The following is a 133287-nucleotide window of genomic DNA, read 5'->3' on the forward strand; positions in this document are numbered from 1 at the left end:
ACACTATGCAGCTGTGTCTGGCCTGGAACTCTCTAATTAGACTATGCTGGCCTCGATTTCAGAGACCGCCTGTGGGTACCATTGAGCACAGCCTCCACGTCTGGTTTCTCAAAGTTACACTGAGGATTGAACCTGGGAACTGAAGCAAGATAGTTGAGGTCCCACTGAGCCACGCCCCCAGCCCCTCAAGGGGGTGGGGGGATTCTAGGCGGGGCTCTACCAGAGCCACGCCCCCAGCCCCCTCACTGGGGCATTCTAGGCAGGGGCTCTACCACTATGTTATATGCCAGCCAAATCTGTATTTATAACTTTGAAATAGGCTCTCACTGAATTGTTCAGGTCATTCTTAAACTTGCTCCGTGGCCCAGACAAGCCTTGAACTTTCTTCCAAACCCCTTCCTTCAAGCCTCCCTGAGATTCTAAATCTGTACTGTTGCCCTCTGGTTACAAACGTCTGTGGGATGAATGAATAAACACATGCGTGAATCCAACCTAAGGCAGCTGATACTCAGTTCAGGGCTGCGCGCCTCTTCAGCCCCAGTGAGGTCTCTTACTTTGTCTGGGCCTCCCTCCAGCCTCCTCCAGCCTCCTCCAGCCTCCTCCAGCCTCCTCCAGCCTCCTCCAGCCTCCTCCAGCCTCCTCCAGCCTCCTCCAGCCTCCTCCAGCCTCCTCCAGCCTCCTCCAGCCTCCTCCAGCCTCCTCCTCCCTTCTTAAGCAGTGTTGTTAGATGCTGATGAAGTGACTGACACATTGTACCCTTATACAACATTCCAGCAGGTAAGTACACAGATAAGGGTCTTCCTAATTGTGGAGACTCCGACCAGAGAGGATGATGGGAGGAGCCCTGGATCGTGTCCCCTCCACACCCCCTTGCAGAGCGCGCATCCTACACAACTCCTGACGATCTGTCTCCATGTCAGATTTGTTTGGTACCTCACCTGCCCAGCTTCATGGTAACTTCCAAAATGTAGGACATTCGTGTCAAGCATTTACTCCGGGGCTGCATCCTTCAATCCATCCAGGGAGAGAGGCAGTTAACACAAAGGAGCAGTGCACGCTGGGAATCGGCTGTGGCTACCCCTGCCCATCACAGCTTGCCTGTGATAGCAACCGGACCCTATCTTGGGGTTATCTTCTTTCTCTTTAGCCTCTGGAGACAGGGGTCTTGTTATGTGACAGCTTGGCTGGGAGCTCATCAGCTACAGCTCAGGCTGGCCTCCAGCCCTCGGGAACCCCCGAGCTGGCCCCCAGCTCTTGGTAATCAATCCTGTCGCCTTTTTCTTCCAGGGCTGTGAGGACAAACCTGCGCCGCCATGCCTGCTGCCATCTTGGATTTTCTCAAGCCAGAGTTTCCCATGTAAATGCTGTTCAGGGGCTGGGAACCAGTTCTCTGTTTGCCAGACTTACCTCTCTGGCTGATGGCCTGAAGCCCCCAGATGTGTTCTGTGTGTGCGTGTGTATGCCAGGCTTTAGGTTAAGAAAGAATTTGGATTCCAGTAGAACACACATTCCCTGAAGGCAGACATGTTTGGGTCTGTTTAGTTCATTTTTCTAACTCTGGCACTTAGAACAGTGCCTTACACATAGTAGGTGCTTAATAAACCCTTTAAAAAGTGAATGATGTATTAAATTCAAGCATAAACAATTGATGTAGAAATAACATTTAAAAAAAAACTTTTCATTCTACAGTTGGCAAGGTTGGTGGCTCAGATGGGCAAAATCTCAGGGATCTGAAGTGGGGCCTCCTATCACTCCAAGCACCCGGCCCCGGGGCTCTCCTGGTGCTACAGGACTGGAGGAGCTGCTCCTGTGGACACAGGCCTCCAGGAGCTGCCTGTGGGCTGTGTGTGTGTGTGTGTGTGTGGCTGGTGGTGACCTTGGTTCCCAGGACTGGATACTGGATGGACAACTTCAGCCTTGAAACTCTTCCTGTCTCTGACCATGCTTACGCTCATTGGTTCGCCCAAGTCAGAGACCACACCCCTCCCTCCTCTGAGACCATCCTTAAAGTTCCCCCCTCCCCTTAAACGCCCAGAGCCCTGGGTGGAGGATGGGGACAAAGGGGAAAAGAGTTGAGGATGAGGGTGGAGGTGCCAGGGAGGAGGGAGAGGGAAGGGGATGGGTTAAGAAGGCGTGTGTGATGCCAAGCAAAAAAGACAACATTAGACACAGATGCTGAGATGACGTTTATCGCGGCAAAAAAAGGTGAAGTCGCCGAGGGAGGGGGTGGGGGAGGGGTGTGGTGGGAGCAGGGGGTGGGTGGGTGGGGTCCATGGAAGCTAATACATGGTGCACTAGGTCACACAACGGACACTGGGGGGGTGAGTGGGTGGGAGAGGTGGGCGTGGCCCAGGCATGGCGATGGGGGGATAGGGAAGAGAGTGCGGTGGCCCCAGCCAAGAGCTTCTGGAGGTGGCGGGAGTGGGCAGCGGCGCTGGTCGGAGGATGGAAGGGAATCAGTTAAGAGGGGGTTGAATGGAGAAACTGGAGGCATGGCCACGTCACTGCCTACCCCACCCCACCCCAAACCAGAATGCGGCCTGGTGGCTGCAGGCAGGGGCCGGCTGCGGGGCTTGGGCCTTTCCTTTAACGGGTTGGAGAGGGACCTCTGCCGTTCGTCTGACTACCTCTTTGCAAGAAAACAAGCCTCCCAGAGGTTAGCTTCAGGCCCCAGGAAGAATTCAGCAGTCAGTTCTCCAAAGACAGCCCCATCCAAAAGCCATTCATTTTGAGCCAGCCTCCAACAGAGGAAGCGGCGGAGAGATTCAATTCTCAGCTCCCCCAAGGTTCTTCAGGGAGATCGGAGGACGAACCCATTTCACAGGAACAGAGGCTTCCTCTCCCTCCTCCCGGTCCCGGTCGGGGGACCAGTGCACTCCAGCCAGCTCTGTCCGAGTTAATACTGTTCTCTCGAAATCCTTAACATTTTGGCAGGGCACACCTTGGGTTTCTCCCAAATCGAACCGGGGTGTGGACCATGCCTCCAGCAATTGAGATGCCAACACAGAGAGAGAGACAGAGAGAGAGAGAGAGAGAGAGAGAGAGAGAGAGAGAGAGAGAGAGAGAGGAGAGAGAGAGAGAGACTCCCCATGTCGCCTGGCTCAAACCAAGTACAAAAGTGACTATTTACAATGAAGGCGTGGGGAGTGGTTGGGGGCAACGGAGAGGACAATCAGAGTGAGCGCTCCGATGGGGAGGCCACGCCCCCTAGGCCCGCCTTTGCAAAGCCAAATAGCAAAGGTAATTCTAGAAGATCCTTGTGCCTCCAGGGGAGGCGGATCCTAAGGGGTGAGGGGTAGGGATGGGGGCATGGCATGGGGAGGCATGGGCGCTGGGAGGAGATGGAGGGAAGGTAGCAACTGCCCCTAGCATCCACCCCCCTGGCCTCCCTGCCGGACACACAGGTTTTCCGTGGGATGAACACAGAAAGGGTTAATCAAAAGAGTTCGATGGAGCGAGTCTGACGGTCGAGTGGGGCGGGCTGGAGCAATGAGGCCGCAGGTTCCAGTGGTGGCCGGTGGTGATGGAGTCACTTAGAAGATGAGAGGTTGGTGGTTTTGTGGGGGTGGGAGGGGTGGGGGAAAGGGAGGAAGGAGGAGGGTCTCCCTATGTTAATTCTAAGGAGACGAGTGTCCTAGACTGTCTGAGAAGGGATTAAAATCAGCAGTCTACACCACCACCACCCTCCAGAGACTTTCTCTCCCTCCTGCCACTCAGCGGGAGGTCGTCCATGTCACCGGTGAGAGCCGTGGGGACCCGATGGAACGGACGCGCCAACTGGGACATCGAGACCGCTGACTTTGGTGGAGAGGGCTCGGACCGGACCGCAAGGCTCGGCGTCTACGCTCCACAAAGCGTAAACCAGGTTTCACTGCCCCCACCTCACCCCCACCCTCGACCTGGGTGTTGCGATTCTGTCCTCCCCCATGGTGACCACCAACTGAGGTTTTGACGACGCCGGCCTCAATTCCGGATGGCGCTTGGGGCGGATGCACCGGGCAGAAGGCCTGTCTGGCTGTCCCACCGGTGTACAATCTAGTGGAGCATCCTGGACGCCTAGATTGCCACCTTCACCGCTGCTCTGGCGAACGCTTTTGCAAATTAACCTGTTGTCTTAGGCTCCAGACGGCAAGAGTCCATGCAAGGGAAAATCTCCTCTCCTTTTTCAAATAGCTGGAGACCAGCTGGCCATAAAGTAATAAGGATGGTATCGGGCTGAAGAAACTGGGGTGGCAACGGGGGTCCGACATTCCAGGGGATTTGGTTGGTCAAGAGTGGAGGAAAAAACTAAACAAAACACCGTGGGAAAACAAGTGGTACCGTAATATCCCGAGTATAGGTCCCACACCTTTAAGACTCTTGCCATGCTCCCGTAATTCCCATCTCCAAGTCCAGTACAGAGACAGCAAAATCCCTGCCTTCCGATCCCTGCCCTGCTGATTATTGCGGCAAAAATTTCCCACCCATGTAGAGATGGCTGGTAGAGGGCAAAGCTGACCGCTGGCCAGCCTGGCTCAGAGCCCTGCCCAAGACAGGATGAAGAAGGTGAAATTTGGCACTTTCGAACCCCTCTTGTCATAAATGCTTTGAGGTCTCTCCCCAGCAATCACCCCGTTGAGCCAGCAAAAGAGGGTGGAGTCTGTCTCTCCATCCCCAGTTTCTATGGATTTGCCCATAAAAAGGCAAAAGGGGTTCTCCTTGGCTGGTGGAATTTGGGGGAGGGGAATTCAAAAAAGTAGGGGTTAGTTGAAAATGTTTTTTTTCTTTTTCTTTTTTTCTTATAAAGATTCTAAGAAAAAACTCAGGGTGAGGGGAACGAGGAATGGGGATCCAATTTTGCTCAGCGTCCAAAAGTGTTTTCTTTGCCTCTTAAGGGCCCCCCCCCCTTTAAGAGAGGTGGTTTCCTCCCTCCATCTAAGATCCTCTCCTCCCCCCCCCTCCCCAGATCGGCTCAGTTCCGAGGAAGTTTGGCACTTTTTGCTTTTAAAGGGGAAATGAAAGAGTCGAGAATTCAGGAGGGGAAGAATACAGACAAAGGTAGAGACAGGACAGAGAACCGTGGGGAAGGGGCAACCACAAGAGGAAAACCCAGTGGGCCTGAGGGAAGCAGAGATGACTTAGAGAGGAGAATGCTGGGGTCGGGTATCGGGAGCTGGGAGGCAGATGTGGAGACAACACTTACTAACTTATTAAACACCCACTGGTGCTGAAGAGTCGGATGCAAGGAGGCGGGTCAGATCCTTTGCGATCTGATTGGCTAACGGGCAGAAGGGGCGGGGAATGAGCTTTGTTATTACTAATACTTTAAAAGTAATTCTCATCCCTGACCTGTATGACGCATCCCTTCTGGACCAACTACAGCACAGAAAGACTGAGGTTGGATTTCAGAAGGGATTTTTAGGGGGGAGGGAAGATGGGATTTTCCAGGGTAAAATGGGGGTGAGGAGGTGTGCGGCTCCCCACTCACCAACGTGGTGAGTGGACCCCCTTACTAAGCTAGCAAACTACCTTTCAAATAGCCCTGGCTGGTGGGGAAGGGGATCCCTGTGAACACGGGCACGTCACACAGGAAATGGACCCGGACTCCAGCCAGCAGGCTTATGGAAAGCAGGCTGCCCACGCGAGGACACAGATGAGCTACAAATGGTGTTTCTATCCCACCCACCCATCCACCCGGGACCTTCCTTCACCCCCATTCCTTCCCCTCCTCATGGGGCCTGTGAGTCTGACAGGGGAGGGGGTGATTCCAGCTAGATACTTTACTACCCACATGCAGGTGGGGCTACAGGAAATACTATAAGGTCATTTAAGAGGTGGAGGGGAGCAGTGGCCCTGTGGGCCGGCCCCCACCTCCAATCCCAGCAGCCCCTGTCTGTAGAAGATATGTACAAAGTGGTATCAAGAATTGTTTTGGCACTAAAATCTCCATCTGGGCTCAGGGTGGAGATTAGGGGTAAGGGGGGCAGCAGCGAGAGGCGGTGGGAGATGGGGCGTGTCAAGGAAATGGGGCCTGCCCCTCACTGGGGAGATGAGGATGTGGAAAAAGTGGCCCCAGTGATCAAGCTATAGCCCCCCCCCCCATTCCTGTGGAAGGGCTGGGGGAGGGGGAGTCAGTGCGAGGTACCTCGAAGGCTATTGCTTTCTAGGGATTTTCACATTTTGATTTGGGGGTGGCTCTCTAGCATGGGGTGGGGCCTCCCTGGCTTCAAGGGCATAGTAGGCATCGGCTGGGTGGTTTCTCTCCTCCCAGCTCCTCTGTAGGGATAGAAACAAGGAGGCCAGATGTCCCCAAAGCCGTGAAGAGCAGGGTCTGGAAGACCTAGGAAGGGGTGGGGGAGGGAGCGGGCACGGGTGTCCCTCCCCCAGAGATGCTGATGATGGACCCAGGGCTCTGAGGACCCTGCTTGGGGTTGGAGGAAATTGAAGGTGTTCTCCAACAGGGAGGGGCTGATGGGAGGGGCCAGGAGGACGCCTCAGCAATCCTAGTCTATAGGTTTCTCAGGCCCTGACTCTTCAGAGCAGACCAGAGCCACCGTGCCAACTGAGCCGCGCCCAAGCACTCCCAGGTAGCGTGGGTTGTCATCCTTCCAGAGAATCTCCTAGCTCCTCGAGTCTAAGGCTGAGCGCACCGAACATTTCTGACCTATCAAGATCGGGCGACATACGCCAACTCCCTGGAAGCCGCCAAGCCAATCAAATCCGGCGACCACGCAAGGCATTTCAGCCCGAGATACCCTAACCTTTGCAAGGCTCACAGAATTCTACATCAGATCACACTGGCCTGACAGAGCCACCGTACATTTGGCTCACCCGTCAATGAAATGAAACCACGCAGACACAGGCATGCACACGAAAGGCAGGGGAGGGAGGGGGGGGCTTTAGCAATCGTTCATTTTCACTAGCTTAGCCTCCCATTCGTTGCCTGTCAAGGCAAGTTCATAGATGGCATGTTTGGATGGAGATGACCCTGACAGTATTTTTTTTCCTCAGAATCCTCCGTGTCAGATCCAAGTCCCTTTCTTCCTAAGGATTCCCCCTTGCCCAGGGCCAACACCCACCAAAGAGGAGTGTAGAGGGAGGAGAGGGAACTTGAGGACTGACCACTGTCCAACACAGGAAGCATGCTTCACCCCTATGATGCCACAGGAAGTATATGCCCCTGCCGTCACAGATGGACCTTTGAAGGCTTTTGTTGTGTCCTCACAGGAAATTATTTTCTCTAACCAGTCCTGGAAGCTGCCTCTGAGGAAATACTTCCTATAACATCAGAGGGAGCTACCGGAAGCACCCCGTAAATACTTGATTCAGTGACGTCACAACAGGGGCTCTCGTTCCTCTAGGAAGAGCCTTAAGCTGCTCCCGGCCTCTCACAACGGTGTGGCTCACAGGACCTGAAACCTCCCAAAGCTGGAGTCGCTCTCAGCAGGAGCATCTATGCTCAATGAAGAAAGTTACATTTCCACTCCAGGGAATACTGCAGGGGGACAGAGGAGCTGAGGGACTGTGGGAATCCTGGGGGCTGGGGAGTGTCTATGTTCCAAACCCCTCATTTCAGCTCCGACTCCTGGGTGGCTACCTCTACTCCTCCTGGGGTCTCTTCCCTCGGTCCTGGAACTGCAATCAGAGAGGCAGGATGCTGTGTTTGGGAGAGGCACCTCATTCCAGGTGACCTGAAGGCTCCCTCCCCTCCTCCCATATGTTAACAACAAAAAAATTCTTATAAAGGAGGGGGATCCTTATCAAAAAAAGAAGAAAAAGTTAAAAAGAAAAAAAAGGAGGGAAAGAAAGAGAAAATAACGCTTTGTTTTCTATTAAAATCAACAAAATGCAATATATACAGATATCACATAGACCTGGACCCCGGGAGAGGTGGGTCAGGCCCAGTCAAGCACAGGGAGGGAGGAGGAGGAGGTCAGTTCAAGGCTGGGGAGGGGGCTCAAAAGCCCCCTCCTCAGCCGGCACTCAATCCTGTCTATGACTACCAGAAGGGAGGATGAAGCCAGGCCTACCCCAGCCCCATCCCAAGCCAAGCAGGAGTCACACCAAGCTGAAGTCTGGCGGGAGTGGGGAGAGGAGGAAGAGGAGGGAGGAGGAGCGGGAGGGGGTGGGGACGCACACCACAGGCCTCATCCCACTTTCTGCGGGTTTGAAGCCCTCACCCCCTGCTCGTAGGTGACCCGCTGGCTGATGAGGTATTGAGCGGCTTGCGTGGCCGCGGGGCTGCCCGTGATGGTGACCCGCCGGTTCCGCGTGCCGGGCAGGAACTCGCCCTTCTTGGAGATCTGGATGCGCGCGCCCGTCAGCTCCTGGTACTCCACCAGCGTCTTGCCCCCTTTGCCCAGGATGGCCCCCACCAGGTTCTCGGGCACCGCGATCTCCACCAGCTCCTTGGCGCTCTCGGCCGCCAGCTTCTCGGCCGTCAGGAAGCCGCCGGCAGCCCCGGCCGCAGCCGCGGCGGCCACCAGGGGCGCGCCCCCCGCTCCAGCCGCGCCCCCCGCGCCCGCACCGAGGTAGCCATTGGCGGCCGCGGCCAGAGCGAAGGAGCCCAGCGCTCCGGGGGGCGGTGGCGGTGGCGGCGCTGCCCCCGCCCCCGGCCCCGCCCCGGCGTCGCCCGCGTAGGACGCCAGGAGGTTGGCTGCGGCGGCGGCGGCGGGGTTGGCCCCTGCGGCCACCGCGGCCAGGACGCCCGAGGCGGCGGCCGAGTTGAGGCCCAGGCTGAGCGAGTTGGTGTTGTAGCCGTAGCTGGCCAACGTGTTGAGCGCCGTGCTGATGGCCAGCAGGTCGGTGCCCGAGAAGGCGGGTAGCGCGGCGGGGAAGGCGCCCACTCCCGCCAGCCCCGCGGGACCGAGCAGCCCCGAGGCGGCGGCGGCAGAGGCGGCGGCGGCGGCGGGCAGCACGTCGGCCGGGCTGGCGTAGGGCGAGCCGGTGGGGTTGGAGTTGGCCACGGGCCCCGCCACGTTGGCGTAGCTGATGTTGAGGCAGCTGCTGCTCTGCGGGTCTTCCTGTACCTTCTGCACGATGGCGCTCACGGCCTTGTGCACCTGCTCGGGCTCGCCGCTCACGGTCACCACGCGCTCCTGCAGGTTGATGCCCTCGGGTTTCTGCGACAGCTGCACCCACGCGCCGGACTGTTCCATCACCGCCTTCACGGTCGCTCCTCCCTTACCGATGATCAGTCCCGCCGTGCTGTTGGGGACGATGAGCTTGGCCTGCGTTGGGGAGAAAGAGACAGAGTCTGCGCGGGGGAGAACGGGGTGCGCAGTCGTCTCAACTCACTTCTGAGGGTTTTTGTTTTGTTTTGTCTTTGCTCCAGAGTCCGTCAGCAGGCCCACTGTGGACCCACTGCGGTCCTCTGATGAATGCCATGACAGCCTTACTAGTTCCTAAAAGAAAATTTGGAAATACCTGGTGGGGCATGCTTGTAATCCCAGCACCCTATTGGGTGGAGGCAGAAGGATGTCAAATTTGAGGTCAGCCTGAGCTTTGTGTGTGTGTGTGTGTGTGTGTGTGTGTGTGTCTGTCTGTGTGTGTAGGTCAGAGAGCATAGCTCAGGTTGTCCCACTTACAGGGTCAATGCTTTTGCCCTCTCCCTGGCCCTGTCTCTTTTATTTTAAAAAGTTGCATAAAAGCAACAAAATATGGGATGCATCCATGTAATGGAATAGTATTTGGGAATTAGTACACATGAAGTACTGACATAGCACATGCTATAACATGGATGTGTTTAGAAAACACACGGACTGAAAGAAACTACACATAAGAAGGACACATGGCTTCATTTGCATGAAATGTCCAGAGTATGCAAATCCACCGAGACAGGAAAATGATCGGTGAGCTGGAGGGACGGCTCAGTGGTTAGGAGCACGCGTTCTTTCAGAGAACTTAAGTTTGGTTCCCATATCAGGGGCCTCACAGGTATGTATAACTCCAGCTCCGGGGGATTCTACACCTCCGGCCCCCACAAGCATCTGCACAGATCCACAGACAAACCCACAGACTTCTGTGTAATGAGAAGTAATAAAAGTGAATCTTCATGGGCAAGCTTTTATGCGTGCATGTGTGTTTTTTTGCCTGCATGTTTGTATGCGTGCTGTAGGATCATGCCTCCAGAGGCCGGTCAAAGCCAGCAGACCCCTGGGGACTGGAGATGGAGCCACTCTGAGATGCCAGGCGGGCGCTAGAAACTGAACCAGGTCCTGTCCAGCCCAAGGGGGCTGAGTTTGTATACCTAGCACTAAAAAGCCAGACGCAGCTGTGTGTGTAATCCCAGCACCGAGGCTGTCTAGCAGACCCCAGGGGCTTGCTGACCCGTCATCCTATTCACTGGGCCGCTGGCGTTGGTAAGACATCCAAAAGTCAATGAAGCAGAGAGCAATGGGGGAAGACACCACTCACATCAGAGAAAAAGGCCAGTGGATGCCAGAGGAAAGAGGCAGGGCTTGGGGTGGCTGCTAACAGGAACAGTAGAAATGTTTTGGACTTCAATGGCAGCGGGGGTTGGCCACGTCATCTACTTTAAAAATATTTGTATTTTACACGTATGGGTGTTTTGCTTTTGTGTGTAGATGTGTGCCATGTGCATGCCCTGGTGCCGGCAGAGGTCAGCAGAGGGCATCAGATCCCCTGGCATCACAGACGGCTGTGAACAGCCATGTGGGCGCTGGGATCACACCTGGGTCCTCTGGAGGAGCAGCCAGTGCTCCTAAGTGTCCAGCCACCTCTCCAACCCTTTAGGTTTTGTTTGAAAAGATGTTGTTTCATACAGTCCAGGCTGTCCTGGAACTCACTATGTAGCTAAGGAGTTCTGATCCTCCTGCCTCCACTTCCTGAGCTCTGGGATTGCAGGTTTACATCACCACACCCTGCTTGACTTTAAATTCTACGAGTGTCCAGAACAGGAATCTGCAGACACAGACGACTAGTGCTGGCTGAGGGAGAAGGTGAAGAATGAGCTGGGGAAGGGGTGGGGCACAGCTATGGGGATGAAGGTTTTCTACGGAGGGACAGTGAGTAAAAGCATTTGCCACCGAGCCTGAGGACCTGAGTCCCACCCCTGGGTCCCACACGGTGGAAGGAAGGAATCAACGCCAGAACGAACACACACACTCTTTCCCTAGTAAATGTAGAGGAATGATTTGAAGGATTTCTTTTGGAAGCCAGATGACTGTAATCCTAACATTCAGGGACTTTAGTAGTTGGCTCTTGAGTTCAAGGGTAGCCTGGGCTACATAATGAAACCTAATCTCAAGATGAAATAAAATGAAACAAAACCAAAGGAGGACAAACACAAATTCAAAAACAAACAAACAAACAGCCCCCACCCCCCAAAAAAAACCAGAAAAATAACCCGGACCTCTGGAGCTCTCCGAGACGGAGCCACCAAGCAAACGGTGAACACGGGCTGGGCCGAGGCCCTAGCACATGGGTAGTAGACACGTAGCCCAGTCTCCATGTGGGTCCTCCAAGGTAGCCTGCCTGTGGGATCCGTTCCCCAACAGGGTCGCCGTGTCTGGCCTCAGTGGGAAAGAGGATGTGCCTAATCTTGATGCAACAGGGTCAGGGATACCTGAGCAGGGGACCCTCTCAGAGGAGAAAGAGATGGGGCTGGGGAGACACTCTGAGGGGGGAAGCCCAGAGGGGAGGTGGCATTTTGGATGTAAATAAGTAAATAAAAAATAAATAATAAGTATTTTTGACTGGGCATGATGACACATACATTAATAATTCCAGGACTTGGGAGGCAGAGGAAAGGAGATCTGTAAGAGGCCAAGGCCAGCCTGGTCTACAGTAATGATACTCTGTGTTTAAAAAAAATTAAAAGGTTTGGGAGGTGAGAAGTGTTCTAACTGACCTCTGGTGGCGGATGCACGCCCTGTACATGCTGAAGCAGGTCCCTGTTTGACGGGCATTCGAGCCAGGGCTCCACACGTGCTGGCAGAGCCCTCCGAGCGAGCTGCACCCCTAGCCTTCCCCTGCACTTCTTTGAGAGTCTCCCTAACGTGACCAGCCTACCCTCAAACACACCATGTAGGCAGTGCCTTCCCGCCTCAGCCTCAGAGCGACAGGGATTACAGGCGTGGCCAGCAGCCCTGGCAACTAACTGCACATGTGAGTGCATTCTTAGTATGCAGACTGTATTTCTACATGTCCTGGTTAGGTTTTTTTTTTCTTTTTTCTTTGTCATCTTAACATCAGCTGGAGTCATGGTTTCTGCTTTAATTTCTCCTCTCGAATTCATGCCCTGGCTTCCTCTGACGATGGATTCTATGCCAAATAAACCTTTTCTCCCCTGAATTGTTTTTGGCCAATGTTTTATCCCAGAAATGGAACCCTGAGCCAAGTACATTGAAACTGATAAATCATTTAAAAACATACGCGAACCTTTCATAAGATTTTTCATTTCCTGTGGCTCAGTGCGAGAGCAGGGATCAGAGGACTGCTGGAAGGAGCCGGCTCTCCCCCGGGGACCCCACTCAGGAGGTCAGACTTGACCGCAACACCCACTGGCTGAGCCATCTGCCTGACCCGAACAGGTAAAGTCCTACATATAGTATACAACTCCCCATGCCTACGTTTCCAGAGACTAGAAGAAAAGATTTTTCACTGTAAAGAAAAGGAAGCCAGGCATAGTATATCATACCTGGAATCCAAGCAACCAGGGAGTTGAGGCAGGAGGGTAGCTAAGAGTTTCTGGCCAGCCTGGACAATGTAGTAAGTTACAGGCTGGCCTGAGATATAGGGGGAGACTCTATCTCAAGACAAAAACAGAAACAAGAACAACACACACACACACACACACACACACACACTCACACACTCACACACACACACTCACACATCCCAAAAACAAAGTCCCATGAAGATGGCAGCTGCCTTTAGGATAGGCCCCGACCTGAGTCGTACCACTGTAGACTCAGAGATCCGCAGTGTGAAGGAGTCTAACGGGGCTGACGAGACGCACCCACAGGAACGGAGCCCGAAAACCCAAGCCTGAGTTCAGTCCCCAGAACCCACGTGGCAGGGAGAAAACCGTTACCTTAAGTTGTTCCCTGACCTCCACCTGTGGCCATGGCCTAGGCTTGCATACACACATGTAAATAAATGTGAGAAAGGATATTTAAAAAGGAGAGAAGCCAGATCTCAAAATAACAATCTATGCTCACAGAGGAATCGATTTTTTTTTTTCAGAGTCAGGGGTCTTACTACTTGAGATCCTCCTGCCTCAGCCTTCCAGGTGATGGGATAACAGGTGTGTACCTGATGTTCTAGAATCTTGGAGTCACAGAGCACAGCCCTGGAGGCCGGTGAGAGGCCAGAGGAACGCCATTATCTGCCTTGGGGATTTACAAGCTAATGGAAAATTCCAAAACAGAACTATCAAGGACAGATAGCCCGGCAGTGGCAGCCAAAACCTGACCGGGACTTTCTAAAAAGTTTTTGTATGGCAGCTAGCATAGTGGCTCATGCCTGTAACCTAGGACTTTCAAAGCTAAGACAGGAGGATTGCCCTGGCTTTGTAATCACCTGGAACTACATGGAGGATTCCAGGCCAGCCTGGGCTACAGAGAGAGACCTTGTATCAAACAAAATAGAATAAAATAAAAATAATAAACTAAAAACGGGATCCACCTTCGAAAGCCAACAGCTTCCAGAGGGTTATGGCTTCTTTTAACATGTCTGCAATATGTGGAGACAGTTTCTGCTCCTGTAGGAGAACTGGATGGGGCTGACCCAGGGCTGTCCTGTCCCTGTTAAAATACCCTTCAGAGAGCCACAGCCCTTACTGCCTTTTACTCCCTGCCTGCATCTTGAAGACATTTGGATGGATAGATTCTGGTTGGATGTCGATACTGTACCTTAAGAAAAAGAGAAAATGGGGCAACAAGCCTAACACAGCAAATCTAAAGAAGAAACGTGGGCAGCAGTCCTGATTAAGACAAGTCCTGTAGGGGCCGGAGAGATGGCTCAGTGGTTAAGAGCACTACCTGCTTTTCCAGAGGCCCTGAGTTCAAATCCCAGCAACCACACGGTGGCTCACAACCATTTGTAATGGGATCTGAGGCCGGTCGGTCTAATTTTTTTAAAGATTTATTTATTGGTTGGGCGGTGGTGGTACACGCCTGTAATCCCAGCAGTCTGGGATTCTGAGTTTGAGGCCAGCCTGGTCTACAGAGTGAGTTCCAGGACAGCCATGGCTACACAGAGAAACCCTGTCTCAAAAAACAAAAAGAAAGAAAAAAGTAATGGGATCTGATGCCCTTTTCTTGTGTTTGAAAACATCAACAGTGTACTCACATACATAAAGTAAAAACAAATAAATCTTTTAAAAAGAAAAAACGGCAAGTCCTGTAATAGCCAATGAGAGGCTCAGTGGGTTAAGGCCCTTGCTGCTCTTAGATTGATGTCATTCTTGAACCCTTGGTGGAGGGGAAAGCCGACACGCCCTAGCTGTCCTCCAGCCCTCCCATATCCCACGGCGGGAGATGACGCTGTAGCCTGTCTGAGGCTACCGCCTCTCTGTGGGCTGACTTTGTGCTTATCATGCACAAAGCTCTGGGCCAGATTTCCAGCACCTCATAGACAGGACATGGACCTGCAGATCTGTAATCTCAGCACTCGGGAGATGGGTAGTGGTAGCACTGGCGACCTCATAAATCTGAGGCCACCCTTAATTTCCAAAAAATTCCTTAGGTCCAAAGAAAGGAGAGAAAGAAAAAAATAAGGTCTGTGAGATGACTCAGTTAATTAAAGTACCAAGGACAGAGGTTGAATCTCTAGCTTCTTGGCCAAAGCCAGGCAGCTGTGGGAGCTGTGAATAATCACAGCACCGAGGAGGCAGGGACTGGGCATCCTTAGGGCAAACTGGCTAGCTAGACTTGCCAATTCAGCAAAAGACCCCACCTCCACAAATAAAGTGGAGAAATCTGAGGAAGACAGCTGGCATTAACCTTAACAGCCCCACATATACCTATGCACACGTGTGTGCACCCGTACACATGCAAACCCTGGTTCACATACACAAGTGTACACACACACACACACACACACACACGCCAAAGACAAAAAGGGAAAGAAAGAAGCCACGTATGATAGATAGCTCAGGCCTTTAATCCTAGCACACAGAAGCTTGAGGCAGGTGGATCACTGTGACTTCAAGGCTGGTTTTGGCTATAGTATGGATCCTGTCTCAAAACCAAAATCCAGAACAGCTGACATTGTGTTTTTGAGGGGGAGAGGAGAGTCTTGCTATGTAGTCCAGGATAGCCTGAAATGTTCTCCATCCTCCTGCCTCCACCACCCTGTGCTGGATCACAATATACCACCATGCCCAGTGCGTTTTGTTAGAACTGTCTATGCACTAGGCATCCAAGCTAAGTACTTTTTGCAAACACTACCGAACTAACCAGCATCCACAAATCTACACCACAATAAATCTCATTTTACAAACGAGAAAAACCAGGCAAAGAGCAATAACAATCCTGTCACCTCTCAAGGCCAGAAAGTAGCAAGAAAGAGCAGGAGATCCAACTCAAATGTGACTTCACAGCCAGGGCCTCCAGCCACACTCACACTTCTCTGTAGCCTTGGAACGGTAAGATAAAGACTAACAGGTCCTGGTTCTGAACCTTCGGACTGTTCTGTGTGGGTGTGAGGCCTAAATGGTATGACCCCATTTCCCATGCAACGTCCACATTCTAAGAACCCTCACTGCCTGTGGCCACACCAAAGCGGAGGGAAGGCGAACCCATGCCTGTTGGGTGTGAAGCCGTTTTGGAGAGACCTGGCTGGGCTCAAGGAGCACAGCCTCTTCAGCACCAAGGACAGCAGCGATGCTCCCAAGCCTCACAGCTGCAACATTTTTGGTGGGGAGCAGTTACAAGGAACGCGGTCCTCCAGAGTTCTCCACCCATCGTGTCCCCAAGAGTTTGGGAGAATTCAGGTTTATGGTCTCATTGACAGGGCTGAAGAATCTCAGCTTCTTTGTACCAAGCCTTTGCTTTCTAGTCTGGCTTTAAGGAGCTCTTTCAGGCGCCTTGCTAGCTGATGCAGAACTTTTCTCCTTTGTGTCCAGAGCTCATATATTGGGGAGTGAATAGGGAACGGGGAGAGCCTGTAACCATCCCTGCGTTCCTTTCTCCCTGCACCTCCCAGTGGATTGGGACCTCAAAAACAAATCAAAACAAAAAAACTAAAGCAAACAAAACCCCAAACCAATCAACCAACCAACCAACCAAAAAAAAAAAAAAAAAAAAAAAAAAAAAAAAAAAAAAAGGACCCAGACCGTCAATCCAGGACTTTCCCTAAGTGCCCACCTGGCCCAGGCGCAACATTGTCATGGCAACCGGAGAGCTCGGGAAGTCATTGGTCCGCTCTCTGCCACGCCCCCTTACACCACCGCTTCCTGGTAACTAAGGCAACCGAGAGGCAGCCTTCCCTTCTCCATCCTTTTTAGACAGGGTTGGAAAGGATGGGGACCGGCCGCTCTTTCTCTAAGCAAAACACTTATCTCTATCCCTATAATGGGTATTAGGGAGGAGGGAGAAAAAAAGGCTGCTTCTAAAATTCTGGAGGAGTTGGGCTGTCACTAAAGTCACTTCCGGTGAACACAGGAAGTAGGAGGCAGGTTGCTTTGCGAGATAAGGGTGGAAAGGAAAGGAGGTAGGGCATCTCCGGAAAGAGGGATGAATGGGTGCAGCCTTGGTCTCCAGTTCCTCTAAGTCCAGCCCACTACCAGCAGTGTGGAGCCCTCGCTAGGCTATGAGAGCTGATTTCCGAATATCAACCGCTTGCAGGCATTTGCCGAAAGAATCCCATCTAGACGGAACCCGCTGTCCAGGCACCTCACCGGCTTTACAGAAACCCGCTGTCAGTTCCCAGCTGACCTGCTTGGCTCTGTCGGGGTTCATCGTGGTTTGGGGTTGAAGGATGTTGACCACCTCGGGCTTGGTCATCGCTTGAGGGATTTCTCGGACCTTTTCTGCGATAAAGCTGTGGACAGCATTCAAGGCCTCTGCCGTGCCCTGCACTAGGCATACCCGTTCTGTAGTTCCTGTTAAGGAGGGACAGAGGGCACACATCAGACAGCAATGGAGACATTCCTGACAGGCTGGCTCCATTTCATGGAATGGGAAGACTAAGGTCTGGGCCAGCTGATGTGGGCGACTGGTCCATGCTGGGTAGCCAGCTCAGAGCATGAATGGAATCCCTGTTTCATAATCTGTACTTTAACTCCCTCCCCTAGAACAACCGGGGGGGTGGTGGTGGAAGAATGATGCTTAAGTGCCCACAGCAGCCCTGGGCACGGGAGGTAGGGCTCAGCTGCCTCTTCCCAGTTCTTATGGGCTCCCCCTGGTTGCTGTGGTAACCATTCACTCGCTGCTCACCCCCCCTTCCAGAAACAGAAAGCTTAGGCCCGAAACGGTTGCCACAGTAACTGGAACCCCCTTATCGGTCTGGCTGGCCGGGTCCTCAGCCCACCCCCAGGGGGATGAGGGATGAGGCTCGGTTGCTATGGCAACCACTGAAAGCCTACAGCGCCTGGCCTCTGGGCTTTTGGAGAGGATGGGGAAAGGTGGGGGATGGGGGAGGCAGAAGAGAGGCCAGAGTGCAAGCCTAGACCCACCAGATGGAGGGCTGGGTGTGGGGGAGGGCAGGGGTGTGGCTAGGGGAAGAGCGGGCTAGGTCAAAGGCAACTCTTAAAAAATAGGGACCAAGAGACTAGAAATAGAGGGTGGGGTTGCCAGCTGCCCTTTCTGGAGATCTTCCAGGTACTGGCGGCAGGTCTGACCTGGCATTCTCTGGGGAAGGGGATAAGAGTAGCTGGGTGATGCTGAAATATATGCACCGGAGGAAAATGATTGTGGGTGACATTGCGATCTGTGTGTGCCTGTGAGGCTGCCTGGGGGGAGCTGTGAGTATATCTGTGTACTCGGGCAGGGTTGGAGAGATCACCATTCTGGGTGTGTGTCTAAGAGAAAGTCCAGAAGAGATTGTGATACAAACACTGTGTCTTGGGGTATGGTTTAGCACCTACCAAGATTCCCTCAGTGAAGGTAGGTCTAGGGGCGTGGCTCAGTGGTAGAGCCCTGCCTAGAATCCCCCAGTGAGGGGCTGGGGGTGAGGCTTAGAAGTAGACTCCTAACACCAACAGTTGCCCAGATTCTCCCAAAAGGGGTTATGGGTGTAATTCAGTCAGGTAGTTGCCTAGTTTGTATAAGTTCCTGGATTCACTCCCCAGCAACGCACACACCAGAATGGACAATATAACACAACTACTGGAGTGAGAGGGCTGGGAGTGGGAAGACAGCATTAGCGTGTAAGCAACAGAGGCTGCGCAGGGACTGGACCCTGTCCACTGGCAGTGTGAGCTTGCATCTGTGGAAGCAAGACAGGAGGACAGTGCACTCTTCTAGGTGTTGCCAGGCTGCCTGGGTGATGAGCCTGTGGTGTGAAAATATTAGCGTGTATAAACACACGCACATGCAGGCACACACGCACGCACACACACGCACACACGCGCACGCACACACGCATGCACACATGCATACACACACATGCACGCATGCACAATACATACATACACGCACGCGCTCATACACATGCACACGCACGCACACACGCACACACACGCGCATGCGCACACATACACGCATGCACGCACGCACACATACATACACACACGCACGCACAATACATACATACATGCACGCGCTCATACACACACACGCACGCACACATACATACATACACACACGCGCTCACACACGCATGCACACATACATACATACACGCACGCGCTTACACACACACACACACACACACACGACTCAGTTGCCTGTCTTTACTGGCTGGATGAGGACAGACAGATGTAAATGTCCGTCTGCAGCTGTTCAGATGGCATGTGTACTGGCGTATGTGTGCATTCCCCAGCTTATGTACACTGTAGAGACAAAGAACCCTCAACCCCGCCTGACCTATGTGTGCCTATGGGAGCCTTGGTGTGCCCGGGCCTCTTTAATGTGATGTGTGAACGTTTCTGTCCCCAGGAGGGACTCAGCCTGTACGGTCAACTCCCTGGGCCTGTAAAAGGTTTTTGAATGTGTGCCAAGTCCTGTGCCTGTGTGTCTGGGACACTTAGTGCTGAGTGCCTTTGTCTAGGGAGCACTTCAGAGCAATGTGCTGGGTGTCCAACCCTGACCTGCCCCTTGCTATTTCTCAGCCTGGCCCTTCGACGCTGTCATGAGTCTGGGGTGTCCCTGTCTGTTGGCCCCTGCCCTTGCCCTTGGCAACATGGTCCTTACTTTTATGCCCCGCTCCGCCCAAGAACAATAGCTTGGTCTGGGCCAAGGGTGAGTCAGCTGTAGGCTGCCTCTGTCTGGGTGTAAATAGGAAAGGGTGTGGATCGGGCTGGGAATGAGGGTGCGGATGGGGGTGGGGGAGAAGGGGAACCCTGGGGATAGCGTGGGAGAAGTGGCCAGCGGCGGGCGCCATTTCTGCAGGGCTTCCTTCTAATGAGGGAAGCCTGTGTGTACCCACCCCTATGTAGTTCTTTCCCTGGGGTCCACGGGGACGTGATAAGGGGGCTCTGTCCTGTAATCACAGCCGGGGGTTACGTAACGCTCGACGCCAGGCACTGTGCTGAGGACTTTGTTTCAGTTTGTTCACTGTTCACTGACACAGGAGGGCTGCCTTGATGTCCAGCTAAGGACACAGAGAACTCTGGTCCTGTCCCAGATCACCCGTGGTGCATCTGTGTGTGTGTGTGTGTGCGCGCGCGCATGTGTGTGTGCGTGCATGCGTGTCTATGTGCGCGTGTGTGTGTGTGTGCGTGCGTGTGTGTGTGTGTGTGTGCGTGCGTGTGTGTGTGTGTGCGTGCATGTGTGTGTGCATGCGCGTGTGCGTGTGTGGTTCAGGGGACAACCTCACCTGTTTGCCTTTGCCTTTCACTTCATTTGAGGTAGGGTGTCTTCTTCCCCACTACACAGTAGGACAGGCTAACTCTCCCACAAACATTTGGAGACTGTCCTACCTCTGCCTCCCACGCAGTCACGGAAGCATCAGGATTACACACCCTACCGCGTGCGGCTTGCCATGGGTTCCAGGATTCGAACTCAGGTACCTGTATTTGCAAGTGTCTGCCGTTTTTGTGTTTTGTTTTTGCTTCAAAGCAATGTCTTGCTAGGTAGCCTAGATTGGCCTTGAATCTGCTATCCCCCTGTCTCAGCTTACCAAATATTGAGATGACACATATATACCACCATACCGAGTGTAGGTTCTGTGCTCTAAATCTTAATCCATTCAGTGTTAAATTAGAGATTGAGTTATTAGTCGTACACATGTGTGGGTGTGTGTGAGCAACATGGGGGGGACAGGGTTTCTCTGTGTAGCCCTGGCTGTCCTGGAACCCACTGTGTAGACCAGGCTGGCCTCGAACTCAGAAATCCGCCTGCTTCTGCTTCCTGAGCACTGGGATTACAGGCGTGCGCCACCACTGCCCAGCTGCTTTTATGTTTTATTTGTTTTTTTTAAAAACCTTTGTGTGGTTTAGATTTTTTTGCATGTCTGTCTGTGTGTGTGTGTGTGTGTGTGTGTGTACCAGAAGAGAATGCCATACGCCCTGGAACTGGAGTTCCAGGTGGGCGTCTGTGAGTTACCTGATGTTGGTGCTGGGAATTGAACTCGTGCCCTCCGAAAGAGCAGCAAGTGGTCTTAACTGCTCAGCCATCTCGTCTCTCCAGCCCTGAAGCTTTGCTTTGTAAGATTTCTTTATTTAACTTTTCACAGTGTGAGTGTTTGCCTTGGGTGGGTGTGTATTCCTGCAGCGCCCACAGAGGCCAGAAGAGGCCCGTGGCGCCCATGGAACTGGAGTTTAGGATAGTTGGGAGCCACCGCGTGGGGTGCTGGGAACTGAACCTGGTTCTTCTGGAAACACAGCCGGTGCTCTTGGTCACTCAGCCTCCTCTCCAGATTTGAGAACGAATAGGAATGACGTCACTGAGTAGATGCTTACGATGCTGCGCTTTGGTGCAGCTATGCTGTAAGGCCGTAACAATTATGAAGACGGCCACATGCAGCCCTGCTCGTGGGAGTCCGGCGCAGAGCTCGCACACGTGCCTTGGCTCTAGCTCTGTGAGGGGGGTGGGCGGAATCTTCGCTACTCACTGACTTTAGCTCTTCCCTTGATCATAAAGACTGAACCCGAACTTCTGGCCTTTGTTACCAAAATAAGGCACTTTTTTGCATGTTCTGACTCCTTCTCTCTGGGGTTAAAGGCTGGGTAGGTTTAGCTTTGTGAAACAGACAAGCATGTGTGTAAACCTTAGCCCAAAACTGGTTCTTTGGGTTTTGTTATTGGACTCTGGGCCCGTGCATATGCTCAGCAAGTGCCTTTACCCGAGCCACGCCCCCAGCCCCTCACTGGGGGATTCTAGGCAGGGGCTCTACCACTGAGCCACGCCCCCAGCCCCCCACTGGGGGATTCTAGGCAGGGGCTCTACCACTGAGCCACGCCCCCAGCCCCTCACTGGGGGATTCTAGGCGGGGCTCTACCACTGAGCCACGCCCCCAGCCCCTCACTGAAGGATTCTAGGCTCAGCAAATAAATACTCTAGCTCTAAGCCACGCCCCCTATCTTTCCCTTTCTTTCCTTTAATACAGGGTCTTGCAAAGTTACCAGGGCAGGCCTTCAAGGCCTGGGTGATCCTCCCAGTGCAGCCTTCTGAGTCTTTTGGAGCACAGTCTCTCTGCTGTCCTTTCTCTTCTGTTTTCAACACATCAACCTAACTTCCCAGCAAACCATCTCCCAGCTTTTGTCGTGTGGCTCTTCTAGAGTCCCTTCCGTGCCCCTCCCTAGCTCACCTGAAGTCACTGCTGAAGTCACTTCCGGGCAGCTCTGTCCTCTCTAGTCTGGGTCCCTCTGTCTCACCTTCCCCCTTTCTCTGACCTTCCTGTTCTAGCCCTGGGCATTCTGGGTCATCATCATGACTCTGGGTCTCTCTCCCTAACTTGAGATCCATGAGAACGAATCGGACGTCTCTTATCGATATGTCCTCATGTCTGTCCAACTGGGGACACAGAGGGTGAATGTGCGTTGGGTGACAGAATGAAAGGTCATCAATCAGGACCCAGGAAGTACACGCCAGAGACATGCAGCGCAACAGCTGTGCGATCTGGGGTTCCAGGGATGGAAGTAGGGCAGGGTTAGGAGAAGCCACACCCCGTGTCCCCACTGAGGAGCCAGGCTCTCTATGTCCTGCATGGCCCGTGTCAGGAGCTGGTTGTCTGGCTGTGAGATGCACAGAGAAGTGGCTCACATTGGTTTGCACATGGACACAGTATGTGGCTGTGTAGAGCGTCAAGGGCTGTGGGTGTCCCAGTAGCCTGGCCCTGGGTGAGGCACTGCGCTGGGAGGAGGGAATGTCACCACCTCCTAGCACAGAATGTGATGCAGAGGCAAGGAGCTAAGTGTCCTCAGACAGATGTCCCGGGCAGAGAGGTCTCACCCACATGGTGTGGGCTAGAATGGAAAGAGGAAACTGGGCCAGGATCCCGAGGAAAGGAGGTGGGGCGCCAGGGTTACTAGATTTTCTCTAAACTCTTGGTCAAAGCAGCTTAGTGAGATGAGAGGCGGGGAGGGCAGGGAGGAGGGCAGGGAGGAAGGGAGGGAGGAGGGAAGGGAGGAGGGAAGGGAGGGAGGAGGAGCCGGGAGTGTGGAGAGGGAAAAGGGGGGAGAAGAGAGGGAAAGGGAGGGAGGAAAAAGTAGAAGAGAGGGAGAAGGAGAGAGAAGGAATAGGATGAAAGGGAGGAAAGAGAGGGAGGAGGGAAGAGAGGGAAGAGGGAGGGAAGAGAGGGAGGAGGGAAGAGAGGGAAGAGGGAGGGAAGAGAAGGGAAGATGGGGAAGAAAATGAAAGGATGGACAAGGAGGTGAGGAGAGGATAGAGACAAAGGGAGGAGGGGAGACTACAGGAGTGAGGAGGGGGAGAGAGGAAGGGGAAAGGAGGCAGGGAAGAGAAGGAAAGGGAGGACTGAGGAGAGAGAGGGAGAAGGGAATGAGAGGACCAAAAGAGAGGAGGGGCAGGGAAGGAGAGAGAGGAAGGGGTGGGGCAGATCCAAACCCTGTGCTACATCTCTGGTATCTGACCTAAAAAATATTTTAAAAATCCGAGAGGATTAAGGATGCTCTAGAACCAGTGGTGGGCTGCGTGCTGGTGCAGTCCTGGTGCCTGGCCGGGCTTCCTAGAGGCCGCAGCTCAGGCTTTGCTCTTGGGAGTGAGAGACTTGACAGGCTCTCAGGGAGAGCAGACAGTTGTTCAAACACGCGAGGCTGGGGGCTGAGGATGTGGTAGACTGAGTGCCTAGCGCACAAGGAGCCTGGCGTTTGATCCACAGCCCTGCGTACATTCCGCACAGTGGCAGCCAAAGCCGTGATGCTAGCATGTTGGATACGGAAGCTGGGGGAGCAGGCGGTTAGGGTCATCCTTGGCTATGCGGTACATATGAGGCTAGCCTGTGCTTCATAAGACTTTGTCTCAAAAAACAAAAGGGGGGGGGACAAGATGGAGTCTAGGAGGAGGCAGAGGATGGGCTGGGCTGAGTTGAGTAAGAAAGGAACAGCCGTGGGAAGCTGAGACTTTTTCAAGAGAGACACTGAAAGGGAGGCAGAGACAAATGAAACCGAAGAGGGGAGCACAGCCTGTACAGCCTGCCCACCTCCCGACCCCAGGGTCACTGCTAAATTGGCTCAAATGAAGTTCTGAGGCAGGGGTAGTGGTGGGAAGCAGAGGGAGATGGGAGGACAGACAGGGATGGCAGACAGGACAGACAGATGGACTGAATGACAGCCTCAGAGGACAGGAGATGCAGATTCCCCAACAAACCCCTAGAGGCAAGAGCAGAGAGAGGCAGAAGGGCAGAAAGAGCTGTGTGAGACGCATCAGGCAGGGCATGGCAGCAAGCAGGCGTCTGTGAGCAGCCCGGCACTGGGAAGCAGGGGAGACTGGGAAGCTACAGGCCAGAATGGGCTACGGGCTGAGGTCCTCTCTCTTTGGAAATGCCGCAAGAAAACCAAGTGGGTATGGGGCACGCATCTGCAATCCCAGCACTTGGGAGACGGAGGCAGGATGAGTTCAAGCTCACTCTCAGCTTTGAGGTAGAAGCCCTACCTCAAAGGGGAAAAAAGTGAAAGAAAGAAAACTATTTTAAAATGCCCCTTCTCCAAAATAACTCTGAGGAGAGTATGTTGGATGCAAGTCAGATCAATAGATCCAAATGGACAGAGGGGTGTGAGTAATTCAGAGGCCTGCCCCTGCCCGGCCCAGCACCTGCCGTTCTCCCGTCCTGAGGCGGCAGGTGTGTGGGAAGGGACGCGACTGCTGGGCATATTGCAAATGAGTCCATGAATATGCAGCAGCTCATTGTCTGGCCCTGCCCCCACCCCATCTGCTCAGGCCAGGCCCCTTGGGCTGCAGGCAGCTCCGACTCTCTAAGGGGAGAGAACGTAGTAGCCTCCTCCATCACTCTAACTGTCCCTGGCCTCCTCCATCACTCTGTCGCTGGCCTCCTCCATCACTCTAACTGTCCCCGACGCAATCCTTCCTCACATCCAGGGTGCAGGAAGGAGGAAAGGAGAAGAGAGAAGACCACTCAGGCACCCGGCCGGTCTGCGGCTTACCTGGGTAGAAGTCTTTGGACTTAGACAGCTTGATGGTGGCTCCCGTCTCCTTCTGGAGCTGCACGATGGTCTGGCCACCTTTGCCGATGATTGAGCCGGCGGCGTAGCTGGGGATGAGCACCTTCAGGAAGTACTCGCCTTCCTCTGCAGGGCACACAGGGTGGGAGGGCGTGAGCGAGGGAGGGGCCCACTGCAGGAAGGCATGCTACTATAGTAACAACTACGACAACAGCAGTTAGAAAGATAGCATAACACCATCCTCATTCATTCACCTCTTTTTCTTTCCCCTTTTGCAACATAGTCTCACTATGTAGTCCCGCAGGTCCAGAACACACTCTAAAGACCAAGCTGGTCTTAAGATCACATATAATAACCATCAGTCCCAGTATCCCTGGTGTGGGGACCTACCGTGTACACCACCATGCCTGACCTACATTTTATCTATCTATTATCTATCTATCTATCTATCTATCTATCTATCTATCTATCTATCTACCTATCTATCTATCTATCAGAGGCAGGCTCTCACATAGCCCAGGCTAGCTTCAGATTATATAGCTGAGGATGGCCTTTAATTCCTGATCTATCTGTCTCCATCTCCCAATGCTGGGATCACAGGAATGTGCAACCATGCTTCTTTTGTTGTTGTTTTTAATGTGGTGCTGGGGATGGAACCCAAGATTTCATGCCTGCTAGACAAGCACCCTGTCAGCTAAGCCATATCCCCAGGACGGGTTGGTTGATTGGTTGATTGATTGATTCATTCATTCAACAAACAGTTACTGAGCACCTGCCTGGCCTGTGTACCTTCTTGGCATTAGCGTGGGGAAACAGCCATGAAGGAAACAGCGAAAGCGTCTCTTCAGTTTGTGTGCAAATAAGGCCGTGAGTGTCTGAGGAGCCTAAGCCGGAGCTCAGACAATGGTATCCTTCTAGAAAGGAGCTGTGCCCGTAGTTCATGCAAGATGGGAGGAAGCAGAATAGTCTGAGAGTAAAAGGAAGCAGGAAGTGGGGTGGGGAGCATGGAGCGGAGCAGGAAGAGGGGTGGGGAGCACGGAGCGGGGCAGGGCCAGGCGTGAGGGATGGAGAAAGCCAACACTTCTGTCTACTGTTTTAGGGGACAGGATAGTGAACCAAGGCTTTCTCACAAGTACTTTTATCAGCAAACTATACTCCCAGCCCCTCACTGGGGGATTCTAGGCAGGGCTCTACCACTGACTTATACCCAGGTCCTTTTGTAAATTTAGGGACAGGATCTCACCAGGTTGCCCAAGGCTGGCTTTGAACTCACTCTGTACCCCAAGCAAGCATTGAACTTGGGGATTCTCTTGCCTCATCTTTCAGAACATCTGAGGTGGCAGGCCTCTCTCTCTCTCTGGCCATCAGGCCCAGCTTTGAGTAGGCACATTTATTCACCATTCATCTGCAGCACCTGATAAACACTGGATTCCACCAGAAGTTCTTTACAAACATTGGTTATTTCAATGTTCATATTGTGCAAAGAACCCCATTCTACAGAAGAACCCCATTCTACAGAAGAACCCCATTCTACAGATGAAGAAATAAGGTTAAAGCCTCATCTCATAGTCACGGCGCTGACAGCGTACTGAGCCAAGATGTGGCCTCAGCCTTGCTGCTCTGGAGGCCGGATCCTGGGCTACTGTCACTGAGGCGCAGAGGAAGAACCAAGCCACACGGCAGGAGTGAAGTCCCTGGGTGGGGTGGTCTGTGAGCTGCTGAGAAAGTCAAGGAGGCCAAGAGTGTTAGTGAGGGGGGGAAGAGGGACAGAAGGTGGTGGTGACAGCAGACTGGTGAGGCTTGGGGACCACAGTGATGCCTTTGGCTCTTATTCCAAGTGGGATCAGGGGATCAATGGGGTGTGAACTAATTTAAGATTTGGGAATATTCCTCCGGAGCCAGCAAGATGACTCAGTGGTGAAAGGAATTTACAGCCAAGCCTGATGTGACTTCAGTTCAATCCCCAGGACACACATTGTCGAAGGAGAGAACCGAGTCCTGTCAGCTGCCCTCTGATCTGTCAAGGTGTGCCGTGGCACATGTGTGTGCACACGAACACACACACAAATACACAAATAAGCTAAAACACTACATTGGTTTTGAGACAGGGTCTCTCTATTGTGTAGCCCTGCTGTCCTGGAACCCACCATATAGACCAGGCTCATAGACATATGCATCTGTCTCCCACGTGTTGCGATTGAAGTGTGTACCTCCATATATTTAAATGGCTTGGTTTTTTTTTGTTTGTTTGTTTTTTTTAAAAGAATATTCTTCTAGGCTGGGGATACAACCGAGTGTTTGCCCAGAATTCATGAAACCCCGTGTTCCATCCTCGATGTCATATAAATCGAGTGTGATGGTGTACATATGTGACCCCAGCCCTTGGGAGACAGAGGCAGGAGGTCAGGGTTATGTTCAGCTACACAGTCAGTCTGGGGCTAGCCTGCTCTACGTGAGAGCCAATCTCAAAAACACGACAAAACAAGACTATTACCCTGATGCCCATGACAGGAGCAGATGGTAGGGCAAAGGTGAAGGAGATGGGTGTGACAAGCAGGAGCCTCTGCACAAGGTGGGGGACAGTGGGCTGACTTAGGGAACAACAGGCAAAGTGGAGAGGGCTGGATTGGAGACTTCCTTTGTGTGCACTGTCGGGGATGCATCTGTGTATGCAGGCATGTTTACACGTGTGGAGGCCAAAGGACAAGGCAGGATGCCGACGGCATCAAGACAGGATCTGTCACTGGTCTGGAACTCGCCGACTGGGCTAGGCTTTACTCAGACGACAACGTGGCCGTCAGCTCTCGCCTTCCACTGTGTGGATCCCAAGGACTGAACTCAGGTCATCAGGGTTGACAGCAAGCCTCTCTACCCGCTGAGCTGTCCTGCTGACCCCTGGGCATTCTTTCTTATAGAACGGTGTCCTCAGTAATGCGGTCATGCGTAAATCTCCTAGCTAATGCATCCTTAAGGCAAATCTCTAACTTCACTTCTAAACAAATTGTTCCCAGAATGGAAGTTCTGCAAACTTCTGGGTGTAAGCCTTTTGTGATGTGGACCTAATCCTCAGCCTCACTTCCTCGTCACCTGTGGGCATGAGATTCACCGTCCTTTTATTTCCTCAAGTGCTCCCAGTCCCCTCCCACATCGGGACCCCTGGGATGCTCTCCGCCTGGCGTTTCTTCTCTGTCCGTCATTTTGGGAGCCCCACCTATCCTCAAAACCTTCCCTGGAATGCCAGAGACTGAAGAGCCCTCCCCTCCCCCCTTGCTTCATCTATCCGGAGCAATTTGTCACATAGGACCAATATGGACCCGATCAGCAGAGAGTACATCTGTGTCCCTTACACCATGTGACAGCACACATTAGGCTTGGGACAAAGTGGGAAAAGAATGGGTGTTGGGCCATCCTGCTTTCCAAGGCGCAAGGGCTTTTCTTGTCTCCCAGAAATTTTTAAGTTTTTCTTTTAGATATTGCACTGGCGGTTTTGTGTGTCAACCTGACACAACCTGGACCTAGCGCAGAGAAAGGAGCCTCCCTTGAGGAAATGTCTCCATGAGACCCAGCTGTAAGGCATTTTCTCAATTAGTGATCAAGCAGGGAGGGCCCAGCGCATTGTGGTAGGCAGTGGGCTGGTGGTCCTGGGTTCTTTAAGAAAGTAGGCTGAGCAAGCCAGGGGAAGTAAGCCAGTAAGCAGCGCCCCTCCATGGCCTCTGCATCAGCTCCTGCCTCCAAGTTCCTAGTGCCCTGTGTGAGTTCCAGTCAGTTCCTGACTTCCTTTGGTGATGAATAGCAGAGTGGAAGTGTAAGCTGAATAAACCCTTTCCTCCCAACTTGCTTCTTGGTCATGATGTTTGTGCAGGAATACAAACCCTGACTGAGACAGACATAGCTTATCTATTTTTACCATTAAACACAGGACCCCAACTGGCAGTGAACATAGCTGCCCCCTAGAGCAGATAAAGACATGTTATTTGTAGTTGGGAGGGCCCCAACAATGGCAGAGCCCCGCCTAGAATCCCCCAGTGAGGGGCTGGGGGCGTGGTTCAGTGGTAGAGCCCTGCCTAGAATCCCCCAGTGAGGGGCTGGGGGCGTGGCTCAGTGGTAGAGCCCCTGCCTAGAATCCCCCAGTGAGGGGCTGGGGACGTGGCTCAGTGGTAGAGCCTCTGCCTAGAATCCCCCAGTGAAAGGCTGGGGGCATGGCTCAGTGGTAGAGCCCCTGCCTAGAATCCCCCAGTGAAAGGCTGGGGGCATGGCTCAGTGGTAGAGCCCTGTCTAGAATCCCCCAGTGAGGGGCTGGGGCGTGGCTCAGTGGTAGAGCACCTGCCACTGTGCTCCAGGTCCTTAGCTCCTCCCCTAGCATTTCACAAACTAAACAAAGTTGGTCTCAATGGGGTAGGTGCTATGTTCTTCCCATCTCAGCACTGGTCCTTCAGAGTGAGGGTTCTGGGCTCCTAATATGTTTTATAGGGTGACGCGGCGCACAGTGGCTGGACCTGTCCTTCTAAGCATGAAGAGGAAGTCAAGAATAAAAGGGTTTTATTGAGCCCAAAGCAATCCTCTTAAAATGGCCTAATCAGACCATTAAGCCTATTAGGTAATTAACCTCCCCGACTCCCCCAGGGAGCCTTCCCATCCATCATGCGACCCTGCTCAATTCACTTCCTTTCTTCTCTTTCCACACCCATTGTAGATGCAGCTTAGCCATGTATCCTACGCTGTCCTCAAATTTATAATCCTCCTGCCTCAGTCATTTAAGTGTTGGAATGACAGGCTACACCATGACAACTATGCTTCCCAGCTTCCTTTCTGAGGGTCAGAATTATCCATTGTCCCTGAAAGCAGGGACATCCGCACCTCATTCCCTCTGCCCTGTGTCCCCTTAGGCTCTAGCTGGGGAGTTCTACACGGAGGCCAGCCAATCCCAAATGTAGTGTGAATCTTATTACTGAAGCAGAGAGGTGGTGGCACACGCCTTTAATCCCAGCTCTTGGGAGGCAGAGGCAGGTGGATTTCTGAGTTCGAGGCCAGCCTGGTCTACAGAGTGAGTTCCAGGACAGCCAGGGCTACACAGAGAAACCTTATCTTGAAAAACAACAACAAAGAAAGAAAAAGAAAGAGAAAGAGAAAGAAAGAAAAAAAGAAAGAGAAAGAAAGAAAATAAATCTGGATGGCTTTGGATATGTTGTCTCACTTCTTTGGGCCTCAATAACCTAACAGTAAGATTGGGGAGGCAGTGGCACTGACCCCTAAGGGACGGTGAGCTGGAAAGGAGCTCGGAGCTTCTGTGCACATAGCACTTATGCACGCCATATGTCACTGTGATCACTACAATCCAGTGTTTGTTTTTGAGACTGACTGTTCTGGAACTCACTATATAAACCAGGCTGGTGTCCAACTCACAGAGATCCTCCTGCCTCTGCCTCTGCCTCTGCCTCTGCCTCTGCCTCTGCCTCTGCCTCTGCCTCTGCCTCTGCCTCTGCCTCTGCCTCGACTGCTGGGATTGAAGACATGCACCACCAATTGTACTGGGACTTGTTTTTTGTTCTTTTTGGTTTTGAGTCAAGTAGTCTCTGTTTTGTTGAGGGAGGGCTGGAGCTCCTGAGCTCCCTGCCTGGGCCTTGGGAGAGTTTCTAGTAAAGCACAGCTCGGCCCCAGACTTAATGGGCACTCTGGGCTTGCGGAGTAGAAACCTGTGCTTAAGGTTTGCGGATTTTGTTGGGAAGTAGGAGAAAAGAGGGGAACTCTATGTCCCTCATCATCTGGTCCCTGGGCTGTCCAGTGCTGTGCCCTGCTTTATGGAAGAGGAACATCCTCTTTGAGCTGTCTTTTTGCCCACCCTCTCTGTGAAGGTCTGCATGTAGCACATGTGTAGGTCAGAGAATAATGTGTGGTAGCCGGTTCTTTCCCTCTATTTAGGTCACCACACATGGTAGTAAGTGTCTTATCAGCTGAGCAATCTTACCTGTTAGTTTCCTTTTTTCTTTTTGTGGTATTATCGATTGGAATGAACTCAGAGCCTTCTACATACTACACAGTTGCTCTACCACTGAGCCACGCCCCTCACTGGGGGATTCTAGGCGGGGCTCTACCACTGAGCTATGTCTTCAGGCCCCAGAATGGGTAGATTTGAAGCAAGTACTCTACCAGAGAGCTACTTTCCAGTCTTCTTTATAGTTTTGGATTTTGAGATAAGATTTAAGTTACCCAGAATGACCTTTAACTCACGATCCTCTTTGCCTCAGTGTCCAGAATGCCTGGAATTACAGGCCACACTCTTGCATCCTGTCTGGAGAAGGCCTTGTGACATGAGGGCAACCCGGTGCCTCATCTACTATCTGGAATCTCTTCCTTTGTAGAGTGTTGTTATTGTATTTTGTTTGCTGCCCCTGACTTGTGTGTGTATGTGTGTGTGTGTGTGTGTGTGTGTATCTGCATACGTACATGTATGCATGGATGCCGTTGCGTGAGTGTGGAGGCTAGAGAAAAACTTTGGAAAGTTGATTGTCTCCCTTGTACTGTACAGGTCCTGGGTGGTGAACTCCGGTCAGGAGCCTTGATGTTAGTACTTTTTAACCCGCTGACCTGTCTTGCTAGCTTTCTCTGGCTTTGTTCTGCCGTGCACTTCATTTCTGTGTGCCCTTGAATCATGACATCTTTCCTTCTCTTTTCTCTTCTTCCTTCCCTTTCTGAAACAAGCCCTCCCTGAACACTTCTCAGTGCTCATGCTTGCATTAGATGGTAGGAATATAGCCCAGTCCACATGGCCGGTACCTTTCCCCCTAAACTACTTTTAAGACACATAAACACATTTATTTAAAGAGGGGATTCTGGGCTGGTGAGGTGGCTCAAAAGATTTCAAGCCAGGCATGGCTGTGCATGTCCTGTATCCTAGCATTGGGGAAGGTGAAGTATTTGGAATGTCCAGCCCTTCTTATTGCAGAGTTTCTGTTAAAAACAAAATCAAAAACAAAACAACCCAAGAAACCTGGGCTATGTAGATGGTGTAGCGGGCAAGGGTGGTTCTCTCCAGGCCTGACCACGGGAGTTCCAGCTCTCAATCTTCCTCAGCATGGAAGAAGAGAGCCAGCTTCTCAGGCTGTTCTTTGATCTCTACCGTGCACCACAGCATGAGTATGCATGCACATATTTGAACACACACACACACACACACACACACACACAGAACAACTAATTAACTAAATAAATGTAATTAAAACAAACAACTGTGGTGGAAAGGAGACAGAAACCACAACAGGGCACACCTCTAATCCCAGCACTAGTGAGGCATCAACAGGAGGATCAGGACTTTAAAGCAAGCCTGGACTACAGAAAGAGCAGCAGGACAGCCTACCCAACATGAGGCTGCCTCTAAGAAGAAAAGACAAAAACCCCAAAGAAAGCTAAAGACAGTGAGCTTCTCTGAGATGTAGAGTCTGATTATTGGGGTTGGGATGTAGCTCAATGTTGTTTGCTTGTCTAGCATGCATAATTCCCCAAGCTTGATCCCTAGGGCTACCTAACCTGGGCACCGGTGGCACACGCCTGTAATGTCAGCATTTGGGAGGTAGAGGCAGGAGGGTCAGGAGTTCAAGGGCATGCCCGGCCACTTATAGAGCATACGGAGAATGGAGACTACATAAGGCCCTGTTTTAAAAAAATTATCTATTTATTGTATATATGTATGCATGTATGTGTCTTTACGTACGTACAATCCATCCATCCATCCTTCCATCCCTCTATCCCCTGTGTATGACATGCGATCAGAAGGACCACTGGTACTGGGGAAGGAAGGGAGGAACATGGGAAGGCAACTGAGGGGAAGCATGAATGAAGGACCGTGTGGACTTACAAATGTCACGATGAGGGGCCAGCAAGACACCTTGGTAGGTCGAGGCATTTGCCACCAAGGCTACACCTTGAGTTTGTCCCTGAGGCCCACATAGTGGAAGGAGAGAACCACTGTTCTCTGACCTCCACATGTGTGCTGTGTCACATATAACCAACCGCACACATTCGAGTATGCAGGGACACACACACACACACACACACTGACTACATATAACTTAAAATGTTAAAAAAAAAACCCTATTGTTTTACACACCAAAAAAAAAAAAAAAGAATTCAAAGAAAACAACCCCCTGCCTCAAAAGAGTGGCAAGGAGATGTAAAAGGCATGGCCAGTAAATTATAATTTGGCAGGTGTATCAATGAAAATCTAAGACAGTCAAGAAGAAAACAACAGTCATAGGCCTCCTGCCTACAGAAACTCAGAACTCCTGGAGTCCCTACTGCGCTCTATCTGTTGCCTGTCCTTTGCAGAATCTTCCACCTATCCTTCCTGTCTAGGGCATGTCACACCTCGGAATCCCACCTCTTTTGGGAGGAAGCCAGGCTTCTGTTTCCTACAGCAAAGGCAGAGACACTGACCTTAGCTGAACCTGGAATCCCCAGTCTTCACAAGCCTTTCCCTGTCTCAAGAGCTAATGTCAAATTTTCTGTGCCCTTGGCCCTCTCTTCCTTTTATGCCTGTCTCTCTTGACGACGCACACTCAACCAGTGCCCTGCCTTGAAGACAGGGCTTTGTTTACCCAAGGGATCCGGACTCTTAAGGTAAGGATGGGACACCGCTCCAGAGTCCTGTAAGATGACTTAGACATAGTGGCACATCTCTGTGATCGCAGTACTCAAGAGGTGAAGGCAGGGGGTTTGCTTCAAGTTCAAAGTCACCCTGGGCTACATAGCAAACTCTTGTCTTACTACAAAACAAAACACCACACACAGGCACATGCGCGCGTGCACACACACACACACACACACACACACACACGCATACACACACAAGTCAAACAACATTTGGAGAGACAGCTCAGTGGTTAAAAGTATTTGCCGTGCAACCATGGGGACCTGAGTCTGGATTCTGGCACCTATACAAGTCTTACACTCAAGTATGCCTTTAACCCAGTGCTGCGCTGGGTGGACACAAGATGGGAGGCTCACTAGCACTTGCTTGCCGTCAGCCTCACCAAAACTAAGTGAGATCCATATTGAAGTAGAAACCCCACGTCAGAGGCATAAGACAGAAACTGACAGTAGAGGACATCAGAGATCTTCCTCTGGCCTCCATGCATACACACAGGTACACATGCACACATACATACACACATGTGCATGACACACACTGACACACACATGTATATACATGTGCACGCACACATGCACATATACACATACACACATGTAATACATGCACACACAGACACATCATGCATGCACACACACATGCATGTGTATGCATGCACAGACACATCATACATGCACACATACATGCATGTGTACACATGGACACATAACACACAGACACATACACACATGCACACACATGCATGTACACAAACACATGCACATAACACACACCACACACATGCCCATACACAAATGCATGGACACACCACACACATGCACACACACACACACACACACACACATGCACATACACACATGCCCATACTCGCATACACATGTACATACTTACATGCACACGGGGTCAAAGAGGCACACATCTTAGAGAGGTTGCTTTTCTCCTCTACCATGTCTAGTGAGAACCAAAGTTGGGATAGGAGAGTTGACATGTTATATGAAAGGAAGCGGAGGCCAGGGTGTGGGATTGGAACGTCATTGAAAGCATGGGGGACGTTGAGGGTGTGGTGTGGCAGCATGTGCTGGGAAGGGGTGGGGTCTCAGGCATCTGGGGTCCCTCTATGAATGACTATGTACCAGTCTGTGCAGAAAGCAGCCTGTCTGGATTGTGCTTGTTCAGAGTAACATGCTGAAGGTGTGATGCTATCAGAGAGACCGAGAGACCGGTGCACTGTGTGCCTGGAGAAGCAGCACAGGGGCAGAACCCTGGCCTAGCAGGTGCTGGCTTCAGTTCTCTAGCATTCCAACATAGAAGAAGAAAGGAGGGGGGAAGGTGGGGCCGGCAGGATGACTTATCGAGTGAAGGTCCTGTCACCAAATCCAATGACCTGCGTGTGATGCCTGGGACCCACAATACGGAAGGAGACAAGCAGTGTCTATAAGCTGACCTGACATGCCCTCTGCTTGAATGAATAAATGTGATATGATTGTAAACAAACCAAACCAACCAAACATCAAGGGTAAAGCCCCCTTAGGGCAACTCTCTCTTAGATGTCCCCCAAAACGAAACAAAACCAAAACAAAAAAACCCTCCAAGAACTGGGACCGCAGAGATGGCGAGCCAGTTAAGAGCTCATACAAAGTAACTCCAGATCCAGGGGAGTCTCACGCCTCTCGCCGCCAGGGCACACACACATGAGCGCGGGCACACACGCGCGCGCGCACACACACACACAATTTAAAATAATAAAAATAATTTTTAAAAAGAATTAGTCAACCAGGCCGTGGTGGTACATGTCTTGGGAGGCAGAGGCAGGGGCAGATAAATCTCTGAGTTCAAGGCCAGCCTGGTCAACAGAATGAGTTCCAGGACACCCAGGGTCACACAGAGAGACCCTGTCTCGAAAAAATACCATAAACAAACAAACAGGATCAGTTTTCCAGATTCCTGGCGGTCGTGTAGGGAGTTATGATGGGGCGAGGGAATGGCCCCTCGGTGACGGTGCCAGCAAGGGGCTGTGGGTCTCCAGGGCCCACATGCATGCCAGGCACTCGGACGGACCTTCGGGATCACCTGCTGCAAGTCCCATGCCAAGCACGTGTCACTGATATGCTTTGGACCTTGCAAGGTTTCCTTCCGCGACTCCATTTTTTTGTTTTGTTTTGTTTTTTTGTTTTTTGGATTTGGTTTTTCTGAGACAGGGTTTCTCTGTGTAGCCCTGGCTGTCCTGGAACTCACTCTGTAGACCAGGCTGGCCTCGAACTCAGAAATCCGCCTGCCTCTGCCTCCCAAGGGCTGGGATTACAGGTGTGCGCCACCACTGCCCGGTGCTGCGACTCCTTTTTTAAAATGTGTAGAAGAGCTTTGCTTAAGCACAGTGTACACAGACACACAGGTGAGCAAAACCTTCCGAGACATGAATTAAATCTTAAAGCAGTGTTTGCCAACATGGCATGTGCACCGCACGCATGCCTAGTGCTCTCGGGATGCAGAAGAAGGCACTGGGTCCCTGGGGCTGTAGCTACAGTCGGTCGTGGAGCCGCTATGTAGGCGCTGAGAATCGGACCAGGGTCCTCTGCAAGAACATGTCTTCCTAACTGCTGAGCCACCTCTCCAGTCTCATTGCTCCCGGGCTCTGGTCCTGGTGGCCTTTCCTTTGTGTTGTGGGTAAGGGCTTCTGGGCTTGAGATCTGGGTAGGGAGCTCCTGGGGTGTGAGGTACACCTCTGCCTGCAGGCGGTGAGGCAGTAGAGGTGGGAATACAGGTAACATTATGGTCTGCACTACAGGTACCACTCCTTTACATTTATGTTTCATCAGTGTGTGCGTGTGTGATGCCCGTGTGAGATGGCTCATGTGCCACGCCTGGAGCAGGCGGGTGGCTCTCTCCTCTCACCTTTCTGTGGGATCGGGGATCCCGGACACATGACCAGGCGCGTGCAGGAAGCACCTGTTCCAGCTGAGCCACCTTGAGGCACTCCTGGGGACATCCTTAAATTTACCAGAGCGGTTTTCTTCCCAGACCTTGGTACTGCATATAGAACTCAGTGTCTTGCACACACCAGGCAAGTATTTGATTGTAGAGCTGTACCTCAGCCCTCCACAGGGCGTGGGAGGATTCTCGGCAGGGTCTCTGCCACTGAGCCTCGTGCCCAGCCCCTCACTGGTACATTCTAGGCCAGGTCCCCACTAGGGGATTCCAGGTAAAGGCTCCCTAGCTAAACTATGTCCCCAGCCTCGTTTTTAAATTTGTTCATTCACTTTATTTTGTCATCATATCATCATTATTATTGGTTTTTTCGAGACAGGTTTCTCTGTATAGCCCTGGCTGTCCTGGAACTCACTCTGTAGACCAGGCTGGCCTTGAACTCAGAAATCTGCCTGCCTCTGCCTCCCAAGTGCTGGGATTAAAGGCGTGTGCCACCACTGCCTAGCTTGTCATTATTTTTGAGACAGGGTCTGGCTATGTAGCCAGGATATCCTTGAACTTCCAATCATCCTGCCTTCGCCTTTCCGTAGCTGGGATTTCATGTAGTTTCTTTTATTTCTTCAAATAACCCTGAGTTGGATTTTCTCCCAGTCTCTTTACTGGAACCCTCTTGCCCTGAGTATTTCTTTTACCTCCCAATGGCACCTGTCAGCCGGGCGGACGTCCAGACACAGCCAGAGGGATCACTATCTCCTGGCCTTCCACTTCCCTACCCACAAGGAGGAGGGCGAGAGCTGGGTTTGCATGCATTGCTCTCACGGGTGAGGCCCTCACCGCTCTGAACCTCAGAGTCCTCTTCTCAACAGGACCTTCACCATAGAGTCTGTCCACACAGCAGAGCCGATCTCTGAGTTCAAACCCTGCTTCCTCTTAGCTGAATGATCTTGCCCAATTCTCTCTGTGCTTCTCTTGTTCATTTGAAAGACGGTTAACAGAACTGGAGGTACTCAATGGCCCATGTTCAGAACTTTCCACAATACTTCCCAGCACCATAAATGTCAGCCATTATTGTAATGTATTGTTTTGTTTGTTTGTTTGCTTTTACGTCATAGCACATTGGGAGAAGGAGACACAACTGCACGTCAGGCATTAAGCATCCATATTGCCAGCCATTATGACATCATCAGTGTCATTACTGTCATGTCTATATTGGGAAGCTGGGGACATAGACTCTGGAAAAGGAGCAAGTGTCCTAGAGCCACCACTGTCCCCAATTAAAGGGAACCAGAAAATCCAAGATCAAAGTCGTTAATGCTCGCCCTGCCCCAGACCTTCCTCTCAATAGAGGACCCACCCTTTTTTATCTCCTCATACTCGGTTAGGAGGCGGGGAAGGGTCTGCAGCTATGGTCCCTAAGACTCCACTTAGTTTCAGCAAGGTAGAAGGAAGCGCTGCAATCCCAGTGGACCGAGAAGTCCAGGGCTCAATAAATCCTGGACCTGTCACTTAGGGGCCTTCGACCTTGGACAAGTTGTTTCATCCTGAAGAGCCTCAGTTTCCCTCTCTGGTAGAAACGCACCTCAAATGATCTCTTTCGGAGGATTGTATTGGGAAATTCACCCAAATCTCGGAGCCTGCCTGATGGTAGTGAAGTGCCACAGGGCAGCACTTGAAGGGACCTTCCTTAGCAGCTACTTGCTGTGATGTGCCGCCCAGCCAAATCTGGGTCCCCGATCTTTACTGGGACTGGCAACAGCAGCAGGGCAGGAAGGAAGAAAGGAAGTCGGCTTTGGACATTTTCATTTGGCACATGCTGGGGGTGGGAGCAGGAAGATAGACAGGAAATTCTCCTTCACCCCTCCCCCAACTTCCCTTTCCTCCAATTTCTGCTGAGCACCCTCCCATGCGTCCAAGGGAACTGGGGCTCCTGTCCCACCTGGCTTGAGGTGAGGGGTGAGAGCAAGAACTGGGGGCTTGTACATATGCCAGGGTGGGAAGTGGGCATCTGACTGCTGCCGCGCCAGGCTGGAGGAAGGAGATGTACACACACACACACACACACACACACACGTAAAGACAAGATGGGGAGGGGACTTTGAACAGGGTGATCATGAAGGAGAGTCTGTGTATTTTGGGGTCTCCTTCTTCTCAGAGAGCCAGAGTGCCCCGAGGACCGCTCTTTTCCCGTGTCCTACTTGTTTGCCTTCACATGGAGGAGAGTAAGGAGTCCTGTGCGTAGCGTGGCTCTCTCTGCTATGCACACCTCTCCCGGATGACACACGTAGAGGGTCCGCTTTCTGCAGCCTGCATGTCTCCGAGGCATCTAACACTGAGCTGCCTCATGAACGTGTGCCCCCACACACACGTCCTCCTCTCGTGTACATCCTATATCTCCCCTACATCTCTAGCGTGACACACCCAGCTATTCCACACAGAGCTTCCTGTGTTATGCACTTCCACACACATTTGGGTGTCACACATCTCCACGCTCCAGGGTGTTTTAAGTACACAACCTCAGTCGCTTGGAACTCCATTTTTTCCGACTTCCTTGGGAACACACCCTCAATGGGTTTCACTGAACCACAAGCCCCGGCTCTTCCTTTTCAAACCCCCATCCCTCCAGTTACACACCCCCCTCTGATGTCACTGCTGCACACCTCCATGTGTCACACCCAGCCTCTCTGGAGTCACACCTACACCCTTTTCCATGTCACATCCCAGCGCCAGCTTCTCCTGCTCCCACTCCGCCCTGTACACCGCGGTATCCCACACACAGAACCCCTCTCCTCATCCACACATATTCTCATGGTTCACACCCGGAGTCCATCCTCTCTGCCTCCCTACACACCCCTGGGCATGCCACACACCCCCCTCACTCATGTGTCACAGAACAAGAGCCCCCTTTGCAGCGATAAGCACACACCTTCCCTTGGAGGATCTCACATTCGTCTCTACACACAAACTCACACCCCCTACCCTGTCACATCCATGGTCCCTTAATGCCACATAGCCAGGCCCCGCAGGTTCCACCACAGATACACACCTGTCCTAGCCTTCCATCTCGTTCCCCTCCAGTTTTACACACCCACCCTTTCTTCCATGTCACCCAACACACCCACCCAGCCTGTCTCCATGCACGGTCCTGCATACAGTCCACACCCGCCCCTTTCTGGGACAACCCTTGCTCAGGACATCCCCAGGGAGAAAGGCTCAGAAGCTCTCGGTCCACAGGCCTGACTCTACTCCTTCCCCTCCCCCAACCGGGACACGCAAGCCCAAGGGAACACCCCTGCCCCGAAAGGGTCACATCACACACCCCTCAAGGACACACTGGCCCAGAAGGGACCCACGCCCCTCATCCTTGTCTCCCTCATACACCACAAGGACACTTACCACCCCCTCCCCCCCAGCCCCTCTCGTCGCAGACAAAGCTCTCAGCCCCCGGGGCCTCGGCGACAAGAGAAAGGGTCCGTCCGGGTCCCCATCTCCTCGCAGAGGGGTGCCCCTCTCCTCCCTGGAGCACTTGCACCTGCCAGCCCTGGATGGGGGGGGGCATGATGGAGGACGACGATGCCCCCTTCGGCGCGCGATCCCCCCCCCACGCCCCACGCCGCGGTCCCTCAGCTTTGCCTCACCTCCCGTGTTGCTGCGCTTGGTGCAGACCACCTCGGGGGGCGTCTCGAGGGGTCTCTTGCGGGAATCCGGGGCCTCGGGCTCCATGGGGGGGGCCTGGGGCGGCGGCTGCTGCTGCTGCGGCGGCTGCGGCGGCGGCGGCTGCTGTGGCGGCGGCGACGGCTGCTGGGGAGGCTGGGGTTGCGGCGGCGGCGGCGGCGGCGGGGGCGGCGGCGGCTGCGGGGCCGCGGAGGCCGTGAAGAGGCCGTGCACCGCGCCGGCGGCCATCATCCTCATGGTGGGGGGGCGGAGGAGGGGGAGGGGAGGGAGGGGGAGGGGAGGGGGCGGCGAGGAAGGGGGAGGGGAACGGCGGGGAGGGAAGCAGGAGGGGGCGGGGGGGGGTGGAAGCGCTGACAGAGCTGGAGGACGGAGGGGAGCAGAGTGGAGAGGGTTTGGGGGGGGGGATAGAGAACTGAGGGGTGGGGTTCTGGTCTCTCAAAGATCACCGAAGCCGGTCACTTGGCTGAGCCGGTAGGATGCAGAGGTGTAGACGGGGCACTCTCTCTGTACCCTTTCTTGAGGGCTCCCCACAGATGCGAGGGGCCGAGCCCCCCCTCCCAAGGCCCTTCTCAGGGCGGGGGGCCGGAGATAAGAAGCGGAGGCGGTCGCTAGTGGGGGCCCGGGGGGCAGCGTGCGAGGGCAGCGGCGGAGACCCGGCTGGTGGTGGTGGTTGCTGGCCCGAGCATCTTCTCAGCTAGGATCCTTACAGCGTCCTGGCCCCTCCCACCCGCGCAAGGTCACGCCCATGGTAGGCAAGGCCACGCCCTTCGTCGCCCCCATTGGTCCACCGGGTCTCCGGGTTGGCCACGCCCATCACGCTTGGAAGCTACAGACCTGACTACCCCCCCTGCAGGGTATAATAAGGACCGCGAGGCTCTTCCACGCCTTCCTTCCTTACCCTTCACCCTTTTATTTGCGGAGGGGCGTGACTGGACAGAGTGTAATGTAGCCCAAGCTGGCTTTGAACTCACTAAGTAGCTCAGGCTAGATTTGACCTTTTGATTCTCCTGCCTCCATCCCTCGTCCCCTTTTCCTTCTAATGAGCATCACTTGTGCACTTGTCATGTGCCAGGAGTGGCTCTAATAGATTCTTACTTGAATCCCACAGTGGAAAACCGATGGGACGTACTTTTAGTGTTCTGCCTTACAGATGAGGACATTGAGCCTTAGGGACCCGAAACAGGCAAGCGTGGGTGCTCACTCATGTATCTCAGCACTTGACGGGATGAGGTAGGAGAATTGCCTTGAATTTGAGGACAAGCTGGGCTACACCGTAGGACCCTTTGTTAAAAAACAAACAACCAAATCAACAAGAAACAAAACAAACAAACAAACAAAAAAAAAAACGAAAGAGAAAAGAAGAGGAAACAATGGTTAGGGGTCAAAATAAGAACTGTCCCTTCATGTCATCTGACTGTCAGCAAGGAAATTCCCCCCTTTGGATGGTCCATCTCTCCATGAAGAGTGGACCTAAGGCTGCTGTCGGGCTCCGGCGACTGAAATCAAGTTAAAGCAAGTAACTGTCACAGAAGCCTGACCTGTGCTAGGTCCTCTCAACGGTACTGATGGCCCACCCACTGGGTGACAGATACTGCCCTAGACCCTGGGACGCAGTACGGAACCAAACAGCCTTAGTGCTTTGTAGAGTAAGTATTATCATTCTGGTCACTCGTCAGAAGATTTTGATTTTTCAGATGACAGAACGGAGGCTGCAGAGAGGCTTTTCCAAGGGCACATGGCTAGACAGAGAGAAAACTGGGATTTGGACAGAGGACAAGTCTAATTCCAGAGCCTGAAGCTATAGGAGGTTCTTCTTGGAGTGGGTTGTTGCCAATATTCTGTGTTCTCAGATATATGCGTTTTCTGCTCCCTGGATTTCTGGTCTCCAAGGCTTCCTTTCTTTCTAGCTTGGTCAGAGGAAAGTTTAGCCCCAGAGGGGTCCAGGAGGCGGTAGTTGTGGCAGCTGGGGGTAGGGGGAGTCTGTGGAACTCGGATCTCCTCCACCCCACCTGCCCCTCCCATGCTATGCTCTCAGGTCTCCAGGACAGTAGAAGCAGCAGATGGCCTGGGGTGGATGAGGTGGACGCCCATCTGTCCCCTCCCCCCATTGTCCCTTCAGCCAAGGGGGATGGGAGGGGGTTGTGGTCCACTGCAGTCTGGATCCTCCCCCTCTATCTTCCTGGAGGGAGCCGAGGAGCTGGTTGCCATGGAGACCGAGAAGAGGCAAGAGGGGATGCAGGGAAATACTGAGGTTGGGCTGAGATCCACACCTAGGACCTTAGCATCTCACAGACCCACACTACACAGATGCAGTCTCCCGACATCCGCAGAGTTGAATGTGAAGTTCTCCACGAAAATACATACTCAGCCACACAGGGCACATGTCTCACACTGATTCAGAAAGACTGACAGGAGAGGACCACTGAAACATGTCTGAACACACACACACACACACACACCTATAATGCACACTCAGTCATTCAGACCAAAACCACGGCACAAGCTCCCATGCACAAATAGATAGATGTGTATTTAATATCAAAGCAGGGATATCTAATATCCAAATATGTCCCATGTAGGCGTTTTCAGACTCACCGATCCAAATTTGTTCCCCCACCCCCCACCCCAGAAGTTACACATATGTGATCAAAGCCACAAGAAACATAGAACCTCGCTTACATAAGACATACATATCAGTGCCGTGGGGAGTCTAAACTGGGTGGCCTTCTCTATAGCTTAACATGAGCTGTGTGCTGTGCATATCTAGATACAGGACGAGCAAAGCCTGGCATTCACAATGACTGGACCTCAAGGACCACTCACCGACGAGTGCACACGGCACACTTGGGCGGCTGTGTGTTGAGATGCCCCCACCCCTTTCCCCAAGTCACGCCTGCAGTTTCAGTCCCACCCAGCCCTCCCAAACGCTCCTGTTTGGACCCACACAAAACAGCATGGTTGGTCGGGCACTCACACTCACACAAACACAAACCTCCTCCTAGATATTTTTAAACCAAGGCTAGTTCTGCTGTCATGGCAACCGCCCCAAACCCATCACCATAGCAACCCAACGTCAGCTTTCCAAGCACCAAATCCTGGGGGATTGCAAGGCCCCAATCATTGGTAGGTGGAGGGGGCTGCACCCTCTCCCTTCCTCTGGGCCACCCCAGTGCTTTTGGGGGGCTGGCTACCCAGTCTGGACAGGGTCCAGGGACCAGGGCCACCAGAGACTCACACCAAGCTGGCAAAGGGCAGCTTCAGCCCTCTCCTGTCTCTGCAATGCTGTCTGCAGGAGCTCATTGGTCCGCAGGTGGGCTTCAAACTGGACACGCATGCGTGTGTAATTTACATGCTGGGCGACTTGGCTATAACCTTACCCTCTCTGTGTCTTATTAATTCAGAAAACGTTCCATTCATGCTCAACCCTTGTGAAGGATCAAACTGTAATTCGGTGGCAAGAAGCCCATGCTGGAGTTGGTGAGCAGGCTCAGTGCCCGCCACCCTGAGCTTCCAGGACCTGGATTTGATCCCTGGGACCCACATTACAGAAATGGCTACTGCAAGTTGTCTTCTGACCTTCTGCCCCCAACCCCCACCCATACACACACCAATGAACCATAATTTAAAAAAATATAACTGAGGCAGACATGGTCTAACCGTCCCAGTTTCTAACTTAATGTGAACAAATGCAATGGATTTTCTTTCTCTGAGACAAACTTGTTGGTAAATAATTTAATAATAATCACACAGGGCTGCTGGGAACATGTCCTAACGCTGAGGGGGTGGACCACTGTTTTAAGAATTTTGCAGGTACTAACTAATTTAAGACTTAACGATGGTTATGCGGATAGGTTATTATTATGATTTTCCTTTTTCAGAAATGGAAACAGGCCTGGAGAGTATGCTGCCACCTAGGTACTAAGGCTTTTTTTTTTTTTTTTTTTTTTTTTTTTTTTTTTTTTTTTGGTTTTTGGTTTTTCGAGACAGGGTTTCTCTGGTACTAAGGATTTTTAAGGGAGTGAATCTATGACCTTGTGCATGGTAGCCAAGAGCTAGTGCCGATACATTTCCAAACCCCTGGGGAGGGGAGATTCTAGGCAAGGGCTCTGCCACTGAGCCACGCCCCCAGCCCCTCACTGGGGGATTCTAGGCAAGGGCTCTGCCACTGAGCCACACTCCCAGCCCTTCACTGGGGGATTCTAGGTGGGGCTCTACCACTGAGCCACGCCCCCAGCCCCTCACTGGGGATTCTAGGCGGGGCTCTACCACTGAGCCACGCCCCCAGGCCTCTCACTGTAGGATTCTAGGCGGGGCTCTACCACTGAGCCACGCCCCCAGCCCCTCACTGGGGGATTCTAGGCAGGGGCTCTACCACTGAGCCACACCCCCAGTCCCTCACTGGGGGATTCTAGGCAAGGGCTCTGCCACTGAGCCACACTCCCAGCCCCTCACTGGGGGATTCTAGGTGGGGCTCTACCACTGAGCCACGCCCCCAGCCCCTCACTGGGGATTCTAGGCGGGGCTCTACCACTGAGCCACGCCCCCAGGCCCCTCACTGTAGGATTCTAGGCGGGGCTCTACCACTGAGCCACGCCCCCAGCCCCTCACTGGGGGATTCTAGGTGGGGCTCTACCACTGAGCCACACCCCCCAGTCCCTCACTGAGGGGATTCTAGGCAGGGGCTCTACCACTGAGCCACGCCCCCAGCCCCTCACTGCAGGATTCTAGGCGGGGCTCTACCACTGAGCCACGCCCCCAGGCCCCTCACTGTAGGATTCTAGGCGGGGCTCTACCACTGAGCCACGCCCCCAGCCCCTCACTGGGGGATTCTAGGTGGGGCTCTACCACTGAGCCACACACCCCAGTCCCTCACTGAGGGGATTCTAGGCAGGGGTCTACCACTGAGCCACGCCCCCAGCCCCTCACTGCAGGATTCTAGGCGGGGCTCTACTGAGCCACACCCCCCAGTCCCTCACTGAGGGATTATAGGTGGGGCTCTAGCACTGTGCCACGCCCCCAGCCCCTCACTGTGGGATTCTAGGCAGGGGCTCTACCACTGAGCCACGCCCCCAGTCCCTCACTGGGGGATTCTAGGCAAGTACTCTATGGCTGAATGACACTGCCAGTTCTCTCTCTCTCTCTCTCCCTTTCTTTCAGAGATGAGGTCTCTCTATTCTCTTTATGTGTTCCTGGCCGGCCTGGAACTCACAGAGATCCTCCTGCTTCTGCTTCTCTAGTGCGGAGACTACCAACAGGAGCCACTATACCAGGCTTACTTTTCGGTTTTTTTTTTTTTTTTTTTTTTGACCCAGGATCTCAGTAAGTTACCCAGGCTGGCCCTCAACTAACAACCCTCCTGCTTCTGCTTCCCAAGAGCCTGTCTGGAATTACAGGGCTGCACCACCAGGCCCCTGACAAGCACCGTTTTTTAAAGGATGGCATTTGAAGCCAGGAAGCCAAGGACCCATTTTTAGCCATCTTTCTCCTCTGCTTCTCAATAAGGGAGTTTGGAGGAGTGGGCAGCCTGGCGGATTCTTGGAGAGACTTTGCAGATGAAGTGAGAGGCTTCAGCTTTCTAGCCTGTGAAACGGAGGATGATAAGGTACCGCTGGCTGGGACGTAATGAGGATGCCCTGAGCAGTTCTAAGGGGCCTCTGAGGACTGGCTGGCTCCTGGCGCCCGGTGTAGGTGGGAGCAGATCGGGAGAGGCGGGACTAGTGGGCAAGCGGGCAGGTATCAAGTGCGCAGGCTCAGGGGAGAGACCGGCCCCGCCCTCTTCCTCTCCCTTCCAGCTGGGTGACCTCTCCCCAGGCTGGGCTCTTTCCTAGTCAGTCAAATGGGAATCTTAACAGTGCTGAAGGTGTGGTGAGGAGTTCACCAGCCCAAGCCAGCAAAACAAAGAGCCCAATTTGAGCTGCAGTGACTATCATACAACTCGGGATTTGGGAGAGGCAGGTCTGTGTGGTGCAGGGCTTTGCAAACTTTCTGAATTCGCTTTAAAGACTTAGTTTCTGGGCTCAGTGTGGGAAGGCCCTGGCCAAGCTGGGTGACAGAGTCTGAGCCATGGGACCCTCCTAATGAAAGGAGAACACGGAGTTCTGGGATTGTCATTTGATCTCCACGAACCCCAACCCTTCACACAAAATATGTTTATCTTAATTTGACCACCTTTAATTCCAGCTCAGGGAGGTGGAGGCAGGCAGATCTCTGCTCCAGGCCACTCTAGTCTACAGAGTGAGTTCTATACAGAGCCATACAGAGAGTTCTGTACAGCCAATGCTATACAGAGAGACCCTGTCTCAAAAAAGAAACAAGCAAACAAACAAAAATTTATACTATTCATATAGTGTTTTGCCTATATGTATGTATGAGCACCACGTATGTGCCTGGTGCTCAGAGGTTGGATTCTCCCTGGAACTGGAGTCAGGGATGATTGTGAGCCACTCTGGGGGTATCGGGAGCTAACTCAGGTCTTCTGCAAGAGCACTAAGCACTCCTAACTGCGGAGCAATGTATCCAGCTCCGAAGTAAAAATTTAAAAGGAATTCCTTTTTGTTGCAATGCAAGGCATAAAACTGAACACGAACATTTTTTAAATGAAAATATAGGTTCCATTTACTGTAGTCCAGGAGACAGAGAGAGAGAGAGAGAGAGAGAGAGAGAGAGAGAGAATGCGCGTGCGCGTGTGTGTATGAGTGTTGATTTTTGAAAGAGTCTCATGCAACCTGGGCTAGCCTGAGCTCCCTAAATAGCTGACAACTGAGCTTCCAGATCCTCTGGCTGGGGCTACAGGTACATGTTCTGCTACATCTTGTTTAGAGCCACTTCTACCTTGTTCTGTCACTCCATCTCTCCTGCTCCTCCTCCTCCTCTCCTTCCTCCTCTCCTTCCTCCTCCTGTCCCTTCTCCTTCCTCTTTTCCCTCTTCCTCCTCCTCCTCTCCTTCCTCCTTCACTTCCGTCTTACAGAGTCTCCTTGTGTAGACCAGGCTGGCTCCAGAGTCACAGGGATCAGCCTGCGTCTGCCTCCCAGGAAATTGAGGAAATGTTATGTGAACATGGGAACACGGGAACATACCGTATACACACAGATTAAGCACTTACCAATGCTGAGTACAAAGCAGTTTATTCTAAAATACCGTGTGTGCTTCCAGCATTTGTTAGGATGAGAGCAAACTCACACACTGAAGGCATGATGCTCGTATACTTTAAAGACCTGAATCTGGGCTGAGCATTAGAGCGTCTTCATCATTCTCCAGAGTTAGCTGATACTCTAACTTCACTGTCATCCGTGCCCAGAACACTGCTTAGCCTGTGTACTATAGAGTCGTAAGTGTCTGTGTGTGGTGGCACAGACCTGTAATCCCAGTGCTTGGGAGCCGGAGGCAGGAAGATCAAGAGTTCCAGGCTGGCCTTAGCTATGCAATGAGTTGGGGACCGATCTAACTATGTGAGATCTTGTCTAATACCCAAGAAAAACAAAGCAAAGTGGTGGAAGTGTGTTTAGGGCTGGCTCCCAAATGGTTGGAAATTCTGTCCTACCCTTGAGCTAAAATTCATTTCCTGGTTGTTTTAGTGCCTGTGTGTGGAGCCTAGAGGCCCAACTGCCTTTTCTTCAGGAGCTTTTGAGGCAGGGCCTCTCATTGGCCTAGAGCTTGCTGAGCAGATCAGGTGGGCGACTCAACAAGCCTCAGGGGTCCTCCTGCCTCGTCTCCCTGGCACTGGGATTGCAAGTGTGCACCTCCCCCCGTGGCTATTTGACAGGGGATCCAGGGATCCAACTTTGGTCCTCACACACAGCAAACACTTTACCTGAGCTATCTTCTGGATCCTCTTTTCTTTCTTTCTTTAAGTTTTTTTAAATGTGTATGGGTGTTTGCCTGAATATGTGTCTATGGACAGAGTGCAAGGAGTGCCCTGGGAGGCCTGAAGAGAGGACCAGAACTGCAGAACCGGAGTTACCAATGATTGTGGGCCACCACTCGGGTGTGAGGACCTGAATCTGGGTCATCTGGAATAGCAGCAGTGTTCTTAACTCTCCAGCCCCTTCCCACTTTTAAATCATCCTGGGTATGGAACCCCTCTCCCCCTCCCTGCACCTTGCACATACTGGGCAAATACCCTTACTATGGAGGTAGACTGTAGACAAACGCTGGGCCCTAGCCCATGGGTTTGTTATACCTAATGACTTCTTCATAAGATGGAAAAATACTGGACCAGAGAAATCTTACATTTTTGAGACAAGGTCTCATAGCCTTGATTGCACTGGACCTGGCTGTGTAGCTAAGGCTGGCCTTGAATTCCTAATCCTCCTGCCTGAACCTCCCAAGTGCTGGGATTACAGGTATGAGCAGAGAGGATTTTATTTTCCCTGGAGCTCACAGGAATTTGGAGGCAGAGCCAGGGCTAGAGTCCTCTCTTGTCTCTCAGCCTCTATCCCAGCACTGGCTACCACTTTGGTGGTTCTGGCATCTGACTGAGTCCCCACCCCACACCCCAACCTTAACATCTCTCCAGGACTCTCCGGGAATTGCCACTGGGATCAATTCCAAACTCTGTCAGTTGCTCTGGCCAGAAACCCTGCGGTTGCCCTAGGCACTTGTGTTTTCCCAAGCACCAGACAAAGCCATCAGCAGACCCTTTCTTTGGGGGCCTTGGGATTACAAATCTCCTCACAAGATTACAAGTTTCCTCACTTCTGTCAGCAGCCCCAGGTCCTCAGTACCTTCCCTCACAGGCACTGATGGGAGTCTTGTCCTTCATTTGACTGCTACTGTGCTGGCCTCCCCACTCCAGGCTGCAGCTGTGGTCTTCTTTTTCGTCTTGTTTGCTTGGTGTTTGAAGCCCAGTCTCTGGAAGCCACAGCTGACCTTGAACTCACTACACGGTCCTCTGGGTCCCCTGCCCCTGCCTGACAAGTGCCGTGCCCACAGGCTTCTGACACTGACACTGTATCTCCCTCTCCTCTCTCTCTCTCTCTCTCTGTCTGTCTCTCTGTCTGTCTCTGTCTCTCTCTGTCTCTCCTCTCATTTTCTTTCTCTCTTCTCCTTCCTTCCTCCCTCCTTATTTCTTTCCCTCCTTCTTTATGGGTTCTTTATGGGTTCTTTATTTTTCATATGTGTGTGTGTGTGCATGTGTGTGTGCATGTGTGTGTATGTATGTGTGTGCATGTGTGTATGTGTGTGTATGTGTATGTGTGTGTATGCGTGTGTATGTGTGTATGTGTATATGTGTGTGTGTGCATGTGTGTGTATGTGTATGTGTGTGTGCATGTGTGTGTATGTGTGTGTGTATATGTGTATGTATGTGTGTATGTATGTGTGCATGTGTGTGTATGTGTGTGTATGTGTGTGTATGTGTGTATATGTGTATATGTGTGTGTATGTGTGTGTGTATGTGTATGTATGTGTGTGTATGTGTATGTGTGTGTATGTGTGTGTATGTGTATGTATGTGTGTGTGTGTGTATGGGCGCGCTCATATGTGTGCGATGTGTGTTCAGATGCTCAGGAACTGAACTGACAGGCATTTATGAGCCACCATGTAGGGGAGCCAAACCCACTCCTCTGCAAGAGCAGTGAGTGTTCTTAATCGCTGAGCCATTTCTCCAGCGCTAAGTTTTGCTTATTACCACACTGACTAGTAGCGCATTGTATATTTCCTGTGTCATTTCATGTGTAGATAGACACCACCTCTGATCTTTGTTGCTGCGAATCACAGCTCATGGGGATGGAGGTGCGGTGCCAGCATCTCGGTGTGCTGCCTGTGGCTGTACTTCCACAGTTTGTGGAAGAAGGGGCTTCTGTCTGTCCTTCCACAAATGTGGAGAAACTGAGACATGAGGAACAAGGCTACACCACAAGCAGAATTGGGCTTTTGTTTGTTCAGTTTGAGACGGGATCTCATGTAGCACAGACTGGTCTGGAATTCACTGTGCATCTTTCAATTTCCAATCCTCCTGCCTCTCTCTACCTCTAAATGCTGGGATTACAGGCAAGGACACCATGCCTGGCCTGGCCTGCTCCTGAGTGTTTTTTAGTTTTTTTTTTTTTTTTGTGTGTGTGTGTGTGGGGGGGGTTGTTTGTTTGTTTGTCATTTTAACATAAGCTAGCATTCTCTGGGAGGAGGAAACCTCAGCTGAGGAATGGTCTCCACCACACTGGCCCGTGGGCAAGTCTTTGGGGCATTTTTCTTAGAAAACGATGGCTGTGAGAGAGGGTCTAGCTCATTCCTGGTGACACCACCCCTGCCTGGGCAAGTGGACCTGGCTCGCATGAGAAAGCAGGCTGGGCAAACTGGTTGGTGAGCGCGTGACGCTCCTCCGTGGTCCCCACTCGTGGTGCTCCTCCGTGGTCCCCACTCGTGGTGCTCCTCCGTGGCCCCTGCTTCAGATCTTGCCTCCAGGTTCCTGCCCTGACTTCCTTCTGTGAGGTATAAGCTGAGCAAGTCCTTTCCTCCCAAGGTCCCTTTGGGTCGTAGTGTTTATCACAGCAGCCGGGTTTCTTCCATGCTTGGCGGACCGCGCGACCGCGGGGGGCGGGGAGGAGCACAGCACCCGCTGAGCCGCACCGCCATCGCCTTCCTTAGAATTGAATTTAGGGTCACGGGTGTATTAGGCAAATACTGAGTTAGGCTTCGACTCCTCCTGGCTACAGGGGTAAGGGCGTCATGCTCCTGCGCTTTCTCTCTCCTTGCCAGACCTCCCTTCTCCCTGTCAAGGACCCGTGGGCATTTAGTGTACGCTGTCATCTTTGGAGACAGCTTTTGGGAGCCGGTTATCTCCTCCCACTTACGGGGTCTGGGAATTGAACTTGGGTTGTCGGGCTTGACAGCAAGGACCTCTAGCGCTTAGCTTAGCCTTCTTAGCAAGCCTTCTCGCTGGTCCTGGTGGCGTTGACTTTAGCAACATGGCAACCCCAGCGCTTAATCTTTATCTTTCTAGTCTACTCTTTCACACCCATGTGTTACCTCAGTGGTGTTTTATGTGAGCAAAAAAAAAAAAAAAAAGTTGCAAGTGGGGCCAGAGAGATGGCTCAGCGGTTAAGAGCACTGACTGATCTTCCGGAGGACCTGGGTTCAATTCCCAGCATCCATATAGCAGCTCCCAAATGTCTGTAACTCCAGTTCCAGGGGATCTGAAACTTTCAGATCAATGTATATCAAATAAAGTTAAATTAAAAAAAAATGTTGCAAGCTACAAACTCCCTGGGCTCTCCGTGGGACCCTCCTCCTCGGAGTATTGTTACCCTTTGGATTCTCAGACCCATCCTCAAAAGCCCCCTCCTGGCTCCCTCGCGGGCTCCTCTGCTGTTGCCACCTTGCTCGTGGGATGTTTTAGCGTTTGGGTAGCTTCTGGGTCTGCCTGTGTCACGTCTTCATCGCTTCCTGTCACTGGTGACGGACTCTGTCCTCACCAGGTATCCATATTAATCCATCTATCGCTCTCTAATATCCACCATCTTGTCCTATTGTCTATCTGCCTCTTTGTCTTTCCATCAATCGTGTGTGTGTGTGTATGTGTGTGTGTGTATACATATATACATATTTATTTTTAGTCTGTGTGTATTGGATGTTCTGCCTTCATGTACATATGTGCATCACATGTGTTCAGTGCCCACGCAGACTAGAAGAGGACAGAAGATCCCATGGAACTGGGGTTATAGGTGGTTGTGAGCCACCATGTGGGTTCTGAGAACCAAACCCAGGTCTTCTGCAAGAGCACTTTGTTCCCTTGATTGCTGAGGGACAGGGTCTCTCACTGATGCTGGAGTTTTGGCTAGAGTGGCTGGGCGCCAACCCTTGAGGGTCCTCTTGTCTCAGCTGCCTTGTTGCTGAACTGTATATGTGTACTGCCACATCTAGCTTTTATGTGCCTGCTGGGACTCGAACCCTGGTCCTTAGGCTTGTCTAGCAATAATTTAATCTACTGAGATGTCTCCCCAGTCCCAGTATTACTTAGTTTTGTATCATCCACCCATCCACCTATCCATCCACCTAACTACCCATCCATCCATCCACCCACCCATCCACCCACCCACCCATCCACCCACCCATCCACCCACCCATCCATCCACCCACCCACCTACCCACCTAACTACTCACCCATCCATCCACCAACCCATCCACCCACCCATCCATCCACCCACCTAACTACCCATCCATCCACCCACCCATCCATCCACCCACCCACCCACCTACCTAACTACCCATTCATCCACCCACCTACCTACCCACCTAACTACCCATCCATCCATCCACCCACCTACCCACCTAACTACCCACCCATCCATCCACCAACTCATCCACCCACCCATCCATCCACCCACCCACCCATCCACCCATCCACTCACCCACCTAACTACCCATCCATCCACCCACCCTCCCATCCATCCATCCATGCGTGCATCCATCCATCCTTTCAATCCTTTTTTTCCTTCCACCCACCCATCCACCTATACATTCTCGTGTTTCCATTCACCTTTCTAATCTCTCTCTTCTATACACTTGCCTATTTTATTGATCTCTATCTATTATATATTCTACCATCTATCAGTTATCTCCTGTATCTGCTATATAATCTGTCAACTGTTGATCATCTATAACCTATCTCATCTATCATCTATCTATTCTCTTAGCTATCACCATCAGTCTGTCTCACCTGTCACATATTAATATCTCTATAGTCTATTATGTATCTATCTATCATCTATCTATAATCTATGTAATCTAGCCTCGATTCCCCTTCCCTTCCCTTTCCCCCAGCTGAACCCCACTCCTGAACTGAAATCCTCACTTTACTCCCTGGGATCCAGTGCAGGTCTACCAGATAGCCCCAGCTCTCCCCACATTTCCACAGCCAGCCTCCCTGCTGTTCCAGCCATCTAGCTTCCTTTCATCTCACTAAGTGGAAATTTCATCTTGACAGTTACTTTCCAGATTCAAAAAACCTTCAGAATCGCTTTAGGCTCCTCCTCATTCCCTCCCTTCCACGCATGCCATGCAGTCCCTCAGCGAGCGCTGCCACTGCTACCTTGAAGACATGCGCAGACTCTAACCACTCTCGCTGCCTCCACTGCCTCCACCTCTGTAAAAAACGCCATCACTTCTCATTCCAGTCATTTCTTGGTCCTTTGCTTAAAATTGTTTTATTGAGGTGAAATTTACATAACATGAAATTTATCATCTAGAAGTGCATGAGCCAGAGCATTTGCCCACACTTGCAATGCTGTTCAGTCAGCCTTGGTTCAGTTCTAAGGTATTTTTAACACCACCTTCCTGTAGTACCAGGAACCAATAACCCACCTATTGTGCCTATGGACTTGTCTGCTCTAGACATGTTCATAGATCATGTGACCTGTTTGGTGTGTGACATCATTCACACAGCATCATGTTTTGAAGATTCAGCCACGCTGAGGCATGCATCGGTATTCCATTTTTATGACTGGATAATATTCTACTGTAAAGATATATCACATACTGTCCACCTATTCAGCTTTTGATGGCTGTTCAGGCTCTTTGCATATTGTGGCTGCAATGAATATTGCTGTGGTGAACATTCAAGTATCAATATTTGTCCATCTGTTTTCAGTTTTCTTGGGTGCAAACCTGGGAATAGAATTGCTGGGTTATGTGATTTTTCTATTGCTGTAGAATAATACATCAACATTCAAGATATTTGTCAATACAAGAATAATATTGTGTATATATGTATGTATGTATGTATGCATGCATGTGGTGTTAGTACACATGCATGTGCATGTGAAGACGTTCTGTGAGAAAACTTTTCCTAGGGAGATGCAACACACATGTCTACACAGCCTAGATAGGAAACCCATGATAGGTCAAAGTACAGATACCACCAAAGTCTAACTTGGTGAACAATGAGTTTTATTAGGGTTACTTATAAGAGCAGAAATGACTCAAAGATAGCTACATCACCAAAAAGACCACTTCAGTATGGGTGACAGGTCACCAAAGCTGCGATTCTGGAGCATACTGCACAGCCTGTAGGCAGCTCAGCATGTTGGCAAGTGTCCTTTCCAGGTGACTGTGGTCTAAACCTTTTCCAGGCAACTTGGCTTCTTCCAGGCATTTGGTCTGGTGTCAGTCTTCTTAGCAGCTTTCTCTACCACTGAGCCACGCCCCCAGCCCCCTCACGGGGGGGGGGGGGATGATTCTAGGCGGGGCTCTACCACTGAGCCATGCCCCCAGCCCCTCACTGGGGGATTCTAGGCGGGGCTCTACCACTGAGCCACGCCCCCTGCCCCTCACTGGGGGATTCTAGGCTGGGGTGGGGGGGGCTCTACCACTGAGCCACGCCCCCAGCCCCCTCACTGGGGGATTCTAGGAGGGGGTGGGGGGGGCTCTACCACTGAGTCTTTGTCTGCCTGAGCACAGACCAGAGATGAATACTGCATGTCTTCCTCAAGGTCTCCACACCCTATTTTTTGAGAACAGGATCTCTCATTGAACCAGGAACTCACAGAGTAGCTAGGCAGGCTGGCTAGTGAAAGCCTGATATCCTTCTTTGTTTTGTTAGGAATAAGGTAACAGATGCTGTGGTTGTGGCACATGCACCCTGACACACACACACACACACACAATTGAAAAAAGTGTAATCAAAGAAACAAGTAATCTACTCTAGACTGATGCAATGGTGTTTGTGCCTTTATTCCCAGAACTCAGGAGGTAGAGGCAGGGGGATCTCGGTGAGTTCGAGGATAGCCTGATCCTGATTTATATAGTGAAATTCAGGCTATCCTTAAACTCAAAAAAACTTCAGGAGGATGGGGAGAAAGAGAAGAAAGAAAAAGAGCACTGGCTGCTCTTCTAGAGGACCTGGAACTCAGTTTCCAGCATCCACAAGGTGCTTCACAGCCATCTGTAACTACAGGCCGAGTCTTCGGACGCCTCTGCAGGCACCAGGCACACTCGCCGTGCACAGGCATACATGCAGGCATAAAACTCATACACATAAAATAATTAAGTCTAAAACTGTTAAGAAATAACTCTTACTTTGCTGTGTTCTTTGCGATTTAATGAAGCCAATGCCATGCCAGGTATGGTGGTACAACTCCAGTAATCCCAGTGAAGGGCTTAGACAAAACCCCAACACCCAGTACTGGGGAGGTAGAGACAGGAGGATCGCGAGTTCCAGGATGCATAGGGTGTTGGAGACCAGCTTGCGCCTCTTGAGGTTTTGTCAAGTACACACTGACAAAGACAAGTCTAGCAAAGTGGTCAGGGTATACTTAGGCATACACTGACGTCTGAGAATCCGCGACTGTCCTTACAGTTGAGAATATCCTGTAAGATCCTGGACTTGGAGGTCAGGAGTTTCCTCTACGCCTGTTCCACACTCTGTTCCGCCCCTCCCTTCTCTGTGGGCGCGGCCTGCCTTGCTGGGGGCGGGGGGCGTGGTAGGCGGAGTTAAAATGCTATTTCCGGGATCCTCCCTCCTACTCCAAGGGACCACCTTTTTCTTATGATTGGCAGCATGTCTACCCAATAACTATTGGAAAAAGAACCTTTTCCAAGAAAAGAACCTTGGAGGTCTCCTCACACGTGTTAGGAACGCCTCTTCCAAAAAGACCAATTGCAAACTTCGGAAGGCGGGTCCTCCTATGGGGGCGGGACAGAGTGACGGGCGTCGCTTTTGACTTATGGAAACATGACTGCCTGTAAGGCCGGGCCAATCAGAAGTGAGAAGGCCGGATGTGGGCGGAGCTGAAACTTCGGCGGTTGAACCGCTCGTGAAGAGGGAGTCCGTGGAGGTGAAGAGCGAGTACGCGGGTGCGGGCGCGGGCTCCTGGCGCGGGCTCCGGGCGCGGACAGTGGGGAGTCCCCGGAGCACAGATCCTTTCACGCAGGTGGACGCCAGAACCTATGCAAGCTGGAGATTTCACAGGGTCTTTAATGCACCGTGTTGTCGCTCGCGAGATACGCGGTTAGAACTTAGAGGTCCCTTACCGAATACTGCACTAGAGCTTGTGAGGTAGAGCTTTATTATATAATACCCCACGAGGTGCGGGGTGGGGGGTCCCCGAGATGCTGTGGGTGCTGGACTTGGTTTGGTTTGGAGGCTGGGGCTGGTGAAGGCAGGGCAGGAGCTCTCCTGGGTGGAGCTCCAAGGTTGAGGGTGTGTGCCTACCCTGCGGACCAGAGGCCTTTCCTGTGTGCCAGCTCTGAGCGAGTTATTTTTCGTGAAATCGCCTTTAACTCTCCCCACTTTCTTTGCAGTGCTAGCTAACAAACTTATGCATGTTAGTCGATAGTTCTACCACTTCTGCTGAGCTCAAGAATGAGTTTTATGTTTTGTTTTTGAGACACTGGCTCACTTTGTCCTGAACGCAGAGAAATTATTGTGTGTTCACACGAGTACGTGGTGGAGGGGGAGAGCCATATCACAGGATGGGTGTGTAGTGACAGTTTTGGAAATTTGGTTCCTTTAAAAAACACAGAGCTATTATAAGGATATGTTTTCGTTTTAATCCCAGGTGTACCTGGGTTGGGCTGTCCTCAGCCTACTGTGATTTGCCGCTTGCTCTAGCAGAAATGTGGTTTGGCCTGCTGCAGATAGTTTTTTTCGGTTGTGTGGCTTTTGAAATTCTGGAAACTTCTTAGATAGCATATAAATGCTAGGGCCCCTGAGAAGCATGTGTGCCTGTGTATGTGTGTGGGATTGTTGGTCATTTAGGAAGGTTGTCGTTTGTTAGTAGCTACGGTCAAAGAAGAAACAAAAGGAGAGAAGTTAGATTCAGGGATTTTCCTAATTCCTTTTTCCCCTGTATCCTTGTTTCTCTCCTCTCTAGTGCTAGGGGGTGATACTGGGTAATAGTGTGTGTATGGGGGAAAGAACCCACAAAGTAGCCAAGACTCGCTAGCTACATGGCCATGGAGTCGGTAGGCTCTCTTCCTCCACCTTTATGTGGGTTCTAGGGGACAAGCTCAGCTCCAGGTGTGCACAGCAGGAAGCTTTACCCATCGCTTCAACTGCACAGCCACTCTGAATGAACCCTGGAATGTCATAACAAACAAGTGCTGCACACTTGTAATCCCAGGACTAGGGAGCTGAGGCGGAGGGACTGGCAATCTGAGGTCAGTACAGAATGAGTCTGAGGCCCGCTTCACCTACACAGGAAGACCTCATCTCAAAACAAACCAAGAGAAGAGAGTGTGGCTTCGGTATCTGTTTGCCCAAGTTTGAGCCCTGGCACTGACTCTGGGACCCAGTACTAAAAGCATTATGGCTTTGGGCGAGTTCTTTAACCCTTTCATGCCCAAACTTCATGGTTCTGTGCAATCGCTTTTTCTACACCACTCCCCTCACCCTGTTTACCCAGTAGTGACTCCCAGATGTCTCTTTCCAGTTTCCATCTCTGCCCTGAACTCGCTAGCTCTTTGCTTGGAAGTCAGCTGACATGCAGTTGCCCCCAACGATTCCTTGGCGTCCCTATTCAGCCTGTCAGGCCCATCCTCTCAGGGATTTAGAGGTTGTTTTTCATCACTCCTTCCTTTCCCTCCCATTTAAAAAAATGTACACACACACACACACACACAGTGAGGGTGGATGGAAGGGAGAGTGCTTGCTTAGCTTGCTTGAAGCGCTGGCTTCAAGCCCTAGCTCTCCGAAAGCCAGCCATGGTGATGGTGATGAGCACCTGTAATCCCAGGATCTGCGAGGCGGGGCGGGGCGGGGCGGGGCGGGGCGGGGGATGGAAGGATCAGGAGCTCAAGCTGAGCCTGGGTTCCTTTGCAAGCAGCAAAAACTCAAATCCTGGGTTTCTCTGTTAACCTCACCCGCTCTCAGGATCTCCAGGTAGTGAGAGCTCTGTCCTCCTCCCTCTCCACAGCCCCACCCCGTTGGAAGTGCCTTGCTTACTCTGTTGGGACCACGAGGGTTTGGGCATAGCAAACACGCGCTTTATACTGCTTGTCTTAGTCAGGGTTTCTATTCCTGCACAAACATCATGACCAAGAAGCAAGTTGGGGAGGAAAGGGTTTATTGAGCTTACACTTCCACATTGCTGTTCATCACTAAAGGAAGTCAGGACTGGAACTCAAGCAGGTCAGGAAGCAGGAGCTGATGCAGAGGCCATGGAAGGATGTTTCTTACTGGCTTGCTTCCCCTGGCTTGCTCAGCCTGCTCTCTTATAGAACCCAAGAGCACCAGCCCAAAGGTGGTACCACCCACAAGGGGCCCTCCCTGGTGATCACTAATTGAGAAAATGCCCCACAGCTGGATCTCATGGAGGCACTTCCCCAACTAAAGCTCCATTCTCTGTGATAACTCCAGCCTGTGTCAAGTTGACACACAAAACTAGCCAGTACAATTGACTCCTTGTCAACTTGACAAACACATCACTATTAAGCCTCAACCCTTACTTTCTTATTCATCCCCAAGATCTAAATTACTTTAAAAGTCCCACAGTCTTTACACATTAAAAGTTCAATCACCTTAAAATGTCCAATATCTTTCAAATGCAAAGTCTTTTAAAAATTCAAAGTCTTTTAACTGTGGGTTCCACTAAAATACTTCGTTCAAGAGGGAAACCTATCAGGGCACAGTCACAACCAAAAGCAAAACTCAAACTCCAATGGTTCAATGTCTGGGATCCAACTCACAATCTTCCAGGCTCCTTCAAGGGCTTGGGTCACTTCTCCAGCTCTGCCTTTTGAAGCACACAGCTTGTCTTCTAGACTCCAGCTGCCTGTACTCCACTGCTGCTGATGTTCTTGGTGGTCATCACATGGTACTGGCATCTCCAAAACACTGCTGACTTCTACTGTAATTAGGCTTCACCAGTACCCTCTCATTGGCTCTCTTCATGGTAACAAGCCTCTGCTCCTATGCATGACCCCTTCAAGTCCTGGGCCATCAATTGCAACTGAGGCTGCACCTTCACCAATGGCCTTCCATGGCCTCTCACTGTGCCAAGAGCCTCAGCTGCTCTTCATGACCCCTTCATGCCTTCAAAACCAGTACCATCTGGGTGACTCTTACACAGTACCAAGTCCAGCCACAGCACAAAATACAACTGTGGCTATCTCTGGAACACACTCTCTGTGCTCTCAGAAAACACTTCCAAGAAGATTTCATCTCAGTGATGCTGGTCTCTTCTTAATCACCGCTAATTTCTTAGCTCCAGCTAACCAGCATCAATAGTCCCAGTAACACAAAGGTTTGCTTTAGTGGTTCTGGTGTCTTGTTATTTACAGCTGATTCTTCAGCCCCAGCTAACCAAAACCACAGAATCTTCACAATCAAAACATGGCCACTTTAAGAGTCTTTAATCTTCCCTCTGAAATTTCACAAGCCAGGCCTCCATCTTCTGCACTGTTCGTAACTTTGTCTTCCAAGCTCCTACAGAACTTTCCACAGCTTTTCTAGCTCAAAGTTCCAAAGTCCTTCCACAGTCCTCCCCAAAACATGGTCAGGTTGTCACAGGAATTACCCCACTACGCTGGTACCAATTTGTCTTAGTCAGGGCTTCTATTCCTGCACAAACATCATGACCAAGAAGCAAGTTGGGGAGGAAAGGGTTTATTGAGCTTACACTTCCACGTTGCTGTTCATCACTAAAGGAAGTCAGGACTGGAACTCTAGCAGGTCAGGAAGCAGGAGCTGATGCAGAGGCCATGGAGGGATGTTTCTTACTGGCTTGCTTCCCCTGGCTTGCTCAGCCTGATCTCTTATAGAACCCAAGACCACCAGCCCAGGGATGGTACCACCCACAAGGGGCCCTCTCCCCTTGATCACTAATTGAGAAAATGCCCCACAGCTGGATCTCATGGAGGCACTTCCCCAACTGAAGCTCCTTTCTCTGTGATAACTCCAGCCTGTGTCAAGTTGACACACGACACACTGCTGTCTCCCTTCCTCCTGGATTGGCTTGCCTCAGGCTCTCAGTGATTTCCTCACGCTTGCCAAGGGCCTCACTGCACACGGGGACTTTATGGGGCCTTGCTGGCTGCTCACTAGTCACCTGGCTTTACTTTGTCCCTTTCAGAGCCGCCAGATCCTTTGTTTATCCCTTTGGGTTTCTCAGCCCATCTGTCCACTGGTGTTGGGCTCCTGAAGAGCGCATGGGTGTCGAAGTTACTATGGTAGAGCTAACTGCCGTTGCCCGGGCCTCCCCACGGTGCACGGTGGAAGAGCAAGCTGGGACGGAGGGCTCCTTCCTGGAAATGGAGTCAACCGCACCAGCAAACTGCACACACTGTAGTGTCCCTAGGGGTCTGGAAGCTGCGACTGGAGAGTGACCCTGCAGGGCTTCCTAGTGCCAAGGCGTGGTCCTTGGAACTCCTCCATAGGCTTGCAAGCAGGTCCGTGCCAGGCCAAGGGACTAGAGTCTTGTGCACGGTGGTGAAGGCCGTGTGACTGAGCCGTGGACCCAGTCTCTCACCTGTGGATTCTAGGCGAGCTAGCTGTCTTCTGCTGAGCCATGCGGGCTTTGGCGATAAAGTCACGTGGCCTCTGCGCTGTCAGCTAAGAGTGGGTGGTTCCAGGCACCTTACACATTGACTAACTCAGTCCTCATGACAGTTTACAAGGTCAGTGCTCTTGTCCCAGGTTTTATGTAATATATATATACATAATATATATAATTATGTATATTATATAAACACATACTATATATATGTATGTGTGTGTGTGTATATATATATATATATATATGTGTGTGTGTATGTGTATGTATATGTATGTATGTATATCACCCCCCAAGTGACTGGCATTTAACCCAGGGCCGCACACGTGTTAGGTAAGCCCCGTACTACTAACCTACATTGACCGGGTTTCGCTGAGTTACGCAGCGTGGCCTTGACCTCACTGTTGCCCACGCTGGCCGGAGGCTGTTGACTCTACATCCTAGCCTGTTGCTAACAGGCCTCTGACCCCAGGCCTGGCTTTATCTTCACTTCACTTTACCACAAAATGGCAAGAACCGTATCTCTGGCATAGGGAGGGAGGAGGAGCTTGGATCTGGAGCTGGGAGTTCCCAGCCTGCTGCACTGATTGGAGGCCTGAGCCATGCCTGCGTCACAGCCTGTGAGTCAGTGCTGGAACCTGGGGAGGGGAGCACGGCTGGGTAGTGAGTCGGAGATGGCTGCTGTTGCTCACTGTGGAAGCCTCAGTTTCGTGGTCTGTAAAATGGGGGAGGGGTGAAGGAATGTCTACAAGAGCAGTAGAATTAGGATGAGACATTGAGTTGGTAAGTGTGTTTGGGGGATACACTGGGTGTGCTGGGAAGCTGCAGGGTATGCTGTAATGGTCTAGATTGTGGGGTATCCTACACTTGATTTCAGCAGAAGGCGGAGAAACCATATTCAGTGGCTTGAAGGGCTTTTGTTGTTAGGACTTCTGGGGGTCAGTGGAGGCCTTCAGTATTGGGGGAAGAACAGGGTGAAGATGGAGAGAGCTCAGCCACTCATACTCACCCAGAGTTGGGGAGGCCACCGCAGAGTGGGGTGGAGGGCAGGCTAGCGTGTGTGACATTGTTGTGGGAACCCAGGAAAGCTAGAGATGGGTAGGGCTATGAAGTGCCTTGTGGGCAAACAGCCTAGGGTGGGCTGGGGACACTGATTTGCCTTGGTGATGGTGGCGTGGAGTGGTGTGGTGAGCCCAGTGTGGCGGGTTCTCTTTCCTATTGAGATTTTGGAGCACAGTTTGGGAGGAGGATCCAGGAGCAGTGACCTGTAGCCCAGGGAAAGATTGAGATTCCTTTAGTGAAGGATGGTGAGGAGAGGGCTGGAGGCTGGGAGACTGTTAGCGTGTGTGATAGCAACCTCAGGAGGCTGAGGCAGAGTGGGTCAAGGGGTATCCCAGGTTCCTGTAGTGTTGGGATGTGATGTCACGGGCTGGCAAGGGCGGGATACTGATGAGAAGGGGAGTAGAAGAACAGCCAGGAGAGACGGGCAGGGAAGTCAGCGGCCAAGATGAACTTCCCAGGATGAACTTCTGGGTCCTTCAGCAAGGATGGCGTGAACAGGCAGAGGGAGGGAGTCTCTAGGGAGTGAGTCGGACTGGGCCTGGATATCCCAAAGGTGGAGAGGCAGCCCGGGGGAGAGAGGTGGGAGGGGTGCATGCCCGTGGGCACTGGTGGGCAGAGTTCAGGGAAAGTGCAGGGAAATGGAACACAGGCAGAAAGTGGGGTGTGCGTGGGGTAGAACTTTGATCGAGTGGGCGAATCAAAGCAGAATAAAAGGGGGGCTTGACAGTTCAGACAGACAACTCAGAGGGCGGGGTCCTGGGAGAAAGTGGAGGTGAAGGGTGTTGGAGAGTAGTGTGCTGGTTCCCCCACACCTCAGGCTGGGGGCACAGGATGGAATAGGGGTGCAGACCGAGGGGCTGGTGTCCACCATGCCCCGCAGCACAAGGGTAGGAAGTGGAGATCTGCACAGGAGAGGGAGGGCCTCTGAGGCGAGGAGGAGAGTGGGGGCGGGAAGCTGGGGCTCCGGAGGGCGCCGGCCAGAGTGCCCCTGGCTTGAGGAGCTCTTGCCTGGTAATAGCTGAGGGGCAGTTTCCAAGCCTCCAAGAGGCGATGGGAGGGGTGTGGGTGTGCACTGGGAAGAGTAGAGTTTAGGCCTGTTATTCAGAGGTGAATGTCTGGGACCTAGGTGGGGGAGGTGGCACCGGATGCTGGGTGGGGCTATGTGACCCAGGTGGTACAGGGTGTCGGTCAGGGTCAGTGTGGCAGTGGGGCCATGGGAGGCGGTCCCTCCAGCACTGCTCCCCAGGAGTCACACCTCCAGTCCTCCAGTAAACTGCTGTGGTGGCAGATGCTGAGGCTGACTGCTCTGTGGGGCTGAGGTCTCTGGGTTAGGGCAGAGATTAATACTTCAAGCTTCAGAACTCCTAGAAAGTGGACGCATAATTGCTGGCGGCTTCCAGATTTTATGAAGTCCTCTACTAAAAATTGTTCCAGAAACCAGAGTCCCAAGATGACATGGCTGCATGTGTTTTCTCCAAACCTGTTCCAAAACCAAACCAAACTGAACCAAACCATAACAGCGTAGCCAAAGCCACCACCACCACTGCCATTAAAAGTTGGAGCTTTGTGGTGGTGCTGTGTTTTGTTTTGGGGATAGGGTTTCTGTTTTGGGATCTTGTTATGCAACCCAGGCCGGCTTCAAACTTTTGGCAATGTCTCTTGCCTCTGAGTGCCGGGGTGGCCAGTGTGCTCCGTCATGCAGAGCAGAGCAGAGCCAGGTCCTGGGTCTGCGTCCCTCTCAGGAGAAGGCACTCAGTGTTTGCGCCTCATTCCTTGTCTGAAAGATGAGTTTAAAAATGATGCCTTCCACCCTGCCAGCTGTTAGCGAGGGCTAAACTGGATAGCAGCAGACAGAGCACAAAGCTGTGCTGGGTGTGGCCGTCTCAGCACCCGGGAGGCTGAGAGAGGAGAATCCCAAGTTCTGAGACAGAGTGGGACCCACGCGCCAAAGCTCTTCTGGAGAATCTGCTTCAGTTCCCAGCACCCATATGGCAGCTCACGGCCTCCAGTTCCAAGGTGCAGCACTGTCTTTTGGCCTCTGTAGACACCAGGCGTGCCTCTAGGTCTCCATCTTGTAACCATTTTCAGGGACCCTGGGCATGGACCAGCCGGCTGGCCTGCAGGTGGACTACATCTTCCGGGGAGTGGAGCACGCCGTGCGGGTGGTGGTATCTGGGCAGGTGCTGGAGCTGGAGGTGGAGGACCAGATGACAGCTGACCAGTGGCGTGGAGAGTTTGATGCCAACTGTGAGTGTGCCTCCTGGGGTGGGCTCCTCCCCTTCCCCAGGTCCGCCCAAGGCTGAGGCTGAGCTGAGCCGAGCCGAGCTAAGCTCTTCAAGGTGGGTGGGAGTGTTGATCTGGCCAGAGGCAGTGGGGCGGGCAAAGCTGGAGGACTTGAACATACTGCCTTTGGGCTGGGCAAGTGGTCAGACCTCAGGAGGAACTTTTCTTTCCACTCAGTCATTGAAGACTTGACTCACAAGACGGGGAACTTTAAACAGTTCAGCATTTTCTGTAACATGCTGGAGTCGGCCCTCACCCAGGTAAGCACCAGTTTGAGGGATGGTGAGGTTTCTGTTTCCTAGAGTTTGGGGTGTGAGACTGTGGATGGGTAGCTGCTGTGTGCAGGATGCTTGGTCGTCAGAGCTGCTTTTGCACATGCCAGTGGGTCTGATTCCCGTGACAGTTACTCGCATCAAAAAAACAACAAACAGGGCTGGAGAGATGGCTCAGAGGTTAAGAGCACTGGCTGCTCTTCCAGAGGTCCTGAGTTCAATTCCCAGCAACCACATGGTGGCTCACAGCCATCTGTAATGAGATCTGACACCCTTTTCTGGTGTGTCTGAAGACACCTACAGCGAACCTTCATATAATAAATAAATAAATATTTAAAAAAAAACAACAAACAAACAGAGCACTGTATTGCTGGGGTGTGGCTAAAGCCTCTGGTTAGATCACCAGCACCGCGTGATCTGCCGTGGTGGTGTATGCTGTAATACCAGAATTGTAGTGGTGATCGTTAGGATGAGAGGCTCAAGGTTTCCCTCGCCTACATAGTGAGGCTACATATCCAGCCTGGGATTCAAGAAACCCCGTCCCAAAAATGATAAAACAGGCAGCGTTGGGGGCTGGGGCGATGGCAGGTAGAGCACTTGCTGCTCTTCGGAGGACTCGGGTTCAGTTCCCAGCATGCACCTCAGGCAGCTCCAACTGCCTGCAACTTCCTCTGCAGCGGTTCTTACAACCCTGGCTGACGGCTGATGGCTGACCTCCGAGGGCACTTGCTCTCACACATACATACCCCTCCCAAAATTAAAAAGAAAATAAATGCCAAAACCAGAGAGAAGAAAAGTAGATTCAGGTCCCAGGGAAATGTAAAGAGAGGAAGAGCCACTCCACTGTTAGTGTTCTTATTGGTGGAGGCTGGCGAGCTGGCCTGCTGGGTGACATCCCAGGTCCACTGTGGAGGGACAGAGCAGGACACTGAAAGTTGTTCTCTCACTTCCACATGTGGCACCAGAATGCAAGCATATACTTGCCTGCATTCACGACACACACACTGATACTATTAAGGAAAATATTCAAGAAGATTTGTATTAGAAGTGCTGCTTGTTTCTGCAGGTGCACACTTTTTTCATGGCATTCATATATATATATATATATATACACACACACACACATACACTTTGAGGTTTTTTTTTTTTTTGTCTTTTGTTTTTTTGAGACATGGTCTCATGTCATGTCATGTAGTCCAGGCTGCCCTAGAACCCTTCGGGCTTACTGTGTACCAGGGCTGACTCTGAATTCCTCATCTTCTCTGGACTCCAGGTCAAGGCAGCATTGCGGCCTTGCGTATGTGGTGCTGGGCTGGGCACAGGGCCTTGTGCTGGGCGAGTGTCTGCCAACTGAGCCCAGCCACAGGGTTCTGGAGAAACGGCTCAACGGTTAAGAGAACTTCTTGCTCTTGCAAAGGGCACAGGTTGGTCCCCAGCACCCACACAGGGTAGCTTACAGTAGTGTAAGTAACAGGCAGTGAACTGCCTGATGTGGGCGCTGGCAACGGAAGTCAGGTCCTCTAGAAGCGCAGCAGAACTCTTAACCTTTGAGCCATCAACTCTGTAGTCCCCTGACTGGCATTGTTCAGACAGTGCAGTGCTTGTCTGCACTAACACACGGATGTGCACAGGCATAGTGTCTGGAAAGTTAGTTGCGGGGGGCTCCGGCCGACTGCTGTTGGAGGCCTGTCATCTCAGCACAGCGGAGGTAGAGGCAGGAGGATGAGAAGGCCACCCTTAGCTACAAAGTGAGTTCAAGGCCAGCCTTGGCTACATGTGACCCCATCTCCTCCAAACTAGAAAACACCTCAATCCCAAACCCCATGCAACCCCACTGAGAATCTTGCACTTTGTATGGGGTGTGTGCTCTGCACTACTCCAAATGCTGTGCTTTGTCTGTGTGGGAAGTGACTGCACGAGCTCCTCAGAAAACCCCAATAGCGGCCCATTTTATCCTGTGCTGTCACTGGTTGGTTCCCTTCTTCCTGACCCCTTTCCCTCTTTTCTTTCTTTCCATCTTTCCATCTTGTCTTTTCTTTCCCTTTCATCTCATGTAACCCAGGATGACCTTTTTTTTAAAGATTTATTTATTTATTTACTTATTTATTAATTATATGTGAGTACACCACCATTGCTCTCTTCAGACACCCAAAAGAGGGCACCAGACCCCATTACAGATGGTTGTGAGCCACCATGTGGTTGCTGGGAATTGAACTCAGGACCTTCGGAAGAGCAGTCAGAGCTCTTAACCACTGAGCCACCTCCCCAGGCCCCCCAGGATGACCTTAAAGTTTTCTATGTGGCTGAGGTGACCTTGAACCCCGGCCCTTATGCCTCCACTTCCCCAGTGCTGAGAAGGCAGGCTCGTGCTGCCACGCCCAGGCTTCGGCTGACTTTCTGCTAAGGGGTCGGTACTCGCCAGTGCTCTGGCCTCCTCAGTGGCTGTGCTTGTCTCTTAGGAAGACGGTTTGGCCTCGTGACCCCGCGTGTCTGACAGCTCTGCAGACCCCAGTCTGTGAGCCGCGTGGGCACTCAGGCTCTCTCCAGTGTCTTCCTCCTGTCCAGGGTCAGGGTCACGCCCACCAGCCTCCTTGTCAGGAGCTCGGGCACCCTGTGACCTGATGCAGTGTCTGGGAGGGTGGCTGTGAATGTCCTTGGCATCTCGCCCATTCCTCCTCTTCCACAGAGCAGTGAGTCTGTCACCCTGGACCTGCTCACCTACACAGACCTGGAGTCTCTGCGCAGCCGCAAGCTGGGGGGCCGCCCGGGTGCCATGGCCCCCAGGTCGGCCCAGCTTAACTCCAAACGCTACCTCATCCTCATCTATTCCGTGGAGTTTGACAGGTGGGCTCAGGGGCTGGCTCGGGGGCTGGCAGCAGGGGTGCGAGGAGCCCCAGTGCCAGGTGGCTGGAGTGATTTTATCACCTGATGAGTCTGTGCTTTGTGTCATTTTACTGTTGTGACTGGCTGCAGGTGACAGAACGGTCAGCACTGTTCCCTTACTTTTGCAGCTGAACATGCCTTGCACATGGTGGGCAAGTGCTTTGCCCGCGAGCTACATCCTCAAGTGCTTTAAACACAACCATTTATCACAGCCAGACATCCAGACTGCAGCTCAGATCCCTGTTAGGGACGCGAGGTCTGAAGAAGAAGGGACAGGGCTGTGTAAGTCCTCAGCACATTTCTCACTGTTGGCCTAGAAGTGCTCATGTACTGGGAACTGAGCCCAGACCTCTGTAAGAGCAGCCAGTGCTCCTGACTGCTGAGCCATCTCTCAGCCCCTTCCCTTTAAAACGTTTTAAAAGTCTCTTATTATGTGTATGGCTGCTTTGCCTGTACGTATGTCTGTACACACCAGTCTGTACATACCAGTCTGTACACACCAGTCTGTATGCACCCAGTCTGTACACACCAGTCTGTATACCCCCAGTCTGTACGCACCCAGTCTGTACACACCAGTCTGTACACACCAGTCTGTATACCCCCACTCTGTGCACCCCCACTCTGTACACACCAGTTTGCACACACCAGTCTGTACACCCCCAGTCTGTACATACCAGTCTGTACACCCCCAGTCTGTACACACCAGTCTGTATACCACCAGTCTGTACACACCAGTCTGTATACCCCCAGTCTGTACGCACCCAGTCTGTACACACCAGTCTGTACACACCAGTCTGTATACCCCCACTCTGTGTACCCCCACTCTGTACACACCAGTTTGCACACACCAGTCTGTACACCCCCAGTCTGTACATACCAGTCTGTACACCCTCAGTCTGTACACACCAGTCTGTACATACCAGTCTGTACACCACCAGTCTGTACACCCCCAGTCTGTACACACCAGTCTGTGCACCACCAGTCTATACATACCAGTCTGTACACCACCAATCTGTGCACCACCAGTCTGTACACACCAGTCTGTGCACACCAGTCTGTACACCCCCCAGTCTGTACACACCAGTCTGTACACCCCCAGTCTGTACACACCAGTCTGTGCACCACCAGTCTGTGCACACCAGTCTGTACACACCAGTTTACACCACCAGTCTGTGCACCACCAGTCTGTACACCCCCAGTCTGTACACCCCCAGTCTGTACACACCAGTCTGTACACACCAGTCTGTGCACCACCAGTCTATGCATACCAGTCTGTACACCACCAATCTGTGCACCACCAGTCTGTACACACCAGTCTGTGCACACCAGTCTGTGCACACCAGTCTGTACACCCCTAGTCTGTATACACCAGTCTGTACACACCAGTCTGTGCACCACCAGTCTGTGCACACCAGTCTGTAGAGCCTGCAGAGGCCAGAAGAGAGCACCTGAGTCTCTGGGCTGGAGGTGAGCCGTGGGCGCTGGGAATGGAAATGGGGTCCTCTGCAAGAACAGCAAGTGTTTTAAATGGCGAGTTCTCTCTCCAGTGATTCTGTGCCCTCCACCTTCATTTTTAAAGAGAGAATCTTGCTCCATGGCCCAGCCTGGCCTCAAACTCATGGCAGGTCTCCTGCCTCAGCTCCTGAGAGCTGCTATCACAGGATGGAGCAAGCAAGCACACCTATCCAGGAACGGCTCAAGTAGCTGAGCAGCGGGGTGTGCGCCCCGGTCCCTGGGCTGGTGCTTGGGAAGTCCACAATCCCATAGGACCACGAAGGCATCCTGCCATTGTCCTGGCTCAGGGCTGACTTAGCTCAGGCCACTGTCTTCCCGGGAGAGGCCGGGTTGGGTGCTTGGAGCTAGCTAGCTCTTCCTGTAGCGACCATGTGTCAGACAGCACTGTCCAAGCACGTGTCCTCAGAATCCTGGAGGCAGAATCTCAGAGGATCCAGGGCTTGAAGGACTTGACACAATGGCGTGTGGGACAAAGAACCTAGAATCAACCACTTTCCCAGAACTCAGGAGAAAGAGGCGGGTAGAGCTCTTAAGTTTGAGGTCAGCCTGGTTTACGTAGAGTTCTAGGACAGCCAGGGCTACACAGAGAAACCGTGTCTCAAGAACCCAAACAAGCAAAACCCTCACAAGCAAAGCTCCTGGGGTATCTGAGGACTTGCGTTTGTGGGCTCACAAACCTGTGCTTTCGGGTGGGTGGATCTGGGCCTCTGAGATGCCACGGTTCTGATCCTCTCTCAGGATTCACTACCCGCTGCCCCTCCCGTACCAGGGCAAGCCTGACCCTGTGGTCCTGCAGGGAATCATCCGCTCACTGAAGGAGGAGCTGGGGCGCCTTCGAGGGCTGAATGGCGGCCAGGATGCGCGGGAGACGGAGCTCTGGCACCTGAGGGAGCAGTGAGTGTGGGGTGTGTGTGGAGGATTGGGGTGTGGTGGACGGGATGGGCACTGGCCACTTTCTGTTTCCTTGGGAACACTGGCCCTCTTCTTTCTGAGCCCTTTTGTTGAGTGCTGGGAATTTAGCAGTGATTGATAACCCTGCTCTGTCTTCCTGGGCCTCTAGGAGTGAGGGAGATGCACAGATGAAGATTCAGCATATGGAGGGCTTGTGTGTGTGTGTGTGTGTGTGTCCCAGAAAGAGGTTCAGAAGCATCGTCAGCAAAGGTGATGTAAGGCCGGCTGGAAGGGTGGGCTGGAGCCTACACTCTGACCTCTTGGTGTTGCCTGGCTCTCTGCCTGGGGGCCCGGCTCTGTGGGAGCGGATGCTAACACTAACCACATGAACATGTTACTGGATGGGATGAGGTGAGGAGGAGGTAGAAAGGGAGCCGTGACGGGACCTGTGGGGTCTTGAGGTGAGTGAGGTGAAGGAGTTAGGAAGAGCGTGCTAGACAGAGGAAGCAGCACTACAGAGTCCTCTAGGCGGGGCCCTGTGGTGGGACAGGAAGCGACCGGGGGCTTCAGGCATTCTTGCTGACTTCTGCTCTGTCCTGTCACCTAGAGGCAAGGGTTTAGTCTTCACTTACAAATGGCCAATTCTTTAAGGAGGACTAGTGGCATTGACAGTTTAAGTGTGTTCATTGCATATCATGTGTATGATGAGTGCGTGTGTGTTTTGGGTCCACACCCCATGCATGGCACGTGTGGGTCAGCTTTCTCCAATGTTTGCATGGCTTCCAGGGGTCAGACCCAGTTGCCAGGCAAGCACCCTGGGCCAGCTTTCTGATCCCTTTTCTTTCTTTTGAGACAAAGTCGTAGATATTCAGGACTGGCCTCAAGCTCTCTGTGGTCAAGGATGACGTTGCACTCCTGATTAGCCTGGTTTATGTAGTGCTGGGGATCGAACCCGGAACATCATGGGTGTTAGCTAACCAGGTCACGTTTCAGTCCCCATATTGTTCTTTGCAAGATTTATTATGTATGTGTCTGTGTGAGACAGGGTTCCTCTCCTCTCCTCTCCTCTCCTCTCCTCTCCTCTCCTCCCCTCCCCTCCCCTCCCCTCCTTTCCCCTCCCCTCCCCTCCTTTCCCCTCCCCTCCCCTCCTTTCCCCTCCCCTCCCCTCCTTTCCCCTCCCCTCCCCTCCTTTCCCCTCCCCTCCCCTCCCTCCTTTCCCCTCCCCTCCCCTCCTTTCCCCTCCCCTCCCCTCTCTTTTTAAAAGATTTATTTTTATTATATGTAAGTGCACTGTAGCTGTCTTCAGACACACCAGAAGAGGGCGTCAGATCCCATTACAGATGGTTGTGAGCCACCATGTAGTTGCTGGGATTTGAACTCAGGACCTTCTTAACCGCTGAGCCATCTCTCCAGCCCCAGACAGGGTTTCTCTGTGTAGCCCTGGCTGGTCTGGAACTCACTCTGTAAAGCAGACTGGCCTTGAACTCAGAGCCACCTGTCTCTTCCTCCGAAGTACTGAACAAAGGTGTGAGAAGCACGCCCCCCACCCTACCCCCTGCGGTGTTCCCAGAGTGCTCAGTTCTCTGGCAGAAAACAGCGTTGGCTCCCGCTCTCCACAGACAGTGGAGTAGGCTGCTGGGTACGGTGGCTGCACACACCTTTAATTGTAGTACTGTGGATGCAGATGGTTCTCTGTGAGTTCGAGGCCAACCTGGTCTACCGAGAGAGTTCCAGGACAGCCAGGGCTACACAGAGGAATCCCTATCTGGAAAAACAAAACAAAACAAAACAAAACAAGCCAACAAAAACGCAGCACTGGACAGGTTCAACGAGATGGCTCAGCCTGTAAAGGCGCTTGCTGCTAAGCCCGCTGCTTTGAAGTGGGTCTCTGGGACCCCGCCTGTGGTGGAAGGGGAGAACCCGTCGCCCCTCTCCCTTCCTCACGAATGCTGTGACACGCAGGTGTGTCTTGTGCATACACACAAATACATGCAATAGAAGTAAAGCCAAATGGAAAACCACTGCAAGTGTATTGTCTCCCTCTGGAGGCTGCTGTCGGAAATGGCGCCCACCAGGCCGCAGCGCAGGTGTCTGTCAGTGGGGCTGTCCTCCTGCCGGCCCTTGGGAGGATCCCTTCCTTCCCTGCCTCTCCAAGCCCTGGCAGCTGCGCTGCTCCTTGGCTCATGTCCCAGCACTCAGCTCTGAACCTCTGTGGTCACTTCCTCCCCTCTTCTGTATTGTCTCAGCGCTCACAGCTGATCTGTAAAAGCCACGTTCTGCCAAATGTTCACAGGTTCCAGGAGAAGGCCATGGATATCTCTGGGCACATTGCAGGGGTCGGGGAGACAGTATTCAGCTCATAGATGTGACCTAACACATTCATTGCAGTAGATTTTGATTCATGTTAGTGTTGTCTTTGGCCAGGTGGACCTGTTTGTGTTGGGTTCTATATCCCTTTGGAAGGGCCCCAGGAATCTTTTCTTTTGTTTTTTAAGTCCCAGACATAGAACCAGACCTTGTGCATGCTGGGCGAGTGCTCTACCACTGATCTAGCCCCTTCCTGGGGGATTCTAGGCAGGGGCTCTACCACTGAGCCACGCCCCCAGCCCCTCCCTGGGGGATTCTAGGCAGGGGCTCTACCACTGAGCCACGCCCCCAGCCCCTCACTGGGGATTCTAGGCAGGGCTCTACCACTGAGCCACACCCCCAGCCCCTCACTGGGGGATTCTAGGCAGGGCTCTACCACTGAGCCACACCCCCAGCCCCTCACTGGGGGATTCTAGGCAGGGGCTCTACCACTGAGCCACGCCCCCAGCCCCTCCCTGGGGGATTCTAGGCAGGGGCTCTACCACTGAGCCACACCCCCAGCCCCTCACTGGGGGATTCTAGGCAGGGGCTCTACCACTGAGCCACGCCCCCAACCCTTCCCTGGGGGATTCTAGGCAGGGGCTCTACTGCTGAGCCACGCCCCCAGCCCCTCACTGGTGATTCTAGGCAGGGGCTCTACCACTGAGCCATGCCCCCAGCCCCTCACTGGGGGTTTCTAGGCAGGAGCTCTAGCACTGAGCCACACCCCAGCCCCCTCACTGGGGGTTACCAGGTGGGTAGTCTACCACTATTTTTCCAATATGCTTTATTTATTTTATCAGGAGGTAATGTTAGCATGATCTGTTGTTGAGTTTAGAATTTTTCTTTAGTGGAAAGAGCCAGAAGGCAAGTACAGTTTTAGAAAAAGAATATACTGTTCTTTTTCCTTGATTTCACACCCAGTTTTCTCTGATGCAGAAAAATCATATTTTTCAAGGAAAGTAACAATTTTTTAATGATTATTTTTATCTTATGTGCATTGGTGCTTTTCCTGCATGCCTGTCTACGTGAAGGTGTCAGATCCCCTGGAATTGGAGTTACAGGACAGCTGCGAGCTGCCATGAGGGTGCTGGGAATTGAACCTGAGTCCTCTGAAGGAGCAGCCAAGGCTGTTAGCTGTTGAGCCATCTCTCCAGCCTCAGTAACAATTATTTATTTTCTTTCTTTCTTTCTTTCTTTCTTTCTTTCTTTCTTTCTTTCTTTCTTTCTTTCTTTCTTTCCATCTTCCTTCCTTCCTTCCTTCCTTCCTTCCTTCCTTCCTTCCTTCCTTCCTGGTTTTTTTGGATTTGGTTTTTTTGAGACAGGGTTTCTCTGTGTATCCCTGGCTGTCCTGTCACTCTGTAGACCAGGCTGGCCTCAAACTCAGAAATCCGCCTGCCTCTGCCTCCCGGAGTGCTGGGATTACAGGCGTGCGCCACCACCGCCCGGCTTCTTTCTTTTTCTTGAAGATTTATTTTATTTATATGAGTACACTGTAGCTGTCTTCAGACACACCAGAAGAGGGCATCAGATCCCATTACAGATGGCTGTGAGCCACGATGTGTTTGCTGGGTATTGAAGTCAGGACCTCTGGAAGAATAGCCAGTGCTCTTAACTGCTGAGCCATCTCTCCAGCCCAACACTTACTTTCTTTATCCTGAACAATACCAGTGCAGTCACTAGTGAGACTTTAGATGAAGGTTACATTTCTTTGCAGCCTCGTTTGCCCTGAATCTGTGTGTCCCACTTGCTAAAATCCTTTATTCCAGTCACATCATAGGATTTTGCAGTGTTATTCTCCCTTTGATGTACATTTGTTTCTTGGAGCCTGTTGATTGCCCCCTCCTCTGACCCTGGTGATAATTCCTGAGGCAGGAGGATTGCTTGCACTCAGAAATTGAAGATCAGCTTGGGCAATATAACCAGAGCGTACATAAAGTGTTGTCATAGCTCCAGAGTCAAGGCTGGAGAGAGGGGTGCATCCAGAGAGCCCCAGCTCTCTCCTTTCCCTCTCCTCTCTCTTTGAAAGTTTCATTTATGTTTTTAAAAAAGATCTATTTATTTTGTATACGTGAGTACTTTGTAGCTGTCTTCAGACATGCTAGAAGAGGGCATCAGATCCCATTACAGATGGTTGTGAGCCACCATGTGGGAGCTGGGAACCGAACTCAGGACCTCTGGAAGAGCAGTCTTAACTGCTGCTTAACTCTTAACCACTGAGCCAGCTCTCCAGTCTCTCATTTATGTTTTTAAAAATATGAGCAAACTCAGATCATTCTTAGCCCCTCCCACTTCCTTTTACAAAAGAGGACTTGGTACATACCTTCTGCACTGTGTGCAATAGTGAGAACCAGCTCTCCTTCCTGTTCACGGAGGCACTTCACTGAGGATGCGCAAGGATCTTCAACTAGTTCTGACCATGGACACTTGGCTGCCTTTGCTTCTTGCTATTTATAAGCAGCAGGGAAGGAAAGCCTTGCGTGTGTGGCATTTTCTTAAGGGTCTTGAGCAGGGTAGACCTAATGAGCTGCTTTTGGCTGGCAAATAGAAAATGTGGCTGGGAAAGGTGTGGAGGTGGGAACAGGTCAGTTGGGCTGGGCTTGCTGCAGCATCTTTTAGCCAGGTCACCCTGTCACTAGGGTCGACATGCCACTATGGGGAGGGGCGAAAGTGAAGTGGCTTCTGCAGCCTTCTAGCTTCTGAGGGAGTTGACAGGAGCAGACCCCTTCCCGGGGACTGCACTCCTCCTTCCTGGGGGGCTTTGGGGACTGTCATCTGTAGAGCAGCAGGCAGCTGCTCACAGAGTGCTCAGTTCCCCTCCCCTGCCTCCAGGGTGACCCGCTTGGCGTCCGAGAAGCGGGAGCTGGAGGCGCAGCTGGGCCGCTCCCGAGAGGAGGCTCAGGCGGGGCGGGCAGCACGCCAGGAGGCCGAGACGCTGCGCGGGCTGGTGAGGGGCCTAGAGCTGGAGTTACGGCAGGAGCGTGGCCTCGGGGGTCGGACTGCGGGCCGCCGCAGCCAGGATTGTCGCCGACTGGCTAAGGAGGTGAGGGGGCAGATGCAGGGAGGGGGCTCCACGGTGGACGTCGGCCTGTTCTGGACCGCGGCGGTGGTCCCTGTTCCCCCACCACCCCGCAGCTCGAGGAGGTGAAGGCGTCGGAGCGCAGTCTGCGAGCAAGGCTCAAGACGCTGAACAGCGAGCTGGCCCTGTACAGAAGGGGGTGAGAGGCGTGGCCTGTGGGGAGGTGGGGCACGAGGGGTGGAGTGAAGATGGCTGTGGGAGGTGGGCGGGGCCTGTGGGACCTGGAGGTTGGTCAGGGGTGTAGGGTGGAGCCTGAGAGCCTAGTGATGCCAGAGGTAAGAATCAGGGAGCTAACTGGTGACCTTGATTGGCATAGGAAGGGCTTCCAGGGAGCTGTGAGAGAAGACGACCTCGGGGAGAAGAGTCTGGGGAAGGTGTTAGGATGCAGGGGAGTGGCAGGGCCTGGAAGAGGACTGGGAGGAAGAAGGTGGGGTACAGAAAGATATCTGTGAGCTGGGTGACAATGTTTGGGGAGATAGAATGTGGGCCACAGGGTACAGCGGAAGTGTGTGAGGCACCACATTGGGGTGGGCTAGCGGGTGGGAAGCTGACCGTGGACTCCGTGCGCCCAGGAGACGCACCTTGCCCGCGGCGACTGCAGCTAGGGAGGATCGAGCCTCATCGTCTCGGGAGCGCTCCACGTCCCGCGGTCGCGCGGCCACTCGTTCCTCTTCGCGGGACAGCAGCCGTGGGGCCCGGGGTCGCGGCCGGCCAGCACACCCCTCGCCCTCACCCACAGGTCAGTGACCTACCCGCCTTGCTGTGGGGCAGGTGGAAAGGTCCAGGGGCCGACCGGGATGCAAGCCAGCCTCCTCCCTACACTGTCTAGGTAGTCGCGCGCCCCGTTTTGACCCTACAGCCTTTGTGAAAGCCAAGGAGAAGAAGCAGAGAGAGATCAGGATGAAGTAAGTCAGCGCCAGTTTCCACCTCTGTTCTGCGCTTGGTCCTTACGCACGCACGTCTTCCCACCTCTCACCAACCGGTAGCCTTGTCTCTTCTGGGCCCTGCTTCTCTCTCCGCTCCACATCCTCTCCATTTCCCGTTCCGAGCTAACCTCTCGGGTCACCCAACTGCTTTCCTCTGCTCCCAACTCCTCCCGTGGTCCTGCTTTCTTTCCTTGTCCCTGTCACCCTGCACCCCGGATCAGCCCCGTCTTGTGGCCCTGCCCGCTCCTGACCTCGGTTTGCTCTCCTAACCCCTCAGGCGCACTGCTCATTTTTCCCACCCTCCCAGATCTCCGTCTCCAAGTGACCTCTGGCCGCTCGCCCTCCGGCTGCGGCTGGTTCTGGTTCCCGATCCCGCAGGAGTTGATGCACATTCCTAGTCTTTGGTTTTCCAGGCAGCAGCAGCAGCAGCGGAACCGAATGGGCAGTGGAGGAAGCGGAGACGGCCCGTCGGTCTCATGGTCTCAGCAGAGCCGGCCCGCTGCTGCTGTGACCGGCCGAGGGGACGCAGCTAACCGCTCCCGGAACCGCAGCTCCTCAGGTGAGCATCTAGGAGATGCAGGGGCTGCGGGCGGTGGGTGGGCCGTGTGCTCCGGGCCTCACTCCCTTCGTGTCCCCTAGTGGATAGTTTCCGTAGCCGCTGCTCGTCAGTCAGCTCCTGCAGCGAGCTGGAGGACTTCTCCCAGGCAGTTTCCAGAAGGTAATGCTTGGTGGGGGCGGGGGATGGGAGGCAGGCAGGATGCTTCGGAAAGGGTGCCGAGGGAGAATGGAAGCAATCTTCTTTCTGGGAAATTAGGCGATGGAGGTTGGAGGTCTTAAAACGACGGAAGTGGGTCAGGAGGTACCAGAGGCGCTCTGTGGCCCCTGACTGCCCTTTCTTTCTAGTCGCCGCTGCCGTGGCCGAGGGAAGCCACCCAGTCCCACACCCTGGAGCAGGTCCAGGACGGTGAGGCTCCTTTCCAGGCTGGGAGGCCCCGGGGAGGGTGGTATTAAACCACGGGAGATCTGTATTCCACGATTCTCTCTCCTGGGGATATGAGGTTGTAGAGGGAACTCTAGAATGACCCTTGAAACAGGGTGTTGGGGGTCCAGGGCCTGGTAGGCAAAATCTTAGAGGCCACAGTATGGTGTTTTAAGTTTTAGACCGAGGATGTGGCTCAGTTGGTAGGATACCCCTCTAGCTAAAGGCCCTGGGTTCCATATAAAGTGGGTATAGTGGCACTGCCAGGCTTGCAAACCAGCACTCTGGGTGGAGGCAGGAGGATTCAAAGTTTAAATCAGCCTTGGCTACAGAATGAGTTTGAGGCCCACCTGAGGTACATGAGATCTTGTGTCAAAAGGAAAAAATATTGCTGTCTCAAATGATGCCAGATCTTCCAAGCCGGCTCCTTCTGCCATAGCTAAGGAAGCCGGGCCTCTCTGTGCCGGCCCCTCCAGCTCACTCCTTGCCTGACTCAGAATTCCCCGTGGGACTTGGGGACAGGGGTAGAAGGGGTGTTGGTTGTCTGAACCCTTTCCTGCCTTTCTTGTCACCAGAAGTCGACTACTCAAGAACGCAGCGATCACCAGAGACACTTGACCAGTTCTGGGGGCTGGGTCCCCATCAAAGGTGAGCCCAGGGTGTCCCATATTTGTCCCTCCTGTCCCTCCTCCTGTCATCCCAGAACCCTTTGGGGTGACAGCAAGGACAGTTTATTGGCCCTTGCTGCACTAGCCCTTCCTGGTCCCCACCCCACCTCTGTGTTCACAGAGTACAGCTCTGACTACCAGGGAGCGGACATGGCTGAAATAGACGCCCGCCTGAAGGCTTTGCAGGAATACATGAACCGGCTGGACACTCGGTCGTGACCCTGGAGAGGTGGTGCCCCGATTTCTCATTCTACCATCAGTGTGTCTGGGGCGGAGGCAGCGCCCCTCCCATGGTCCATATGTCCCGTGCTCCTGGACTCTCAGATGTGTGAGGCCCCGACTCCCACCTGTACTGCATTCTAGGAGAAGAGGGTGTGCATTTTGTAAATAAATATGGTTGTTCTTGGTCCCTCTCGCCTGTGATTCCAGGGTAGGCCTGGAGTAGGCGGAAGTGAGGATGGGGTGACAGTGCTAACTGACCTGGAGGCACAAGGGCAGCAGTGAGCCCTGTGTCCCCAGAGGAGTCCAAGCAGAGTGAGATGTGCCTGGCTGTGTGGCAGGGGAATGGGGTCTTGGAGCATGGCCCGCATTGTCTGTTTCTTTTGAGCTGCTGTGGGTGACATTGGGACCTGCCTGGTATTGATTTCTGGGCTCTCACCCGAGACCTCTAGGTTCTAGGCTGTGATGTCGATTCTGAGCCAGGCTCTCTAGGATCTTAGTTGAGCTTTGGGCTGTTGAGTTTTCCCACATCAGTGAGGATGGAGTGGTGTGAGCAGGAGGAATGGCCCGAGATGTGTGGGGAGATATCGAAAGGCCCATGTGGCCGCGCCTCACTGGAGCAGGGTTGGTGCTGAGTCTTTATTGGGGTCACTGGGAAGGAGCAGGTGGCAGGAGGGATTTCAGGGTGTCGACTCCACAAGGCCTCAAGGTCTCACTCTCGGTAGTGATCCCAGCGTTGGATGACCTCGTAGAGCTGGTCACCTGGAGAGAGGGTGCTTTGCACATCCCGGTGCCCTTTGACCTCATAGTTGGATCTTAGGAAGCCCTGAGACACCCCACATTTCAGAAGATTTAGGGCAGCACGGAGGGCCCGCTTCGCAGGTACCCGATCTGCAGGGCAGGGGCAGGGGAGAGAAAGTTAGATAGGCTTCTCTGAAGGGCAGGGAGGAGTGGGTAGACTGCTCTCTGTTGGCTTCCTCATCTGTGAGGAGAAAGTCCGGCATCTACCCATAGGGCTGTGGGAGATAAATAGTTAACTGCCAATAAGCCATAAAAGGGAACTTAGCCCAGGGGACCCTTAGCAAGCATTGCCTGTTATGACTGTCCCTTGGCCCTAGCCCTCCTCTTGGGTGCTGGGTCCACACAACTGTCACCCATGAAACACGACTTAGGTACTAAGGAATTAGCTGATTGATCTGAGACAGAGTCTGCAGCCCAGGCTGGCCTGGAACTCTTGTGTAGCTGGAAGGGATCAGCTTGAACTGCTCGTGTTACCAGCTGCGGGGGCCTGAGACCAGGTTTGCACCATGTGATTGGAACCCAGGGCCTTGTGCATGCTAGGCAGATGTGCTGCCAACTGCACTACAGGTCCTACCACGGTTTATTTTATTGAGACAGGGTCTGAAGCTCACAGTCCTTGGTTCCACCCGAGGAGTGCTGGTATTATACCTGTATACTGCTGTGCTTGGCCCTGCCCCACCCCGGTCTAGCGCAGATCAGCTACTTCCAGCATAGGGTCTAAATGACCCCATTATCCAAACATAAAATGAGGTACGAGGCTTACTAGAGATCATGAGCATATAGGAGGCAGAGCCTGTAGCCCTTGACACCCCACAGCACCCCAGCCCCCGACATTGAGGACTTACCCATGTAGTTGCCCATGAAGGTGATGCCGATAGACATGGGATTCCAGGTGGGCCCTGTGTGGTCACCCTTGGTGTTCCAGCCTCTGCCTTCATAGACGTGTCCATCCTCTCCAATGAGGAAGCTGTGAAGGAGGGGCGGAGCTTGATAAGGGTAGGAGGGGCTTCAACATCCTTCACTCATCTTGTACAGTATTAAGGCAGCCACACCCATTTATCGCACCTCTGTTCTTTGCCAAGCATCTTTATAACAACTGGTGAGCTGCCTCCCCCGATTTACATAGAAACGAGAGGTCCAAAGTCACAGAAATCATATCAATAACCACACAGCAAACCATCGCCTGTGGGTAAAGTTGGGATTTATCATTTCCTCCTGTCTTTCCATGCCTGTGAAGTCACTCCACCCCGCATCAAGCCCCTGAGGTTGGCACTGCTGCCTTTCCACAGGCTTAGCTGGCGATTAGGGACCCAGAAAGCCACTTCCTTGCACAAAGTCACAGACTCGGATGGCTCTGCCCCTCAGAAGTCTGTCCTTGGGCCGTGAGATGGCTCACCCAGTAAAGGCCCTTTGCTAAACGTGACAACTGAGTTCTATGGGACCTGTCAGGAGCCATCTAGGGAGGGTTAGGGTAGCAGGTGACCTTCTTGGAGGCAGCCCACCAGTTTTTGCATGGCTTAAGATGGGTGAGCTCTGAGAGGCAAGGCCCCACGAGACGTCTTCTCAGGGTGGCTTCTTGCAGCTCATAGGCCTTTCCTGTCACTTTCCTGTCACTGTTACACAGCCTAAGGATCCTGGGCATTAATTAACCCACTCTACTGAGCACACTTTCTGCAGATTAACATAAAGATGAACTTTTATGAATTAATGTTGTTTAGATGAATTACTGATTTTATAGAATTCCTGATTTGGTTCATATAATTTTAGGAAGAAAGTATTATGAATGGTTTTAGTTGTTTTGTTAGAAAGATGTAATAAAATCAGAATCAAAAATAGAAAGTGTCCCCTCTTCATAGAACAGTAAGTAAAGGCTGCATGATACGGAATACAATGAGCTTTCATAAATGCACTAAGAATAGAAGTGGGCTTCGGGTGGATTTATGATCAAGGAAAACATTCATTCTAGGTCAGGTCCAAGGATAAGGTCACAGGCTTGCACTATGATAAAGCAAGGCTGTGTGAAACAGTTGCTTTGAACTTATGATGAGCTTATAGACATAATACTGCTTTGAACTTAATATTAGCATCCTTCTGTAACTCCCCTTTTGTGTAACATTTGATTTATGAGGTAAGTTTCTAAGAACCTTTGTCTATAAAACAGTCAGAGAAAAGAAATAAAGTGTGGCTTGGGAGACTGCCCCATCCATCCATCCTTCCACCCTTCCATCCGTCCATCCATCCATCCGTCCATCCATCCATCCATCCATCCATCCGTCCATCTATCCATCCGTCCATCCGTCCATCCATCCATCCATCCATCCATCCATCCATCCATCCATCCGTCCATCCGTCCATCCGTCCATCCTTCCATCCACATGTATGTGTGTGTGTGGCATTTGGGGCCCAGCCTTTTCCACCAAATGTGTATGTGTGTATCTGTTGTCCGTGTGTGTGTGAGGACATGTGAATGCACATGTATGCATATGTTGTCTGTGTGTGTGTGTGAGGACATGTGAATGCACATGTATGCATATGTCAAGCATGTTTGCTTTGGTCCCGCCTGCACTGGACTTGCAGTCCTCTCCTGCATGGCTGCGGACTCTGGGTGGGGGCTGCATCTCTGAGGTTTCCAATCCTAGCATGGCAGCTGATCTGCGAACTCCACTCACTCACTAAGTCTCAACTGAGACCCACCCCCAGGGGGTCGCCTTGAAGCTGGATCAGCAGCCTGAGTTGGACGATAGAGGACTCAGCCTCTGAGGTGCTGAGGAGGCAGAGGATGCCAGAACTTGGAATCTAAGCCCCCGTCTGCCACCTAGGAGGCCAGCTCATAGCCTGCCTCACAGGAGTCTGGATCAAGATGGGGACATGGGCACCCAGAGCCAGGCTTTATAAGCCTGGTGTCCTGGGAAGCCATGGGTCTTTCTCTGGAAGACTAATGGACATTTTGGTGTGTGTGAGGCGAACCTGTCTTCACCACAGGGACAAAAGTCCTGTCACTTTAGGAAGACACCAGATCCACCAGGGAAGCCATTGGCTGACTCCTGCATCCCCTTTGCATTACGATGGCCTAGTTTTAACACCACCTGGCCTTGGATGGAGGGACTGTGTGATTTTACAGGGATACCTGCAAATCTCAGCCACCATATAAGATAGCCATAGTTAAGAGCTTCATATAGGGGCTGGGGAGATGGCTCAGTGGTTCTTACTGCTCTCACAGAAGACCCGGGTTCAATTCCCTGGACCCACATGGTGGTTCACAACTTGTCATTCAACTTCAAGGGGATCTAATGCCCTCTTCTGACCTCTAGGGCTCTTGCTCATACATGCTGTACAGACATACACTGAGGTGTATACATGCCCACATACACAAAGAGAAACACAGACACACAGACACACACACACACACACACAGACACACACACACACACACACACACACACACACGCACTACAGATATTTAAATAGAACAAACCCAAACCTTCATTTACAGGCAAGAAAAGTGAGGCTCAAGGCTGTGGCCTCAGGCCAGTCTTCCCTACATCCTACTTCAATCCAGGGAAGGATTTGATGTTGGAGCCTTATGATTAAGTCTCGGGTGGAATGGCCTTAAGACATCTTTTAGGCTTCTGACACTCAGGTGTTTGGTAGAGCAGTCTTATGACCTGGGAACCAGCATTTCCAGTAAATTCTGCAGGCAATTGGCTCTTAGCTCAGCCTTAGAAGTCACAACAGGCCCAGGTATGACACCCCAGCCTGTGACACTGAAAAGCAGGTGTGACAGATGGTCTGTTCTTCAGAGTCCATCTAAGCAGATCTTTGTGGCCGGCTGGTAGGAGCCCACTAACATCTGGTCCATCTATGCCTGCCCCGCACCCAGAACCTTCTGTGGATTCTGTTTGGCCTCAATCCTCACCATGACCTTTGGGTCCCTCCCCCCTCCCCCAGCCCTGTCTTTGGCTGAAGGAACCTCCTAGTAAGTGCCTCTGTGCTGGACGCCCCAACTCCCTTGCTTCCTTCTGCCTCTTCTAGAACCACATCAAAGCCACAGGGAGCCTTCCCTTACCTAGGGATCTGGCATCTGTCACCCTCACCTATCCGCCCATCACCCCCATCTACCCTAACTAGAGATTCTTGCCGAGAAGCCCAGGCTGGCCTTGAACTCACAGCAATCCTTGCTCCTCAGCCTCCCAGCTGCTGGGATTATAGGCATCAATACCATGCCTAGCACAGCAATCCTCCCCCTTCCCCCCCTTTCAAAGCGTGCGCGCATGTGTGTGTGTGTGTGTGTGTGTGTGATACATGTGTGTGATGCATGCATGTGATGCATGTGTAGGTGTTAGGACACCATCAGTTTTCTGGGTTAGAACTCAGGTTGTACTTGCTAGGAAGCGCCTTTACATGCCGAACCATCTGGAAGCCCTTTCTCTGTGGGTTCTTTGTCTACCCCAAACCCATCGTTTTCTGTCTTTATGCCCACAAGGCTATAGAGATACGCCTCAGGCAATGTCCCCACCTAGAACTCTGGCACACAGGAGACATTAGCCCATAGATTTGGGGCTCCTGCCATATGCTAGCCAGTTTCCTGGGTATTTGACCTTTGCAGGAGAGGAAGTAGATTTCTGAGCATCTGTTTCCCAGGTCCCGCCTCACAGAGCCCACTGACGCCAGGACTTGGTGCAAGGCTTAGTTATTAGCCTGGGCCTTTAGGAAAGATACATAGGAAAGTTTAGCAGGGGATGCCTTGTATGTGAAGCAAAGCCTGCCCGTCCAGGAGGGCTGGAAGGCGTGGCTGCCCTCCTCAGCCATGGCCGCTGTGCTCAGTCCACCCTGTAGTACTCACTTGTAGGCAACATCGCACCAGCCCAGCTCTTTCATGTGGTAAAACTGCACATTGCGGGCCTGCTGTTCACAGGAGTCCGGGCTGTTGCAGGAGCTGCCGGCTGTGTGTGAGATCACCACGTAGCGAACTGGGTGCTGCAGGGGCTTAGCGCACTCGGATGGCAGGGCCTTCCAGTCACTGCGGGGCACGACGAAACTGCAGGAGGTTCCCAGGCCCAGGAGGGCAAGGAGCGCACAGGCAAACAGCATGCTAGGCTTAACACAGTGCTGCAGGGTGGGGCGGTGTGAGCCTGGCCCTGGCCCTGTGCACTTTATCTTCTGGGCAGGGTGGGGGCGGGGCGGAGGAAGGCTTGCTTCACATCTGGGTGGGACAAGGGACGTCCCAGCCCTTGTCTCAGACTACCCAGCCTCAGCTTCCTCCTTTAACAAAGGATGGACAGTGTTGTAGCCTTTGCCAAGTGTGGGAGTGGTGGGGCACAGAGGACTGGGACATCCAGTTATTTTCTGGAATTTCCAAGGCTTAGATCTCAGTGGGGGCATTGTGTAACCTAACAGGAAGTTGCATAGGTAAAGGGGCCCAGGGCTTTGGCATAAACTTCCTTCTTGTTAGGAGGCAGGTGGGGCTAACAAAGTTTCCTTTTAAGAATGTATTCCTGTATGCAGGTCTCATGTAGCTTAGGATGACTATGAAATCACTATTTAAACAAAGATGACCTCAGCTCCTGATCCTCTGCCTCCACACCCCAAGTCCTGAAGTTTCAGGTGTACACGGCTGCTGCACCGGGCTGCAGATCCCCTTGGGTTCAAGCCTGAAGGTGCTCAACCCTGCAGGGCAGGACAGGAGGCTAAGAATGTGGGTGCCCATTTCACAGCTGAGGAAAATGCTTGGAGACTGAAAGTTGCCTCCCAAGGAACGGCAGGCAGTAGTGCTTCCTGTCCAGAGTCAGAACCAGAGCCGGGTGCCTGCGTCTGAACCCCAGCCATTTTCTACTGTGTGAGCCACACTAATGACTTAACCTCCTTGAGCCCATTTGTCTGACTCCAAGTTGGTACCAAGGTTTCTGACTCCAGAGTTGATCGGAATGACCTGGGTTTCGGCCCTTGGGTGTCTGGTGTCTTGTGTCCATCACTACTACACTCTCAGGCCAGCCCCTGTCTATGGTGTGGTTTGCATGGGTGACCATAGAAGTTCTGCTCTGGAGAGAAGTGACTCTGGGTGCAGAGCATCACACTCATTCAGGCCTTGGGGAGAGCTGCCCTGGCTTCTGTCCCACCCAGACTCCTGATCCCACGCCTCCCACAACACATGGGAAGTCAGGGCAGACGGCCTGTGCTCTGCTTTCACTGTGAATGGTTTTGGGTTCCTGCCCTGGAGCCTCTCACATTCTTCAGGGATCTCCAGAAAATCTATTTGCTCAAAAGTAAAGAAATAAATAAAATTATTTAATCTTTTTTTGTTTTGTCATGCTACAGATGGAACTCAGGGCCTATGCTTGGAAGGTGAGCACTTTACCACTGAGCCACGCCTCCAGCCCCTCACTGGGGGATTCTAGGCGGGGCTCTACCACTGAGCCACGCCCCCAGCCCCTCACTGAGGGATTCTAGGCAGGGGCTCTACCACTGAGCCACACCCCCAGCCCCTCACTGGGGGATTCTAGGCGGGGCTCTACCACTGAGCCACGCCCCCAGCCCCTCACTGGGGGATTCTAGGCAGGGGCTCTACCACTGAGCCACGCCTCTAGCCTCTCACTGGGGGATTCTAGGCAGGGGCTCTACCACTGAGCCACGCCCCCAGCCCCTCACTGGGGGATTCTAGGCGGGGCTCTACCACTGAGCTACACCCCCAGCCCCTCATTGGGGGATTCTAGGCGGGGCTCTACCACTGAGCCACGGCACCAGCCCCTCACTGGAGGATTCTAGGCGGGGTTCTACCACTGAGATATGCCCCAAGTTCTGCTTTGTAATATTATAAGTAAGGTTTCTTGAGGTTCTTCTTTGGCACTTCTACAGGGTCCCCACGTGAGCAGAGAAGGCTGTACTGTTTAGCGTGTTCAAGTGTATCAAGACGGTAAGGGTTTTGGTGGTAATCGGACACATCTGGAATAAAGGAAGCACAAGCTGTCAGCAACAGTGAGGCATTTGCAGTCCACTGTAAGGGTCTAATAAGTGACTACAGAATCTTACTAGCAGGAGGCCGGAGAGATGGCTCAGCGGTTAAGAGCACTGACAGCTCTTCCAGAGTTCCAGAGTTCACTTCCCAGCAACTCACAACCATCTGTAATGGAATCCGATGCACACTTCTGGTGTGTCTGATGTACTCACATACATAAAATAAGTAAGTCTTAAAGTTCAGGATGACCCTCAGAAAAGGCCAGGCCAGATCTGAGCTTTGGTTGCACAGGGCCAGAATACATGCTGGGAGACCACTGAAGAGAGAGAAAGGAAAATCCAGGTGGGAGGGAGTGGAACTATTAATAGCAGTGCTAAGAGGGGCTGGAGAGATGGCTCAGTGCTCGAGAACATGGGCTGCTCTTGCAGAGGGCCTGGATCTGCTTCCAACACCGATGCCAGGTGCTCAAGACTGCCTGGAAGACACACACACAGACACACACACAGACACGCACACGCACACGCGGACACACACAGCTAGCGGGGAAGAGCCCCATGACTTGTTGGCGGACTGTGCATCCCTTCAGTCACCTAGTAACTGTCGGGTCCCTGTTATATGCTGAGCATCACCTCGGGTCGTGGTTGCGATTGGAGAGGGAACAAGAGCTGTTAAGGAAGAATTTAAATTCGGGGTTTGTCGGTGGCAGACGGTGCTCTTTTGTCCCCTCTTGGGGCTCGAGAGAGGCCCGGTGTAGAACAGAAAATCTGCTTTAATTGGACTTGTGGGCGTGGCATGCCCCAGGAAGGAGTATTAGGCGGGGTCGGGAAGCGGGAGGGGCTGGAGCCCTGGCTGGGTCTGGGGACCAGAGCTCCATGTTGGGACACGTGCTGGGCACCAGTGAGCTGTGCACATTTCAGGGCTGGCAGAGGGGAAGCTAAACGGCCCCTGAAAGGCCCTCCTGTTAGCAGGACCTTGGGATCTCAGAGCAGTGCCTTGAGCCCAAAACTGAAAGAATCTGTCCCCATGTCCCTCGGGCCTGGGGTCAATGTGTGGCAGGGTGAGGCAGGGCGAGGCAGGGCTCACAGCCTGTGCATCCGGAGAGACGGAGAGACCGTTCCTCCTGCGTGGGGACAGAGGACTCTAAGCATGCTTCCAAGGCTGTTTATTGTCTGTTTGGGGCTTCGAGGCTGAATGTCACTGTGTAGCCCTGGTTGGCCTGGGTCTCCCTACCTAAACTGTATTGATCGCGAACTCCCAGATATCTATCTGCCTGTCTTTGCTTCTGGAGTGCGCGCCGGGATTAAAGGACTGTGCCTAGCAGTTATTTGGTTTTGAGGCAGAATCTCAGGGCAGTCCAGCCTGGCTTCACATTTGCTGACTAGCTGAGGCGGACTTTGAACTCTTGAGCTTTTTGCCCCCCCACTCACTGCTGGGTGGGTGGGGTGGGGGTGCGGGTGGGGGGATGGGAGGGAGAACAGAACTAGAAGGAAATCTAGCACAGAGTCCAGGAACAGAAACTAAAGGAAGTAAACATTTCAAGAAGGAAGTGGTCACCTGGTTGTCTGTTGTCTTGTCCATATATGGGTTTTCTGGTTTGATCTGGAGGCCGAGAGGGACAAAGCAGACCCGTATTTTGTCACCAGGGGGCAACGGGGGATGCTCTAGACCCCCATTCCAGAAGCTGGAGAACCTGCCAGGTCTCATCTGGATCCTGAACTGCCTTGGGTCCGTGGGTCCCGTGCACAGGGAGGAAGACCGGCTGACGCCCTTTTAGGTTGTGTTCGTTTCCTGGGAATGTCCTTCTGTGTCCGATGTGTGTATTCTGTTTGTACTTTCTGTCCTCATACAACATTTTCTTTGATTCCTAGGATGGGACAGGCACAATGCACCCCACTGGGCTTGGCCCTGAACCATTTTAAGGACTTTTATGGAGTCTCAGAAGATTCTGGTCTGGTTGGTCATGCCTGCCAACAAACCATCTTTTGCAGGAATGAATGGCCCGACCTATAAAGTAGGATGGCCTGAGGAGGGCTAGCCTCAGCTCCCTGTCTTGATCAAGCCCCCTTCCTGCTCCCGAGTAGGATCTTTGTCCTCCTGCACAGGCCAAGGGAGGAGCTGCCCTCAACTCCCCTGAGTCTCCTGATTCCACTCGGAGTCCACCTCACACTCTGGTCTGTACTGCCCAGAGGGCCGACTCTACCATGGCCTTTCCCCTCTGGGCTAACAGGACCCTCAGATGCTCAGGGGAGACAGTTTATGACATCATTTGCCAGTAATGATCTTCACAGTTGGAAGTTGTACAACTCCCCGCGTTAGAAAGACCAGCAGCTCTCACAGGCCTTCCAGAGTCGATCACGGTGATTCACCAGCCCACCTGGGACGGCCGTCAGCAGCTGCTCCAGGTCTCTTCATGACAGAAGAGAGAGAGGATGGTGGCAGGGGCACACGGGATGCCCACTCAACTCCAGCCCAATGTTTATGCAGCCTTTCTGTGACTGGACCCAGCTGAGATTTTAACACAGCTGAAGGTAAGGAGAGGCTCTGTGTCCACACCAGATTCTGATGGGGATCCTCTGAGAGGCTGACAGACAGCCCACAAATGTATCTAAGGTTAGCCAGGTAATGCAGAGAAGGAATGAGAACCCCAGGGAACATCTAGAAAGACTTTTGGAGCCTGTCGGGCCTACACCACTTTTGGCCCAGAAGCCAGAGAGTGCCAGTCAGCTGCGAGCATGGCTTTTGTTAACCAAGATGCCCCTGACAGCCCTTGGAAGCTTCAGCCACTGAACGGCTTTGTAGCCTGCCTCTGGTACCCAAAAGCCAGCGTCTGTTTGCCTTTGAATGGCAAGACTTGGAGAGGGACTTCAAGGGACAACTGACTTGGATACGCCCGCCTTAAGGATTCAGAACTCATCACTTTGAGGTGGCACGAGGACAGGCCCACCCCCAAATAACTGTGCTCCAGTATGTATTTCCGGTCCCTGACTTGGAGACGTGTCAGGAGGCTACATGACTGCTACAGGAGCTGAGTCAACTTGGCTACCAAGTGTCTGCTAAGAAGGCCCAGTTTTGTCAACTTGAGGTCACCTATCTGGGGTACATATTCAAGGAGGGTGACCAATGAATGCGATTAGACGTCCCTGAAGCAATCCATCCTTAGCATCCCAGTTCCATCAACCTGAAGGCAAGCACAGGAATTTCTGGGATTTCTGGGTTTTGTAGATTTTGGATGTCAGGGTTCACTGAGATAGCCAAACCGTTTTCTGAGTCCACCAGGGGCCACGGAGGTTATGGGCCCCTGAGATGGAGGCGGCCTAAGACTCTAAGACGAGGCTTATTGGGGGTGCTCTGGCTGTTGCCCTCATAGACATTTAGAAACTTTCCAACTCTCTGTGGATCAGAGAAAGGGGACAGCAAAACTGTGGGACCATAGAAAAGACCTGTGGCTTATTTATCTAAGAAGCTGGACCCAGTGGCCCAAGGATGTCTGGCCTGCCTCCAAATCATGGCTGCCACTGCCCTGCTAGTCAAGGATGCTGACAAAATAACCATGGGACAGGAACTTGTCACCACTCCCCCCATGCTATTGAGGGGACCCTGAAGAATCCACCCAGCAGGTGACTGTCCAACACCAGAGTGATACACTTTCAGGCTCTGATTTTGAATCCCCCTCATATAAGATATGCTCAGGGGTGAGTGTCTGCCCTAAATCCAGCCACCCTGCTACCTGCCCCATTCTCAGATGTGCCGTGTGGTCGCTCCATTGTTCTGGGGCACTCCCAGAACATCGTGCTGGACTTGACTGATGTCAAACGCATCTGCTTCACAGATGGGAGCAGCTTCACCCAGGATGGGGGCAGGGATGCCGGGGCGGTGATAACGGACTTGGGCTCTGGCTTTCGGGCAACCACTTTGCTGCGGGGAACTTCAGCCCAGAAAGCTGAACCCAGGCTCTAACCCAGGCTTTAAAACTGGCAAAAGGAGCCATAGCTAACATTTGTAGTGACAGCAGATGGGATTGACTGCTGAAGGAAAAACCATCAAAAATAAGGAAGGAATACTTGCTTTATTGGCGGCATTGTGGCTTCCTCGCAAAGTGGCCATAATTCATTGCCCTGGGCATCAGAAAGGGACATCAGAAATAGCCCGAGGGAACAGGATGGCTGATAAAGCCAAAAGGGAGGCCACCGGAGCTTCCCCTGCGACTCCTGGTGGCTTTGCTGCCCCCTGTGCTCGCAGGAGTGTGCAGAGACGGCTGGGTGCTGGCCTCTGCAGGCTGCTGGCCTCTGCAGGCTGCTGGCCTCCTCTGCAGGCTGCTGGCCTCTGCAGGCTGCTGGCCTCTGCAGGCTGCTGGCCTCTGCAGGCTGCTGGCCTCTGCAGGCTGCTGGCCTCCTCTGCAGGCTGCTGGCCTCTGCAGGCTGCTGGCCTCTGCAGGCTGCTGGCCTCTGCAGGCTGCTGGCCTCTGCAGGCTGCTGGCCTCCTCTGCAGGCTGCTGGCCTCTGCAGGCTGCTGGCCTCTGCAGGCTGCTGGCCTCCTCTGCAGGCTGCTGGCCTCTGCAGGCTGCTGGCCTCTGCAGGCTGCTGGCCTCTGCAGGCTGCTGGCCTCCTCTGCAGGCTGCTGGCCTCTGCAGGCTGCTGGCCTCTGCAGGCTGCTGGCCTCTGCAGGCTGCTGGCCTCCTCTGCAGGCTGCTGGCCTCTGCAGGCTGCTGGCCTCTGCAGGCTGCTGGCCTCTGCAGGCTGCTGGCCTCCTCTGCAGGCTGCTGGCCTCTGCAGGCTGCTGGCCTCCTCTGCAGGCTGCTGGCCTCGGCAGGCTGCTGGCCTCTGCAGGCTGCTGGCCTCCTCTGCAGGCTGCTGGCCTCTGCAGGCTGCTGGCCTCTGCAGGCTGCGGCACCATCCGACCTAAGGGGGTTGCTAAGCAGCCATTAAGCTTCACAGCGGGTCACTGAAAACGGAAGGAACTGCTGTGAGGGGCAAAGTACAAAATATTTGACCTGGGACACACGGTTGATCAGGCAATCTCAGACTGTGCCACCTGCCAGGCTGTGAACTCCTCAGGCCCCAGTCAAGGGGCCACCCCAGGAACCAGACTCAGGGGTCAACGGCAAGGGGCTAATTAGGAAATAGATTATATAGAAATAAAACCAGGACACATAGATGTAAGTATTTGCTAGTTTTCATAGATACCTTTTCAGGATGGGTCGAAGCCACCCTCCAGAGAAGGAGACTGCCAACATCGTGGCAAAGAGGCTTCCCGAAGACATCGTGCCCAGGTATGGATCGACTACCCTGCTTGGGTCTGACAGGGGACCAGCACTCAAGTCTCAGGTGACTCATTCTCTAGCACAGGTTCTAGGGACCAACTGGAAATTACATCATGTTCAGGAAATATTGAAAAAGAACCACCAAGTTCCCGCGCTCCATCCAGCTACTCTGCCCACCAACTCTCCGGTGGGGCCAGAGCTCCTGAGAGCTTCCCTTCGCTGCCACGCCAGCCCCACGCAACGACCATCTACCCTGCAGTCAGCCACCACAACACCCAGCAACCCGGTAGAAACAAAACTCTAGAAGCTTATAATTAGCAATTCAGATTTAGGTAACAAATTCTCAATTCACAGAAGCCAATACGATCATTTCAGAGCCACCCAGTAATGACACAAGCTGCCCACCCAAATCAAACAAGTTATCCCAGTTAGTCCATCCCTCTACGATGTCCACAACAACCTGTGGCTATTGAAACCACACAGGGTCAGCATCTTCTTCCTGTCCGTCCACCTCCATCTTGGCTTCTGTCCTCTCCTCTGAGTGGCTCTCAGTCCCTGCAACCCTTCGCTCTGCCTTCCTTTTCCCTGGCCAATCACAGGCTTCCCGCTGCACTAAAATTTTAATGTAATTAGACAGGGAAAATCCTGCCACAACATTCTACACACAGACCCCAGAGTTCAGGGCAAATAGGATATATTGGACCCTGAAGGAGGTAACCAAATTGGCCCCTGAAACTGGTGGTGACTGGGTGTCGCTCCTACCTCATATTGCACTAGGAACACCTCCTATTCTCTAGGTCCCCTCCCATTTTTGAGATCCTATATGGGAGGTGCTAGCTGCCTAACCTCAAGACTTACTCCATGCATTTACAGCCTGGTTGTAAATAGGACTGAGGATTTTTATGTCTTCAACCAGCTAGCACCTTCAAGCAATTGAGTTAAGAGGGTGGCCATTTCCACTGTGTTACCAGGTTCTCTCGGTGACCTAGGGCTGGCTGGAGCTGCTCGTATAGGGGCTCAGAAACATCTCAAGGGTTTGAGATGGCCCGTTACTGAAAGGGGGGAATGAGAAGGCTAGGCTGATTCCAAGACAGGCTTCAAATTGGCAGTTCAGATGAGGCCTAAAACCTGGGCAAGTCCACACAAGGCCAGACAAGTCAACCCCTAATAGACAAAACCCCAGGCTCCAGCCTTCGCGCCCAGGTAATGGAATGACCCATCACCTGGCCTGAAGCAAGGACAGCAGGTCAGCGCCAGTTTTCAGACTTCCTTAGTACTTCCTCGGCAATGGTTCCCAGACCTCCCAGCGAGCTTCCAATCCCCGCGTCCCAGTAATGGAAAGTCCATAGAGATGGACCCAAGAGCTTAACACAGAGGTCGCCCACTCCGGAGCTCACTGATGTGTCAGGCCTGCTCACTCGGGTGCCTCTCTGTTCTGGTAGTGGGAGACCCAGCACGCTGGACCTCGGCAGAATAAAACACTCTTTGCTTTCATATACTATTTGAGTCCGGGCATCGTTCTTCGGTAAATCATGGACCCTTACAATAATAAATAATGCCCACCAGCCATCCAGACACAAACTAACAAGCCACCACACACAGTTAGCAGCAGACATTTGACATTTTTTAATTAACGATTATGTTTTTTGAGAGATAGGATGCCATTATGTCACCCTGGTTAGCCTGGGACTGGCTATGTAGACCAGGTTGGTTTCAAACCAGCCAACGAATTACTTAAAACAACAGCAAAAAATCGAGACAGGGTCTCTCTATGAAGCCCTGGATGTCCTGGTACAACCTATGTAGACCAGGCTGGCCTTGAACTCACAGATATTTGCCTGCCTGTGCCTCCCAAGAGTTGGGATTAAAGGTGTATACCACTATACCTACTAATTAAGAAAAAAACCTTGATTATGTATATGTGCCAGTTTGTGTGCATTTCTGTTTGTGGATATGTGCATGTGATGGTTTGTATATGCTCGGCCCGGGGAGCAGCACTATTTGGAGGTGTGGCCTTGTTGGAGTGGGTGTGTCACTGTGGGCATGGGCTTTAAGACCCTCATCCTAGCTGCCTGGAAGCCAGTATTCTGCTAGCGGCCTTCAGATGAGGATGTAGCACTCTCAGATCCTCCGGCGCCATGCCTGCCTGGATGCTGCCACGCCCCCACCTTGATGATACTAGACTGAATGGAATGAACCTGTGGGCCAGCCCCAACTAAAAGTTGTTTTTTGTGAGTTGCCTTGGTCATGGTGTCTGTTCACAGCAGTGAAACCCTAACTAAAACCGTGCATGTAACTGGGATACCTGCCGAGGCCAGGGCCTTGACCCCTGGGAAGTTGCAGAAGGTTCTGGGCCACCAGCTGTAGCTGCTAAGACTGAAATCTGGACCCTCTGCAGGAGAGGTACACACTCTCGCCATCTCTTCAGACCACAACGATAGAAATGTTTTAATTTTCGATTTGTTTTTATGGTTCTGGGTATTGACCCCAGAGCTTCAACCATAATAGAAAATATTTCAGTAGAAAAGCTTTGCCTAAAGTGGTAGTGTGTGTCTGTAATACTGGCACTTGGGAGGTGGAAATAGAGATGTCAGGGATGCAAGAATATCCTCACCGACTAGTAACTTTTGAGGCTAGCCTGGGCTACATGAACCCTCTCTTCCTTGCTCCTCTCCAATCAATCAATCAATCAATCAATCAATAAAAAGAAGTGATTGACACCCCCATCAGGTGTGGTGCAGAGGAGGCTCCAACACGCTCCAAGTGGAGGGAAAAATTGGGGAAATGCAGTGTAATGATATGTATTTTCTAACCTAACAAGCCCGTATTCCTTAGTGCCTTTCCTAATGCTTCAGTGGCCGGGCATGGCAGCACACGCGTGTAATCCCACGGGCTCATGAGGCTGGGTGTGGAGGATCTTGAGTTCAAGAGTAACCTGGGAAACATAGGGAGAGGATCGGAGCGCAGGCCTCAGGCCTGCAAGCCTCTCACCAGTAGTGCTGCCTCACCTTTCCAGCACACCGGCTTTCCATTTTCTTCTCCAACTCCTTCTTTTCTTCCCTCTTCCCTCTACATTTCCTTGTCTTACTGCCTCTGGGATATGGCTCAGTGGTAGAGCCCCTGCCTAGAATCCCCCAGTGAGGGGCTGGGGGCGTGGCTCAGTGGTAGAGCCCCGCCTAGAATCCCTCAGTGAGGGGCTGGGGGCGTGGCTCAGTGGTAGAGCCCCGCCTAGAATCCCTCAGTGAGGGGCTGGGGGCGTGGCTCAGTGGTAGAGCCCCTGCCTAGAATCCCCCAGTGAGGGGCTGGGGGCGTGGCTCAGTGGTAGAGCCCCGCCTAGAATCCCTCAGTGAGGGGCTGGGGGCGTGGCTCAGTGGTAGAGCCCCGCCTAGAATCCCTCAGTGAGGGGCTGGGGGCGTGGCTCAGTGGTAGAGCCCCTGCCTCTTACGCCCAAGGGCATGGGTTTCACAGGGCACTGCCAGCCTTTTGCAAAAGTATGAGAACATTTCCACGTTTGATCCCAGCACCACATAAACCAGGTAGTGTAGCCGGTGTCTGTAATTACAAAGCCACAGGAGGCTCGCACACTCAGGGCCACCTCTGGGTGTGCAGGGAGTGTGAGGCTGCTCTGGGCTACAAGAGACCGTTTCTCCCACAGAAACACACAATGACTTCCTCCTGCAGCAGACCACGGCTGTCTTGGAGGGGTGTGGGGACGGCTCACTTCGGTATCAGGCGCCTTTCCCAACATCTGGGAGACTTACGTAATAGTAAGCGTTCCTTCCTCTTTACTGAGAGAAGGAACTTGCTTCTGCCCCACCTCTATGACTTCCTAGGGCTGCTCTTACTCGTACCTTCCAGACTCAGGCCCCCTTTGTTTAAAAGCTTTCTCTGACCTCCCACACTTTGGATAGTTAATAACTTGGCCCATTGGAAGACAGCTCAGCAGTTATGAGCACTCTTTTTTGTCATTGTCGAGAACCCATGTTCGGTTCCCAGCATCGCATGGCGGTTACAATCATCTGTAACCCACGTCCCAGGGATACAGTCCTCTTCGACTCCATGGGCAGCAGGCACGCACCTATGTGGTGCAGCTACACACTTACAGCCAAGACGCTCACACACATCAATGATTTAAAAACAAAAGCAACACAGACATTTCAGTTTAGGGATGTGGAGCCTTTGGGAGAACCTGCTGCCTGTTCCTAACTTACAGCCCGCCCGCTTCCTTCTGTTCAAATCCCCATTCCTCCTGTCCCACCGTGGGGGGCCCTTCGGGTACCTCACCAATTGTACCCCTGCCGTCTTTATACCCAGAGACAGGGAGCTTTCGGGTTTCATCCGCCAGCCCCCCTTTCCCCTTCCCCCTTGCTTACTACCTCAGGGAAGCGGTTTGCACCTGCTCTGGAAGGAGGCTAGCGGGTCTTAGGGTTGGGTCTGATCCAAAGTCGGGGCACACACGTCCTCTGGTGCTTCTTTTATTTATTCATTTTTTTCGAGACGACAAAGTTTCTCTGTGTAGCCCTGGCTGTCCTGGAACTCACTCTGTAGACCAGGCTGGCCTCAAACTCAGAAATGCGCCTGCCTCTGCCTCCCAGAGTGCTGGGATTACAGGCGTGCGCCACCACTGCCCTGCTCATCACTCCTTACTTTGTGTGAAGACTCAGGTTGGGACTGAAGCAGTGAATAACATCCCGTATTATTACTGCGATCCTACGTGCTCCGACCTCCGGCTCCGACCTCCTATTACAGGAACAAGGGCTGTGGACTAGAGAGGTTTCTGTCTTCACAGATCTTAGTTGGGCGAGAAAAGATGCACGGGGTTCCCGCAGTTCTCCCGTTTCTCCACCAGAGGGTGCCGTGTCCCCACTTGTTGGGCTGTCTTACCAGCACGCGTAAAAGCAGCCGCTCAACCCTTCAGGGTTTCTGCTGCGACCTCCCGCTCCTGCCCTCACCTCTGCTTCCCGCCCCGCCTCCCGCTTCCCTACCCCTCTCCCACAGAGCGGATCACTTACTTCTGTTAACAGCGGAGGCAATCGCGATGAGTTTCCAGAGTCACAGACTTCCTGGGTTTTATGCTGATGTCCCAAAGTCACATACTACATCTCTCCTGCTTGACCTTCCAGCTCGAGAACAGCCAGGGAGGGGGAAAGGTGGGAGGAAGGCCAGCAGCGCGAACTTGTAAAGAAGCCGGAGGGATTGTTGGGGCGGGGAGCACTGGAGCGCACGGGGTGGGGCTTGCATTTCCTTCCTGGGGCCCTTAGGGACCGACCCACAGAGGGGCACTTGGGGACGCTGAGAGTTAAGTGAGTGATTTTGCACTTTGAAAGACCGTCCTGGCTCTTGTTGGGAAACAGAGGAAAGTTGAGTGAAGCTGCTGATGTTCTTGGAGGAAGCTTGTAACCATGGAAACGTCTGGAAGCCCGCTCTTACTCAGAAGGGAAGCCAAAATTAATGTGGCGAAGCCCGTGAGAAGTCGGAGAAGCGGAAAGTGATTGTGTTTGCGACGATCCTGCGGGACCACTGGCGCTGGCGTCACCTCGGGGTCCCCCTCTTACCGAAGCCTTTCCGCCCCTCCTTGCTCGGCAGCTGGTGAGCCCAGCATTGCGGAGCTCTGCACGTCCCGCGGGGGCAGAGGCAGGCGTTTAACGCACAACACGCAACTGATGCGAACACCAGATCAGTGTAAGATTGCTGAAGCGGCTTAGAAGAGCAGAAGGCAGAAAGAGGCATCTGACCCTGCAGAGACCCGCAGCCCTTTCAGTCCTGGCGACGGGACAAAGTCCCATCCGCGTGGGCAGGACACCTGCGGGAAAAAGATGCCTGGGCCCCTCAATAGGAGAGGAAATGACTGCAAGACGCGCGTGTGTGTGTGTGCGTGCGCGCGCGCGCGCGTGTGTGTGTACTCCCGCAGTCACTCCCTTTCGAGTTACTTTGCCTGCCCGCAAAGGGAGCTGGGAAGTGTAGTCTTTTTTTTTTTTTTTTTTTTTTTTTTTTTTTTTGTGCAGGCAATTATCAATCAGGGGATTTGCGAAGACGACAAGGGTCGGGCGGCAATAGGGGGAGGGACTTGTAAGGGTGGGACTGGGAGGAGAAGAGGGAGGCTGGGCTGTGATCCTGATGTAAAGTGAATAAAAAAAATTATTAAAAAAAAACCCCAAAACTTCAAAGTCTGTGGATATAAACTAAGAAAAACCTATTTCCTCAATTCTATCTGATTTCGGGTTAAAGCTGAGGTCAGTCCGCCCTCAGGTGCCATGCCTCACTCGGATCACTCCGCTTCTGCTGTGTCCAGGCTGTCGATTGCCCTTTCCGGTCAAACAGCGATGCCGCGTGCTCACACCGCGGTGCCCTCATCTTATTAAAAGTCCGCACGCTGCGGTGCTTGCTAGCAGCCATCGCAGCTCCGTGGACCGCACCACCAGGCTTGCGGTTGCTATCGTAAGTTGTGGTTGCCATGAGTCGAGGCTCACACAGCCAGGGGCCACCTCTTTAAACATGTAGTCACAGGAGTGTGTCCCCAGCAGGGTCTGTGGCTCAATAAAAATGTCAAATTCATAGAAAGCTTATCCCGGTCTCCTCTTGAGAGAGACCATGCCGATTACAACATGACGTTACTAAAAACCAAGACTTTTATGTCAGGCATGCTCATGCCTTTCATCTCAGCAGAGGGGAAATGGAGGTAGGTCAACAATCATGAGTTCGGAGCCGGAGAGATGGCTCAGCAGGTAAGGGTACTGACTGCTCTTCCGAAGGTCCTGAGTTCAAATCCCCGCAACCACGTGTAGCTCACAGCCATCTGTAATGAGATTTGATGCTGTGTCTGAAGACAGCTACTGTGTACTTGCATATGATAATAAATAAATAAAAAAAAAAATCAGGAGTGCAGAGCCAGCCTCTGCTAGATAGTGTGTTTGAGACTAGTCTGGGCTACATTACAGTTTGTTTCAAAAACAAACCAAATAAAATGTTAAACACTCCTCAAAAAAATAAAAACAGTTCTTACACGTCAATTAAAATATATCAAAATGCATTGTAAAATTTTTTTCTTAGCTCCTTAATGAGCTGCTAGTCAGCAGGGAGGGAGAGAGCTTCTGACTCGAGGTCACTGAGTCCGGGCGTGCGGTATCCTCAGCAGTAGGGTCTAACCGGGCTCTTCCTTGTTTCTCTCCAAGCAGAAGAAAAATTTCTATCAAAGAAAACAAAGTTTTGTAGAAAGAGAAAACCTAGAGGGACAGGAGATTTCAATTTTTTTTTTTTTTTTGAGACAGGATCTTACGGTGTAGCTCTGCCCAGCCTGGAACTCACAGAGATCCTCCTGCCTCTGCCTCCTTAGTGCAGGGATTAAAGGCTTGGGCCACCATACCTGGCTTGAATTTTGATTTGTAATATAATTATGTTATTAAACAATGCTGTCTAAAGCTTGTAATAATAAGGAAGGAACCATCAAATAAGGGCAAGATACAAAATTTGAAAATACAAAATGTATTTTTGGTAAAATATAAGTTTGAAAAGGGGAAAATAATTTTCAGGGTCTAATGAGTTTGTTCTAACGTCAAGGATTGTTCTAGAATGGAAAAAGTTTGACGAGGCACAAGTTTAAACTTAAACTAAGTGGCTATAATTAAAGGTTATTAAAAAACTCTCAGGGTCAAATTTCAATGCTCAGAGATAAAACTGGTGGGGGAATAACATTTACAAAAACTGCCACACGAAACAGGATTTGTCCTCTTTATTTGAATGAGCCATTAAAGAGCTGAAGTTTGGGGGCTGGCTGGGTAGCTCAGTGGTTAGGAGCATGTATAGCTCTTGCAGAGAGAGGGCCTGAGTTTGGGGTCCCAGCACCTATGTTAGGTGGCTCATAACCACCCATCACTCCAGCTTTAGGGAGGTCTAGCACCCTCCTCTGGTCTCCGTGGGGACTGCACCCATGTGTACCTCTTCCCCCATTCATACACACATCAATAAAGATTTTTTTTTTAAAGTTTTTCAAGACAGGGTTTCTCTGTGTAGCCCTGGCTGTGTTGGGATTTAAGATATGCACCACACCTCATTGACCAAATATACATCTTTTTAAAAATTGAAAAAAAAATTGGGCCAGGCGGTGGTGGCGCACGCCTGTAATCCCAACACTCTGGGAGGCAGATGCAGGAGGATTTCTGAGTTGGAGGCCAGCCTGGTCTACAGAGTGAGTTCCAGGACAGCCAGGGCTACACAGAGAAACCCTGTCTTGAAAAACTAAATCCAAAAAAAAAAAAAAAAGTGAAGTTTTTTGTTTTATAGCCAGATGCTAAGCATAGGAAACCTCAAACCTCATAGTTTCTTCTTTCTTCTTCTTTTTTAAAATTTTCGTCTCTCTAATTGCTAAGGACAAGGAACAGCTTAAAAAAAGATATTTCTTAGCCATTACTTTTTCCTTTCTTTTCAAACTCTCTGTTCAGATCCATAGTCCATTTTATCCATGGGTGGCTTGTTGCCTGGAGTCTGTTTTTGAGTTCATTTTTGCCTTTTTGAGACAAGGTCTCATTGTGTAGCTCTGGCTGTCCTAGAATTCAGGACTTAGGCAAGACTGGCCTCAACCTCACAACGATCAACTTGTCTCTGCCTCCCTCCTGTGGGCATCGGTCCTTCTGTGTCTGTAAGACGCTGTTTCATTGGTGTGAGTATATCAAAGCTCTTACAGAATTCTCAAAGAACGAATTAAAACGGGGGAAGAAAAAATTTCTACTAAGAAAAAGTCATTAAGTTGGTGTTAGTCCCACTGAATGAAACAGTAAAGACCATTACTCAAATTCTTTGGTCAGATTAAACAAGCTTTATTTTCTGTCAGACTATCTAAAGTGGGGGGCTTGAAGAAAGCATGGAACCCAGCAGGAGGTGGGATTTACATATTCCCCAAACTGCCACGCTAGGGGTTTTCAAGGGCGGGAGTATTTTCAGAGGAATTTTGGTTATGTAGCAACTCGGCTGAATATTTTAAAGTTATTTGGCAGAACATCTTACATTCTCAGGGTGTATTCAAGGTCTGAGTCAAACTCCACAGGGTGGGGAGCATGTTAAATTCCAGAAACAGGTTACAGCACAATCAACTTGAATTCTGTAGCAAAAAGAAATGAGCTTGCTGTTTTAAAAACAAAATCCCAGGGCTGGAGAGATGGCTCAGTGGTTAGGAGCACCGACTGTTCTTCTGGAGGTCTTGAGTGCTATTCCCAGCACACATGTGCTGTCTTGAACACCCTTGAAGACGCTCCTTTCTACATCCTAGGTTCACTCCCTGTCAGCTGGTTACTTTTTCCTCCTCTTGACTTAGGGCTCCTCTTGACCTGTCATTGACTTTATTTAATCCTGCTTGCAAAAAGCTCCTTGGATTAAAGGCGTGTGCTAGGGCTGAGCCGCACCACAACAAGGTCTTTTTAGTTCACAGTCTCGGGGTTCACAATGTGATCAAATGTCCTGCTACATGAACTTCTTCTGATCTTAAAACAAGATGGCGTCTGGCTGGTTCCACCCTGTCTTATGTGTCCCTTTCAAATCCTTGATAGGGAATTTATAGCTGCTGTATAGCGTGATAGTGTCAGTGGGAGCCAAGTAGTTTTTTACCATTTTCTATTTGGAACGAGACAAAATTTGTATCGTGCCTAGGGTCTCTCTATGTCTGTCTGGTTAGCATAGAAATAATAAATTATTCTTAAAATCACCCTCTTTGTTCTGTGTAGAGCAGGTGGAATGCCTTATCATATTGTAGAAATATTTTAGCTAGTCAATTTACCTGTTGGTAGATCTTGGTCTATTTGTTTTTAACGGGATCTTTTGACAGTGAGGGGGCCTGGTATGCCAATTGGCATCATACATATAACCATCTTGTCCCTATGCCAGGGAGTTTCCTTTGGATCTAACATTCCAGCCTTTGATGAGGATAAGGGGTGATGCATTTGATTAACTACTTCCTGCTGACATTAGGAAGGCTGGGATGTTAGCGGAAGGCCAGAAGGGGATTAGGGCAATAGGGCATTTATCAGGAGCTTCTGGTTTGCTGTCCCACATAGGTTTTGATTTTTCAAAACTTTTTTTAAATGAAGGTTCTTGAATGCTTTAACCTCCCTTCTGGCCCACCACACACCAGAGGTAGTGGAAAAGAAAGTTATTAGGATACAGGGGAAGTGAAACTGTTTAGAAATTGTTCTTTGACAAGAATCGACAAATGGGACCTCACAAAACTGCAAAGCTTCTGTAAGGCAAAGGACATAGTCAATAAGACCAAATGGCAACCAACAGACTGGGAAAAGATCTTTACCATTCCTACATCCAATAGAGGGCTAATATCCAGTGTATACAAAGAACTCAAGAAGTTAGACTCCAGAGAGAGAGAGAGAGAGAGAGAGAGAGAGAGAGAGAGAGAGAGAGAGAGAGAGAGAGTCAAATAACCCTATTAAAAATGGGGTACAAAGCTAAACAGGGAATTCTCAACTGAGGAAACTGAAATGGCTGACAAGCACCTAAAGAAATGTTCAGCATCCTTAGTTATCAGGGAAATGCAAATCAAAACAACACTGAAATTCCACCTCACACCAGAATGGCTAAGATGAAAAACTCAGGGGACAGCAGATGCTGGAGAGGATGTGGGAAAAGAGGAACACTTCTCCATTGCTGGTGGAATTGCAAGCTGGTACAACCACTCTTGAAATCAGTTTGACAGTTCCTCAGAGAAGTAGACATAGTACTTACTACTTGAGGACCCAGCTATACCACTCCTGGGCATATACCCAGAAGATACTCTAACATGTAATAAGGACACATGCTCCACTATGTTCATAGCAGCCCTATTTATAATACCCAGAAGCTGGAAAGAACCCAGATGTCCTTCAACAGAGGAGTGGATACAGAAAATGTGGTATATATACACACTGGAGTACTATTCAGCTATTAAAAACAACGAATTCATGAAATTCTTAGGCAAATGGATGGAACTAGAAAGTGTCATCCTGAGAGAGGTAACACAGTCACAAAAGAACGCACATGGTATGCACTCACTGATAAGTGGATGCTAGTCCAAAAGCCTAAAATAAACAAGTTACAATTCACAGACCATAGGAAGCTCAAGAAGAAGGAGGACTGAAGTAGGGGTGCTTTGGTTCCTCTGAGAAAGGGAACAAAATACTCACAGGAGCAACAAAGGAGGCAAAGTGTGGAGCAGAGACTGAAGTAAAGGCTACCCAGAGACTGCCCTACCTGGGGATTCATCCTATAAACAGTCACCAAACCCTGATACTATTGTGGATGACAAGAAGTGTATAACAAAAGGAGCATGCCATGGTTGTCTCCAGAGGGCCCTGCCAGAGCCTTACAAATACAGAGGCAGATGCTAGCATTGGTTTGGGTATGGGGTCCCCAGTGTAGGAGTTGGAGGGTGGTCTGGAGGAGCTGAAGGCTACCCAGATGCCCCAGGACTCCCAGGGACTAAACCATCAACCAAGAGGTACACATGGTTCCAGCCAAAAATGTGGCAGAGGAATGCCTTGTTGGGCATCAGTGGGAGGAGTGGTCCTTGGTCAGGTGAAGGCTCAGTAGATGCCCCAACAAAGGGAAATCGAGGGAGAGGAGGTGGGAGTGGGTCAGGAGGAAGGGCAAATACTTGGAGGCAGGGGGTGGGAGGAGGGGTTAGGTTTTTTTTTTGGGGGGGGAAACCAGGAAAGGTTTTAGCATTTGAAATGTAAATGAAGATTATATTCAATAAAAAAGCAAAAGAAATTGTTCTTTGGAGAAAATCCCATCTGCATTGTCAGGAAATCAGCAGTTCAGTTCACGGGAGTCAGCTGTGGCAGCTTGATCCACTCACAAACACTTCACAAATATACCAGCAAGTCTAGTTCAGGAGTGTCAGGGTAGCAAACACGAATCAGCAGTGGTGGCACGATTCGGCAGAAACAGTTCTTTGTGACTCTCTCAATGAAGTGGAGATCAGTGGAGACCAACACAGCCTGTAAGCCCACACTCTCTGCCCATTAGGTCCTATTCATCAAACATCATGTGTCCTCCCACGGATCCTACCTCCTCAGCATGTGAGTCTGTCTTAGCAAACTCCGTATGTATGAGACTCTATCAGCTGACCTCACTCTGCCAATTGGTCTGAGTCTGCAGAAGCAGCAAGAAGCCACCAGAACACCACCAGAAGTTTTTTGGTGCGGTTTCTCTCTGTGGAGTCCTAACAAATGGTGACCAATAAACAATGGTAAGGCGAACCAATACCATCCAGCATCGGCCACCGTCTGCTGGGTCCTTCTCAACATCATGCATCATGTGTTTGCTTCAGTGAAATGTTCTTTGACATACCAACCTTCCAGAGAAACCATAAGTTTCCACTTCAGTCTCAGCTGAAGAGACAGGGATCAATCACATCCGTTGGATTGCCTTAGATCAAGTCCAGAGTTTTCTGGTTTTGTAGGACTACCCGGGGCTAGCATGGTGCAGATCACTTTTGAAACAGTTTACAGTCTACAGTTGATATCTGGATTGTATTTATCATCCAAGCGGTTACAGACTAGGGACAGGAGAAAACTTATTTTTTTTTGAGATAGGGTCTCATTATATCACCCTGACTGTCCTGGAACATTTTCTGTAGACCAGGCTGGCCTTGAGCTCAGAGATCCACCTGCATCTGCCTCCTCAGTGCTGAGATTAGAGGCATGCGCCATCTTCCCCTCAACCTTCCACTCCCTTCCCCCACCCAAATAGTTACTGACCATTTTCCAAGTTATATATGCAGTGTGTTGTAGTAAGTTAAAATTACCCAAGTCAATGCTTTGCATAATAAGTTCTTTCTTCCTTTTTCTTTCTTTTATTTTTTCCCCTTTCTTTTCTTTTAATTCCCCCCCCCCCCAGGACATTTCTCTGTGTGACAGCCCTGGCTGTTTACTCTGTAGACTAGGTTGGCATTAAACTTACTGATTTCCACCTCCCTCTGCTGCCCTAGTTCTGGAATTAAAGGCATGAATTACCACCCCCAACATACCTGCCACTCCCCTACGCCCTCACAAATAATTATTGACCATTATCCAAGTTATATATACAGTATGTTGTAAGTTAAAATTATCCATGGATAGATTTTTAGTTGTCACCCCATGTGCTATGATTTTTTTTAGCGGTTTTATTTTTTAAATATTTATTTATTTATTTTATATATGTGAGCACACTCTCACTGTCTTCAGACACACCAGAAGGGGGCATCAGATCCCATTAAGATGGTTGTGAGCCGGGCTGGAGAGATGGCTCAGTGGTTAAGAACACTGACTGCTGTTCTGAAGGTCCTGAGTTCAAACCCCAGCAACCACATGGTGGTTTACAACCATCTGTAGTGAGATCTGGCGCCCCCTTCTGGTGTGTCTGAAGACAACAGCTACACTATACTTACATATAATAAATAAATAAATCTAAAAAAAAAAAAAAGGTGGTTGTGAGCCACCATGTGGTTGTTGGGATTTGAACTCGGGACCCCTGGAAGAGCACTCGCTGCTCTTTCTTAATTGCTGAGCCATCTCTACAGCCCCTTGATTTTTTGTTTTTTTGGTTGTTGTTATAAAATCAGGTGGCTCATCTATATAGACAGACTGCAACAGGCAGGGTGGCTTCTGAGGCCTGGACTTGCCCAGCTCTTGGAAACAGAGATTTAGGCCTAGTCTTCTGAACTGTCAGTTTGAAGCCTGTCATGGAGTCAGCCTATCTTCTCATTCCTTCCTTCAATTTTGGGCCATCTTGAATCCTTGAGATGTTTCTATGGGCTGGTACAGTTTGAAAATCTGTTCATTAACAAACCTAACTAAAGCATTGATTATGTAGGGACCACAAGTCAGAGCTTCAGTAGTATCTGTCTTGTAGTCTGTTTCTCACACACTAGCAGCTCTGGCCTGCCCTATGCCAACGAGAAAACCCACAAATGGCACAGTGGAGATGGCCATTCTTTTAACTTGATTGTTTGCAGGTGCTAGCTGGTTGAAGACATCCTCCCCAGTGTAATAAGTCACTCTGGGTACAAGCTGTATTAGAACATAAAAACTTTCAGTTGTATTTATAACTAGGCCATAAATGTATGGAGTAAGCCCCAAGGTACAAGGCCACCAAGAGCTGTCTCTGAGGACAGCATGTATCCTGCAACAGTAGGGGTTGCAGAGGTGGGAATATGCTGGGGGTTCCTTATTTTCATTGTAGAGTCCCTGTCTGGTAACCAACAGTTTTTTTTGTGTTAATTCCTGGGCGGGAGGAGTTAAGAACTGGCAGTCCAATCAGCCTTCTTGTCAGCCATTGTGAGCTTGATGACAAGGTTGTTGTAATGTCTCCTGGGGGTGCCCAGATAGTAAGGGGGCTACCGGCTGGTGCAGCAAAGTGTTTGCAGCAAGCAAGTAGGATCAGGAGTCCTGGAGTCCTGGAGTCCTGGAGTAATTCAGTTTTAGTGCATTGAAAGGGTGTGGGGTGATCTCCCATTGTTTTTGTGGAGGTTCATCTGGAAGTCTCCCCTGCTGGGACCTCACCTGCTGGATGGTCTCTTTCTTGGCAGGCTTAACATGGGAGTGGTGTATCCACACTCTGATTCCGTCCACCTTAACAGCCGTAGGTGTGGTCAGGATCATGGTGTGAGGTCCTTTCCAGCGAGGTTTCAGAGTCTTGTGGTTATGTGTTGAGGATTGGTCCTAATGCTTTGAATTAATCAGGCCCCCCAAAATCGGGAATCTCTGTGTCCAAACACTGAAGGTCCTTGTCCCCAATTGGTTTTTGATAGAACAATAAAGAGTCAACAGCCAATGGCTGGGCCGGTAGACTGAGGTAGGACTTGGAGAGTTGTACAGGCTAGGGACAGGGAGAGAGGAAGGGAAGCGAGACCGCCATGATGGGGAAGAAGAAAGACCAGACTTAAAGGCCACCTGGGGTAGCAGAGATGAACTCTAAATTTTAAAAGATGTTAACTCAGGAGTACCAGAGGGGAGTGGTTGCTAGCAGTGCGGAGGATTAGAATTCCCTGACCATTAACCTAGTCAAGGCATATCAAAATTAACTGAGGTGTGTGTGTTTCATTCATGAGTTCAGAGGGTTCTGGCAGGGGGCTGGAGGGTGACCTTTGGAGAGCAACATCGTTAGCTAAACTAACCATGAGGGACCCCACACCCTCCCTACAGCTACCCCCCTCCTGCCTGGGGTCAAGGCTAGACCAAGTTCCATCTTCACCCACAGGGACATTCTTGAGTAGAAAATTCTCAGAATGTGCTTACTGATAGTTACCTGACCCTCTGGAAAGTCCCAGGTAGAGTTCAAATTCGTGTCAAGCTTGCTAGCCAATAGATTTAAAGGTCAATATGCTTAACCAATAAGTTTGAACTACAACCTGTGCCCTTAAAAAGTATAAAAACTGCTTGTACTAGCCATTCGGGCTTGCCTTCTAGTCACTTGTCTTGAGGGACTAATTGAAGGTCGACATACGACCTCATCAGCGGCAGCACTGGAGAGAGCAGGCCTTGTACTTCACCGGGACAGCACAGCAAAACTGACTCTGGTGATGAAGACTGCAGGTGAACCAGCCCTAAGGGTGAGAGCTCAGGAGAGATGTGCCTGCTCCTCTTCTGCCCTGAGGTGGCGTGCGTGCAGGAGTGACGCCTTTCCCCTCCCCTTTCCCTTCCCCTTTCCCCTCCCCTTTCCCCTCCCCTTTCCCCTCCCCTTTCCCCTCCCCTTTCCCCTCCCCTTTCCCCTCCCCTTTCCCCTCCCCGTTCCCCTCCCATTTCCCCTCCCCTTCCCCTCCTCTTTCCCCTCCCCTTTCCCCTCCCCTTTCCCCGCCCCTCCCCCTCCCCTTGCCCCTCCCCTCCTGCAGCAGTGTTGGGGGCGGGGCTGGCCCTAGGGTCATGCGAGTGGGATAGCAGACCCTGCACCTGGCCTGGGCAGCACGGTAATGCTGGCTCTAGATGAGGGAGGATGGGTGAGCCAACCCTGAGGACAGAGCAAGAGAAAGCAAGCTCCACCCCTAGTCTGCTATGAGGTGGCAAGAGGGCAGGGGTGATGTCCTCGGACGCCCGGCCTTGCCGCCTGCAGGAGCTGGGAAAGCTGACTCTGGGGTCATGAGGGCAGGAGAGCTAGCCCTGCCCCTCAGTGGCTGTAGCGTTGGGCAGAGTGGGCAACTCAGTGGAACTGGCTCTAGGGCGTAGGTGGGCGTGAGCTGGCATGGCGCACATGAGAACAGGAGAGCTGACCCCGCCTCCTGCCGGTGGCTGCACTGGGTGGCATAGCTAGAACAGTTCTGGAGAGCTTGCCCTGGTTGTGCGGATAAGGGAGAGCCTGCGGTGACTGCTCAGCTGCCACCCAGGTTCAGACCCAGGGTTCTGAACTGACCCCTCCCCAAATCCACCTCATCTGCATATAGTTGGGACTTGTGAGAGGGCCAGTCCTGCTGTTCTAAAGCGGCAGGATCTCCATGACACAGGGCGACAACAGGATTCCTGGGAGGAGCCCCAGTGAGGATCCAATACTCAGTGGTGTCACAGAAGCCAGAGATCTTGAACCACACCAGTGACTCACTGCAGTGAACATTTGCAGGTGAAGATGTGGGGCAGGGGGATAGACTGTGGGACACACTGTGACACACCACAGCTCCAACGATGAGACGTTTCCTGTGCTTTGTTTTGGTTGTTTGTGTGTTTTTTTTTGGGGGGGGGGGAGGTTGCAAGGGCAAAGGGGCAGATATGGGGGGATGGGGAGATGAACAGGACTTGGGTGCATGATGGGAAATGCACAAAGAAACAATAAAAAGATTTTTTTTAAAAAGGAAAATAATTTAAATGTATTTTTATGAGTATGGGTGTATCACCTACATCATTGTCCATGTGTCATCTGCATGCAGTGCCCTTGGAAGCCAGAAGAGGGCATCAGAGTCCCTGGAACTGGAATTACAGATTGTTCTGAGCTACCACATGGGTGCTGGGAGCAAAAAACTATTTCTCTTCAAGAGCCTCCAATATTACAAAACACTGAATTCTCTATCCCTTCCTTCCTTCCTTCCTTCCTTCCTTCCTTCCTTCCTTCCTTCCTTCCTTCCTTCCTTCCTTCCTTCCTTCCTTCCTTCCTTCCTTCCTTTTGGTAGTCCAGGCTGTCCTGGAACTGACTCTATAGATCAGGCTGCCCTTGAACTCAGAGATCTGCCTGCCTCTATTTCCTGAGTTCTGGGATTAAAGGCCTGTGCCACCGCTGCCTGTCTTTATTTGTTTTACTGAAACATTGTTTGTGTAACAGCCCTTGTTGTCCTGTCCTCTGGAATTAAACAAACAAACAAGTCTTTAAGCAAGAACTTTGCCAAGCTTCTCTATTTTGATTAATGTGTGTGAATAATTTGGTTTCCACTAGAGTCTGTATTCTCTGTCCCATTCCTCTCAGTAATAAATATGACACTGGGGCGATGGCTCCAGGTCCTCAGAGGCAGTGGGGCGTTGGCTCCAGGTCCTCAGAGGCACTGGGGCGTTGGCTCCAGGTCCTCAGAGGCACTGGGGCGATGGCTCCAGGTCCTCAGAGGTCTGTACCTCAGGCTCTGCAGCTCAGCTCCTGTGTGACAAAGCCTGTTTCTCCCACACGACACAGGAGACCCACCATGTGTGACACTCAGCTCCTCCTGCATCTGCCTGAGTCACCTCTGCCTGGTTCTCCAAGGACATGGATTGGGGGTGGAGATCACAGAGACCAACAGTGGCTGAAGGAGGCCTTTGCAAGGATCTGAGGTCCCACAGGGAGCCATGTTCTCTCTGACAGACCCACCCTACACTAGATGGAAACAGGGGTTGGTCAGAGCACCGTGAGCAGGATGACAGGCCCTGCATCCCCCCTGTGCTGAAGGGATCCAGGCAGGTCACATTTGACTGGTTGACCACCCCTGCTGTAGAACTAGACATGAGACTGCAGTTCTCCCAGAGAACGCCAGGGGGCGATATCAGGATGACTCAACACTCAAGCAATTTGTTCCCTGAGCCTAGGGAGATTTGTTTACCTGGCCTAGGAGACTGCTTTCCATCCCTCTTCCTACTACCCTGGATCTCCCTCCCTAGACCCTGCTCTGTTTCTGTTTCTGTCTGAGAATAGCCCTCTGTCTGGGGAACCTGAAAGTCCCCTCCCTCTGTCATCCCCCATAGAAGACAGGATTGCTGATGGGGCGTCACCCAGACAAAGGGCAGAGCTGACCCAGGAAGACCAGCGAGAGCTGTGCTCAGCCAACACAGGGCAGCTGACCCACAACGCTGCAAGGTCCCTGGGCGTCTCCTTCTGAGTCTCAGACTGGAGAACACAGCTACACAGATGCCCAGGCCATCAGCCAACTGTTCTGATGGCTTATGAGACTTTGCAGGAAGGTCATGCATGTCCCCATGAGAGGGACAGAGGACATAGGTCCTCTTGATGATTCATGTCCTCAGGGAAGAAGTCTAATGAATCGTCTCCTGCAGACAAACGGTAAGGGACGCTGCTGATCTGGGCAGCCGTCCTGCCCCAGTGTCAGGGCCTTGCTCGTGTTCAAGGCTACCTTGTAGACACTGCGACATTTGTTCCCCAAGTGTGCTGTCTGTCGCTGGGAAACGGAGACACAGGGACACAGTGGCCACATGAGCCTCCCACAGGCCACAGGTGACAGATGGGAAGCACCAGGTCTCTGTCTCCAGCCACGAGTCCAGGGATCCACCCTGGAGCCTTCTCAGGTGTCTGTGAATCAGAGAGGAGCTCATGTTGATCTTGGTCATCAGCTGCTCAAGGGGACATCTTGTCCAAGAACTGAGAACAAACGGACAGTCAGATGTGACTCCAGAAGTAAGCCGCGTGTCTGTGAGGGATTCTGAAGCATTCAGGCCTCCTGAGCCCACAAATGAGACAGGAAGTCCTGTTTTCCTGTGTGTAGCTGTCACTCAACACTCAGATCACTGTTCCCCTGAGACGTGACCTTGCCCAGGAGACTGCTTTCCATCCCTGTCCCCACTAACCTGGGTCTCCCTCCCTAGACCCCTCTCTGTTTCCTGTGTCTGTGGACACCCCTCTCTGTGGGGATCCTGGAAATTTCCTCTCTTCTAGCATCTCCCAAGGGAAAGACAGGACTTTTCCTGCAGAATCGCCCAGTCAAAGGGCGTAGGTGACCCAGGAAGACCAGAGAGAAGTTGGGCTCAGCCAACACACAGCCCAGCCGACCCATAAGGCTGGAAGGTTGCCTTGAAGCAGTCCGTAGGAAGAGGGGCCCACAGTCCTTTCCAGGATACACCGGTCACCTCTGCCCCAACACCAAGACATGAAATTTTTCACACAGCCTCTCTTGGGCCTCTGTCTTGGGTCAGGAACTTCACTGGTGGCATTAGTGATAAAGGGTTTATCTTCACCCCCAGTCATCACACAGCTGGTCCCTTCCAACGCTCAGAGACATCCATGTCACCTTCCTGCTAGGAAATCCCACCTTCCCAGAGCACTGAGGGCACAGGGCAGACTGGGAGCTCAGCTGGGTCTCTGTGTCACAGGGACACATAGGCAGGATGGAGACTCCCACTTTGATGCTGACAGACTCACATCCAGGAGTCAGCAGATGTCAGCCCTTGGATGAGTCATTTTTCTCTGAGTGCATGTCGACCTTATCAGCCTTGTCGCTCAAGGTGTTGGCTGAGGAGAAACATAAAGGGAGAAAAGTTGAGAAAGATGCGGGACAGCACAGAGAGTGGAAGGGACTGAGCAGTGCCGTGGACACAGGCCCACCACCCACAGCCCGTGGGATTCTGGGAAGTGCTCCTGCTGAGAGACAACTCAGCTCAGAAGGAGGAAGGACAGCAGAGGCCAGGTGCCTTGTGGGAGCTGAAGGCCTTCTCCTCAGAGGAAGGACAGTACAGTGAGAATACCTATGGAGGTGTCCTCTGAGCATCTTGACAAGGGCTGTAACCCCTGGAGGAGGCTCCTGCTCACAGGTTAGTGTTTCAAAGATCTGACTGTGCGTGGGAAGGGGAACTCAGAGGCCAGAGGTGTCCTGAAGAGCTGAAGATGTCTAGAGGAGACTTCGTTTCTGTTTGTAGTCACTGTGCAGAAGGTACAGTGAGGCACGGAGGTCAGCACAGGAAGCTCTGAGCAGACAGGAGCTGATGAGGGGAGAATGGAGCCCCAGCTGCCCCTATTCAAAATCAGTCACACGGCTGCCATTGGAAGCCGATGTTCCCACCCATGACAGGGCGACTCTCCAGATAGAAATCAAACCTGGGAGGGCCAGAGAGGCACCTCAGTGTGTGGAGACATGACAGTGAGTTCATTCCTCAGGTCGCAGGGCAGATGGAGATACGGACTCCTGCAGGGTCCTCTGTGCTCTCCACACAGGCGCGTGCCACTCCCCTGCAGTGTGCACACTGAGGCAGGTGCCTTCCCAAACTCATGCATCCAATACAGAAATAAATCACACTTGAATGTAATGATTGCCATTTGCTACAAACCTGAGAACTATGTAGATAAATTCGTGGAGATAGCCTTTTCCCTCCCTCCCCCCGTGCCTCCCTTCCTCCCTGCCTCCCTCCCTCCCTTCCTTTCTTTCTGTTTCCTCTGTTTTCCCCAACCCCTGTCCATTTTCACCTCCATTTTCTGAGATCTTTTCAGGAACTGAACCTTCCAAAAAGATAATTCCAATTGTTGTCCTCACAAACACCTTTTCTAGTGAACCGGAAGTCAGAGTACCCAGAGGGGAAACTTACTGGTTTAATGGAACTGTAGATAGAACAGAAAACATTTCAGAAAGTGAGGACTGTGTGGAGGATGAGGAGGAGGAGGAGGATGAGGAGGAGGAGGAGGAGGAGGAGGAGGAGGAGGAGGAAGAGAAGGTCAGAGAGCCCCTTCTCCTCACACCAGACACTCTTTATATGAAGGGTGATATGGGGACACCTGAGTCGAGGATTCCACAGCGAGGAAATGACACACTCTGAGGTTCTGAGGGCATGGAGGTCACGTTGCTCCCCTCCACTGAGGGTGCACCCCTACCCACAGGCATGAGCTGAGGCATGCTCAAACCTGCTCAGGATTTGTGGCTTCTGTCTCTTCCCTTCTAGCCTCCCTCTTAACCTGCTGCCTCCTGCCCACCATTGCACAAGTCACCGTGGAATATTCACCATCCCACGTGGTTGAAGGAGAAAATGTTGTTCTACGTGTTGACAGTCTGCCAGAGAATCTTCGAACCATTGTCTGGTTCAAAGAGGAGACAGACTCGAGGCACGCAATAATACTGTATTCGCTGGCCTATGACCTACTTGTGACAGGGCATGTGCACAGTGGTAGAGAGAGATTGTCCAGAAATGGGTCCCTGTGGATCGAAAATGTCACCCAGAAGGACACAGGATTCTACATTCTTCAAACCAGAAGGGAACATGGAGAAATTGTATCAAATGTACCCGTGTATATTCAAGTGCACTGTAAGTAATTGTTTGTGAACTCTGGGTTCTGGGTGGGGTCCTTCCACTAGGCATGCAGAAGTGTCAGGCCTGGCCTGTGTCTCCTTCCTCCTGCATTGTGTCTCCACGTTGGGACTTGAGCATTTAGTGAAGGACACACATGGTGGAGAATAATGTCAATTGTGCAGAATCCTTCAATTGACTTCACCTTGGAGAGACCTGCCAAGGACAGGCCAGCCAAGGACATCAGCCTCTGTCTAGACTCTTGGGGTCCTTTGTAGGAAACTGAGCTTCAGGAAGACCTTGAGGGGAGTGAGAAGGGCCTGTGGTAGCCATGGGCGTCTTACAGAATTGTGTCTCCACACCTGTATTCCAGACTCAACTCCTGGTGGCCCTGAGGAGTTTTTTGCTAGGGTTGGATCTTGACTTTCTGTCTGCAGAGAAGAGTGCTTGTGAGTCCTCAATGTCTTCCTCCCTGTGGAACAGACAGAGCACTGCCATGAGAACCATGATTAGGCTGCGTCTCCTGGCTCTCCCTAGTGACCCAGAGTGACAGCACACCAGGGCAGACTCCCAAGACATTAACCCAGGGTCCTGATGGGCTTCTGAGAGTTCCAGGAAGGCCAGGGTCCCATCAGGGAGGGACAGAGGACACAGTCTTCCTGACAGGTTCTTGCCTTTTGGAACAAGTATGTTTTTCCCCAGGCCAATGAGGACAGGCTCTGCTGCTGTGGACAGTTCCCCAGACATGAGCTGCAGTTCCCACAGTGAAGAGCAGAGATAGCCTGGGACAGTCAAGGAACACTAACAAACCTATATTCCTGAATCAGGATGTCACTTGACCCTGACATTTATCTCTTCTCTGTAGACCTGGAGCTCACTGGCGCAGTCTCCTCAGACCTCTTAACTGCTTCCTGTATCTGCTACCCTGCTAGGGGTTCTTGTTCGCATTCCAGACATGTATTTTCTCTGGGAATGAAAGGGTGTCCTATGGGAATCAGCTAGACAGAGGTTGAGGGCATCTTAGAAAGGCCAGGGAGCACATGGGCAGACCCACCACCAGTTCAGCAGGCAGAGAAAGTGTGAGCACCATCTTGAAACCCTCCAAGGGATGATGGAGCCCAGAGCAGTCCTTCCAGGACGCAGGTCAACTTCTCCCACACTCAGGATGTGAGCTCCTGTCAGGTCTGCTCCTGGGCCTTTCTTCTCCCTCAGAACCATGACTGGTGACTGCAGTGAGATGGTGTCTGTCCCCTTCCCCACTCATCATGCACCTGGTCCCTTTGGATCCCTCACAGACAGCTGTCACCTTCTTCCTGAGAGCAAATTCCATCTTTCAAGAGAACTGAGGACACAGGGCAGACTTGGTGCCCAGCTGGGATTCTGTGTCACACAGGGAGTGCAGAGGCTCCCTCTTTGGTGCTGACTGACCCAGGATGAGAACACAAGAGAGAGCCACCCTTGGGTGAGCCTCCATTGTCTGGGGGACCAGATGGGATACAGGCAGAGGACACACCAGGCTGCAGAGTCCAGGGAGGCCCCCTCTGTACTCTCTGCAAAGGCTGTAGCACCTGGCAGGCCCTCCTGACCATGGGTGAGGAGACCACACTCTACAGAGTGTGAGAGGAGAGTTATTTTCAGTTATTCTCTGGAGTCTCCTCAGGAGCTCAATGTCCTGAGAGAGTCTCAGGGCTTGTAGGAGAGAAGACCCAGTGTGACAGAGGCTCAGCAGAAGCAGGAGGCTCTTGGTGAAGAAGTAGGGGAAGGAGGAGACTGTTCTCACACACAGTGAATCAGCATGCGCACATTGGTCTGAAGTCTGATGATCTCAGCTGTGAAATCCCAAACAAGAACCCAAGCTGGTGTTGATCTGTGACATGGCCCAGTGGGTCTGGGTGTTTGCTTCATGTCTGATGACCTGAGAACCAGTGAATGGAAGATGTCCCCTGACGTCCACCTAGAGATGGTATCCTGTACACACACACACACACACACACACACACACACACACACACAGACACAGACACAGAGATACACAGACATTCACACACACACACAGACAGACACAGACACACACACACACACTCACACATACACACACACTCATACACACACTCACACACACATGCATCCAGTGTAAAAAATAAACAAAGTTAATGGAAGAATTGTACACTGTATCCTCATACTTATAAATTTGTTAAACCCATGAGCATGCATGTGTGGGACCTTGAAAGGAATGGTTCTGAGACATTATTCATTCATTCATTCATTCATTCATTCATTCAATCATTCATTAGTTCCCCACAGATATCTGATGTGCTTTCAGGCAGCCTCTCTTTAAAAAATATAAGACCACAACCAATTCTCACAATTCTCTTGCCCTTGTGTACTGGAAGAGAGATCAATGACAAAATCTAGAAGATAATCAGGTGTTGGGGGCAGTCATTAAAGAAACAGAAACACACCAAAAGCTTCAGAGAGTGAAGACTGGTCTGTTGGGAAGAGGTCGGAAGGCAGCTCTCCAACGCACATTACACTGAGTGTGAGCAGGGGTCTAAGGTCAGTGAGGCAGGGCCATGTTCACACCCAAGGAGAGCACCATAGAGCGGAAATGACAAGTGACGACACGGAGCACAAGGAGGTAATGTGCTGACCTCCACCACGTAGGTCAGGGAGGCCCTCACCCCCACACCTCAGCTGAGCAATGCACACAGGCACTCAGGACACAGGGCGCCATCTTAGCTAAACACAGAAGTCCTAGTATTGATGACTCTCTGTTACCTTCTAGCCTCTCGCTACATCTGCGGCCGTCCATCTCCACCTGTACAGCCCACTGTTGAGTCAGTGCCGCCCAGCGTTGCTGAGGGGGGAAGCATTCTTCTCCTTGTTCACAATCTTCCAGAGCATCTTCAGTCCTTCTTCTGGTACAAAGGGCTGATTGTATTCAACAAGGTTGAGATTGCCCGCTACAGAACAGCCAAGAATTCAAGTGAGCTGGGCCCTGCCCACAGTGGTCGAGAAACGGTGTTCAGCAATGGCTCCCTGTTGCTGCAGAATGTCACCTGGAAAGACACGGGATTCTACACCCTACGAACTCTGAATATGCATAAGAAAATGGAATTAGCACACTTTTACCTCCAGGTGGACAGTAAGTGATTCTCTGTGATCATTCAGTGCTGGGTGGGGCTTTGGCACCCAGGCTGCCCATCCTGTCACGTGACTACCTCCTTTCCATACTTTATCCCCATGACAGGGTTTATCCATTGTGTGCAGGACACACATGTAGGAGGGAAATACCCACGGGTCAGACTCTGTCTTCTGACTCACCCTCGTATCTAGGAGGACCTAAGATGGCCCACTGCTCTGTCGGTTGAGGTTCTTGCGATGCACGTGAGGAACCCGTGGCCTCCTCACAGAGTGGTGAGCATGAGGAAGCTCTGGCTCCAGTTGTCTGACCCAGGTTGGACTAACAATGTCCTGGGTACCATGTTCCAGGAGTTCTCCTGGTCTGAGCAGACAGTGAACAATGGTCTTTGGCTGTCTACATCAATACAGTGGATTTCTTATCATTAAACAGGGGAGTTTTCATAAAAAACGAAAAGAAAAGTAAAAAACAACAGAAAAAAAACCAAAGCAACCCAGGATTGTCATAGACAAAATGGAGAGAGCTGGTTCCTGCCTGTGTCCTCACAGTCTGCTCATCCTGCTCTTATAGCACATGTGACCAGGGTAGAAAGGCTCACAGTGTACTGGCCCCTCACACATCAGTCACCAGTTGAAAGATGTACTATACATGTGCCCACCGACTCTGGCTTGTGTTATGTTGACATAAAGCCTGCCAGCATAATTCCTGGGGCTGCTAAGAAGACCAGCCTGCTCCAAGCCCTCACCTAGCCCTAGCCCTGGCGGTTACAGGCAGAGTGGTAAGAACATGGAGAACGTGAGATCAGAGGTTGACTGCAGGTACAAAGGAAAATTCAGAAAGTGACTGTTCAGGGTGTGTAGAGACCAAGGTCATGGGGAGTTGTCCTCTCAAAGTGCAGTGTGCACAAGTGTGTGCTGTGTCTGAGGGAGCACAGTGAGGGGGCGGCTGTGGAGACACCAAGGAGAGGGCAACATGCAGAGGAAGTGACTCCAGGGCACTGAGGGAACAGAGGCCATTTCACTGACTTCCTCAGGTGGGAGAGACACACACACCTGCATGTCTAGGCAGGGTGAAGAATCCATGTTGTGAGGACTCAGGCCACCACTTTTATACCCAGCACAATGATCCCGTGTGATGGCTTTTCTCCTTTCCCTTCCAGCCTCCCTTTCCTTGTGCTGTGACCCTCTCACCTCTGCCCAACTCACGATCGAGCCAGTGCCAGTACATGCTGCTGAAGGGGGCAGTGTTCTTCTCCAGGTCCGTAATCTGCCAGAAGAGCTGCAAACCTTTTCCTGGTACAAAGGAGTGTATAGCACTGAGGCCTTTAAAATTACAGAATACAGCGTAGCGACGAAGTCCATCTCTAGCGGCCGTGCACACAGCAGAAGAGAGAAAGGGTACACCAATGGATCCCTGCTGCTCCAGAATGTCACCGAGAAGGACTCGGGCTTGTACACACTCGTAACGACAGACAGCAATTTCAAAATTGAAACAGCACACGTACAAGTCAACGTGCACAGTAAGTGACTCTCAATGGCTTCCAGCTGCTGGGTGTGGCTTTGCCTACTTCTGGAGTGGACTGTGAGGAGTGGGCTGTGCTGCTCTCTCCCCCACCACACTGTGTCCTCACTTTGGCATTTGGCAGTTACTGCAGGGCACACCCGGTGTGGACCACCAGCATTAGATCAGAGCTCTTCCCCTTTCGTTTCCTGCAGAGGTAGACTCAGCCTAAGACCGTCAGACTAGGCCCTGACCCTTGGGGTCTCACCGTGCCCACAGCCCTGATAGAGACTCCATGGGGTCTGATAAGTCCTAGCTGAGGAAGTCACAGAGTCCCCACACACAGCACCAGGAAGGCCTGGCCGCAAATCTCTGTGATGGTTACATCCATGGAGAGCCTGGAAAATGTTTTCGTCATTGCTTGGCTTTGGATTTCTGTAAGCGCTGACGTGGTACACGGCTGTCCTGGCATGTGTCACCATCCATGCATTGCCGTGAGAGCCACTGTTGTGATAGTTACCCTGGACATCTTCCACAGAGACCCCGCCAGGAATGCATAGCTAAACAGGACGATCTGTTCCCCAGGCCATTCACTAGCTGCTTGGATGGCCTTATGCTACCCTCACAGGAAGGTCAGGGTCTCCAAGGTGATGGACAAAGGATACTGGTCCTTTTGGCAAATGTTTGTCCTCTGGTGTCCAGCTCTTGGAATTCTCTCTCACAGGCAAAAAAAAAAAAAAAAAAAAATCTCAGAGTTGCTAAACTGGGCAGCTCCCCGACATGAGAAGCAATTCACTAGATGTCAAAGTAACTCAGCCTAAGACTTCAGAATCTATGCAATCTCGTGAGGGTCTTGCCTTCCTCAGAATGCAGAAAACTTAGAAAAGCAATTCTAGGCACCTCTCACTTAGGGTGTATTCTGGCTCCATCCCTGACCCTGCAGACCTGGACTTCTCTTGGGCAGTCTCTCAGACTACTTAGCACATTACTCTGTCAGAGGATCCTGTGTTACTAGGTTCCAGGCTCTCCCTAGCATATCCCATGGGGGAATCACCTAGACAGAGGACCGCTGCCTCCCAGGAAGGTCATGGCAGACCCTAGGTGAGGTTCAGCCAGCACATGATGCTGTGAGTCCCTCGGAAACTCTGCCTAGGTTTATGGGGCCACTGTCCTCTCTCTAGGGTCCAGGTGAACTCCTGATTCTCAACCACATTTAACTCCCCACACAACCGCTCCTGGGTCTCATGGCAACACACCCTGACTGGTGACTCCAGTGAGCATGGGTCTGTCCCCTTCCTAGTCATCTGTCAGCAGGTCCCTTCCCAGTCCTCACAAGCATCTCTGTCTTGTTCGTGTAGAGTTGATCCCACCTTAGTATTGAGGACAGGGGCAGCTTAGGATCCTGTGTCATAAAGGACACACTGGGAGAACACAGCAAGGGCAGCCCTGTGGTGAGCTGTGCTGCCTCAGGGTAGAGATGATTATCAGCCTTGTGCTTGGTTCCATCCCCCACAGCAGTCAGCATCACCCTGGGAAGGGCTCCTGCCTGGGCAGAGGCTGAGCTCAGAGGGGGAAGGCTCCAGAGCTTGGGGGCGGAGCTGGAGCAAATGCAGTTCTGCACAGAGGGAGGGCAGAGCAGGCAGGCGGCCAAGGAGGTCCACTGTGTACTTCTCCACAAAGCATGCAGCCCTGGTCATGTCTCCTGCTCACTGGGAAGGAGGACAGGGCCTGACTGTGTGGGAGCAGGGGAGCTACCAAGGAAGGAGAGGAAAGTCTCCCTCAAGTTGACATCTGACCTCCATCTAGGGGCCGTGGCCTGTCATTAAGCATACACACAGGATGGTGTACACCTGCACCTCACACACACCCACACCCATACCCCTCCACACACCTTCATATGGAGTTGGAGCTCGCAGTTTAACCAGTGGCAGTAGCTCCAGGTATCAGAATGTCATTAACAGTAGGACATCCAAGAACTTTTCACATCTGCCTATCTACCCACAGGCATACGAGCCTGTGTAGGCACTGGATTTTCTTAAAATATCAAGTCAGACGTTTTTACTAACAAGGGCCTAGCTGTAATGGGCTGAAAGACAGACCAGGACGGCCATGTCAAGGTGAGGTAAGGTGCTGACTGGACCAGAATGGAGGCTGGGGAGTGAAAACCTGGGGTCTGTAGAGGAAGAAGTGAGAGGAATTTTGCCTGCACCCCTCATCTTCTGAGAGTGAGCAGGCGTGTGCGGACGGTGAGCGTGGAGACTCCTGAGGACAGAGTTCCCCACAGCAGAAGCCACACACAGTCGGAATCATGGGTGTCCTTCGCTCAGTCCCCCTGACCTGTGCAGACTCCCACCCACCTCCGCAGAGTGAAGGATCTATGCTTCTCTGCTCCCAGGGCCCCATCTTTTCACCAAAGAGCAAGGTGTCAATATGGAGGGTGTGAGCTTTCCTTTCTTCCTTCCCTTTCCGTCTGTGTCATCCTCCTGCCGTGGTCCAGCTTCCTGCTGCATCAGCAGGAGGAGAATCAGGAAGCCAAGGATGCAGACTCAACTCTACTTGTCCCCAGAGAGCTTCTCCTCAGGACTGGCTTTGGACTTCCTGTCAGAGCTGACAGGGAACAAGGCTTGGCTGGGTGTCCAAGTCCCATTGGCTGTAGGACAGCTCTGCACTGCCATGACAGCTGCAGTCATATAGGTCATCTGTGCTCCTCATACTCCTGCGTCTCAATGGACAGGTGCCAGGACAGATCCCAACTGTTCCCATGGACTTAGGAGACATAGGGAAAGAGAACGTCCCCAAGGAAAGGGCAGAGGTAACAGTTGTCCGGGCACCTCCTTGTCCTCAGGAGTCCAGGCTAGGGTCATGGAGCAGATGCTGCTGCCGTGAGCAGCTTCCCCATCCCCAGGTCAGAATATAGCTCATCCCTAATCTTAACTCATAGGCTCTGCTGTGACCATGCACAGTGGTTGAATCAGTGTCACACAACCCATGGGTCGCAGATGCAAACACAACACATGACTGTGGTCGCAGCTCCAAGTTCTCCTCCCTGGAAGCTTTATGAAGTGTGAGCTATAGTGGGGCTGGGTGAGCTGTCTGGAGGATGACGGTCCCTCCTCTGTTCCCCTCCTCTGTTTCTTTGCAGAGCTTGCCACACAGCCTTTCATGAGAGCCACGGCCAGCAGCGTCAGAGTGCAGAGCTCAGTGGTCTTCACTTGCTTCTCAGACATCACTGGGGTCTCCATCCGTTGGCTCTTCAATAATCACAGTCTGCAGCTCACAGAGAGGATGACCCTGTCCCCGTCAAAGTGCCAACTCAGGATTCATGCTGTCAGGGAGGAGGATGCTGGAGCGTATCAATGTGAGGCCTTCAACCCAGTCAGCTCGAAGCCCAGTCTCCCTGTCAGCCTGGTGGTGACGAAGGAGTGACCCCTCCTCTCATGGTTCATCTGCCTGGGGACCTTTATGTATTGAGATGTCCACACTTACTGACCCTTGCCTGTTACAGATTTCCATTCGTTCTCATCGCCACTGGACATTTCTTCCATGCCTCCTAGACTGACTGGTTTTGTGTGTCAACTTGACACAGAGTGTAGTTATCACGGAGAAAGGAGCTTCAGTTGGGGGAATGCCTGCATGAGACCCTGCTGTGGGGCATTTTCTCAATCAGTGATAAAGTGGGGAGGGCCCATGGTTGGTGGTGCCATCCCTGGGCTGTTCGTCCTGGGTTCTATAAGAGAGCAGGCTGAGAAAGCCAGGGAAGTGAGCCAGTAAGAAACATCCCTCCATGGCCTCTGTATCAGCTCCTGCTTCCTGACCTGCTTGAGTTGCAGTCTTGACTTCCTTTGGTGATGAACAGCTGTATGGAGTTGTAAGGTAAATAAACCCTTCCCTCCTCAACTTGCTTCTTGATCATGATGTTTATATAGGAATAGAGACCCTGAGTAAGACAGCTCCCCACACCTGATCCTGAACCCCTCCGTTCTCTTCCACATCCCCTCTCCTACCCTGTTGCCTCCCTCATGTGCCTTCTACAACTATTTTCCCCCCTTCTATGTGAGACTCAAGCATCCTCATTTGGGCCTTCCAACGTTTTGTGCTTCATCGAGTCTGTTGAGTGTAGTGTGTATGTCTTTTATTTTATGTCTAATATCCATTTATGAGTGAGTACATACCATGCATACCATTTTTGGACTGAGTTACATCACTCAGCATGATGTTCTCAAGTACCATCCATTTGCCTTAGAATTAATGATGTCTTTGTTTTTAGTAGTTGTCTAGCATTCCACGGTGTGTACCGCACCACATTGTCTGTATCCATTCTTCTAAGCTGAGGGTACCCTCCCCACACTTCTCAGCTCACTCTTCATGCACAGTGCAGCCCAAGGAGAAAGGGTTCCCTTGTCCTTAATGGACAGAGTTTCATGCCTTTTCAGAAACAAAGGGGGAACTGAGGCTGACAGGTGTCTTAGTTAGGGTTTTAGTGCGATGAACAGACACCATTCAGTTGTGACTGGTTTACAGGTCAGAGATTCAGTCTGGTATTCTCAAGGCGGGAGAATGGTAGAGCCTGGGCAGGCATGGTGTTAGAGACCTGAGAGTTCTCCATCTTCATCTGAGGGCTGTTTGCAGATCCCTCCCTTCCAGGCAGCTAGGGCTATGGTATTAAAGTCCAAACCCATGGTGAAACATCTACGCCAACAAGACCACACCTCCAGTAGTGCCACTCCCTGTCCCAAGCATATACAAACCATCACATTCCACACCTTGGCCCCCATAGGCTTGTCCAAACATATGTGTCTATAGGGGTGATACCTAAACAGCATAATAAAAGCATATTTAGTCCAACTTCCAAAGTCCTTATGGTCTATAGCAGCCTCATAAACTTAACTTCTGCTCCCCTCTGTATTGGTGGTTGTTAGACAATGGGTGGGCTTGTAACCTGGGGTGCATATTTGTTGGCGTTGAGACTGGGGCTGGCTCAGGTTTTGTTGGGGGCAACTTGGAACCTAATACTTGGCTTGTTAGTTTACCTGAGTTCAAAATTAAGTTAGGTTCTCTAAAATGGAGTCTGAATGTAAAAGCTTTGGCATCTCATGCCCCCCTTCCCCTTGTGACTAGAAGGCCCAATTTTTCGACTTACTGAAGCTTCATGAATACAGTAACAGGCCTATGGTGTCCCTGGGGCACGGGCAGGGGCCCATCAGTGGAAGACAGGAAGGAGTCTTGAGTCTAAATTATTTTCCTGCCAGCCAGGGTCTCCTTCAACTGCAAACAGATGTGTGGTGGATCTCTGTAGCACAGGGACCCTTTCAGCGAGGCTCTGGTGACCCCTGGCAGTATCTCTTGACTAGGACCCAATCTTCGGACTAATGTTGGTGGAGCTGCAGAGGTGGACCTGTTTTATGGAAAGCACAAAATTTAAGCCAAACACATTTATGTATCCATTGGACACCCTTGAAATTGTGTAACAATTGGCAGTCATCTGTTTTTATAATAACTTCTGCCCATAGGAAAACCAAATAAAACTTAACAGGTGTGAGTCCCATCTAGTAGGGGAGTTCTTTACTGTATAACACATGAATAGGAGAAGTGTCACTCGGTCACCGTCAGTCTCTAAGTTCTCTTTTAGGATTCTGTTTGTTCTTCTCTACCTGTCCTTAACTCTGGGGTCTGTAAGCACAATGAAGTTTCCAATCAATCCCCAGAATATTAGCTAATCTCTAATTTACTCGGGGCACAAATGTTGGTCCATTGTCTGACCCTATAAACTTAGAAAAACCATATCTTGTAAGAATTTCTTTCAGTAGTTTCGTTGTTACCTTCTGTAGGTCTCCTATTAATTTGAGAAAGTCTCAGTCCATCCTGAACAGGTATCTTTAGGGCCCCCTTATCTCCTTCCTTCGAGGCTGCTTTAGGCCTTTATTCAATGTGCATCCACATTTCAACCTTTAGTGAACAGAGTGGCAAATGAGCCAGGAGGCCAGGCCCAGTGACCTGCAAATGATCTGCAAATGTGGTGACACAGAGCTCCTCAGGGTCCCCACAGAGGGTCTGAGGAGCCACACTGAAACCTGAGTCTGCAGGGTCAGGCTCCACATCAGGGTGGCCAGGGTGATGTGAGAGTCCTGTTCAAACCCCTTGAATGTGTAAAAGCAAGGCTATCATGGGAAAAGGAACCAACTCAGAACCGTGTGCACTGAGGACTCTCTGCATGGCCTTTCTCCAGGCGTATATCCACCAAGGACCCTGAGCACTGGCTGGTCTGCGTCGCCCGGTGGCAGCAGGGCTGAGGACCCGGTGCTCCCTTCCCAGCCTGGTGGCTAGTGAGTGTGTGCCGGAGCTAAGGGAGGGAAGCCAGGCTCTTCAACCTCATCTGATGGCCTCTGCCCACAGCAAGCATTGGGTGGTGATGGGCAACAGAGGAGTTGAGGAGGGGAAGGCAGCACTCTTGGATAAATGTGGGGAGATAGACAGGAAGCCATGAATTCCTTACCCAAGGCCAATTTCAGAGGGAGGGGAGGGTTACAATCTAAGCTTTGAACAAGGGCGGGAGTGGAGGAGTAGGGACCATGGCTGGATGGGGCATCACTTAAGACTTAAGAAAGCATCGGTACAGCCAAAGCACCCCAAGCCAAGCAGTAGTCAGTCCCACAGCTGCAACCTGAAGCCTTCCTATCTATTCTAAGGGCCACCACACAGCTGTGGTGGAAGGCAGGGCAGACCCAGGCCAAGTGTCAGCAGCAGGTGACTGTGTGGCTGTGTCTGTTCACAGTTACCTTAGCTGTGCCCACCGCTCCCAAAGGAATCCGATTTCAACACCTTCTTGATCCCAGACATTCATCCAAGCAGACAGCAGTACTTCTGGGAACATAGGCCCACATTTAAGGCTGTGTATTCAGTTTTCATATATTGTTCATGGAGGCCCAATTGTCATGCCTGTCCATCTTGTAAGTGTCATGTCCTTGTCCTTCTCCAGGCTCCAGATAACTGTGCTGCCATGTACTCCTTTTTGGACTTCTTCCACCTCTTCCAACAATTAGAAATTTTGTGGGATTTTTACTCCCGAGCCTGTGGTGGCTGCCATCTTGCGTCTCTATTGCTTGAAGTGTTTTGGACATCTCTCTCTTTTTTTTTTTATTCGATATAATTTATTTACATTTCAAATGATTTCCCCTTTTCTAGCCCCCCCACTCCCCGAAAGTCCCGCAAACCCCCTTCTCTTCCCCTGTCCTCCCACCCACCCCTTCCCACTTCCCCGTTCTGGTTTTGCTGAATACTGTTTCACTGAGTCTTTCCAGAACCAGGGGCCACTCCTCCTTTCTTCTTGTACCTCATTTGATGTGTGGATTATGTTTTGGGTATTCCAGTTTTCTAGGTTAATATCCACTTATTAGTGAGTGCATACCATGATTCACCTTTTGAGTCTGAGTTACCTCACTTAGTATGATATTCTCTAGCTCCATCCATTTGCCTAAGAATTTCATGAATTCATTGTTTCTAATGGCTGAATAGTACTCCATTGTGTAGATATACCACATTTTTTGCATCCACTCTTCTGTTGAGGGATACCTGGGTTCTTTCCAGCATCTGGCAATTACAAATAGGGCTGCTATGAACATAGTAGAACATGTATCCTTATTACATGGTGGGGAGTCTTCTGGGTATATGCTCAGGAGTGGTATAGCAGGATCTTCTGGAAGTAAGGTGCCCAGTTTTCGGAGGAACCGCCAGACTGATTTCCAGAGTGGTTGTACCAATTTGCAACCCCACCAGCAGTGGAGGAGTGTTCCTCTTTCTCCACACCCTCTCCAACACCTGCTGTCTCCTGAATTTTTAATCTTAGCCATTCTGACTGGTGTAAGATGAAATCTTAGGGTTGTTTTGATTTGCATTTCCCTAATGACTAATGAAGTTGAGCATTTTTTAAGATGCTTCTCCGCCATCCGAAGTTCTTCAGGCGAGAATTCTTTGTTTAACTCTGTACCCCATTTTTTAATAGGGTTGTTTGGTTTTCTGGAGTCTAACTTCTTGAGTTCTTTATATATATTGGATATTAGCCCTCTATCTGATGTAGGATTGGTGAAGATCTTTTCCCAATTTGTTGGTTGCCGATTTGTCCTCTTGATGGTGTCCTTTGCCTTACAGAAACTTTGTAATTTTATGAGGTCCCATTTGTCAATTCTTGCTCTTAGAGCATACGCTATTGGTGTTCTGTTCAGAAACTTTCTCCCTGTGCCGATGTCCTCAAGGGTCTTCCCCAGTTTCTTTTCTATTAGCTTCAGAGTGTCTGGCTTTATGTGGAGGTCCTTGATCCATTTGGATTTGAGCTTAGTACAAGGAGACAAGGATGGATCAATTCGCATTCTTCTGCATGCTGACCTCCAGTTGAACCAGCACCATTTGTTGAAAAGGCTATCTTTTTTCCATTGGATGTTTTCAGCCTCTTTGTCGAGGATCAAGTGGCCATAGGTGTGTGGGTTCATTTCTGGATCTTCAGTCCTGTTCCATTGATCCTCCTGCCTGTCACTGTACCAATACCATGCAGTTTTTAACACTATTGCTCTGTAGTATTGCTTGAGGTCAGGGATACTGATTCCCCCAGATTTCCTTTTGTTGCTGAGAATAGTTTTAGCTATCCTGGGTTTTTTGTTGTTCCAGATGAATTTGATAATTGCTCTTTCTAACTCTGTGAAGAATTGAGTTGGGATTTTGATGGGTATTGCATTGAATCTGTATAGTGCTTTAGGCAAAATGGCCATTTTAACTATATTGATTCTACCGATCCATGAGCATGGGAGGTTTTCCCATTTTTTGAGGTCTTCTTCCATTTCCTTCTTCAGAGTCTTGAAGTTCTTGTCATACAGATCTTTCACATGTTTGGTAAGAGTCACCCCAAGATACTTTATACTGTTTGTGGCTATTGTGAAGGGGGTCATTTCCCTAATTTCTTTCTCAGCCTGCTTATCCTTTGAGTATAGGAAGGCCACTGACTTGCTTGAGTTGATTTTATAACCTGCCACTTTGCTGAAGTTGTTTATCAGCTGTAGGAGCTCTCTAGTGGAGTTCTTTGGGTCACTTAGGTAGACGATCATATCGTCTGCAAATAATGATAGTTTGACTTCTTCCTTTCCAATTTGTATCCCTTTGACCTCCTTATGTTGTCGAATTGGTTTTGGGCATCTCTTATAGTCTTCCGGTTTGGCTTTGGCTGCCAACAGGATCTTTACCAGGTCTTGAGTCTGTACCCCTAATCTGTTTCACCTCTGTAGTCTCTCTTTTATTAAATACTCTCTCTGTCACTATCACTAAGTCCATCTGAGTTGAGCTTTCTCTAAATATCTGATGCTGCCTGATTAATAAAGTTAGTGTCTCTGCCTAAAATAATATACTCTGTCCTAATTTGTGGGCCGTCTTGTGGCCACCTTGAAACCTGCCAGCAGAGCCTTGATGGTAGACCAAAAGCCTCCTCTTACCTTCAATGATGTCACCAGTCTGGGCAAGTTAGGGGGAAGGAAGCATACTGGGGTTGGGGGGGGGGAATCCATTGTGTGGCCAGGAACCAGCTTTGTACAGGGGATAAGAATGGATCGATTTGCATTCTTCTGCATGCTAACCAACAGCTGAACCAGCACCATTTGTTGAAAGGCTATCTTTTTTTCCACTGGATGGTTTTAGCTCCTTTGTCAAAGATCAAGTGACCATAGGTGTGAGGGTTCATTTCTGGGTCTTCAATTCTACTTCATTGATCTACCTGCCTGTCACTGTAGCAATACCATGCAGTTTTTTGTTTGTTTGTTTGTTTTTTAAATCAGGATTGCTCTGTAGTATTGCTTGAGGTCAGGGATGGTGATTCTGCCAGAAAATTCTTTTATTGTTAAGAATGCTTTTCACTATCCTGGGTTTTTTGTTATTCCAGATGAATTTGAGAATTGCTCTTTCTAACTATGAAAAATTGAGTTGGAATTTTGATTGGGATTGCATTGAATCTGTAGATTGCTTTTTGGCAAGATGACTAATTAAGTGGGAGATCTTTCCATCTTCTGAGAGCTTCGAATTCTTTCTTCAGAGACTTGAAGTTCTTGTCATACAGATCTCTCACTTATTTAGTTAGAGTCACACAAGGTATATTATATTACTTGTGACTATTGTGTAGAGTTGTTTCTCTAATTTCTTTCTCATCCTGTTGATCCTTTGAGTAGAGGAGGGCCACTGATTTATTTGAGTTAAGTTTATATTCGACCACTTTGCTGAAGTTGTTTATCAGCTGTCGGAGTTCTCTGGTGGAGTTTTTGGGATCACTCAAGTATACTATCATATCATCTGCAAATAGTGATAGTTTGACTTCTTCCTTTCCAACTTGTACAATCCCTTTGACATCCTTTTGTTGTCTAATTGCTCTAGCTAGAACTTTAAGAACTATATTGAACAGGTAAGGAGAGAGTGGACAGCCTTGTCTGGTCCCTGATTTTAGTGGGATTGCTTCAGGTTTCTCTCTATTTAGTTTGATGTTGGCTACTGGCTTGCTGTTGTTGCTTTCACCGTGTTTAGCTATGCGCCTTGAATTTCTGATCTCTCCAAGACTTTTATCATGAAGGGATACTGAATTTTGTCAAAAGCTTTTTCAGCATTCAATGAGATGGTCATACGTTTTTTTTTTCTTTGAGTTTTTTATGTAGTGGTTTATGTTGATGGATTTCCATACATTGAACCATCCCTGCATCCCTGGGATAAAGCCTACTTGATCATGATGTATGATTGTTTTGATGTATTCTTGGATTTGGTTTGCAAGAATTTTATTGACATTTTTTTACATCTAAATTCATAAAGAAAATTGGTCTGAAGTTCTCTTTCTTTGTTGGATCTTTGTTTGGTTTTGGTAATTGTGGTTTCATAGGACAAATTGGGTAGTGTTCCTTGTGTTTCTACTTTGTGGAATAGTTTGGAGAGTATTGGTCTTCTTTGAAGGTCTGATAGAACTCCACACTAAACCTATCTGGTCCTGTGTTTTTCTTGGCTGGGAGACTATTGATGACTACTTCTCTTTCATTAGGGGTTATGGGGCTGGTTATCTGATCTTGATTTAACTTTGCTACCTGGTATCTGTATAGGAAACTGTCCGTTTCATTCAGATTTTCCAGTTTTGTTGAATAAAGACTTGTAGTGGGATCTGATAAGTTTTTGGATTTCCTTGGTTTCTGTTGTTATGTCTCCCTTTTCTTTTTTTTTTTTTTAAATTTGTTTATTTATCATATGTAAGTACACTGTAGCTGTCTTCAGACACAACAGAAGAGGGCATCAGATCTCATTACAGATGGTTGTGAGCCTCCATGTGGTTGCTGGGATTTGAACTCAGGACCTTCAGAAGAGCAGTCAGTGCTCTTAACCGCTGAGCCATCTCTCCAGCCCATGTCTCCCTTTTCATTTCTGATTTTGTTGATTTGGATACTGTCTCTGTGCCTCCTGGTTAGTCTGGCTAAGTGTTTCTTTATCTTGTTGATTTTCTCAAAGCACCAGCTCCTGGTTTTGTTGATTCTTTGTATAGTTCTTTTTGTTTCTACTTGGTTGATTTCAGCCCTGATTTTGATTATTTCCTGTGGTCTACTCCTCTTGGGTATATTTGGTTCTTTTTGTTGTAGAGCTTTCAGATGTGCTGTCAAGTTGCTAGTGTAAGCTTACTTCCATTTTCTTTGTGGAGGCACTCAGAGCTATGAGATTTCCTCTTAGCACTGCTTTCATTGTGTCCCATAGGTTTGGATTTCTTGTGCCTTCATTTTCATTAAATTCTAAAAAGTCTTTAATTTTTTCTTTATTTCTTCCTTGAGCAAGTCATCATTGAGTAAGTGTTGTTCAGCTTCCATATATATGTGGGCTATCTACTGCTTTTGATGTTGTTTACGATCAGCATTAATCTATGATAATCTGATAGCATGCATGGGGTTTCAATGTTCTCATATCTGTTGAGGCCTGTTTTGTGACTGCGTTGTATGGTCAGTTTTGGAGAAGTTACCTTGAAGCTTGAAGTGCTGAGAAGAAGGTATATATGTATATATATATATGTGTATATATGATAAAATGTTCTATAGATATCTGCTAAATCCTTTTGGTTCATGGCTTCTGTTAGTTTCACTGTTTCTCTGTTTAGTTTCTGTTTCATGATCTGTTTATTGATGAGAGTGGGTTGTTGAAGTCTCCCACTATTATTGTGTGAGGTATAATGTGTGCTTTGAGCTTTAGTAATGTTTCTTTTATCAAAGTGGGTGCCCTTGCATTTGGAGTGTAGATATTCAGGATTGAGAGTTATTCTTGGTATATTTTTACTTTGATGAGTATGAAGTGTCTTTCCTTATCTTTTTTTGATAACTTTGTGTTGAAAGTCGATTTTATTCAATATTAGAATGGCTACTCCAGCTTTTTTCTTGGGACCATTTGCTTGGAAAATTTTTTCCAGCCTTTTACTCTGAGATAGTGTCTACCTTTGTACCTGAGGTGAGTTTCCTGCATACAGCAAAATGCTGGGTCCTGCTTATGTATCCAGTCTGTTAGTCTATGTCTTTTTTATTGGGAAATTGAGTCCATTGATGTCAAGACATAGTAAGGAAAGGTGATTGCTGCTTCCTGGTGTTATTGTAGTTAAAGGTAAAGTTATGTTTATGTGGCTGTCTTCTTATTGGTTTGTTTTTTGTTTTTTTTTTTGTTTGTTTGTTTTTTCTCTTTTTTGTTTTTTTGGATTTTTTTTTTTTCCGAGACAGGGTTTCTCTGTATAGCCCTGGCTGTCCTGGAACTCACTCTGTAGACCAGGATGGCCTCGAACTCAGAAATCCGCCTGCCTCTGCCTCCCAGAGTGCTGGGATTACAGGCATGTGCCGCCACCACCTGGCCTTCTTATTGGTTTGTTAATGAAAGATAAGTTTCTTGCTTCTTCTAGGGTATAGTTTCCCTCCTTGTGTTGTAGTTTTCCCTTTTTATCCTTTGAAGGGCTGGGTTTGTGGAAAGGTAGTGTATCAATTTGTTTTTGTCCTGGAATATCTTGGTTTCTCCATCTATGGTAATTGAGAGTTTTGCTGGGTATAGTAGCCTGGGCTGGCATTTGTGTTCTCTTAGGGTCTGTATGACATCTGCCCTAGATCTTCTAGCTTTCATAGCCTCTCGTGAGAAGTCTGTTGTAATTTTGATAGGTGTGCCTTTATATGTTACTTGGCCTTTTTCTTTGACTGCTTTTAGTATTCTTTCATTGTTTTGTGCACTTGGTGTTTTGATTATTATGTGATGGGAGGAGTTTCTGTTCTGGTTCAATCTGTTTGGAGTTCTGTAGGCTTCTTGTATGTCCATCGGCATCTCTTTCTTTAGGTTAGGGAAGTTTTCTTTTAAAATTTTGTCGAAGATATTTGTTGGCCCTTTACGTTGGGAGGCTTCACTCTTTTCTATCCCTATTATCTCTATTTTTTGTCTTCTTATTGTGTCCTGGGTTTCCTTGATATTTTGGGTCAGGAACTTTTTGCATTTTACATTTTCTTTGTTGTGACAGTCTTTTCTATGGTATCTTCTGCACCTGAGATTCTCTCTTTTGTCTCTTGTATTCTGTTGCTGATGCTTGCATCTGTGCCTCCTCATTTTTTCCTAAGTTTTCTATCTCTAGTGCTGTCTCCCTATGTGATTTCTTTATTGTTTCAACTATTCTTTTTAGATCCTGGGTGGTTTTGCTCAGTTCCTTCACCTGTTTGGTTGTATTTACCTATAATTCTTTAAGTGCTTATTTGTGTTCTTCCGTATTTCTTTAGGGAGTTTTTTATGTTTATCTTAAAGTCCTCTATCAGCATCATGAGATGCAATTCTAAATCTGTACTGGCTAGTTTTGTGTGTCAACTTGACACAGGCTGGATTTATCACAAAGAAAGGAGCTTCAGTTGGGGAAGTGCCTCCATGAGATCCAGCTATGGGGCATTTTCTCAATTAGTGATCAAGTGGTGAGGGCCCCTTGTGGGTGATGCCACCTTTGGGATGGTGCTCTTGGGTTAACTAAGAGAGCTGAGCAAGCCAGCGGAAGCAAGCCAGTAAGGAACATCCCTCCATGGCCTCTCCATCAGCTCCAGCTTCCTGACCTGCTTGAGTTCCAGTCCTGACTTCCTTTAGTGATGAACTGCAATGTGGAAGTGTAAGCTCAATAAACCCTTTCCTCCCCAACTTGCTTCTTGGTTGTGATGTTTGTGCAGGAATAGAAACCGTGACTAAGACAAAAATCCAACTCTTGCTTTTCTGGTGTGTTGGGGTATTCAGGACTTGCTGTAGTGGCTGAACTGGCTTCTGATGTTGCCAAGTAGCTTTGGTTTCTGTTAGTAGGGTTCTTGCACTTGCCTTTCACCATCTGGTTATCTCTGGTGCTAGTTGGTTTTGCTGTCTCTGTCTGGAGCTTGTCCCTCCTGTGGGCCTGTAAGCCTGTGTCTGTACTCCTGGGAGACTAACTCTCTTCTGGCAGGAGCTGTGTGCAGATGGCTGTGGAGCCACTCGAATCCCAGGTACAGATGCTGACTGGAAGACTCCTGTTCCAACTGCTCCAGTGATCGTATGCCCCGTGTGCTCCTAGCAGTTCCCCTCAAGACAGTTATTGGAGAGAAATTGGCGATGTCACCTCTGTGCCCAGAAGTGAAAGTGTTGTTGGGAGATCACTCTCTCCTGGTGGGCAGTGCACAGAGGGAGGTGGAGCTGCCTGGCTCCCTGGTGCAAATGTGTCATTTGTCTTTCACAAGATTTCCTTATGCTCTGCAGATCTCTCAGAAAGTTTCCAACATTCAGATAGTATTAGCTGCCACATAAACCACAATCTTTTGTGCCACCGTGCAAGTACTCACCTGCTCAGACCACATAGAAAATTTCTGACATTCAGATTCCTTAGCACAGACCAAACCTAGAAGAATCACCATGGTAATATAAGCCACCAGGTTCCACACAAATAAACCATCTCAGAGGATCTGGAAGTGTTCCACATTTGCCTTTACGCAGCGTGCTCCATCCTGCTCTGCAGATCTCACACAGAAATGTCAGATAAATCTAATGCTGAGACAAGGAAAAAGCAGGGAGTTTAACACAGTGTTACAATCATAAAAACACAAATACCTAGACTAGTTTTGCCAGCTTCAGGGCCCTCCAGATCAGTAGTCCTCTGTGTCATAGGGAACTTCCCAGCCAACTTACCAAAATGTTGTGTCAGGGAAATGTTTGTGGTCCCCCAAAACACACAGGAGCCAATCTGATGCGATTCACAGCATGGTCTTTATGCTATTTGAGCGATCTAGTCCCCCCCCCCCACGCCCCAACACAGCAGCATAATGCAGGACAGTTTGGTGGTGGGGGAGCCTCGACCGTCTACCAGGGAAAGGCTTTATAGTAAACAGCAAGCAGGGAATATGCGTGTAATCCTCTAATTGGACAGCTGTTGTGGCCTTTAACATAATTGACTGGTGTTGGGAGTCATATCATAGACTTCACTTCTGCTCCCCTCTGAATTGGTGGTTGCTAGGCAAGGGGTGTGCTTGTAACATGGAATGCATATTTGTTGGGGAAATAACCTGGAGACACCAGTCTTGTTGGGGATTAATTGGAGCTAGAGTTGGAGCTAGAGACTGGATCTAGGCTCAGGTTTTGTTGCAGGACCACTTGGAACCTAATGCTGGGTACTAACCTGTTAGTTTACCTGAGTTCAAACTTAGGTCAGATTTTCTGAAATGGAGTCTGAATTTAAGAGCTTTAGCATCTCCTCATCATCTTTATTTAGCAATGAGAACTAACTGAGTGCAGGTTCCCAGAAGCTACTTGCAGACCCTCTTGTGCAAGCTTTGGGGTGGGCACTTAGTATTAGCAGTGACATCCTTTTAATAATTTGTCCTGTTTTGGAATTTTAGAATTCATCAGCCAGTGTAGACAAACCGAAATATCAGAATGTTTTACCTTATTGAGGGCACGGTGTATGTGTATTTGTGTGTGAGTGTTTGTGTGTGTGTGTGTGTGTGTGTGTGTGTGTGTGTGAGAGAGAGAGAGAGAGAGAGAGAGACAGGGAGAGAGAGACACACAGAGATAAAGAGACAAGACACCGAGAGACAAAGGGTGTGTGTACATGTCTGTCTCTGTGTGCATATATATCTCTGTGCATATGTCAACTCTGCCATAGAATCAGGATAAGACCAGTTTCTGAGACTCTCGCTATAAATGCATCATGAGAAGGATCCTTGGTCCTGAGAATCTGGCTGCAGAAGCAGTGGGGTCTTTCTAGAAGGGGGACAACCATGAAGTCCTGGCTCTGTATGAGTGTCCTAGAATACTGAGTCTAGGTGCGCTGGGGTAGTGGGTGCAGTCCTGGAATCTGACCTATCAGAGCTAACAGAGCAGAATGATTCATTAACAATCTGAATGTCCGAGCTCAGGGAACCAGAGAACAGTCAGGGAACAGTGCCCTGGCACGAGAGCCATGGTTCAGTCTGTCCCTGGGCGTCTCCTTCTGAGTCTCAGACGAGAACACAGCTACACAGATGCCCAGGCCATCAGCCAACTGTTCTGATGGCTTATGAGACTTTACAGGAAGGTCAGGGTCCCCATGAGAGGGACAGAGGACATAGGTCCTCTTGATGATTCATGTCCTCAGGGAAGAAGTCTAATGAATCGTCTCCTGCAGACAAACGGTAAGGGACGCAGCTGATCTAGGCAGCCGTCCTGCCCCAGTGTCAGGGCCTTGCTCGTGTTTAAGGCTACCTTGTAGACA

The 133287-nt window shown here is 51.1% G+C and overlaps 4 protein-coding genes across 9 annotated transcripts; 2 read left to right on the forward strand and 2 right to left on the reverse strand.

Moving 5' to 3' along the window:
* Positions 1-7783: 7783 nt before the first annotated feature.
* On the reverse strand, positions 7784-40167 carry Nova2 (NOVA alternative splicing regulator 2). Its single transcript, XM_052171965.1, has 4 exons — positions 39893-40167; positions 24671-24814; positions 16884-17050; positions 7784-9209 (listed from the first exon to the last, which is right to left on the reverse strand). Exons 1-4 carry the CDS (start codon positions 40164-40166, stop codon positions 8127-8129), a joined length of 1668 nt encoding a protein of 555 aa, XP_052027925.1. The 5' UTR covers position 40167; the 3' UTR covers positions 7784-8126.
* Positions 40168-55641: 15474 nt separating this feature from the next.
* On the forward strand, positions 55642-77668 carry Ccdc61 (coiled-coil domain containing 61). Of its 6 annotated transcripts, none has more exons than XM_052171972.1 (14): positions 55642-55699; positions 63506-63664; positions 63878-63960; positions 66659-66816; positions 69109-69264; positions 74440-74650; positions 74743-74825; positions 75259-75425; positions 75516-75591; positions 76011-76171; positions 76252-76330; positions 76516-76576; positions 77167-77239; positions 77381-77668. In XM_052171972.1, the coding sequence occupies exons 2-14, from the start codon at positions 63517-63519 to the stop codon at positions 77476-77478; spliced, it is 1554 nt and encodes a 517-aa protein (XP_052027932.1). In that variant the 5' UTR covers positions 55642-55699; positions 63506-63516; the 3' UTR covers positions 77479-77668. The 6 variants fall into 6 exon arrangements, with proteins under 6 accessions (XP_052027932.1, XP_052027928.1, XP_052027926.1 ...); XM_052171968.1 differs by having other exon boundaries at positions 55652-55710; XM_052171966.1 differs by having other exon boundaries at positions 55657-55920.
* Positions 77669-78103: 435 nt separating this feature from the next.
* Pglyrp1 (peptidoglycan recognition protein 1) lies at positions 78104-83432 on the reverse strand. The gene is made up of 3 exons (XM_052171993.1): positions 83123-83432; positions 79125-79246; positions 78104-78369 (listed from the first exon to the last, which is right to left on the reverse strand). Exons 1-3 carry the CDS (start codon positions 83368-83370, stop codon positions 78191-78193), a joined length of 549 nt encoding a protein of 182 aa, XP_052027953.1. The 5' UTR covers positions 83371-83432; the 3' UTR covers positions 78104-78190.
* Positions 83433-110362: 26930 nt separating this feature from the next.
* Positions 110363-119963, forward strand: LOC127683887 (pregnancy-specific glycoprotein 22-like). Its single transcript, XM_052181000.1, has 5 exons — positions 110363-110434; positions 111554-111913; positions 114681-115040; positions 116197-116556; positions 119680-119963. Exons 1-5 carry the CDS (start codon positions 110371-110373, stop codon positions 119961-119963), a joined length of 1428 nt encoding a protein of 475 aa, XP_052036960.1. The 5' UTR covers positions 110363-110370.
* Positions 119964-133287: the final 13324 nt, after the last annotated feature.

Source organism: Apodemus sylvaticus, chromosome 1 (assembly GCF_947179515.1).
Source record: "Apodemus sylvaticus chromosome 1, mApoSyl1.1, whole genome shotgun sequence".
Classification (NCBI taxonomy): Eukaryota; Metazoa; Chordata; class Mammalia; order Rodentia; family Muridae; genus Apodemus; species Apodemus sylvaticus.

Excerpts from the sequence above, each read along its gene's own strand:
- Nova2 (XM_052171965.1), bottom strand. The coding sequence starts at position 40,166 with ATGAGGATGATGGCCGCCGGCGCGGTGCACGGCCTCTTCACGGCCTCC. Across the intron at positions 17,051-24,670 it reads GTCCAAAGACTTCTACCCAG|GAACTACAGAACGGGTATGC; the intron begins GTAAGCCGCAGA and ends CCTCCTTAACAG. Across the intron at positions 9,210-16,883 it reads ACCCCGACAGAGCCAAGCAG|GCCAAGCTCATCGTCCCCAA; the intron begins GTCAGCTGGGAA and ends TCCCCAACGCAG.
- Ccdc61 (XM_052171972.1), top strand. The coding sequence starts at position 63,517 with ATGGACCAGCCGGCTGGCCTGCAGGTGGACTACATCTTCCGGGGAGTG. Across the intron at positions 74,651-74,742 it reads GTCGCCGACTGGCTAAGGAG|CTCGAGGAGGTGAAGGCGTC; the intron begins GTGAGGGGGCAG and ends ACCACCCCGCAG. Across the intron at positions 75,426-75,515 it reads CCCCTCGCCCTCACCCACAG|GTAGTCGCGCGCCCCGTTTT; the intron begins GTCAGTGACCTA and ends TACACTGTCTAG.
- Pglyrp1 (XM_052171993.1), bottom strand. The coding sequence starts at position 83,370 with ATGCTGTTTGCCTGTGCGCTCCTTGCCCTCCTGGGCCTGGGAACCTCC. Across the intron at positions 79,247-83,122 it reads TGGTGCGATGTTGCCTACAA|CTTCCTCATTGGAGAGGATG; the intron begins GTGAGTACTACA and ends CCTCCTTCACAG. Across the intron at positions 78,370-79,124 it reads CTTCATGGGCAACTACATGG|ATCGGGTACCTGCGAAGCGG; the intron begins GTAAGTCCTCAA and ends CCTGCCCTGCAG.
- LOC127683887 (XM_052181000.1), top strand. The coding sequence starts at position 110,371 with ATGGAGGTGTCCTCTGAGCATCTTGACAAGGGCTGTAACCCCTGGAGG. Across the intron at positions 110,435-111,553 it reads GAGGAGGCTCCTGCTCACAG|CCTCCCTCTTAACCTGCTGC; the intron begins GTTAGTGTTTCA and ends CTTCCCTTCTAG. Across the intron at positions 116,557-119,679 it reads CGTACAAGTCAACGTGCACA|AGCTTGCCACACAGCCTTTC; the intron begins GTAAGTGACTCT and ends GTTTCTTTGCAG.